This window comes from Apteryx mantelli, chromosome 1 (genome assembly GCF_036417845.1).
Source record: "Apteryx mantelli isolate bAptMan1 chromosome 1, bAptMan1.hap1, whole genome shotgun sequence".
In the NCBI taxonomy this organism is placed as follows: Eukaryota; Metazoa; Chordata; class Aves; order Apterygiformes; family Apterygidae; genus Apteryx; species Apteryx mantelli.
This window is the reverse complement of record NC_089978.1, coordinates 104,345,587-104,458,244: the sequence shown is the minus strand read 5'-3', so window position 1 is coordinate 104,458,244 and position 112,658 is coordinate 104,345,587. Positions and strand designations below refer to the sequence as shown.

The following is a 112,658-nucleotide window of genomic DNA, read 5'->3' as shown; positions in this document are numbered from 1 at the left end:
AGCTGCCCCCTGTGCAGCAGTGGGAGCTGCTTCCCTGAGCGGGATTTCCTGTGCTGCGCAGACCTAGGAGGGAAGACATTGTCTACCTTCACCCTAGATACTCGCCACATTTTATGAAACAGGACCGAGTGGCTTGCTTTCTGCAGGTGCTGACGCAGAGATTTCAGGACGCCGGCGAGATGTTTCGCCACTTTCTGGGAAGTTATCCGTGCTCCGTCCCAGCTGAAGGATGCCCTTTCCAGGGAGCTCCAAGCAAACCCGCGTGGCGTGGGCTGAGCCGGGACTTCATGTTGTCCCGGGCAGCCCCTTCACCGGGCTGCGGGGCCCCGGGGGCCCTGGAAGCAGGATATATATATATATATATATATATATATAATTTTTTTTTTTTAAGTTATTTTTTTTTTCTCCTGAAAACCCCCATGGCCTGGGTTACCCCCGGCCCCTCTGTGCCCTACTCCTGCGAGCCCCCGGCGCGCCTGGGCGGGCCGTTAGAACCCTTCGGGCCGCCGGAACCGCGAGGGCTCGCGCCGGCAACCGCCGCCGTCCAGGGGCTGCCGTGGGCCGCCCGCGGCTGTTCGGGCGGCGCCGAGGGCGGGCTCTGCCGCGCCGCCGTGCGGGGAGGAGGCGAAGGCGGAGACGGAGCAGCGGGGCCGGCAGGCAGCCGCCGCCCCGGCCCCCCTCGCCGCCGCCCCGCTGCCCTCCCCTGCGGCAGCCACAGCGGGGGCCGGGCCGCGGGCGTGAAGCGGCCCCGCAGGCCGGCCTGCCTGCCCGCCCGCCCGGCTGCCGGCCCCGCTCCTCAGGGGCCGGGGAGCCGCGCCACAGTCTCTGCAGACGAGCGGGGCCAGCGCGGCGGGCCCCCGGGACCGGGCGGCAGGGCGCTGCCAGCCGCACCATGCCGTGCCGGGCGCTGCGCCTCTTCCTCCTTCTCCTCGTCGGCCCGGCCTGGGCCACGGCCGCAGGTGCGTGGTGGTGGGTGGCTCGCGGCGGGCATGGCTGCGGGTGCGGGTGCCCCCGCCGGCGGCGTGCTTCCGGCCCGGGGAGGAAGCCTGGGCGCCGGGGGCCCGGGCTGGGGCGCCCCTGGCGGGGGCGGTGAAGGGCAGCGCGGCCATTGCTGCCGGCCCGGCCCCTGAGACGGCCCCACCGCAGCCCCGGCGAGTGCCGGTGCCGCCCGGTTTGTCACGGGTTTGCCCCTTCCTTCGCCCCGCTTCGGCCTGCTCCTCCCAGGAGCCCCGTTTGCCCCGCTCTCTCCAGGGGGCTCTTCCTCGAAAATCTGCCGCCTCCGGGGCTGCCACCGGCTCGCGTTCAGGTCCAGGGCTGGCTGCGCGGCCCCAAGCCGGCTGTGTCTGTTAGAGAGAGGCTAAACCCCCCACGGTTTCAGCCTCGAGCGTGACTGATACTACATAAGCTGTTGATGCGGCTGTTGTTTGTGATATGGCACCCGCTCTTCTGCTGCATTTGAGCCTCCTCTGCTTAGTTTTGTGAATTGACAATTTAGCATCTCAAGGTTGGATAGGATTTAGACGTGCGTGCAAATGCTTTGCTGTTTCTTCTAAGCATGCAAGGCCTATTAGTTATCCTCTTGGCAATGCTAAGTTTCAGAGGTCCTATTTGTTTTTCTGATGTTCAGGTTGGGTTAGAGCTGCCTGGCTGTTGTTGAAGAATAATTCTGGCTTCACTGTTTATCTCAGCAAGTGCAAAAGAGCTGCTGCAACATGTTTTGAGTTATGATTGTATTGGCCTAGCATGAGTGGGCCAGGAGAGTAAGTGAATGTTGGGCTATGGTACTTGCTGAATAATCTTTGAAATAAAAGATGCATGTTGGTGTTCAAATTAATAGAAGATTTGGAAGAAGTTGGAAATGTCAACATGCGGCAAGGAAATAGTTAATTTGTAACTTTGAGGCATTTGTTTCTGAAGCAGATTTTCCTCGTGAACAGCATAACTGGATGGATGTCATGCCTGTGTAGAAAGGGGTCCTTCAAGATGTTATTTTGTTCTCCTCTTGGTAATCTATTTTGTTCATTCTTTGGTGCAGTAGTTGGATGTCTGCTTTAATTACGTTTCGGTTCCTCTCCCCATTACCTCTCCAATGACTAGCAGATTATCATCTGATTTCCTGGGGAATTTATCAGCCTTGAATTTGCAGTTATGTTCTTCACAATCTCAAGCTGTTCATCAAATCAAACTGGCAAAACATTCTCTGAAACTAGAGCAGTTCTTCATTTTTGTTTACCAGCTCTTTCAGGAGCGCTGATAGTGTCTCATGTGTGTGAGTTATCCTAACAGCAATAAGGGCATCTGAATAGGAAGCTGAATGTTGCAGAGAGTGATAATGGAGGTTGAGCAGAAGAAATGCCTGCATGCAGTGTGGCCCTTATTCAGGTACACAGGGATCTCCCTGGGTTCAGTATGTCAGCTCCCACACGTTTTGTTGTGTCCGTTTAGACATTGCTGGCCAGTCTGTGACTGTTGAGCTGTGTGGGGCTCTCCAGCAGTTTGGGTGCAGCTGCTTTTCCAGGCTTGTGGTCCATGGCCAGACTCTGGTGTCCAAATATCCATCAGTGGGTTAAGGCAACTTGGGGGAGCTGCCGTAGTCAGTGCTGCCCAGTCCTGTCCCGCAGCGCAGCAGTGGGATTTTCCAGGGAATTGTTCTGCTGTTCGGCTAGTGAATGTGGCTTCCCCTTAACTCTCCAGTGGCCGCACCTGTTTCTTCTGTTGCTAAGGGAGATGTTACACATTAAAATCTGGGCCAAAAAAATAGTGCATTGCAGCTGATGTCACTCATCCCCACCTGGCCACACACTTCAGCTGGTCACCTTTGCAGGCTCTGATGTTTGTCTGACAATACGAGAAGCCAGTTCACTGCACCAGAACAGCAAAAAATGCATCCATCAAAAAAAAAAAAAAAGGATTTCTGCCAGTTTTGCAAAACAATGTGTTTTAAACCTGGTGCAGGGAAGAGATCAGGGATCATTCAGGAGCAGGCATGGGAGCTGTGAAACCAGTGGCTAGGCTAAGCTGACCTGATATTCCTGACTGTAAATTACGGCTTCACACTCTGCTATATGAAAGCCTTGACTTGTGACTTGAAGAAGAATCTGAGAATTGCTTGACCGATGCTTTAAAAGAGCCTGTTCACTGAGACTACATTTGAAACATAAAGTGAAAACAGGGCATTCTTGGCTTTTCCTGGATAAGGCTGTTTGAGTGTTGGGGTGTCGTACTCCTTTTCTAGGATATTTGCAAATCTAGGTGCTTTATTCCAAAGCGTGCATTTTGTTACTTTGGATCATACAAAATAATGATCGTTATGGAATTCATTGTGTGATTTCATAAATTTAAGTAACTTTCCTTGTCAAGTCAAGATAGCTAATTGCAATATGAATGTTTTCCCTTAGTGTGCCATGGAACCAGTCCTGAATGCAGTAATTTTTGCTGTGGCACACAGCAGCTTGATACTCAGCTACAGAGCCATAGCCTTGATACTTCTTTCAGTGTTTCTGAAGCTAGTAGGGGAAATGATCTATTTCTGAATGCGATATCAAGCAAATAGAGGGGAAAATGGACCAGCTGCCCTTTTCCTTCATTGCTTGTTCTTTAAGAGGGAGAAAAAAATGCTGATATTTGCATTTTGTTCTGATAGCGTCCTTGAATTCTGCAAAATTAGTTGTTTTGGATGTCTGACTACACAGATTACTGATGGTGTGAGATACTGTGCCACACGCCAGACCAGGAGTGAGACTGCAGGAAAGAATCTGCTTGACTAGAAAGCAAAAACTTATCTTGACTGAAGAAAAGGTTTCTTAGTAGCCTTAAAAATATACATGAGAGATTAATAGCTTCTGTAATATTTTTAACTGTAAAGGAAAAATTTTGAGAACAAAACTAGTTATTTTGTATTAGGGACACCAAGTTTAATGCAACTTTATGAAAAGTCTTGTAGTGTGTTTTCTTTATGTGGAGGATGTTAAAGCCTAGCATTAATTCTCTTCTGAAAGATAGCACCATCAGCATCAGTGTGCTGTCTAGTACTGTGCAAAAAAATCAGCTTCACAAATAAAAAGGAAAAAACTTTTTACAATTAATTACCCCCATATTTCCACAGAAGGCTCAGCTAGAATTTGCCTTGAGTGCTTGATCTTCTGATCTTATTTATGTCAAAATAAACAGTGTCTTAAGAGAATATTGTGTCAAGAAAAAAAATGGAAATCTCATCACCTGGGATCATATTTATAATGTCATGTTTGTCATAGAGGTTGGGACCTGTAGACCCATCTTGCTTAACGGAATAACTGATCACCACATGGGCGAGTACCAGTTAAGTGTAGAAGGAAAAGCTTTTTCACCGTGAGGACAGACAGGCAGTGGAGCAGGTTGCCCAGAGGGGCTGTTCAGGCTCCATCCTCAGAGGTTTTCAAGACCCACTTGGACCAGCCCTGAGCAGCCTGGTCTGGTCCCAGAGCTGGCCCTACTTTGGGCAGGAGGTTGGGCTGGAGACCTCCTGGGGGCCCTTCCTGCCTGAGTGACTCTGTGGTTCTGTGATTCGAAGTGTGAGGTTCATCTGGTTTTAAAAGGCATTTGATGACTGCAGTCTCCTCTCTTCTTCACCCCAGGCTGCTTGTCGTAATCTTAGTCTCCCTTTTTTGGCTGTCCCGATTCTTTGTCATCGGTCCCCTTGCCTGCTCTAGTTTGTGTTTTTGGTATTCCAGCCCACTGTTTTCCCTCTTTGCCAGCTAACATCTCTCTCCAGGTGCTCCCCCATCTTACTTCTCACCTGGCTTCCCTTACTTGATTTTCCCAGTCCCAATTCTCTCCTTTTGCCTGCCCACCCTGGCTCCCTCCATCTTCTCCCCCCCTCCCCACTGCCTGGCCTTTGGCCATGCTGTAGTCAAAGCAGACGGCTTCCTCCTCCGCACTGCTCGGGTCAGCAGGGAAGTGGGTAGCCTGCAGTCCTAGAGGACCGTCTCTGCTCTCGGCTTCCATGTCGCTCACTTCCTGTAAAGTTGTTCGAGAGCACGTGCAGTCTTCCCTCACCCCCACTAGTTTATAACGTGGCCAAATTTGGGTGGACAGCCCTACCACTAATAGAAGGCACACCTCTAACAGACATTCCTCTCCTTTTCTGCGCTGTGAAATCTGTTACAAGCTTTAAGCTGTGTCAGTGTTGGAAAGTGCAATGGGTGCACTATGTATATGTAAATATTTAAGGCACTTTCCTCAGCTGTTTCTGGGCAGGTGTCAACAAAGTGACGTCAGCTTGTTCAAACAAGTTATCAGAGGCAGATATCAGGAAAAATGTGGTCTGAGTTGTTAGCACATAAGAAATGTAAGAGATACAGGCACAAAATAGATGAGTTTCTGTATGGTGAGTGATTGTGGACTGTAATTTACGGCTTCATGGGAGCAGGTGATTTTTATGGGGCTTGGGAGGCGGGTTGCTTGTTTTTTGCCTATAACTTCTCAGCCTTCCTTTAAAGTGCTGGACTAGGTACTTTCTGTGCTGTAGCCTGTACAGAATAAAAGCTGTAAGTTGCAATTCAGTGTTTTGTGGATAGTAGGGATTTAAATATAGTGGTATTAGTGCACTTAGAAATGGAATAAGGAGGAGAAATGGTACTGCCTGCAAAGCAGCTAAAATGTAATACATGGTAATAGAATTTGGAGATAAGGTAGTTACTCTGTACTTGAATGCTTTAATAATTATCTTTGTTTCTCTTATTTTAGAATCTTCTCTCCATTTACCAGCACCACAGAATGTGATGGTTTATTCCTATAACTTTCGTAGCTCATTGAGGTGGTCTCCTGTTAAAGTAGATAGAGGCCCGGTGTTATATACAGTCCATTTTAAAACGTAAGTAAATAGTTCTAAAATAACAAGTTGATTTTGTTGTAATCCAGTAACATAATTAGTGTTTTAAAAAAATGCTAAAAGTGAATAAACATACAATTGGAAAAATGAGTTATTACAGCTGTTTCTATGTATATGTGAAGAGAGTTTCTCAAGACTGAGAATCCCTTAGCCTGTGGTATTTCCACTAAACTAAGAAAAAAATTAAGACTTTTCCTCTTCATTTCATTTTTTCCCCTGAGGCAGTTCAGTTGATATTTTTCATGGATTACCTTGGATGTTCTAGTTTGTTCTAAACTTTGTTATAAGCACAGGGTTCGAGCTTTTTTCTGATGCTGATGTGAACTGCTCTTAAGTTTTTGAATGCTTTAAATCTCAAGTTGATGGAGCCTATTCATCCAGGTCAAAGAGGATGCCAAGAGCACACGGTAATGTTGCAGTTTCCTGTATAATTCTAGCCTTACTGAATTCTCTCTAACAAATTTTAGTTTTCCTAGCTACTGAAGAGTTGCAGGTGTTGAACAGGCTGTAGAATAAACCTGCATGAAAGTGGCAGTCCTGTAACATTCTTTTGAACAGAAATTGGCTAGGTGGGAGGGATTGTATTTTGGAGTTTTGACAGTTGCACTGTTTTGCTGATGCTTTGGTTTGTCTTTTGTTTTGCATTGCAGAGGAGCCTTTAACCAGTGGGATGAGATGAACTGCACCCGTATTACCCAGACTGAATGCAACTTCCCTCAGTTACTTAATGAACGGCGCTGGACTATTATTTTGCGTGTGAGGGCTGAATTAGGGCAAATGGTTTCTGACTGGGCGGAATCAGATCCATTTGTGGCAGAGAGAAACAGTAAGTGTTCTCTATGATTTCAGTGAGTCTCCCAAAGGAAGTTTCTCTGAAAAATGTTTGTTGTCTGTTCTAGGCTTTTTTGACTCTGTTATGTACAAAAGTCAAGTGAGAGAACTGTGGGTGTTGGTTAACAAAGACTATGAGGTCTCTGTGTATCAGAAGTTTAATGCTGCTCGCTTCCTCTGTAGTGGTGTTAGCAGTCACCTCTGTAGCGGTGTTAGCACCTGTTCTTTCAACAAGAAGAGGAACGTGTTACATACTGGTAAAATAGGAATTAATTTGATGTCTGTGTGAACAAGTGTACTGTTGTTCTTTATGAAGATCTGCTCTTTGCATGATTGTGGCTGGTTTCAGGACTAGGAGGAGATAAATGTTGAGTTAAAAATGCCTCTGAAATAATAACAAAGTAGAGGAAAGGAGTTATTAACTCTTTAGTTCAGATTCTCCTTTACTTTGTGAGGAGCAATGGTGGTAGATGCTGTGAATAGCATGATACTTTTCCTGCTGACTTCAGTTCTAGCTCTTGAATTTTCTCTAGTAGTAAAGAGTGTGGGGATGAGAAATTGCCTGAATCTTGAGTTGAGGGCTACAACTGATGTATCCCTAGCTTGTGATGCAGAATTGCTTGTGTGGGGGGAGTGGGATCCTTGGGGGGTTAGGAAAGCGTTGGGCAAATGGGAAAACAAGACAAAGGAGAGGTCTGATGTGGGAGCAATGTGTTTGCGCATCTCTTCTTGGAGGAGCGAGAGGAGCGCTAGATGTTTCTTCTTGGGTGACCAGCCTCAGGATCAGTTTGTAGAGGCCGAGACCTTGGGCTACTTGGGCTGTTCGTTGCTTGGATCAGTTCCCTTGGAGAGGGGAGGGGGTGCTTGCCCCCCAGCAGTAGCCCATGGAGGAGACTCACTTCTCATAGGGAATTTATGCCAACACCCCAGAAAGTGTTTGCAGTTGTACAGAGTCGTAGAGACAGGAAGTAGAAAGAAACTGAAGTTTCCGTACCAACATAAAAATCACAGGGCCATTTTTCTCTAAAGTAACGGTAGACAGAGCAGGATCTGCTGTTTTTTTACAAGGCAAAACATGTAATGATGGCATGCAAGAATTGACTGATTTTTATTGTTGATATTTTTCCTTCTCTAGTATGCAAAAGGCAAGTGGTTTGTTTTGAGATACTGGAGTGCTTTACAAATGCTGATAAGCTTAACCATTGAAAGAAGTCAAGATACAAGGGATAAAGGACTTGTGATCACAAGTGACCTACGATCCCATAAAAAGTCTCATGTAGGATTAGGAATGATAATAACTTGCGTAATATTTTTCACGATTTAGATGTCAGAACACTTCACAAAAGGAAGTCATCATCATTACCCTATAGGACAGATGGAGAAATCAAAGCGGGGGGGGGAGAAACTAGCTATTCCTATTCCGGTCCAGTTTGACCCAAAAAAGGTGTTCTTAGAGAACGTGAAATTACATGGCTGAATTAGCTATTTAAGGAAAAATTGAACAAAATTATATCACCTTTAAGTACAAATAGATTCAGCCATGTTCTGGTGGATATTTGCTTGATTCACAGGGAAAGTTAACTGGAAATGGTTCTTTTGATCATCTAATTTCACATATGCTTTCAAGCCTTTTTCTTAAGGTTTGTAATAAATTAGATGTCTTAAATGTATTAAGTAGATGAGCAAATATTGTATACCCATTCCTCAAGAAAAATCTCTTGATTTTCAGCAGGTTTGCAGAGTGTACCAAAATAAAGCTGGACACAGCTGCAGTGAGGTGTTCAGCATCGCAGAGGTTCACTGCTCTCTCTGTGTTTGTTTTCAGCTACTATAGGACCCCCTAAAGTGAACAATGTGATTGTAAACTCTGACTCGCTTCTCGTTAGTGTTATACCCCCTTTTGGATCTGAACTAGGTGACTTTCTTCAGTATCATGTGTCCTACTGGGAGAACTCAACAAGTACTACTAAAAAAGTAAGAATTCTAATTTATTTTGTTCTTAATGCCTCCATGACAAGAGACATGAGTCAGTGTCTCTTGGTAAAACAGCAGAAATGGAGGAAGCAAGCTGTAATGTAATATTTTTTTCTAACAGCAAAGGTCAGCAGCTGGTGACTCGAACAGAAGATAATCTGGCCTTGGCTCAAGTATTGCATGTATTACTAAACTTTAAAAAACAATTTTTTTCCTCTGTATAAAATCAAGGTTAAACCACATCATTGCAGATCAAAGGATTGAGTCCACAAAGTGCAAAGTTGGTTTTAAAATGGCATTTAGATTCCAAAGTTTGAGCAAAGTTTGAGAAAAGATTCTGAAATACCCTCCCTCCTTTCCTGTGCTGGGCTTGTTTGTGCCAGCAGCTTCAGGATCTGGCCGCTTGGGCCTGATGTTGCCGGTGCTCCTAGGGCAGAGAAAGGCAAGAGCTATTAGAAACATGTTGGACACAGCTGGGATGAGCAGCTGTCCCTGATCAAACTGAAACTTTGCCCTGTCTCACTGTGTGCTTATATTGCTGTCCTTGGGAATTGGTGAATGTGGTCTAGACTGACTGGCCTTGCAGGGGAGAAATTAAGTTACATTTTAAAAAAAGAATAATAATTAAAAGAACAGCATTCTAAAATTTAAAAACCAGAAGCAGAAAAAGTTTCTTTTTTTTTTACTTTTAAAACCTTTTGTTTCAAAGGACCTAGCTAAATCTGAAAAGCCTCCACTTCCTTCCTCTCTTGCAAAAATATGCATTTTTCTGACATGTATAAAACACCTTCATGTTTGACATTCAGACAAGAAGTCATTCTTGTATGGTTATTTAGGCTTCACTGAGCTTGTTATCCTAGCCCCTTAGAGGTAAAAATTCACAAAAAGCAGGGTGGGGGCTGTGTTGAGACTGTGGAGATTTTGTTCTGTCCATCAGCTCTTCCTGCTCAGTAGGAAGAGATGAGACTTCGCTGAACTATGCTTCCGTCAGCCGCCTCTGATGGTGGAGAGGTTTCTCGTGACTTGTTTTTCCCTCTCCCTTCCTATATTATTTTCACTGCCGGAGGTGTTACAGAAGCAGCGTATGAAATGTCTAGTGGGATACTGTGGATCAAATGAGACCTTGCAGCAGTTTTCATGCCTTTGCTGTTTGTGTCCTTGTAGATGGTTTTAAATGTTCAGGCTTCATTTCATTTAAAAACAATGAAATTTCAAATCCATTAAAATAGGAAAGTTGAAATATTTTCCACTGCTTCTCTTGACATGTTAGGGAAAGCTGAATTATGAAAATAAAATCTGTGGTTTTTTTGAATGAGAAACTTGGTTATGGGGAGGGAAATTGCATTGAAGACAGCTCTGTGGTTTTTACAGTAATACTTGTATTTTTTTTGTTTGCTTTTTGTCTTTTAAACAGGAGACAAAGACAAGCAATACGCTATTCAAAATTATAAATCTAAAGGAGTTGACACTGTATTGTTTTAAAGTGCAAGTAGAATTCGTGATACAGCCAGATCTCCAGAAACTTGGACTACAAAGTGTCCCAGAGTGTTACAGAACTACAGTCAGTGGTATAAATCTGATTTTGTTAATTTTTTTCATATATAATGGAATGGGTGGGGGACATGAGTCTTAGATGGTACAACTAGTCAGTTATATGACCATACTTGTCAGGAGGGCTAAGAGGGCACCACTGATGGTAGTTCATGTTGTCATTAATAGCAAAAGAATAAGGAGTTTTCAGTCAGTAATTGAAGGTCTGGGTTTTACTCTTCCCCTTGTTTTTTTCCTTTATAAATACTTTAGGTTAGTTAAAGACCTTTTTACAGGTATTACTTCCTACAGAAAAATACAAATACTTGGTCTTTAGATGAAAATATGGGTGAAGGAGACAGCATTACTCTTGCAAAATCCTCAGTCCCTCAGTCACTCCTTTCTGCAAGACAGGCGCATCCCTCTCCTCTTTGGCCTGCTTCCCCTTCTCTGATGTTTTAGAGTTTTGTGTGTTCGTACAGGATATAAGATGGCATGTGGAAAAGAGAAGACAGCTCCAAAATAACAGAGTTTGTCCCTCTCTCGAATCCCTCTGACCACTGGCACACAGATAAGCTGCATCTTTAGCATGCCCTGAACATGCCTGAAGATGTGCAGGTGAAACCTGCTTAGGCAATTGCTGTTGCCTGGAAGGAGCTGACCTTGAAAGGACCTGACTGCAAGCCCATGCCCTGTGCCGCTGCAGACAGCGACCCTTCCTTTGCCGAGGGGAGATGCCAGTTATAAAAGAAAAGCCCCTGGCGTTAATGGCACCTTGCTGACAAATGGAGGGTGGGAGAGCAGCCTGCCCGCTGCCCAGCAGCTGTGATTCCTCCAGCTCTGCCTCTGCCCTGTTGGCATGGCCTGGAGAAGGCAGCCTTAGGCTTGCGGGTAAGGGGGAGCAGCTCATCGCAGCTGGTGATTTTCATGCAGAGTCACAGAACAAGCAGCTCCTGAACCCGGGCATTTAGATTTCTCCTATACAGTAGGGTTGTGATCTTAACCTTAGAAATGCTACTTTGATTAGCCTTTGCAGCAAATTTCAGCTTATTACACATTGCTTGACATGCGATGTTGTGTAAATATGAACCTACCATCTTTTTTTTTTTTCTTTTTTCAGAGGCAACCAGAGCTGGATATATTATACTAATATTTCTGTTAACCTTATTTCTTGTAATTCTTGTAATAGTTGGTTTGTTTCTTATGTGGAGATACCACAACACAATTAAATATTGGTCTCAGCCACCTTTCAAAATCCCATCACACTTTGAAGAGGTATGTGCAGACTTTTTATTTTTTCCCCACTCCTCCCCCCTGCACAAGGCAGTGATGAGCTTGGAGTGAATGTAAATGAACCTAGGGGTAGCCTAACAGAAGTCTTTCTTCAGCCTTTCAGTTTAGATATAACCAATTGCTGATTTAGTGTGAACTATTACTTTTCTAATACATGATATTCCACTTTATTCCTCTTTTACTTAACTGTAATTTTTATTTGCTGTACTAAGATGCTGCTATATTCTCCTTATGAAACTGGAGTAAGATTCTGTTCCTTGTCTACCCAGCTTTGCTTATCTAATTAATCAGGTCTGAAACAGTTGTTTACTTCAAGCAAAAGGGTTTGTGTGCTGCAGAACACATACTTAGGATTTAGGTCTCTGATTAGAAATAAAATATTGAAAAGTGAACACTGATCATTTTAAGGGCAAGGACTCATTTGAAGAATGAAGACGGCCTAAGGAAGTGTTCTTGGTGGGGGTTTTTTTTGTTTTTTTTTTCTCCTGTAGTTTTATGTAATTGTCAAATACAAAAATCATCCTGGGACTTTTTTTTCTCCTTGCAGCTCACATATTTCTGTACTAAACAATGTTGTTTCAGTCCTGTTCGTCTTCCTCTTTTTAGTATTTAAACAGGAAGTAGTCTTTAAGGAAAGTTTTTTTTTTTTAAGTTGTTGTTCAGCATATTTTCCATATTTAAAAAAAGTTTGTACTTGCTTGTGGGTTTTTTTGAAGTTTATTTCTTTGGCTGTATATATCTACAGATCAGAGTAATCCTTTGTACTATGACAGATTTTTAGAAAAGTATGAGTGAAAGAACCCAGACTTTCTGCAGAACCTTGAGCAAATCATTTTCTCTCTTCATGCTTACTTCAGTTCCCAGTTTATCAGGACTCAGTGAAGACAGCTATATCACATACCAAGCAATGTATATCTATCTATCATCTCATGTGCGAAAAAAAAAAAAATCCTTGCACGGTGCACTAAAATACATTTTATGCAAACGACTGCAAGAATTAATCCATCTCCCCTCCTATTTGTTTTCCATTAGAGTCTCTAATCACATGTTCTGGAGTAATTGATTTAATCTGGAAAAAATGCAACAAAAGTAGATACTCTTGAGCAGTGGTGAGCCTGTTTTCAGGCAAAACACTGATTAAAAAAAAGAAGGAAAATCAGTAAATATGTATAATTTTCTAAATACATATTTTTAAATGGGATCAACTGGCCTGGGGCTTCTCCTCTTAAAGTAATTTCCATTAGTAAAAAATTCCCATTATTGTAAGGCAGTTTCATATGTACTATTCTAGATTTTCAGAAAATCACATGGTTCCTTATTCTACAGAAGCATCTTAGCTTTCAGCATCTGAGTTAGTTACAGGAAACAGTTCTAACACAAAAACTCCTTCACACAAAGCCAAATCGTAGTTCACTTATGTCCTAAAAATCACTAAAATGCATGTATTATTTGAGGATCCTGTATGAAACATGTTTTTAATTCACCTAATAATTCTGTTGCTCATCATCCCTGCTATGATTAGAGAAACAGTGATGTCCTAATTGAAACCAGGGCTGATTTTGTCCCGTGACACACATGATAGGGCTGCAGCTCCAATCTCAGCCAGATTATGGTACCTCCTACAGCAGGGAACAAGCTTTTGAGTAAAATTAAAATACTGTGATGTCGCTTGTAATAATGTGAAAGTATGTGTATTCTAGACATTTTTTTTTTTTAATCAGAGAAAAAACATTTAATACCAATTTTTTTTGGTTCAGCACAGGAAGGCATAAATGGCTTTAACTCCCCTTGAAACACAGACTCATTTTAGTAATGAGATTATATGGGGGTGGCAAGAGGAACAGAAAACATTTTCTCTGGCCTACATTTTTTTTTTCTAACCTTCCTTCCTTTGATTAATAAAATTATACATGCAGTGTAAAGCTGATGACTTGGGGCAGGGTAGGGGGGAAACAGGACAAAGCAAAAAGTGACTGCAAGAGAATTCCAGTAGGGTTTTCTGGTAATAATAAAAGATGCACAAAGCATAATCTTGTATCTTATTTATTTGTCCCACTACTGTTTCAGACTAGTTGCAAGCTATTAGTTGCTCAGGTTCCTGTAGTTCTAGGATATGTCCCCAGCAGCATAGTTCACTTCTGTGGTTTGTTCTTAACTAGTAGACATTCGCTTAAACTGACACGAAAGAGAACATTATCCAAAGGTAAATTATAAAAAATTAGGAAATGCTGGGTAGCTTTAACTTATGTAAATGGATGTTTGCATGAGCTTTTTTTTCCACAGAAATAAGAAAGTAGCTTTGCAGGTATTTTTAACTTTTTCAGTTCTCCTTGTTCAGTGTAGTTTCAAGGAAGTCAAGAATGGAATATACATTCAGCAACCATCTTTCTTTGTGAATTCAGAGCTGAAGCAACTTGCCTAGAGGTGGTGGTAACCGCTCTGTCTCTGTAACTTCTAATATGTCTGTTCTCTGGACAGAACCTAAACTGTTGTTTCTGGCTTCTTCCAGTATTTGAAAGATCCCAGCATGCCTGTTTTAGAGGCATTGGAGAATTGTGCCGAGGAAGATCCCTGTGATTCCTTATCTATTGTGTGTAATGGAGAAAGAAGCCAGGAATGTGATGGCAGTGCAGAAGGTAAAGCTCATTCCCACAGCAACTCCGGTGAAAGTGGACTAACTTAAGTGGCACTCTAGTGAGACACCTGTACTCAGTCTTGCAGAGCCTCCCGCCAGCGAGTGGCACTCTCCAGCTACTGACAGGACAAGCAGCTATGGACAAAATGCTGTCCTTGCCAAATTTTGGGCAAGATTGTGCTTCCTGAGAACACTGTGGAACCTCAGCTTTTGTTTAAGTGGTTTCTGCTGTACTACGGTAGCAACTGCATTCTCCGGGAGAGATTTAAAAGGTGGAACATGAAGGTGAGATGAACACTAAATAGCCATAAGAAAGACAGATATGATGGAAACGGTTACATTGACATCATCGTAATAAAACCTTTTTCCCCAAGTTGTAACAAAGCTTTGAGAAATACAGCACTTTATGGTAGGATGTAATACAACCTGGGACTTTTCAGTTGAGTGAGTAATTGCACCAGGAATTACTTTTTATAGTGGGTTTTTTTTTTTGGGTTGCCTTATTTGTGAATTCTGTCTTAGCACTCAAAGTTTGTTATATCTACGCCAGTATCCTTTTCTGAATCAGTTTAAGTACTTAGTCTTCTCTGGTTTCTACTTCCTCCCTCCAGATAAAAATGGCAGTCTAAAAAGAAATCTGACTGTACTTTACCTTCCTCAGAGTGAACCTGTGCAAAGAACTACTCCAAGAAAGGCACCGGACAGTTCACTCCTCCCCCCTCGATATGTGCCTCCTAATGCATTCATAAGAAGCATTAATCTTTTGCTCCTGCAGGGCAACAATGCTATTCTTCATGGCAAAAATGAACTTTAAAATATAGTTTGGTCAGCATTTATATGAAATGTATGAACAATTATCAGACACTAAAATCTTTTGTTGGCAATCAGACTAGTCCTACAAAAGAGAAGTTGAACTTTTGTTTTGAGTCCCATGAAGCAAAAACAGAAGCAGTAAGACTTAATTCAGGCTACAGCACAACTGGCTAAGGAATGGAAGGGAAGGTGGAACCTTTCCACCTCCCAGTGGGGTCTGGCAAACATCTGCTAATAAAATCAAAGAATAAGAATTTACCACTTCTTATATAAAAAAATTGTTTTTATTCCACTAACAGTGTTTGTTTAAAAATGAAATAAAATAATTATGCTTAATTACTTGCAAGTGATTTGTTCACGTTACTTTGAGTTAGCTGTTAACAGACTTGTTCACTGCCATAGCTGTCAGTTATCATCTGAGCTAAAGCTGTTCCACCCCTTCTGGGAATATAAAAGATAAGCATGAAAATCAGTAACATTTTTAATGAAGCTGTTTCCTTGAAGAAGTAATCCTCTCATCGCCTGTGATTTGGCAACATACCAAGGCAGTGAGTTATCTGAAGACTTAGTCATGCTTTAAGTCTGACAAGAATTTATAAGTTGGCCAGAAGCTGCTTAATATCCACTTGCTCTTAGGTTTGCCCATATTTTTTTCAATATTGTGCTGTAAACAGACTCCTGAAAGGAGCAGCCTATATGCATAATAGATGTTATAAGTATCAGCTTCTAAAATAAGGCAGTTGTTAAAACATGTCCTGTGAACATTTACCAATACAGCATATAATTTGCAGAATAAGCCTGGCCTACTAAGTAAAAATATAGTAGACTTCTGTTAGAAATGGTTATATTAAATATTTCTTACAGTTACACGAAAAGGCCGAAGTTAAAAAATCTTGTTTGTTAACAGTAATTCAGAGGTTATCATCTCCACAACTGCCAACCATAGGAGGTCAAAGCATTATCTAAAATGAACAATTCCTATCAATCTTGGACTGTGCTGGAACTACTTACAGAGTAAAAGTAAACCTAGGGACATTCTGAATAAAACCTGCATGGTTGTTGCACTATGTCTGGAGCTTAGGATCCTGCAAAAGCCACATCCTCAGAGTTGTGCCTTTTTTCCTCCTAGCCGCTATATAATGAACAAGCATAACCATACCAATTCCCTAAAACCAGAAGAGATGGTCAAGAAATAATCAGAAGCAAGCAAGCTTCTGATGGAAAATGCAGATAACCTCAGAAAGGAGCTCCTTCCCTGCTGGTGCTCTTAAGAAAACTGTTTTAAGTGGAAGCTTCTATTAAAGCACACTGGAAGCATTCCTCCAGAGTTAAACACTTACTTCTGCTTGTGCTATTCAAGTGTCAGCTGTAAGATACTGTAAATGGGACTAGTTCTAGGCTATGCTTGTTTCTCACTTAGTAAAAAAGCCAATGTATACATTCATAAGCTCATTAACGAGAATCTGACAGGCATGAAAACAAGAACAATTGCGTTTAATTATTAGCTGGTGTAAGACTTGCTTTAAGGCCAGTATTATCTGAGCTATTAAATAGAATACTATTGTAAAGTTATCTTGTGACATTTACACACTATTTTGAGAACATAAGATAAATTTATTGCCATTTTCTGGAATTACAACCAAACAGACAACTTATGTACAATGCTATGATTAACACCAGTGAATATATCATAACTCACTGCAGGATGGTGAAATCAGGATAGAAGTTAGTCTAGCCAGTAGCACAATTTCAGCTGCAGTATTTGCTTCATATTCTGTCCACTGGAAAGATTCCCACAAGGGAGCAATTAGATGACTAACAGTATACAGTAACCATGCACATAAGTTACATTCTTAAGTTTAATACCATTTGATCAGCTATTTTGATACATGGAAAGTTATAAAAGCTTTTAGACACAAGGTAGATTTAAATGCTTTAGGAACACCTAAAACTCATAAGATAAGGAAGTCACCAACAGCAAGATGTATATACAAGATCAGTCCAAAGCTATAAAACATTAATGTTCTCCCTTTCTGTATACTCCAGCTAGAAGAAACTGGATTTCAATAATGGAAGCATTTCCATAAAGTGCCCATCAAATTTAAGAAATAAATTTTAACTGGGACAAGTGGCAGTCCTAAAACTAAAATTATTTGAAGATACTCAGTAAAATCATTAGCTTTTTAGAAGTACTACAGCAATAAATACATTTCTATTATATCCCCACTTGAAATGCTCACTATTTCTATTTAAAGAGTAATAGGTAGCAGGATAACCATTCATTTAATCAGCAAGAAGCTTTCCTTGAAGAAAATCTATGCTGGCGTAATGCTGAAGATGTTAGTCTGACTTTCATTTGTTCTTTACATTCCTTAAGTATGACTAGCATCAGTTTCAGGGTTTTTTACTTTAATATTAGTAAATACAGTAAATGCTTATTAGTGTCTATTACACTGAACAGCATGAGATTAATTCTACAAGGGCCATGCTGCTACCAAATTTCATTTGTGCTATAGCAGTCAGGAGTCAAGAACAGTTTGATTTGCCATGCAGAATCTGCTTAATACAGGGCCTTGTTTAAAAATTCATTCCTGTTTAAAAAAAAAAAAAATCTAAGTTTTTCTGAGCAGTTATATAAAATTCTTGAAATCAACTTTTATCTCATACAATAGAATTTACCCTCATTAAATACAGGCTTAGCTGGGCCACTTCCATAAGCTCTCTACTGCTTCAGGTATACAACTAGTCCTTGCTGTCTGCCCTTGCAAAATGAGCTACAGCTCATCCATGCATAAAAGTAATAAACACTTTTACAGGGTACAGGCTTTATCCTGCTAATTCATTTGTAGTTCCACTGAAGTCTCTCTCACATGTGAAAATCTGGAAGTCTTAAGGGTTGATGGAAACCCATGTATTTGAAGAAATAAGCCTGAAGATTTCAGAAAGAAAGCCTGACTTTCCCTTTTTAAGATATATACAGTCATATGTACATATTCACAAAACTTTCCTATGAAAAGAGGGAGCTTCTTACAGAAACTGTAATTTGTCTCAGTTCATATGATTTAGAAAGCAAAATGGGAACAAATAAATGTAAACGTATCTACATACAGAGTACAGTGTAGCCACTATGGAACAGACAATGCTATCCTTTGATCTCTCAACCCCATAATTCTTCTGTTCTTCCAAACTTGTAGATCAGAGTACTAAAGAAAAAAAATAAAATCAGGCCATACATAAGGTGCAAAAGGTCATTTTAATAGAAACATTATAATCTTATACTGTCTACAGCACAAATCAATATCCCTCCAGGAACCTTAACTTTTATTCAAGTCAGTATCCTTTTTTTTGCATTTGTATTTCATTTACTATCCATTTCTGAAAGCATGAGATACAGTTGAAGCAACTGCTCAACTAATAAAAATACCCAGTCTTGCACTAAAAGCAACTGCCCTCCTAAAGAAAAATAAAAGTAACAAATTCTGATATTTAAGAGATTCTAGGACTGCTCTGTGGAGTTACAGAGGAGATTCTAGGAGATCTGTGGAGCAGCAGGTCTCATCCTGGTATATAGCAATCAGTTGAACACAATGCATCATGTTAGGATAGAACGTAAGCAATTAAATTTGTATGAGGAAACCAGAAAGAATATACATCCTGTGGTGGATAAGGGAGATTCACATTACAGACAAGTGGTAAAGGACACCGTCACACTAAATAGTAAGAGAATGAATACGCAGAGAAATTAGGAATATTGACACTGAGAACAACAATAACGAAGCAATGGTAAGTAAAACAACACCCGGGCAATTCACTAGAAAGGAGAACTATTAATATAGCATGTTACATTAAGTAGAAAACTGGTGGAGTAACAACCAGGACTGAAGCACAAGCAGTGAAGGACATGCACCATTGAGGGAATACAGGTATTGTGGAATAGCATTGATGGAAGAGAATCTGATTCAATCAAAAAAAAAAAAAAAGTTTTTGATAAAGACATTGAGAAAGGCATTGCTAAGTGACCAAAATCTGGCCCAGGGGAAGCGGGTCTACAGCAGTGGATGGAAATCACAAATGTTACTGCTTAAAGTAAATGGTGGGATAAAAACAAAATAAACATGGTGCTTTTTTAAAAATAATTTGTCTCATAGTTCATACCTAGAAAACAAACTTAGAAAACCAAACAAGAACAAACAAACCTAAAATATATCTATGTACAAAATAAAACAAAAGATAAGGAACTGACACTACTGCAAAACCAAAAAGCAGCTTCAGAAATAAGTTGATCAAACTACTGAAATTAGACTGTATATTTTGGGTGGGATGAAACTATTCTCAAAACCATACCTCCATCAATATCCCTTTTCAATCATGTGCAAGACTATAGAACAAATTTAGGAACTGCAATTTTCTGCAAGAACATGTTATTTTCCAAACAAGGAGACACAGGGGAGCCAGTCCATCCAGACCACTGCAAAGCATTTGATATGGTACTAGAAGGAAAATTGTTAGCCCAGTGATTTAAGTGGATATGAAACTTGCAAAAGAGGCAGTTATGCAAACTTTTTGATAATGGAATTGATTCTATTTAATGCTTTCGCTGTTTTCTATTCACCTAATAATATTCATAGATAACACATTATAGAATGCATTAAAAGAGTTAGTATAGCTACAGATAGTTTCAGAGTGTCTTACAAGACACAGGATGACATTAAGTGAAATAACAGAAATGGATTTAACTTCAATACTATAAAACACACCATCATGTTCTTACAAGAAAATTTCACCACTCTTCATAACTGAAAGCTCATCCAGTAGAAACAAATCTAGGTATCAAATCAGAAAAATCAAGCCATTGTTACGAAAGAGTCAGGAAGAAGTCAACAGGATCTATCACCTACTGCTCCCAGGACGCACAGCAAGGTACTTGCAGTACAGAGATGAAAACATTATTGCCAGTATCCTAAACACTGATAATACCTCACCTGGAATACTGTCTACACCCTTGGTCATCCACGTTCTAGAGCTGTAAATTCAATGGGATCAGAAAGAGCTGCACTACCAGGAACATGAGGGGAAGGAAGAGCCTCTCACAGGATGAGAAAGGGCAAGTGAAGAATTATTTCCAAGCATTGGAGCAAACAATGTTGAAAAAAGCAGAGTAAAAAAAAGTAGTTTTTAAGAAACAGTTTGATTAGTTTATGAAATTAATAATATCACATCAGTTCTCTGTACAATATCAGTTAACTCAGTGACCCAAGAAGTGTCTCTGTCTTATGTGCCATTCTCCTCAGGTAGGAAAGCTCAGAGTGGGTAACATTGAAATCCCAGGGGGTCCTGCACAGAAGGTAGCAAGCTCCACATTGTTTAAGCTCAAGTGTGGTGTCAGCCTCTGGCTTTTAAAACTTATGTTCTAGGGGTACCTATGTGTATGGAAACAAGTAAGTACACAAGTAAGTGTAATGCTCACTTGGAAAGAGGGAAATTTACTCAGATAACTTACCTGAAAAATATCAATGCATTTTGGAAAAACACTGCTAATCCAGGGTAAACATTAGTGTCTGCAAGGTAAATAGCACAGGAAATATTTAGTTCTTTTGTACTAGAAAGTATATTTCAAAACATTACTCATAGTATCACTCTCAGTCCCACTGACTACAAAACTAGATGGTATTACTCTGACAAGAACAGAACACATTTCCATTCTTCTGGGTCTTCTGCCTCCCAGCTTACAACAAAAATATTTTTCCGCATGTGAAAATAAACCTCAAAACCAAAACACAGTCCATAATATTTTTAAGTGATTTTAGACTTCAGTGAAGTCTTTTTGAATTTTATTTAAATATCTGTGGTCCTAAAAAAAAAAAAAAAAAAAAAGCAGCAAATTTCAGGTTACACAGTTTCACAACTTGACAGTAATTCCTGAATTACAGTCGCAGTTAGCTACCCATATGTTTGTTTTTTTAAAAACATATATATTATATATATTACTCATATAGCGATACATATAATACACCTATATAAATGTATTTGTATATAACTAGACAGAAATAAACAGCTAGATATTTATACTTATCCATACTTGGATTGTTTGAAGCAGTTCATAGTGGTAGTTCCTCACTTCAACCCCCTCAAGCATCACTCACTAAAATCCATACAGTAAGGAACTGGGAATGGCCCACTAGATTTTCAGATTCACATTGTAAAGCAAAAATCAAAAAAGAACTCCTAAACAAGCTGCCATATCACAGGACAGATACCAAATTGGAGCAGAGTACTTTGTATCTGATGTGATGATCATTCCAGAATAGCAGCAAAACCCATCTCTTTACTAAAATTAATCAAGAAGGAAACTTACTCTGTGTAACATATGCTCCAAAAAGAATCCACATTGAAGCAATAAGTGAACCAAACATCAACATAAAGCCAATAAAGAGCCAGACACGAGCACCTGCAGAAAATATTAAAACCACTGAGAACCACGTAGTATATTATCCATAATGACAGATGATCCAGGGTACTCTATTACAATGCAACGTTACCTCCCTGAAGGCCCAAAGGAAAAGGATTAAAGCCTGTATCAAGGACAAGATATACCAAATTTTGCCTTCTTTAATACAACAGGTAGTAGTTCAATTCCCCATATTTTAGGGAGCAAACAATTCCCAGATATTTCCACTCATCTGTAGTGCAGACCTGTGGCACAAGCTCTGATTTCCATCATTTAACACAACCTGAAGTGGACTAATTACAAGGGACTCTGCCAAAGCTGTATCATTTCTGAGGTAAGGATAGCATTTCAATAGGGTACAAAACCCAGACCCTTTCTGTGTTTACTTCAGAAAGATATCTTCAGACGGGTGACATCTACCACAGCCAGACGCTACCTCCTGGAAAAGGAAGATGACGACATTGAAAATAACCAACCTGCTTACTCATGGGAAAGGAAAAATATTTATATGCAAAGGTTCTCTCCATACAGATTTATGAATGGAGTGTACAACAGCATCACAAGCTAGCTCAGAATCAGTAAATCATGCCAGATTTGCAGAGGGGCATTCTGCGAATAGCATGAAAACAGATGCTGGGATCCACGTGGGGAAATAATAGTGAGGGAATTACAAATGAAAGTGGAGAGAGGACAACAGGTCCACAGACACCATACAGTGGGTGACATACAGAGAAAACAACATTTCTGTGTTATATTCTAAAATAAAAGATACATAAGGACTTCAGCTCCATAGCCTACCACAAAGCAGAAATTTATTTCTCTCAAAGGCTATACAGACATGCAGAGGAAAGTTTAGGTATTCAAGCTGTACAGAAGTCTAGTTTTCCTAAGGTCACCTTTTTAAAGAATTCAGACCTTATCTCCAAGTGTTAAAATTGTAAAAAAGTTAACTTCACAGAAATTCTCTCCTACTCCTTAGCTTCTGATTATTATTTATTTAACCAGCACTTAAAAAAAAAATTAATAATCAATCTTTCAAGTCAGTATGATTTTAAAGTGAGTTAATTTACCTGTCCTTCCTAAACATCCGTCACTGTAGCTGTCTCCTCTCACCTGTGCATTTGATACAGCATTTATCCTAGTAATAAAAAAAGTGAATACACTTTAAGTTATTAGAAAACCAATTCAAAATAAAAAGCTAGCATTTTTTAAGATGCAGCAAATTCTGGGAAAATTACTTAGCAAGTCTTTCCTGTATAGCCACACGTTATTATGCATGCCTTAATGGAAGGATTCCAAATGGATTTCAAATAAGTCCCCACATCCTTGCAGAAGTTTCACTTAGATTTTTAGATTAACAGACCTGTAAGCTGAAAGATCTTAATTGCCTTTAGTGGTTGAAATATTCCCAGTCATTTTTTGGCTATCTGTTTAAGTTCTTAAAACATCTAAAGCCACTTGACAGCAATAATAACAGCCAGTAACAGAACGCTATTTTGATTATGATACAAGGTACTTTTTGATGCCTCTCCTTCACAGTGAGCACCATAGATATTCAAGTGAGATATGCTCTGTAAGGAGAGACAATATGTTTTCTTAAAACAAGTTATGTGGCCAGGAAAAAAACAGAAGCTTTCAGATACCAAGCATTTAGAAGGCCTTGCGTATCCAAAAGCATCCCTTTTTTTTCCTCCCATGTCATGTGATTTAATCAAAGCTATTACTTTTCCTTAAAGCTTGCCACATTTACATCTTTAGATTATAAGAAGAACTGTAATACTATTACCTCTACCATTTGAAGAGGTTTTGGACCAGAGAAACAGCTGCAGAAATTATTTAAAAACAGCGACAAATGCAGTCTAGTGTTTGTACAGTCAGATAAGCAATTGGGCAGCATTACACAATTTTCGATTCAAGAATTGGAGTACTTATTTTAAAAGGTCACTTGCATAAAGGAAGGTCTGTTTTCGTACATTCAGTCAAAGTGTGTAGGAAAAACAATTTACCTTAAATAGACAAAAGAGGACAGGGGAAGAAGGAACAATGAATGAACAAACTATTATTAGAAACAAAGGCCACAGATATTAAAAAAAATAAACAAACAAAAACCTTTACATTACCATGCAACAAGGTACCACAGAATTAATCACAAGTAATTTATAACGAAGTAATTCAAATTTTTATCATGTAGCATATCACTTAGTAAAAGCTGTGTTTAATAGGACACTTTTTTTTTTTTCTAAATAAAGAGCTCTTTATATATACACTTACATGAAAAAAGCTAGTGTTGAAAATACCCCACAGGTATGGAATGCATGGTTCATTTGTTCTGGCTTTGGGTAAACTACTGCAGCATCTATCATTATCCACCAACCTGTGAAAAACTAGAAATAAAATTAAACCAGTATTACGAGGCTGTAAGGGTACAGAGACAGACAGATAAAACATGGCAAGTATTCATGCGTACACTAGTTTAACAAGTATAAACTATTTGAGGCAGCTATTAGCTTCAGGTCAGGTTTTAAACCTTTTTGGTGTGCAAGTTCTGTGATAAAGTTAGCTAGAATAAACCTTAATGTTAATGTTTTCAAAGTAGTATTTGGGAATTTATCACATTTTCTATTGAAATTAAATATCAGAGAATAGCTAAATTCCTTGTACTGCTTCAAGAACAGGAATCCAGATTCTAAACGTACATAAGATACAAATTATGTAAAATATGAATGCTATAACATATCTAATTATGCCAAAAACCCACTACGTTTTTCAATCTTTTTTAAAGAAAAGGCAGCATAACCGGAACATCATTACTGGACAACATGCAGCTTCATGTAACTTATAAAAAAAAGTTGGCTAACAAGTACACTGAAAAAAAACTCAAGAAATACACTGGATTGAGGGGCAATTAAACGAGAAACTTCACGACATTTTAAATAAAAAGCTGGACTGTCCGTCATACTTCCCAATTTGTCAACACAGTTATAATTCAGCTCCTCTCAAGACTCACCAATACACCTGCGACTATTGAAGCAACTGCATTTCTTCTTTCACTCCAGTCAATACACTCACATTCTGGCCATCGGAAGTTGTCTAAGAATCCCGCCATTTCCTTAGAGTGCCTTCCTTATTCCGCACTCATATATGAAATTTTCCATTAACAGCTATGTCCTAAATACCTGAAACATAGCCAAAAATTTATTTAATACAGAAAAAGTAAAATTTTGACATGTTTGACAAACTGTTATGAGCAATCTTTAAAGTGTGTTTTTACAGAATTAAATAGCTCACTATAGATTCTAAGGATTCTATATTGAGCTACTTTTTTTTTTAAAAAAATTTAAAAAAGCTTATTGACAGAATTGCAAAATAAAGTGATCACACAACCCCAAAACTTAAGGATTACATATAAAGCATCATACCGAAACTAAAGAGAAATGAAATAGAACATACTGTTTGTTCAAACGTATAGAAACCCAAAATCAAAAGCAAGCAAAAACGTACAAGCAAAAAAGCAAACATTTCAATCTACATTTCACCCTCAAACCATAACCCTTTCTCTAGCATTAGCTATTAAGAAAGTAATATACATACAGTGGGTCTTCATACACACAGAACTTGTGTCTTTGAGTCAGGCCAAGTAATCTTGGATAAGATACCTTTATTTCCAGTCTCCAAATAAGACAGACAATATCATGCCCCTCTAACACAGGAAAAAAGGGATCAACTCAGTGAATCAACTAATAATAAGGGTAGAAAACGCCTTGCTTCACAGTCAGAGAATCAGTCACACAGAACTTTAAATACAGAAAGACAAAAGCAAAGTTAAATATGAAAGTTATAAAGTGACTGCTTAGACACAGTTCTCAAACACTGTGGTGAGACCCTAGTAGCTATCAAATATTCTGTATTATACTTCATCTATTCTGAGGCCGTAATATGGCTTGCCTATATAAGTTATGTGTCAGAAGCAAGGCTGTTTACAATTTTTTTTGGTTAGCAGTGACTCGTAGCCATTCTTACTGCCATTCAATTTTGCTTTAGTATTGTAAATTTCTGTATTTTCCTAACCTGCCATAAATAATTTACAGATACTTGTTAAGTGCTAAGAAAATACAAAATGTCCATAACGATTATGTTACAGGAAAGACTGGTGTAAAACATCTTCTGGTTAACAACAGTATTTAAAAGTCCATACTAAGAAGTCAAAGAAAAACAAAACAAACACAGTGTTCATTTACACTATGAATAATGGCCACTTCCTATAAATAAGATAAAAAAAATTGTGCTCCTGCAATACTTCCTTATCACAGGTCTTATGACTGCTCCTATAGCACTTCCTTCTTTTCCACTCTTAAAATGGCTCTGTATGTGATTTATTTGTTACCCTTCAACCCCAGAAGGCACCTCTCTTCCTCAAGCTGCAGTAACCCCTTTCTCCCCCTCCCAGCCTCCCTGACCCACACTGGAATACAGCTCACGATTCCCATTGCCGTCTTCTCCACAGACTACAGGATTCTCACCCCATGCTACCCTGTGGCCAGCAACAAATAGGAGTAAATACACAAACAGGCTGCACTGCTTTTTTCCCACAGAACACAACAGAGGTTATGTCAAATCTACTTATCTCCTTGTGTGTAAATATACTTTCAGGCATCCTCAGAATGAAAATAAACCACCAAAACTATAGTTTCCTCTGGATTTTTTTCCATAATGAACTATTTTAAAAGTATTAACATATCTAAATAACAATTCTTCCTTCAAGCATAATGTAAAATTATATTGTAACTCGGAAAGCAGGTCAGGATAAGATATTGGATAAAATGATTTCAAACAATAGAAATTATTTTTCATCCTGTACTTTAGATATTGCCTATCAAATTTGCAGATGACTTCACAAATGAAATCTTTTTACCCCTATAAAAATTCTCCAGTTCAAAAGGCCAATGTGAAATGCAAAAATTCTCTACCTTCTACGATTTAAAGGGGCTATATAGTTCGTATTGCAAACTAATATAATTAAGCCAACTTCCAAACCAAAACTTGCCTAGCGGTTATTCTAGTAAAACCCTTTCAACTCTACAAAGTCAGTAACGATAAACATTATAGATATCATACATCGCATAAAAACTGTCTTAATTATTAAGCAATTTTTAAACCTTAAGTGACAAATCAGAGTTGCTTTGCTCACTTTAGAAACCTGACACAAAACCTCTCTCAACCCTTCAGTTAACTGTCTCAGATAAGAAATGCAGTTTTCACAACTGCATTAGTGACAAACAAGTGAAGCTGGAGAAACTAATACGAAGTTGATGACCTTTTTATACTTAAGATACAGGGCAACCCTCTAGAAAAGCACATGGTTTTCTTTACCAGAAACTGTATTTTTGGTGGCTGATACTGGCTCTCAAACTTGCATTTTGCTTTAACCTCATCCTTATGCTCAGAAGAGAAGTGCCCCATATAAAGTGAATAGATCAGATAACCACTATCTGCTGGCAACTATCTACAACCATGATGTGTAACCGACAACACAAGTTTCCTGTTTTACTGGAACAAGATGACAAACATGGAGAAACAAGGTATGGAGAAGTTGCAGGACAACACAGACAAGAAGTCTAGAATTACCTCTACATGAGCCTAACGCTAGAAACTAGCTTTGATTTCACAAAGGGAGCTTAAGCTTGCATGCCCTCTCTAGCACTTAGATCAGCAGTAAAACCAGCAGAGGAGGTAATTCCACTACACTTTTTCTAACATGATCTAAATATTTACTGATGCCATCCAGAATTCTGCAAAGTAGTCTTTCAGAGAAGAATTTCAACAGAGTCCCATCTAACATTAAAAAAAAACCCTCTATTTATATAGCTCTATATATGTATAGACTTCATATATATGCAACTAACAAGTGGTGATACACCACTCTCCACCTCTCCCCACCACATTATTGAATGCACCCATGTTCTGCAACCAACATACAGGTATTCCTCTATTTGTGACAGGATGATGCCATCTCTAATCAACCGCACGCCTAATTGAGGGCACTCACATGTAGAGGACATGACAAATAAGAGCTATGGAGTTCTTAGAAAAAAAGAATGGGAGGAAGCAGATTGCAGGATGCCAGAACAATTCACTCAGCCTGAAGCCCAACCATCTCCTTTCCCATGTCTTGAGGCGCCTTTAGTTAAAAGGGAAGCAAAGAACTGATCAGATTTACTGGGAGGACTGACAGCATAGAACCAACTCAGGTGCAACAGGTTGGCCACCATCTCACAATTTGCTAAATAGACAGTTAGCTATTATACAGTACTATGTTTCCAAAGCTCCATATGTGTATACTTCTCAACATCACAAGCAAAGAGGAAGAAAATAATAAGCTATGTTTCATCTGTAAAAGGCTAGTGACACTGTGACGGTGAATCTCCACCAAGATCACAACAGCAAGGCCATGGGTTATTCTCACATGGATTAATGTGAACACGTACATAGATTTTAGCCCAAATATATCCTATTATATAGACAGAAAACTCTGATAGAGATTTATAGATGCTTGCATTTGGGCCTTCTTACTTGAATAAAGGTTGAAGACTCACTCTCGTTTAAACTTTTACTGGAATCCACATACTTCACAGTAAGGAAACAGGTGGAAAAGCCCTGCATTAGCTGTCCTTCAATGTCCTTCCTACCACGTGTCTCCTCCCCTGCTCCAAGGGCAGACAATCTCTCCCACGGTCTCCAAGAAACATTTTGCACTCATGTCCAGTAAAGAGAAGCATAAGAGCCCTGGCAAGAACAAACTGGTGACTTAACAAATAGAAAGGAGAGTTATACTCATTGCAAAAATAATACTCAGTACACAACAGCACCCAGGGTTAAAACAACTAGCAGATTATTCAGATGAATGAAGTTAAATGAAAACATACTATACAAAAGCTGGAGCTCAAAATTTTCATCTGAAAATCTGCTTCCCAACCCCAAATGAATTGATTCCACTTGAACAAAATATTAAAGCAGTCATGAGAAAATGCAAGAAGTATGCGCAAAGAAAACCATCTTATGCTGTGCAAGGGCCATGAGATACTGTTAGGTTACCAAAGAACTGGTCCTTCGATTTCCAGAGAAGGAAGGAAAAGACAGGAGGCAGAGAAGAAATCATGAAGGAAACCTGATTCTCCTCCTTCCTCAAAGAAGGAAGAGCCTTCCACAAACAGCCAATTTTAGAATGTTTTATTTTTCCCATGTGCATGTACTATGAAAAGATATTTGGCATAGTAAATGTAAAGACCCCTACGTGAGCAAGAATATTTCTTATCAAGTCTTTTCTATTTTTTTTAAAAGGGGGATCTTTAGACCACTCGCCCATTTCAGTAATTATATGCAGTTTCATTTTCACTTTCCCCCTACACTGTAGTACAGTGCTATACTGTCTAGTTTGCAAGTATTACAGAACGGAGGAAGAAGAGAGAAACTTTTAAGTTACCACCTATAAAATTAAGGCTGCATAGCAAAATTATTAAACAAGTAATCTCCTTACAAGAACCTGAGAGTGATGCTCAGCCCTAGAGTAACGTGATTCCTCTTTACAGCAAGCGTTCTTCAAGAGAGCTATCAAAGTTTGAGGACTTTGGAGAGGCAGAAAACGATCAATTCTACAATTATCTACAGGCCTATCTTTGCTCATAAAAGTACATAATGTGCATTAGTAGTTCTTTAATGGGCTCAAGCCATGACAGGGCAATATGAGGCAGAATCCCAAAGCTGCAAAGTCCAGACTGAAGTTATCACACCGCGGGCAGCATTACTTAGGGAAAAAAAATTAAAAAAATAAAAAGTCATCTATGGACCTCAAACTTTCTGCTCGATATTACTGCTTCCTTTCCAGCTGCGGATAACAGAAATCGGAGAACGATCTGCCCGCAACCTTGCGGCAGAGTGGCTCACAAAGCCGGGCCCTGCTGCCCCCCCCGGCCACTCCGGGCCCGTGACTTGCCACCGCGGAGGCCGCGCTATAGCAAAAGGTCAAGGCCTCGGGGGTGGAAAGGATGGGGGGGGGGCAGACGGACAGGGTGCGTGTCCCCCCCCGCCTGAGGAGCACGCAGAGCCCCTCGCCCCAGACCCCCCCGCCGCCGCCGGCCGTTCAGGCGCTGCCCGCTCGGGCGCCGGGCCGGGGCCGCCTCGGCGCCGAGGGCAGGCGGAGGGAAGATCGGCTCACGCCGGCGGCAGAGGTGGCCGCGCAGGGTCCCGGTCCCCACCCCACCCCCCAGCTCTGCGAGGACGCGGAGCGCGGAAGGGGGAGTCCCCGGCGCTCCAACCGCGAGGAGAAACGGCGAAGGAGCAGCCCCGCGCAGGGGGCGCGGAGCCGCTCCTCCGCCCCGGGCAGGGCCGTCGGCCCCTCAGCCGTTGGCGGGGGGGGGGAAGAGGGCGCGCGCTGCCGCTGGGCACAAGCGTCCCGCGGTGCCTGCGGCCGGCGGGGGGGAGGGTAGTCCCGCCAACGGCCGCTTCCCGCCCTCGGCCCTCGCGGCGCCCCCCTCCCCCCCGCCGCCCCCTCGGCCCCGCACGCGCGAGGAGAGCGGCAGGAACACAGCGGCCGTACGCACCCCCCGTCCTGGGCGAGACTCTTCCGCCGGCCGGAGGGGGCGGGCGGGCAGCGGCACAGCGGCGAGCGACGTAGGCGCCCGCCAATCGGGGGCTAGTGCGGCGCGTCAGGGGAGGCTGGGTGAGGAGGGAGCGCCGCGATAGGGCGGCGCCGAAGCCCACGCGGGCGAGCCGAGCGGCCGGAGCACCAACGGCAGGAGGGGGCCGCGAAAGCCCCGCCCCTTTTCTTCCTGGACGGGGGAGGCCGAGGAGCCGCGCGGAGCGGAGCCGGGCGGGGCGGGGCCCGGCTCGCCCCCTCCTCCGCGGGCCGCGCTCCCCCGGGCCCTAGCGCCTCCCCGCCCCAGTTTTCCACTTTAAGGGTCTACATTTATTTACTTCATTTAAACTATATTAATATCCGCCATCTCTGTATCCAGACCTAGCCCTAGTATGTCTTAGCGTACTGCATTAGCAACTTACAATCAAGTCGCAAACTGCTTATGACCCACACTACTATATTCACATTATCCCTTGTTTCTTTGCACCGACCCCTGAATAAAGTACAGCACTAACTACAGTACTAACTCTAACATTTTTCTGTCTTTTCCAACAGCGCCCACATTTAAATGTATATACTTTACCACAAATTGCTATTATACTTGTCCAATTTAATACATCATACAATTCCTTTTAGTTGTCCAGGTACAAGCATTCCAATTACTTCTTTCTGACTGCATCACATTTCCCAGCTGGATTCACCATGAGCCAGTACTAACTGCATCACCTGATGGGCTCATTAAAATTAATAGCTTATTGCTGTTCGCGTTCTTTATTATATTCTTGCCTACCGAATGAAATTGGCAAGCAGAGGTACGGGAAGCGCTGGCACTGAGTGAGGAGGGCGCTCCACCAGGCTGCACTCGCCCCAGGTCTCAGCAGGACCATGCTCTTCCCACACCTGAACCAGCACAGCAGGGCCCAGAGCGTTTCTACACATTTCTGTTACACAGTGTGTGTGTAACAGCAAGATGTGCCACGTACATGAATGTGCACAAAACAGACCGATGGATGGTACGACCCCAAATTTTGTCCATCAGCTAATTCCCTTCATACTTCCCGTGTGCAGGATTCAATTCTCTTTTTCTTGCTTTCTGGTCCGTTTCTTCACAGAGCATTGGAAAGGGGGCTATGCCAGCACCAAAGGTACCTAAAGAAAGAACCATCTTCTCATAAAATACAAACTGTTGCCTATCACAAAGATTTAATGTCAAGATTTTGGAGACACAAAGGCAAAACATTACTGTTGAATTAACTTCAGTATTGAAGTTAGTTAGGAAAGTGACACGTCTTGAAAACTCACATTCAGATAAAAGAGCACGTACAGATTTGATCTGAAAAGGGAGAAGCAGAAATTAAAGAGAGGAACAGGATAAACAAAATGAGGAAGACATCTCAAGGATATTACTCAAGAACAAAGAACAGGAATATGTGGAACTCAACATGGAAACAAGCACTGTGACAAACGCCTATAAAGACACAAACAAAATGGCAATAGTCAGGTTCTCATTAGAAGATGGTTCAGCTCTCACCCCATGAAATCCCACCCAAATGTGAAAGCTGTACCCAAAGCCATCTAGTCTCAGCTCTCTGCCTTTTTTCCTTGTGTTATACACACTTACTCTGTATGTTACACATGCTTACCATCCAGTCTCTTTCTATGACCATGACGTTCTTGGATAGACCATCCCCCATTCCCACAGGAAAGTCTAATAAATCTAGAGGATCTACTGAAAAGATTATTTCCGCACATCATGCTCTCTTGCTGCACCTAGCTCTCTGTCCCACAGCCAGCCAGTTCTGCCAGGCCTGGGACTGAGCCGTGGTTTTCTTTCGCAGAAGCTTCTCCCTTCTCACTTTTTCTGGCCCAGAGAAGAGGCTACCCAGTGCAGAGAGGACCCACAGGAATGATAGCTTCTTACTCAGGAGGCTCAGGATCACAGCATAAAGAAAAAGATCCTGATTTTAGCAAGGCTCTTGCCTTACTGTTTATTGGAAAGGATCATACCCATTTTTGGTAGTTTCACACGTACCCACTCTCTAAACTCTATCCCTGTTAATACATTTGCCACCATCTCTCCCCCACATCTGGAAGCACTGTATGCCATTTGCTTCCCTCTAATATTCTCTCTTCTCTCCAGGGCCCTTACTATCGCACACACAGAGCACGTTTCTGTTCTTGCGTCAGCATCAGCTGAGCTCAGCTGCAGGGAGGTTACTATCTCCCCTTACCTGTGGTTCCCACATCTGGGAAAACACAACCAGAAGGGAAGCAATTTCAAGGGAGACACCATACACCCCCTTCTCCCCCTGTACTGGCAGCTTCTTCCATTAAGAAGAAAAATTCCTTTTTTTGCCCCTTATAGTATGCCCTGCTCATGCTTCTCGTACCTTTTATTTCTTCTTCTCAGAGTGCTGTCCGCAACTCAGTACGCAATCTGAAATCCATTATTGCTTCAGAAAAATCAGATATTCATCAGGCCTCAAACTTTACAGCATATGTAGGAAATATTCAGTTTATAGGACTGCCTGAAATTTTATTTCAGATAACCTTTAGCTGTATGTTTTTTGCTTTTGTTGTATAGCACCAATATATACAAATATAGAGCTTGCTAATAGCACTTGAAAGATCCATAGAGTGCTGGGCAAGAAACACTGGGGAAAAAAGAAAAAAAAATACCTCAGTTACTGTATTCTAACAACAAATATAAATAATGTTTTGTCTTCATATTAAGATGTCATCTAGATGAGCCCTTCAAGGTACTTTCCATATGGTAATTTCATCAACACATAAGGAGTTCTGGGAATAAGCAAACATTTTTATCTGGACTTGGCAGTGATCTCATTGTCTTCTCTTGAGGTCAGTAATAAGAGAACTGTTATCAAATTTAAATGAAGAATCCAATGTCAGACAGAAAAATAACTTTTGAAGGCCATCTTCTCTTTATAATTTTATAATTGTTATAATTCACCTGCAGTACTTGATATCACGGGTTCTAGAAGTCCTGATTATATACTGCTTTTAAGATTTTGTAGATTCAGAGCAACAGCGAATTAGACCAACTTTGCAAAAATATACTCCCCTACACACTTGAGGCAAACAAAAATTTTTTTTTCATCACTGTTGCAGTAAGTATTGAAGAACTAGATTTTGTGCCATTTTTGTGCTACTTTGTGCACAATGACTTTGTGTCATTTTTCATGAAAACATTGTAAGGGAGATTTAAAGTGATAGGAGTCAGCTCACATCTACTCCATTTAAAACCAAGTAATTTTAAAAGGAACTTAGTCAGCATGCTGACTCATCCATTAGAGCAACTTAAATATTTAAGCTGCTGAAATTATCTTCATTGTGAGCAAATACAGATTCCATCAAAGCTGGATTTATTGGCATCTAGTTTCTATTTAGTCTTGTACAATGAATTCAATTTGCAATTAGCTCATTTTAAATCTGCCACTGAATTATTTTAAACAGCAATTCAGATGCAATTCCTGTAGATCATCATTAGAAACAGAACCTGATCTTTTTAAGACTACTAAGCCAAATGACTTCCATAAAAGTATGCTTAAATTAAGGTTTTCATTAAAAGCAAGAACCTGCAGATGAGTCTAAGTCAAATAAGCAGACATTCATACATGCAGCCACTAAAATAAGTCACCAGCTTGCAAGACCACAGCCTTCTGGTAAAACCTGGTCTAACACTGTGATCTCAGTAAACCATATTCATACCAAAAAGGAAAAGATACCAATTTAGACAGATTAATGAATGCCCAGAAACTGAGAGGACTGCCATGTAACCTGATTTTTCTTTCTGAAAGTATAGATCAGGGCTACTCATATGGAAGGCTCTCATACAGATTCAGACCACGCACACATTTTGCTCCCACTTCACCAATACCCCAGGCTTAACTCAGGTATCTGCAAGATATCCCTTATTTCTTATCATCTTCCCAAACTCTGTGAGCAGCTGTAGAGAGCTACTGAAGTGTGAAGAGTACATTACTTACTGGCTGGCCCAACTGACCTGCGCACTGCTAGCATACCACTGTCTGCTAACTGAATCTCAGTAGAAAGGAACTAAATAGCCCCCATCTGGTCCTCTTAACTACCACTAGGGCCTGCCAAAGCACAAGCATCTCAGGGGCATGACCTACTGGCAACAGATCAAAGGGCATGCAATGCCACTCTTTTGCCACCTTAATTCCTACAAAAGGCATGTTAAAGGAGGCTGAGATGAGTCCTACTTTCTAAAATGCACAAGGCAAGCATTCTGTCACTGTTACATTTTTAATGTAACCCAATTTAATTATATTTATTGAATGTATATATATATACACTCTCTGTAGCAATTCTAATAACAAATGTAAATAATCTGTCTGCATATTAAGACCTCACTCTAAATGACCAAGAGCACAAAGACCAAAAGGAGCACATGCAGAGTTACCTGCCTAAAAGCAAATGCATTAACTCAGGCTCTGTTGCTGCTGGAGCACCTGCCAAAGGCTAATGGTAGTGATCATCATTTAGCTTCAATTTCTGAAACTCTGACAGCAGAAACTCCCCCTCGGTGGCATACCAGTGCCTGTGGGACTCCTTCCCACCAGTGGCAGGGCACTGCACAAATCCCGCAGGGGTGAGACTGTGACAGTTTGAGTCCTAGGCACATGAGGGAAGAAGGATCAGGGGCCCCTGCAGTGACACCTTTTCAAAGGCAAACTCCTCCAGCAAAATCAGACTGGCTGCAGGGGGAGCATGCAAGTTAATAAGGACAAAGAAAACTTCAGCACCAAGGAGAATTTCTCATACACACCCCTCAAGCCACTGTCCAGAAACTTCATCAGTACATTTCACCATATATTCTTTAAAACCAATGATATAAAATATTTTAATGGTACAGTGAATCACTTCTGAGAATTAATATCCTCCCTTCCCCTTTCACCTCCCCCAAAACCATGTGACTAGGTTACAGCTTTGGCCAGTCTTCCTTATTTGCTAGAATGCTTTCTGAGACCAACTTGCATTTTAAAGGCCAGATCCAAAAATACACTTCAGCAGAATTTAGACAGTCCAAACTGACATACAGACCTCCTCCCCCCTTCATTCCCCCTCCTTTCATTCCCATTTAACTTAACCTTGAAGAGATTAGTACGTGTAATTTTTAAAAATGCATGAAACCTGGCAATCTTTTATCAGCTGCAAGCATTTAAATAAGATGGGATAAGGTTGTCAAACAAACAGCACAGCAAAGCTTCTGTTCCCACTTTGTCCTTAACATGCTTTTGTTATGCCTGAGTTTCCCAATATGGAAAGAAGGGATAACAGTACTGTAAAAGTGATTATACTCAATGCTACAAAAGTGAAGCACTAATTTTGATTTAAATAAAAGTAAAATAAGCTGAAAGAGTGTAATGGAGAGAATTTATTTGCTCCATACTGTATGCACAGAGAATCTATTAAGCACCTGCAAATGCACAGACAACCCAATTCCTTTTAACTGTTGTAACAATAGACAGGTAGAATTTATATTTTCAGTATACCTGAAATTTCTCTTTCTAATACTACATGTTTGAGTAATAAAGTGCATTCAAAATCTTGACAAGACAGATGGATTAATATTATCTTATTTCAAGATAAGACTTAACCACTTAAATAAAGAAGACTTCAACCCAAACCTTTTAACATTTTCCTGTGCAATAATTTCCTTTGTGTCTGAATTAGAAGCCTCTCTGTTTTCCATCAAAGCTTCGTAAGTCTTTTGGGCTCGTACAATTTCTTTGTCTGCATTAAAGTGCACCATTTGCCTGCTCAGAATAGGAACAACTAAATTGAAGTTGTCAATTCTTTTGTTTAGTTTCCTGATATCTTCTATAAATTGCTCACAAATACGGTTCCATTGCTTCTGTCTACACAGCGTCATTGGCCCTTCAAGCTTATTCCTAGATGCCACTATACCCTTTCTTAATTGCTCGATCGTTTCCCGTATTTCCTTTTGCATCAGGATCCATTCTGGCTGGTATCCATTGTCTATCAGAATTCTGTTCAGGTTGTGAGTCATCGGATCAATATGTGGACAGTCTGAAAATTTCTGCAATGGCTTTCCCTTACCACTGAGGTTGTCAAAGTCTCCTTTAGCCATTGATTCCTGGATGAGGTCCTCAACCAACCGTTCGATTGCTTGCGTTATTTTCACCTTTTTGCTCTGTCTCACGTCTTTGGCTTTCATTAGGTCAGTCACAGCACACTGGCCTTCAAGTCTCTGCTTCCGGTATTCCAGCACTTGTTCAGTAGCACGGTCTACTCGAAATTGCATGTACTGCCTTTCTCTTTGGCTTGGCATTCCAAAACCAACACCTTCAAAACTCAAGTAGTGCCTATGCTGCAGTGCTTTCGATTTGAACTGGTCTTCCTCTTCATCCTCTTTGGATTTCTTTTTGCTTGCCACATCACTGAGCACAACTCTGTACGCTTCTTCCACTTTCATAAATGCTTCAGAATCAGCTGTGACAGAACCGCTGTCTGGATGATATTTTTTGGCAAGATTTCGGTATGAATTCCTGATATCATCAAGGGAACATCCTTCCTGAAGCTCAAGAATTCTGTAGGAGTCTTTCACATTGCTTTTAGGTTTGTAACCTGATAACAGTCTATTGCCATGAATACAGGGAAACAGTTTCGGGTGTCTTGGAATCATTGCTTGACGTAATATTAAATGATGCCCTATCTTGTTAGTCAACATGACACAAAGCCACTTTACATTTCTTCACATGCAGCTACATACTTAATGATGGCCTATAAACACATTTTTAAAAGATTGTGTTAAATACGCTTTTTAAAAGAACTAATATGATTCATTAGTCTTGTCTTTAACTTGTTACATTCTTTCAGTTAAACAAAATCCCTACAAAAAAAATCAGAACAACATATAATGCTCTTTTCTTTTAGAGACTAATGCCAAATCCTGCATATCTTGTTAATTACATGCCCTACAGTATCAAAATAATAATATTACAAGGTAAATGAAAATTAATTCACAACAGCTTTCTCCTGGAATAGCAACAGCAGCATAGGTTTGTTTTGTACTGCAGAATTCTCAGAAGGACAAAGCTTTGTCGCCTTTCTTTAAATTCAGGCCAATATAAATGGGAGTCTCTCCCCTTTCCTCCATACAACTACATTCAGCCATCAACTGGATCTTCTAGCCACAAATATGAATGACACAAGATCTACAACACTGCATTCTGAAAGGAAAGGCATTAAAGTAGCCCTTTGGTATTTTGCAGCAACAACTAAAGTAGCATTCAGATTATCAGTTTTGTTTTTGTTTTTTTTTACATAAATTACTGTATTCCAGCAGGGCTCATATATCCTAGCAGGCAATCCCCTTCATTTGTGTTAGGCAGGGTAATAAATCTGGAACTCAGAAGAGATCAATAGCAAACAGTATCTCATTCTGTCAGGAATGCAAGTGCTTCTAAATGATTTTGGGCAAAAAGAACACCTTTAGACAAAAGCAACATAAGAAGTAAAGTCTTCACATACAAATCAGGTAGAAAGATAAAGAGAACTTCTCTTTATTAATGAAAATTGTAAGAAATGCCACATAAACTGTGCTAAAAAGTCTTCTTTTTCAGATTCATTACTGACTCCAACAGATCCTTTGCTGACTTCCTTTCCAAACAGAAAATTAGATTAAATTGTTAACTTAGGTCAAAGGAATTAATAGTTTCTATGTTCTGCATACAAAGAATTGCCTTTCTGCACTAACCCTTCTGAAAAGAGAAGGTAAAGTGAGGCACTTGGGATTGGATGAAAGGCTGGATCTATCCTGAATGTTTTTAATATGTTTTGATCCGGGTAAGGGATCAAACCATCAGCTTGCAGTTATTCTGAGGGATTTTATTAACATGATATATTGTTTTAATTTATAATATAGATTAGTGATTTCTCTCCTTTTAAACTGTAGGCAAAGATCATAATTATAGTTCCATATGGCCATAAAACTCACCTAACTGCTACTTAAATGAAAAAAATCAATGCATACCCTCCAGAAATTCAGTACATTTATCAGAGACAGACTTTCTCATACCTCTGTAGATTTGATTTTAATATAGTTATGCTTTAAAAACTACTGTATAAAGTTTAAATGGCTCTTGGGTTCAAGGGCTGTTATCAAGTTAAGCTGCTTAGACACAAATAAGCCTTTAAAATCTGGGCAGAAATTGTTCATGTTTCAGACTGTATCCATTAAAAAACACAGGTGTGATCCATAAGTTTTAACTCAGGATGTATATTAAATAGAAATTGAAAAATAGCATGCATGTTGCTTAATGTACAGTATTCAGGCAAAACAGTATCTTTTGTCCCCTAATACTCCCTCTACAGGATGCTACAATAAAACTCTCCGTCCAACTGGCGCTGCTTTTGGCCTCAATCCTGTAGCAGACATCAGAGAGGAAGTTACGTTTCCCTGAGGGAGAGTTTGCAAGAAAACTATTCTGCCCTCTTCATGGGACGGACCTCACTTCGTTATACAACGGACCTCAGGGCGTTCAGTATCGTCCATCTCACCCCACTGAAGGCAGGTGGGATTTTTAGCCCCCTGCCGTTTAAAGTACCCTCGATTTTCTGCAGGGCTGCACGAGGGGAGACAAGGCCGAGGCGCCGCCAAGGGCAAGGCACCGAGCTGCCACCGCACCCGGAGGGCGGGCGGCGGCGGCGGCAACCCCCACCCCACCCACCGCCCCCCGCCCCCGCCCCGCTGACGTCAGAGCCCCAACGGCACCCCCCAACCGCCGCCCCCGCGCGCTCCGCGGCCGGGGGGCGGCCGTCCTGGGACGGTGTCCCGCCGTCACCAAGCGGAGGGGCTCAGAGAGACGGTTAACGGCACAGTAGGAGCCAGGCACTCAGCACCCTCCCCGCAAAAGCTGTTACGCAGGGCAGAGAGCTGCCCCGCAGGAAGAGGCACTCCTTTCGCCCCCCTCCCCGCCCCATCATGCCCGGCAGCCCCGGCCGTCCTCACCTGGTCCTGGCTGCCGCACGCCCCTCCCCCTCTGGCACAACGGCGCATGCCCCAGGGGGTGGGGCGAGCACGCGCCGAGCGGCGACCGTCAACAATGAAGGAGAACCGGGAGGGAGCGGGGGCAGCGCCTGTACCCTTCGCTCAGGGCTGTCTCCCAACGGCAGGACAGACCTGCGGGGCGGGGAGGCCGCGCCCCGCCCCGGCCTGGCCAGCAGAGGGAGCGCGAGGGCTGCGCGCGCGTCCCCGCTTCCCGCGGGACGCCCAGGGGGGCGGGGAGGGGGAGGGAGCACGTGACTCGGCGGCGGGCAGGCTGCGAAATCTGGGAGGCGGGGAGCGTCGTGAACGCGCATGCGCGGGAGGCCGTGGCGGGCGGGCTGGTTGGCGCATGCGCGGTGCAGCGCCGGGGGGCCGGGACGTTCCTTTCCTTACCCAGCGGGGGGAGGGTGGTGCGCCAACGGCTGCGGCCGGCGGCGTATAGGGGGCGCCGCTTTTCTGTTTTTTTAGATACACTTAGATATGTAGAACATAACCCCTTTTTAGTCCTTCCTCTCCTGAACTAATTCCTCATTAGCGGATGCTGAGTTCCCATGTCTCCCCACGTGCTGAACTTGTGAGACAGCTTCCCCGCAGCGGTTACACTGACAAACACTTGCCCTTAGCAGCGTTCTTCCCTTTGCACGTAACGTGGTTTTCGAAATGCAGTGCGGGTGCCTGAGCGGTCGTGCTAGTGGTGAGGTAGGTGGCACTGGTGGCCTGGCACGCACTGTGCTCCACTGACACACTCTGGTGCTCCCCCTTGGTAGCGGAGCTCCCTGCCATCGCTGCGGGCAAGTAACTTTGGGGGATTTCTCCTACAGTTTCTGCTCTGGGTATCGGCTGGCTACGAGGGAAGCTCATCTCTAGCGAAAGAAACCCCAAACCAAGAAATGGTTTTCATCCTAATGCGTGGAAATGGTGGCCCAGGTGTGCATACTAAAGGCCCAGGAGACGAGCTGAATAATGGCTTCTTCCCTCCCTCAACACTGGGATGTATTATTAAAAAAATGGAAAAAAAAATGTTGCGTTTATTAATGGTCTTTGGTGGGGTATGGCTGAGCATGTTGCATATCCAGCCAGTGAAGTGGCAGTCTTGAAGTCTGAAAGGAAGCAACAAGCATATGGGACAGTCTGCTTCATTTTAAAACTTATATTATACCCTGAATGGTTTGTCTAATACAACCTTGGAAGGATGCTGTCCTGGTGAATAAATAATACTAAAATACATTGGTTTAGATTTTTTTCACTAATATTCATTATGTAAAAATTGTAGAAAAACATTTACTTCACCTTTGCTTTCTGCAGAACAGTAAGATTTTGATATAGATGTTTCTATGTATATGTCTTTCTCTGCTGCAAACCCACTTCTTCACCTAAGAAAATTATACGACCAAATAATTGCAATGCAGGTTGAACAGCTGGAATGAATGCAAGTGTAGATTGTCTTCTCGTGACCTGTCCTGTAGGAAAGAGACATATCAGGACTGCAGGAATTCTGTTTTTGACTTAAATTGTTGCAGTCTTGCGAAGAGAGTTCAAAAGAGGTTTCTGGAATAATTTTATGCTTGTTTCATCTGATAATAGGAATCTTGTTGTGGTAGTTTTCACTCAAAGAAAACATAGAAAATCTAAGGAACAAGTCTACAAATACTTTTGGTAAATGATATTTAAGATTATTTTAACATGTATGGTTCCTTGTACTGGGAGGTTCAAGTGTAGCATCTGTCCAACAGCACACAAGCTGTTAATGGTGTGGGATTTTTAAACAAACCTTACATAGCTGCTTTTTAATTTTTTTTTAGTGGTGTGAGAGAGATGGCTTGTGTTTCTGTTAATATATTTTTTATTTCTCATTATCTAACTTTAAGACACACAGATATTGTTCAATCTTATACTGGCATACATTAATTCTGTTTACAGAAATGGACGGTAGCATTGCAAGCTTGTGAAGTGTTAACCAAATGACACTATCTTACGATGTTTAAGATGTTGAAGAGGATGGTGTGGGAATCAATGGAGAATAAAATAAAGCTTATTATATACCTTATATTTCTGTCACTGCTTGTATTAAATTTCCCTTTTTCTTCTGAGGGGGGTAAAGTTCAGGTACGTGCTAAATATTAAAATAGCCTTTAAAAGTAAGTGTAAGTTATGCATGCAGGTTTTAAGTGGAGTGTTTCTGTTTAGTTGTAGACCATGAGAGCTATGTTTTGTTCTTACAGAAATTGCTTTTGCGAGTCTTTACTTGTAAGAGGATATAAAATTGCTGTTAGCCTGGGAACTGAGCAATGATCTTAGCTTTTTGATATCTATATTGCACCCTTTTTTAGGGTTGCATACTATTAACATTGTAGAACTGATTGGTGTGTGTGGGGGGGCTGTTGCTTTTGTTAGCTAAGCAAAAATGCAAAGAGGGAATGATACACACTGCCTATGTCTTTGGGGAGGTCTGTTTTGAAGGGCTGACAGCGTCAAGGGGATTCTGCTGGGCTGCCGTCAGACATGAAGATAAAAGGGGACAGGGCAGCACGCAGCTCTGCCTGCTGTGTTCACCCTCTTGTCCTTATCCCTGGCCTTAAGAGATCGGCGGTTGTTTGGGTCTGAAGCAGGAGCAGCAGGTAGAACTTGAGTCTGGCTGGAGCGCTCTTACCCCTTTTCATGAACGAAGATAACAGCGGTGTCCAGCACGGTAAGGGAAAATGCTTCAAGTGAGACATCCCTCTCTACAGCCTTTCCTATAGGACTATCCCTCTTGCCAGCTTGCTTTCCTTCCAGCATGCTTTTAAGTTGCTTCACAGAATATGTCTGTTGTGTCCTCTCTGTGGGGTGGAATGGGGACTTGCATTTTTTCCAAAGGATAGGAGCCACTCCTTGGTTTCACTCCGTTCTCACTCAGGAACTTTAATTTATTCTGCCGTAGAAAACTTCAGTGAATTGTGAAATTATATGTGGAGAGACTGGAAACTGATCACTTAAGGGAGAGAGTCGTTTTGCTTTTAAAAACATTTTGCTTTTTATTAATAACCATTTGACTGTAGCATAGATCAAAGGAGCTTTGGAGAGAGCATCTTAATGTCTTTGTTAGAAATACAGCAGTTGTAACCCGTTACTTACAAGGAGAGTTCACAGTGACTTTGTGGTGATCCAGAATTATTTGTCCAGCAGTGACAGAAAGAAAGGCAAAGTCTGACATATAAGAAAATTACGCAGTTTAAAGGAAAAAAAGAATTCAGAAAAGTCTTTCACAAGGAAATCAATCTTGCTATTTAGATAGATAGAGCATAATACCTAAAACTAAAAATTTCTGTCGGAAAAGGCTAATCTATTAGATAAACCAATGCAGGCTATAATCCTCTGGGATGGGGTGCATGAAATATTTAGATTGTGCTTGGACAATTTAATAACTATGAAAATATATATAATCACATTTTATTTTGCTGATATTAGATTAAGACATCTTAATACTGTTTCAGGAACTAGAAACATGATTATTAATACATCACAGTTCTGTTAACATCTTTTCTAAAATATTATACCTCAGTGTTGCACACTTAGCTTCTCTTTTTCTTTGGAAGCTATATAATGAACTCAAACCAACAGTCATGATTTCTTGAGAAAAGACTGGTGGCATGTTGCCTGCAAAGCTGGCGTTTTATGATATCTTTAATTCATTAGGTATTTCCTGGATAAGGACTGGTTTATGCCATTAGCATCTTCGTTAAAGGTCATGTTCTGAGATTGTTTTTCTTTCTGACATTTGTCCACATTCAGCACATACAGAAAAATTAAGTTTGCAGATGTGAACTGCATTGGGTATGATAATGTTTCTGAAATAAATCAAAACTAATTTGCCCAGAAATATTATTGAGAAACTGTTTTAAATGTCAGTGTACTAGTGAAATTAACAGTTGTTCTTTTATTGAGCATGCTGTTCTGCTGCAGTCACCCTCTTAGCAATTGTCAAAGTATAAAATCTGTTGTTCTGAAAACTGTTTTTGCCATTTAATATTGAAAATGTGTATGCTCATAAAAGTTCCTGGACTGACTGCAGTCTTCAGTTTGAAGTATGCTTCTCTGGTGAGTTACCGAGAGCATTTGTATGAAACTTTCTGTCCTGTCCTGTCAATACTCCGTCGTAGTTGTGTGAAGGACTGGATGAGAACTAGTCAAGATAAGGTTGTGTCAGCCTGGACACTTAAGAAAAGAAATCTTGACTGTGCTGAAACAAGTGGAAAATTTCTCAGTGATTTAATTGTGGTCTCTGTGTAATGCAAAATGTGAATGCTGTGACCGTCCAATGACACTTGTAGTGCAGTCACTTTGTTCTGATGTATATAGGTACCTTTCTAATAAGAACTGGGTTGAGATTACTTACCAATTATAAGTGGCTGAGAGAGAAATCACTTCTATATTTTTGCTTATTTTTCCATGAAATAAATATATAGTACTATATGTAATGATTCTCGGTTTGCACAGGCTAATGGCTGATCGGGTGCTTGTGATTGGCAGTGGAGGGAGAGAGCACGCTCTGGCCTGGAAATTGGCCCAGTCTCCACATGTAAAACAAGTGTTTGTCGCTCCAGGAAATGCAGGAACAGCTGACAATGGAAAAATTTCAAATTCAGGTAAAAAGGGAAAAAAGTCAAATATTCTGCAAGCAATCAGTCATATAGGTGTTGGAACTGAAGCAAAACTTAACATATTTGCATTGAGTCAGTACATGCTAACAATCATTCTTTTCTTTTACTGGTACCACAGATTATTTAAGACATTTATTTTTTCTGGAGGTTTTGTTTTTGATGATTTTGATTGTAGAACTGCCGGGTAAAACATCATATTGTATGTATTTTTAGCCTAGCTTCTTCAGAAGTGAGGCTTATATGAGACTGTATAGTTCCACACTTCATCTCTTTCCTCCCACTGTCATGCTTGAATTCACTGACCAATTTCAGCCAAACTTAATAGAGAAACAGAGGTCTTAAAGATACTAAGTTCCAGATAGAAACTTCTCTGGTCTGTGCCCAGGCTGCTCAGCTAATTTTAGCTACGTCATCCTCTGGCACTGAATAAATCTGTGCTCAAGTGTTGAACTGTTTCCTTATGAATTTATGATTTCATTTTTTAAAGGTGCTAGTCTATTATGATAAGCAGCTTTTAAAAGCTTATATTGATTACATATAGCAAATAGAATATAGTTAATAAGTTAGTGATTGTATATTAAAAAACATCAATGCAGATTGGAAATGTTCACTGTTCATTCTGGACTCTGTTATTAATGTATTGTTTGTTTTACTTTGCCCTTCACGGGCTGTAGTCAATTTCAACATTTTAATCATACTATTTAAGGCGATGGAACCATGACATTCTCATCTTCCATCTGTTGTTTAAGCTTTGTACTGTAACTTAATTATACATCCTTTTCCTTTTCAGCTGTGTTAGTCAGCAATCATACTATTGTTACCCAGTTCTGCAAAGATCATAACATTGGACTTGTGTTAGTTGGACAAGAAGCTCTTTTGGCAGCTGGTAAGGCTGAAATAAATTATTTTGACAGGAAAAGTCAAGACCTTGAATTCTGCTTTAAAATGATGTTATTAAGATCATAAGCTGCACAGCTGTACACTGCCATAATTAAACTGAAAAATGCAAGAAAGCGGTTTACAGTATTTTGTAAATGTAAGCTGTAATCACCTTAAACTTTTGGCTTGATAGCTGTATGCTGCTTTTTATACAATAGAAATTGTCAGAGGAAACTATGCAGATTCAAGAATCTGTAATGATTACAACTGTTCTTGTGTGTTCTGCTGTGCTTTCCTTTATACAGAGTTTTCCTGTAATAGTCCTAAGATTGTTGCTCTGTGCAACCCTACACCAGTCATTACTAGTGTTGATTATAATGTATTACAGTAAGATCTCCACGACTTAAGTAGTGAACAGAAGTACTGGGCAGTCCCAGCTGTAGTCATGGGGTGGTCACAGTGACAGTACTTAGTAAAATGAAGAGCTGAAGACCTCTTAAAACTAAGTGGTGAAACAGATTGTTGGATGTTCAGAACATTGTTTTAAGGAAGAATTAGCTATTTAAGACAAGGAAGAGTGTAACAGTTGCTAGAATTTCATTATATTAGAATGATTTGGATGTTTCTGAACAGATGACTTTGTTCTTTTGGTATTTTTGATAATTAGGGATTGTTGATGACTTGAGAGCAGCTGGAGTTAGATGTTTTGGACCGTCTGCAAAAGCTGCCCAGCTGGAGTCCAATACCAGTTTTGCCAAAGCCTTTCTGGATCGGCATGGAATCCCAACAGCAAGATGGAAAGCCTTCACCAATCCTCAAGAAGCTTGCAGGTTTATTACCAGGTAAATGTTTTGACACTGGAAATTCCTTCTCTGTCAAGTTATCTGTATGCTTGGCCTTCACTCATCATAGTTGCCTAGAACTAGCGAGGAAGTATTTTCTTTTCAAACATTGAACTTTTCAAATAGCTACTGATTATTATTGAATTAGATTTTTAATCAGATATAGGATGGTCAAGGTGCAGGGCACCTGAGCAGGTTGATTTTTCTGTTCACAGATCACAGCTTTTTCCCTTTGATTGGCTTCTCGAGGACACTGTTTAGCCATTTAAAAGAAAAGAATGTTTTGCAGAGAAAAATATTTCAACAAATCTTTCAGTAACTGTGTTCTGTAATGGCAAGGGTCGTTTCTACACAAACAAATAGCAAAATATATCTGTGGTGTGGTTTGGGGAGGACTGATCAAATACTCATAAGGTAAGGATCACACTCTTATTTCTTCAGGGCCAGACAGCATCTCTCTTACACATGGAGAGAAATGTAACTGCGTATCTCTGCAATTGCTTTGAGCAGTAATGCTTCTGGAGTCATTGGGAGTCCTTTGGGACAGTAATTTATTGCTGTGGCTGTTTTGGTCTAGAGCAGTGATAGTCCACTGCCACAGAACAAAGCAGCTGCCGTGTTCAGCTACATCTACACTGTCTGTGCCTGTGTATTAGTTTCATAGACTGCTTGTCTTTGCTATTACGTATTTCATGTGGTGTAATCTGGTGGAACTTTTTAGCAAAAAACAAAACAGCCTTATCTCTGACTTTGTTGAGACTTTCTCTGTAAGAACGTTTAGTCTGTATTATTGCCATATGCAGAAACATGCCAACAATTTTTATTTCCGTAAGCATGCTTAAGACTCAAAAAGAAATACTGTATTTCAGGTGGACACACCAAGCTGTGGAGGAAAGGAGCTCTGTGTGAACAGCTCTTTGGCTACTTGTAAAATCTAGGGTTGAGATTGATCCTAATATAAATCATAGTGTGGAAAGGAGAAGGGAATGGGATGTTGTGTCAGATAATAGTCTAGTAGTGTGATGAATCAGCTCTTTGACAGGGACATTTCATTTGACTGTCCACAAACTGGAGAGCAGTGAATGTATAAAGTGTAGTTAAAATGTCACACGGTCCTTACAGTCCTTTTTTTTTTTCTCCCCTCCAAATTTAGTTTGTGTTCAAGAGTAAGTGGAACAATTCTGGGGATACACTGCTAATATGCTAGTTTTAACATATGCTTTACGAGCAAGACCTAACTCAGCCTTAATCTCAGAACCATAATACGAGTTTCCATAATGGTATATAGGTTTATGTACTGTAAGTCTGGTGTTATAAGCCTATAAATCATTTGTGAATTCATCTTTCCAATCCTACAGCAGGAATAAATACTGTCCCAACTGTAGAGAGGGAAAAGAAGTTGTGAGGTGTTAAAGTTTAAGTGAGTGGTCCAGGTGTATACACTGAGTTGATGTCAGAGCCAACAGTAGAATTCCTGCATTTCCAGTCCACATTCCTGTGATGAGTCTGTAAGAGCCCTGACAAGATGGGTTAGCAGGGAATGTACTTTTCTAATGTGTTATTCCTTGACTGTTCAGAAAAAGAGAAGAATATGGGAGGCATTCACCATAAAAATGTGCCTTTCACTGGATGCAGTAGGGATACCGGAATCTCACTTTTGCTTTCTTTTAAAGCACAGACTTTCCTGCACGAGTTGTACGGGCGAGGGGCCCTGCTGCTAGAAAAGAAGTGACTATTGCAGCCAGCAAAGAAGAAGCCTGCAGAGCTGTCCAAGAGATTATGCAGGTGGAGAGCCCTTTATTTAAACAGTAGGAATCCAATTCTTGATTTTCTGTGCCCTGTGCAGAATGAATTTGTGAGCTCAGCTGTAGGACATAAGTATTTTCAGCACAAACTCACCCATTTGGCTAAGAGCAGGATGGACTTGGAAACCGAATCCATCAAACTTGCACCAAAATTTGCATTGCTGCTGTGTTGCTATATGTATTCTCTAGGCATACTTCAGTCCACATATCTGTCAGATTCGATCACTGTGGGACTTTCTCCTTGTTCCTTGTCTTTATGGGTACTGAGGAGTTTCTCTGGGTGGCATCCTCAAATTCCTCATGTTTGTCCCAGACAGTGGGCACTGAGCAGGGCTCTGTGGAGTTTGTGTCTGCTCTCTCGTTGCAGCACTGGGTCCCACTTCCCTGCCCCTCCAGCTTTTCCGTTTTCCGTTGGCTTCTGGAGTCAAATAAGGTGCGTTTCGATGTGCCTCCCTCATCTTTGAATGAGATCCATTAGTTTTGCTCAACATACCAGAATTCAAGTAGGCTGGCTTTTTTTATATACGTCCTTTTTTTTCTGTTAGAAGAAAGAGAAGAGAGGATTTAGCTAGTAGATGTCATGTTTAGTAACTGAAGATTTTGTCTCTGCAGGACAGAATGTTTGGAGAGATGGTTATCATTGAAGAACTTCTTCAAGGGGAAGAGCTTTCTGTATGTGTTCAACTTTGGTTTAACAGTACGGTCATGTGCTTTTATTCCTTGGTATTATTGCTACTCTGTATGCATAAACACACACATTTATTGTTTCAAATAGTTTTTGTGTTTTATTTGGCACTTACATAAATATGCAAGCTAAGCAATTTTATCTCATATTAATTAATATAAGTTGTGAGTAGAATTTTCTTCTATATTAGCCATAAACTGGCAATAATGGTGTTCTTTTTAAATGCAATTTAATCTTTTTTTCTAGGCTGACCTAAAACATGCTTGCATGGACTTTTACCTCTGTAATTCTTGTTACATAATTAATTTTATGCTAATACTTAGCGCCTACTTTAGCACTTTTCTTGCTGTAGGTTATTACTCAGTGGCAGGATAAAACTTAAGCATATATATCAGGGGGCTATATGCTACATGAAAACTGAAAATGAATTCTCTGTGCAAGGTTTGTTCTGCAGTGAAAATACCTCACACTCATTCAGGCCCCAGTCCTGCAAACACAGATGTTTAACTTCAAACATATGAGTAATTCTGTCAAGCTGAAGAAGACTATTCGCATGCCTTGAGGTAAGCAAACCTCCAAATGAGTGCTAAGTCAAGATATTAATTCACCCAAAAGGAGTTCTTATGAAGGCCATCATTTTTCTCAATCAAATTAAAAAAAAAAAAGAAAAAAAAGTTCAAAGAATCCTTCAAGTCAGTGGATTTGCAGCACTATAAATGTATCCCATTGCTTTCTCCCTTTGATTCCTATATTTTACTGGCAGGAGAGTCTCAGTCTGTGACCTGCAGTGTTAACTTCCCTTTGGACGGGACACTGTCACTGTGCTTTCTGTGTTGTGTGCATTTCTTAACAGTGCCTGTGCTTCACGGATGGTGTCACTGTTGCCTCAATGCCCCCAGCCCAGGCCCACAAGCGGTTACTGGATGGCGACCAGGGCCCAAACACTGGAGGGATGGGAGCTTATTGCCCAGTGCCTCAGGTATAGCAGTCCTCCCACCTCAGCCTGCAAGAAGGGTGATCATACCTGTGGTTAGTGTGTCTCCTTTAGGACCCAATCCTGTTTCTATGATATAGGTGGAATTTCTTCTGGAGTTGATTGATGCTTTGCTCTCATAAGTCAACACGGGGCTCAAACATTCGTAGTCATTCTTTAAGATTTCATGAAGCTGTGTTCTGAGGAACGGTCTCTCTCTTATCTTTTCCATTACTTCTAAGTTTGGTGTTTCTCTGCTTCTATTAGCATTACTTGAAATGTCCCTGCAAAACTCCCAGCAGGCCTGGAGTCTTTTTATCTTGAACGTAAACTTAGGTTTATTGTTGATTCTTAAAGCTAGCTGCATTGTTCTAAATGTGCTGATCAAGTGCGTTATTACTGTGCTTTTCTGTAAGTACCGAACCAAAACAAACCAAAACAGTCTTACTGTTTTATTTGTACAGCCCAGATTGCCAGTGTCTCAAATCTCCTTAAAGTCGTCCCTCTAAAGAAGGCCTAAGTGTTATTATTGAAAGAAGGAACCAAACAAAAAACCTTAGGAGGCACAGCGTTAGTGTGTCTGTCATTAAGGCAGCAGCACCCTGACACAAGGACTATGCCAGATAGGAGTGGGACAGCAGGAAACGTAGCTGAGGCATCACTTACCCCAGTAATTCCAGATCCTTTGGGCTAGTCCGGCAAATGTCATCCCTGTCTCAATCAGTTTGATGTTGATCGTCAGGTGCCAGAAGTTCTTCTAGAGAAAATCAGTGATGCTATCCTTCAACATGTTATTGATAGTATGAGACAAGAAGGAACAGCTTATGTAGGTAAGTAAGCATTCAATTGAAAAACAAGGTAAAGTCATAACAAGGTACATTTCATTTTTACATTTGAATTCCAAATAGTATTGTCAAAAGAAAAAAGTTCATTTTTCATGCAGTGTTAACCCTCACTGATTTGGTTTATAGCTCTTCCTTTGGAGAGAAGAACTTTCATTTTTCTTCCAGATGGCATTTTAGGTGATTTATCATGCCTGTTTTTTTTTTCGTAATGTGCAGACACTGGAGGGATGGATTATTAACTATGAAACAGAAACCTCAGCTGGAATGTGGGAAATTTGTAAACAGTGTTAACCAGTGGGAGCCTGCATCTGATTGCTACAACTGTTAACTTTCAAAAAGAAATGAATCCTGGTAGCTAGAAAACACTCAATCTGTATAATCTTGGGCTATAAAACATATTGTATTTTTGTTGAAATAATTTTTATTTTTAAAATAGTTGCAACCAGACCCTTTGTAGTTCGAGGTATAATTTATACTTAAATTTGGTTGTACTGTTCACTCCTATACACAGTAATAAAAATTTTCTTAAGAACTTGGTCTTAAGACTGTTTTGAAAAAGGGAGCTGATGCTCACAGCTGTCATTTCATGCAAGTGACTGCTTTTGGTAGAGAAGAATATGAGTATAACATATATGTAGAGTTGGGTTCCAGTCTCAGAAGATGCCAAGTATCCTCTGCTATTTGGTAACTTTTTTTTACAATGCTTGAATCTGCAGTAAGAAATTAGTGGGTGTTGAGCATTTTCAGGATGATGATGGAGGACCTGATGCTTTGTAGAGTTTAATATTTAACGCTTGTCGTTATCTGAGGATTAGTTTCCTGAATATACAACGAAAGGCCAGTTCTAGATTATCGCATATGTGTATTGCAACAGAAATTACAGAATACCAACTTCAGTAAGTTTTGCTTATTTTTGATTGTTAGTATCTGTAGTGAATTTTGGTTTGGCACTTCTTCCTGAAATTCAGAAATATTTATATGTAACAATAGTGCACTTTGTGGTAAAAAGCACCAAACCAACACCAACACAAAAGTAAGGCCTGCATAATGGAGTTCTGTGGGAACTGTTTGGTTTTTTTTTTATCCTTTCAATTTGTTTTGATCTCTGAATATCTGAAATTAGAGGACTGTAGCAGGAGGCAGAACTTGCTTTCTGATGCAGAAAGGTTACTTTCCGTTGTATTCAGTCTAAAATGAGACACAGTACTCCTCATGTTACTGCTAGCCACTTTGTTGGCTAGTGTGAAATTATTATGGCTTGAGTATAACTACCTGCAGAATCCCTGCTGCTAATTCCCTTTGCAGAAATGCATCCCACATTCCAAAATATTTTGTTGCATGTTAAGGAGTCCTTGAAAAGTAAGTGTTTAAATTCATTTACTTGGCTGTGTTCTTTCTGTTAAGGTGTGTTGCAAACAGGATTAATGCTTACCAAAGATGGCGTGAAAATTTTAAACTTTAAATGTCAGTTTGGTGACCCTCAGTGCCAGGTGAGTGAGAGATGCTGGAAACTTAAAAGTGCTTCATTTTTCACCTCTGACTGTTCCAGTTAACTGCTAAAGAAACTGAGTAATGTGTTTGGATTTATGTCTTCTGTCTCCTCAACATGCAGATCTGAATGAGAATGTCTTAGACAGTGTGTGCGGTAACTTAAAGTTTTAGCTAGTCAGCTTCTGTGAATTAATTAGTTAAAGAATTTAAGTTAAGTTAAGCTGTTGCTAAGATTTTATTTTTATGGATGGAAACAGACTGAGGGGGGCCTAGATTCATATTCCTTCTACATAATCTCCTGTGCTGTGTTGTGAGTTTCTACCTGTTGCAAAGAATTGCTACTAATTAATGTTCACTGATATTTTCCAAATCTACAGATACAGTATAGGAAAATACAGTATATTCAGTTTGTCAGATACCGATTTTCTCTGTATACTGAATTTGCTTTAAGTTACTTCTCTAAGTTGAATTTGAACAAGTCAGCAAAATAAGAATTAACTCCTATCACTCTCCAAATTGTTTGCAGGTAATTCTTCCACTGCTTAAAAATGATTTTTATGAAGTGATTCAAGCAACGATTGATGGCAAACTATGTAGCTTCATGCCAGCTTGGTCAGAAAATAGTACAGCTGTGTGTGTGGTCATGGCAAGTACAGGATACCCAGGGGACTATGACAAAGGCATGGAGGTAACAGGTAACTTCAGTAGGTTGTTTACTATTTAATTTCAGCCTAGCACTTCAATAAGTTTGCATTTACCTCTTCTCCCAGAAAGCTATATTGCTTTTCTCCATCCCCCTTCACAGAGTCATCAGAATCTGCCTTCACCTGCCATTCTTTATCCTTGTAGAAGGAGTAGCTGTTTACTAATATCGTTTAACTGAAATGCATGCCTGACCAAAGTAGCACAGGGTCTAGATGTTTAAAATTACATCATTCCAAAAATATCAGGTTGTAGCTTGTTGCTGAGATAAGAAGGTGATGGGGCATTATGTCCTCCTAGAAAAAACCTGATGAGTTCCTATAGAGTTCTTCCACAAACTGTGCTGGAAACATGGACCACAGGTTGTATGCTCATAACTGCTTTTTGCTAGCTTTGCTCCTTTGTGGGGAGGTAAGGGTCAGCTTATCTTAGCTAATGCTTGACCAAGCGATAAGGATGAAACTTTGGGACCTGTGGCCTTTATAATAGGAGTGGTGCGTGCCTCCTCCATCAGCTTGGTTTATTCCCTTGTGCCGGCTAGCCAGGGCTGTTAGATGATGGGCGAACAAAAGCATGTGCTGCTGTGTAACACATGTAAAAGACTGGGAACCCTTATAGGACCTCCACTTTATAGGGACTGAAGGGTTTTGGGGAAGGTGGGCATATGGACTTTAGATTAAAATTTATTTTGAGGTTAAAATTGAATTCTTGTGTTTTGATATATCATTAGGATTTTTTTTTTTATGAGCTGGTTTAAAAAATAGAGGGAACTGTTGCAGAACTATTTCCTTCTCCCCTTAGTTTCTGCCTTACCAGTCCAATACTATGCATTGTGCAGAACAACCCAGAGAGCTGGTCTTTTATCAAGGCCACCTTATTTTTTTCAGAACTCCAGCTACCTTCTATCAGCCAGAGAGGAAGTCATGTTATATTATTTTTTCCTTTGTCAAGATTTCTGCTCTCATTTTTTCTTCCCTCATCGTCCTCTTCTAGTTCAGTCATTGACTGTAGTTTGTTTTGTCAGTGATATTCCGGGAAATTGTGCATTTCTGTAACTAAACCCCCTCCCCCCACAACTGATTCAGCCCCTCTGTCAGCGAGCTACCTTTCACTAGTAATACTCAGGAACTTAACTTCTTTCAAGTTGGCATTGATACCTTTAGGAGTGAGGTGATAAGACTACCCTGCCTGTGAATCACAAAAAAGATGGTCAAAACAATGAAATTCAGTCCGTTCTTTCGTTATTATACTTTTGGCCCCTGGAATTGTAGGGGTTTTTTTCATTTATTTCTATTTTTTCACATTGTTATCCCCCATTTCAATGGTTTAACAATCATTTTATTCTGGAGTATTCATTAAAACATGATGGGAAGGAGTTAGGCTTACATTGCAGCAAGGCCAGTTAAGGCTCAGCTTTGACCTTGTCAGGGCAGTGATATGGTAGTGCAACACACTGTACCTCCAGCAAGTATAAAGGTTCCTTTTCATCATTTGTAAAATCTGTCTAGCTGATAGCAAGGGGAAAACTGTACTTTTTTCCCAGAGAGTGGCAGTAGTTCCTCCCCTTCCCTTATCATCTTAAAATATGAATCAAAAAAAAAAAAAACCCAACTCTTCTGAGCACTTTTGCTTTCCTGTAACAGGAAAATATATGGAAACAGAAATTAAAAGAACAAAATATGTCATTAGTTTTAGCCATCAGACAGCTACCTGCAAGTGTTTGTAGAGCATCAATTGCAAATGTGGTGGGGAACTGCGTGGAGCGGGCACAGCAGGACAGTTAGGGTGGTGCTGATCTAACATGAACACTAATGATTTAATATCCAGGAGAAGGGAGACTCCAAGCAGTAAATTCTTATGAATTGAGGAATAATTTCATACAGGAAAACCTTGCACAAATTATTCACAATTACAATATTCAGCACAGTTTTGCTGTGTCTCAGAACAGTTATATGTCCTACTGTGTCTCTTTGATTTCCGTTCGTGTGTGTCCTGGATGGCTGTCTCAGAAGGCAGGCTCAGGGCCAGTGAACTGGGATAGCCTTCACTGGCTAGTGTTTCTCAGGGGAAGAGGAAGGTGGAAAGTTTCATTTTTCTTGTCCCTTGTCTAAAGAAAGGACTTGAATCTTCACTGCTTTGCCAACATTATATGTGATTCAAAGTACTCAGAGAGCTCCTTTTGCTTCTGTAGGGCTGCTTCAAGCCAAAGAGTTAGGGCTGCAGGTGTTCCATGCTGGCACAACGCTGAAGGACGGCAGAGTGGTGACAAGTGGTGGCAGAGTCCTCTCCATCACTGCTGTTAAGGAGGATCTGATGAAAGCACTGGGAGAAGCCAACAGGGGAGTAGCAGCCATACGTTTCAAGGGTGCCACTTACAGGAAGGACATTGGCCATCGGGGTATACGGCTTCTCAAACAGTCTCTGTATGTAAGCAAAGGCACTAGCAGAAATAGAAGCTAGTCCAAAGTTTTATGTATATTGTTCGTATTTGCGTGATGAATGATGGTCTGTGCGGAAAATATCACTATTGCTGCTAGCATGCCCTTTCCTCTCTGCAGAGGTCTGATATACAAGGAGAGATGTGTGGAAACTATAACCAGTGATGTTTTGATTCATCAGCCACACACATCAGTTGCAAGTGGTACCAAATCAGGTAAGATTAGGCACTGTCTTTGAATTTTCTCAGTATACTGAATGAAATAGGGCTTGCTTTCTTAGGAGTTTTCAGATGATCTCCTGGCATTGAAACAGAGCTTGAGAAACTGGGCTGCAGTCACCATTAAGAAAGAAAGCTCTTATTTCTTTCTCATCCTTCTTCCTTTGCTTAATTAAAACAGTTGGCTTCACACAGGGGTTATTGCAGTTGTCCAAGAGCAATCTAGTGAGCAGAGTAACTCATGGATTAATGGAGTGGTTTTGTACGTCACTGGACAGAAGTGGTCCTACCAGTTGTATGTATGCATACAATATCCAAGCGGTTGTTAGGGTGTGGCTAGCAATCACTGAACTTGTAATTTGCTCTTCAGACTGTGGCCTTTACTCTCAGCAATGATCCACTGAGGAAAATTTCTTATTCTTTTCCTCCTTTGAAAAATGAGCTGCATAAAGAAAAAAGCGAGCTGTTAACAATTTGGTGAATGCTTTAACCTTTGCTATACACAATCCATAGGTCAGAAATACAGAACAATGAAGATCTAGTTAGAACATCATGAAATATGCAATTTTGGGGTCTATGCTTCATAAAGCCATGTGTGTTTCTGTCAGTGGGCACAATGCTGTCAGTGGACACAGTGCTGTCTTCTTCAATCAATCATAATTTGCTGTGCCTTGGTGAGTGTTTTGGGTTTTTTTAATTTCCCTTAAGAATGATCCCCCATGTATTTATACTTGGCAGGCTGTCATTCAGAAGTAAGAGGTTTTACTGGTTTCTTTGACTTGAAAGCATCTGGTTATGATGATCCTATCTTGGTATCTCGAACTAAAGGCCTTGGACCCAAACTGCAGGTAACTCGCAACTTGACTATAGCTCATGTTAGCTTCCGAGACTGTTTTAAATGCCGCACCCTTATGAGCATTAGAAAGACATTACAGGTCCACCACACTGGTCATTTGAACTTTGTAGATGGTATTTGGGCAAGTCCTGTGCTTATGTCATTGATAATGTGGAGGTCCTGGATATTTCATGATGAAATGATAATAATATATTTAGCCAGGCACTGAGGAACTAAGAACCAGAATTTCTGCTATGAAACAGAGGATCCATTGGCTTTGAGAAAGGCCAGTTTAGAGAGGAATTGGTACAGAGAAGTGCTAAGATGATTACTGTCAGGCTGAGCTTAATAAATTGTGTGCAGAGAGGCAGTATGACTGCCTCTGTCATGGCACAGGGCGGAAGGATGGGGGAAGGAGACATTGAGAGGAAATAGAAACAAATAGCTAAAGGATGCTAATTATACAAGAACACATAGGACAAGTTGAGCCAAGAACATATTCATAATGGAAAATAGGAGGCTTTCAGCTGCCAGAGAATGGGAAATCTGAGGCTGCCTTTCACTAGTCAAGCACAGCAACTTAACTTGTTTCAAGTTGGTGTTTATACCTGTAGGAGCAGGATGATGTGGTGTGGCTTCCTGCAGCAGCAGGAGAGTGAACATAATAATCCAGAAGGTCTTTTCCCGTTTTACATCCTTGAACACCTCTGAGCATGAAAAACTGATTGGTGCTGGCTCTTTTGAGTCCTTGTTCCTTAAACTTGGCAGAGAGCTGTTCCCAACTGTGTTTACACAGACCCTTCCCAAGACCCTTCCTCAGCCAAGAAAAAGTTGGCTGGTGCCTGTCTGAATTGTTACTGCATCAGTGGGAGGGAGATGTTACAATGCAACAAAAGATGTGGGATGGCTGGTTTCCATAGTGCTTCTAAATCCACCAGCCTGTGAAAGAAATCAGGCTTGTAAACCAAACTCAGACTTTGTTTAGGTGCTGATATGTTGCCATTTTAAATCTGACGATAGTCTTTATCTGCATTTTTCCCCTGCCCGTTTATATGTACTGAACTTTTCTGTGCTGGTATAACTGTACTGATGGAGTTGTATAAGTAGAAGGTAGCTACCCTGAGAATTTATCTGTACATATACAATCTTTGTCCTATTTCAGACCCTGAAGTGGTAGCTAACAGCGATAAACTGCACTGTGCAAGCTGTGTGGCAGTGTATCTACATCAGCAGTTGGCACAAACAGAATTACTCTGGTGTATCCCTGGCAGTGTGAAAACCTCTGTTACAGTGGTATAAGTGTCACCACTTTAGAGAAGCCTTCAATAACATCTGGATCAGGTTTCATTATTGGTAGGATGCAAACACCTTGGTAACTTTTTTTAAAACCCAATAGCAGCCTTCCTGAGGGAAATAGGATATTGCATTATGTAAGATCTGCCTTTCAAGGGACCTACAGACCAGACCCACGTTATCATCTACAACATGAGATGCCTAGGATCAAAAGACTCCTTGAGGAGGGTGAGACTGAGGCCTTTCCTACCTTAGGGACTTGAAGAAGAAAACTACTTAATGACATTCTTTGAGTTTTGCTGTGTAGCCCAGTCAAATTAGTAGGTAAAAGTACAGCAGAACACACAGTGATGAGCAACCTGGCCTTAATTTTGGAAATTGCTGGGCTGTACTGTAGGTTGGATGCCCCAGGAATTTCCAATTGCTTTTAGACATCTCTCATTCTAGATCGACATAATATCCCAAAAAACAAGCAAACAAGCAAACAACACAAAATGAGAGTTTCTGGGTAGGTGGAGCTAGAATTTGAATTAATGTTTCAAAAAACAAAACAATTTTTTTTCTCTGCAAGAAAATGAGCTGGTTTCTCTACATTTAAACTAGATGATCTACTAGATATATTCTGTGTGTATTTTCTGTTGTGATTCTTATCAGGGAAGAGAAGATTCCTGCTTAAATGCTTCCTGCTTAAATGACTGAGCAATGTTTATTTGACAAGGAGTCTGAGTTTTGCATATCTTTTGTCACTTCTGCTGGTTCCCACCATGTTTTTCAGATTGCACAAGCATGTAAGAAACATGACACCGTAGGTCAGGACCTGGTTGCCATGTGTGTCAATGACATGTTGGCTCAAGGAGCAGAGCCCCTCTTCTTTCTCAACTATTTTGCCTGTGGCAAACTTGATGTTGAAGTGACTCAAACAATCAAAGGAGGAATGGCTGAAGCTTGCAAAAATGCAGGATGCGCTTTTCTGGGTATGAACACTCCTCTTCTGCTTTGATTTTTTTAAGTTTCTGATGTTAAAATGATTATTAGTGAAATAAAATTTGTAGGCAGAAGCAGTATGTGGCATTAAACCTGTTGGCTTGTGTTTGGAAAAAACAGGCAAGCCTTTGGGCTCAAACTCTCCTGCATCTTTAAAATGGGTCAGCAAGGAAAAATGGCTAATTTTTGCCGTTCACACATTTGGATCCTGACTCCTCCTTATTTATCCTTGTACAAAGGAGAGCCTCACATTCTTGAAGTGCTAATATATTTTCATTCCCTCTCTGATGTTCACTCATAGCAGAGAGGTGTCAGATAAGTAGCATTAAATTAAAAAAAAGTTTTGGTAACTTCATGAAGCTTTGTTTGGCTGAAACCTTTAGGTAAGAAACCAAGAAAGATTTTTAAAAGGTATCTGAATGTGCATGGTTGCACATCTTTGCAGCAGTCCTGGATACATTGCCTATTTTAGAAGATGCCATCGATTTAAAGTTAATATAAAACACATTTACAGCCAGTACTGACTGCTTTCTCTCCCCACTTAGGCAGGGAGGTGGCTGAGCTAACTGGCATGTATTCTTCTGGAGAGTACGATCTGGCTGGCTTTGTGGTTGGCGCAGTGGAGCGAGGGCAGATGTACTTGGGGCTGCAGAGAGCTGATGAGGAGGATGTGCTTATTGGACTGGCCTCCTCCGGGATTCATGGCCATGGCTTTAGCATCATAAGGAAGATTCTCTTAATGTCCTCCTTACGTTACTCCTCTCCAGCACCTGGTGGATGTGGTGGCAAGACTCTAGGTATAATATCTTTCTTAAAAGCAAACCTGCAAATGAATTGCATTGAGACATCTTCATAACTAGATACTGCCAAGGGTTGCTTGTTTCAGCATGGATTAGGTTAGTCAGTCTTCTGGGTAGGTATGTAGTCTTGCTTCCTCAGTTTTGGAAGAGCGGACCAGCAGTGTTTGCCACTTCCTAGGGCTGTCTGCCACAGAAAGCAGAAGGGAACCTGCTCAGAGAATTTTAAACAAATTGATTGCATTATCACTTACATTTGCAGGAGAAATACTGCTGACTCCAGCAAAAATGTACAGTCAATCTCTGCTTCCTGTCCTTCGCTCAGGGCACGTGAAGGCTTTTGCCTTTATTGCTGAGGAGGGGTTGCTGGAGGGCATCTCCAGAATCCTGCCAGAACACGTCAGCGCAGTCCTTGGTAAGCATCAAAGACGAACGTTTCTATTTGACAACATTTATATATAACATGGACCTGATTTTTCAGCTTCGGTTATAAAGGCACTTAGAAGGGTATGTCTATAGAGTTGGAGACTGAATGACCCAAAGTCAATGCCTTTCCAAGCAGCATGCCCAAAACTTTCCTATTTTAAGTAAGTATCAGCTGATAGGTACCACCTTCTTGTTGGAGAAAGGAAATTTGAGGAGAGTGTGTAGGCAGCTGCTCTAGGACAAAAGGAGTTTCTTGGTCAAGACAGTTTTGAGTCATGACTTTTCTTTAAAATAAACATTAGGAAATTGTCTAGAAAGTGATATCACTCCACTTTTCTAAATGTCTCTGTATCTCCCAAATGTTTTGCCTAATATCAGTCAAGTTTTCCAGGAAAATTGTAGTCTGACATAGAAGCTTGCCTGTGCAATTTCAGATGAATTGATTTCAGCTCGACAAAGTGTGGGATTCAAAATCAGGCTCGTAATGGGGAAGATCTTGCATCAAACTTAATTGTGGAAAAAACAAGCATCTCTCTGTCTTGTAATTTCTCTCAGCTAGAGCTAACAGTAACTTTGCCTCTGCTACTGAACAGCTGAGCCAAAAAACCCAGAAACACAAAAGCTAAGACAAACAAAAAAGGTAAGAAGCAGTGACAGAAGAGAAGACCAAGAGAGAAAAAAATTTACCCCACATACAAACAATTGCACAGATAGCTCACAGATAAGAACTGCCTCTGTAAAGTCACAGTGTGAGTCATTTAATGGAATTTTATGGTAGGAGGTAGCTTCCCCATTGCTAAAACTTTCATCTTGGTTTCTTTGAGAAATTTGATCTGTTCAGCATCCCCGAATCTACAGAAATCAGGTATCAGGCAACAGATTACCATTTGACATCTTTAGCTAAGGTAGAACATTTCCGTTGCAGTTGAAATTGGGAAAAGCATTCATAAGTTCAAAATAGTAAAAACAAATGTGTTCATCAGAGTCCAAATCTTGCAGGTGGAGGAGGGTGTGTGTCTGTCTGTCTTTCACTAGAACAAAATTAGAAAGGGGCAAATAAACCCGGGTTGCTAAGGTGGTGCACAGCTTACTGGTGCCTGGAACCACAGACAAAATAACAAGCCCTAAGGATTGTTAGAATTTTCTAAAATGAAATCAAGATGGCAAATATATGGCATCAAGCTTTCCACAGACAACCTGAGGCCATGCCTGCATGAGTAGGGTCACTGTGAAATCCCCTCCATGCTTCCCATCCATGTGTAGATCAGTCTGCCCCGCTCTACTCTGTAACCTAGCACAGCCTCGAAGACCTGTGGTGAAGTTCCAGGTCTGCAGTCAGTTTTGCTCCCACTCAGCCGCTGAGTTGTGGTTCTCCAATCTGTCCATCAACCCACCTGAGTACACACCCTTACACTAACTATTGATTCTTCAAAACAGAAAAGCAGGAACTGCCTAAATAGTTCAAAGAAGCCAGAGATGATTTGTCCCACAGTTCCTTTATCTCTTATGGAAGAGGTGCTAGTGATCTGTTACTTAGTCATTCTGGCTGATCAGGAATGAGTGCGTTTTAATTCACCATCATTTCCTACATGTTCTCATGACAAAGCCTAGTGAAGTCTTAGCTTGTGTCATGCTGTCATGCTATGAAGGTTCGATAGCAACGACTGAGACAGTAATATAATAATAATAAAAAAGATGTTTATTTCTTCACACAAGTTCTTGGATTAGTAACATCCATTAAAATAATGCGATTACTAATTTAGAAAGGATAACACAAAACCATCAGTTACTAATTTAGAAAGGATAACCTGAAACCGTCGATTACTGCGTTATTAATTGGAAGGACTGCTTATCCCTACTTGAAAGCTTTCTTGTTCACTCTCCTAGTGAGAGGGCTCTCAACCTCGAGGAGTTACCTTCCCCCAGCGTCCCAGGAAAAGGGGAGGGGGGGGAATACTCACGGTCCAGCCGGAGAGGATGATCAGGTCACGTCTCCTAGCTCCCAAGTCTCTTTTTATACGGCTGGGGTTCTGGGCAAACACTGCTTTTGCTGACTTTTAGCAAGTTTCACAATCACAGGACTGTCTGTTTGTCTGCTTGGGAGGACCCTGCTAGCGAGGCAAGACCACAACACCTCCATATTGTTTCTTCCCTCCCCGGGGGTCTGTGCAGATTCCAGGTGGCAGACTTCACTTTTCCAGTCTTGTTAATCATTCCGCAGCCTTGCGCATATCAGTCCTTGCACATATCGATTGGTAGACTTCTTTAGTCCTGTTAAGTCCTCTGTTCAACAGCTTTGTGCACGTTAGCTCTTGTGCTATCAGTTCTTCTGCATATCAATTGACAAACTTCAGTCCTGTTAACTCTTCACTCGCCCATCAGCTTGCATAAATTATATCTAGAAACCTCTAGCTAAACAGCACCCATAAACTTGAGTGGAAGTTGGCTAGTTGGGCAGTATTCTTAAAATAGAGAGAAGTAGTCTCAGCTCTTCTATGATACTGCCATCATTGTATATAATAAAAAGTGGATAACAAACAGTTGTGCTGACCCTGTACAAATTTTAATCTTTTCAGATGCTCTCAGTTGGAAGATTCCTGACATATTTTGCTGGCTTTACAAAGAGGGAAACCTCTCTGAGAAGGAGATGGCTCAGACATTTAATTGTGGGATCGGTGCAGTCTTGGTTGTGCAGAAGGAGCTGGCTCAACATGTTCTCAAGGATATACAGAGGCATGAGGAAGCCTGGCTGATCGGGAAAGTTGTTACCCCTTGTCACACAGGTTAGCAGGAGTTCTAACTGGAAATGAAGACAAAAAAAATGTCAGTGGGCTATGGCTTCATTCAAAGTGTAACCAAATTCTCCTGTTCCCCTCTTCAGAGGGGTTTCCCCTAGGCCCTTAGGGATGCACAATATAATTTGTCAGTACAAGGTAAGTTGTTTTAGAGTGTGATTGTGTAAAGTGCTGAGCATTGCTTGGGAGGTACTGCTTGTCCTCAGGTCTGTAGGCGCTGAGGAGTCTCCTTATTGCAAGGTTTGTGTAGTTCAAATCTTTTCCCTGTCATTTCACTAGGGTGGAAGCTAGTTGGCACCCTTCACATCTAGATTTCATTCTTAAATACAGGGAGAAGTGAATAAGTTGTTACCAGAGTGACATTACTTGAACAATGTCTTACCTAGGTACCTGCTTGAGACTAGAGTAAATCCCTCTGATGACTGTGTGTAGGACTCTAACATTATTTAGTGGATTATATTTTACCACAATCACTGTAATCAACCCACCTCCTTTCCAATCCCTTTCCAACTCACATGGATCCAGTGTAAAGATCAAGGCTAGGCTGTAGTTGCGTTTAGTCATATATGATGGTAAGTCTTTGTTCTGGTATGTCCTCTGGCTGACTGTCAGCAAGACATGAGCGAAAACCCCTCTGTCCTCAAGAAGCTTGGGGAGCAGTTTGGGCAGCCAAAAGGAAACCTCAGCTCCATCAACATAATTTTAGTTTAATTTTGCAGTATGAGAGAAGAAGGAAGGCAAGTATAAAAGATGGGGAGAATCCTTGAAAAGATTATGCCATACCTAGGTCCTTGCAGACAATTCTGCAAGTGAGTAACATAAAAGAGATCAGCACAGCTACTTGTGTGAGTTGGTTTGAGTAGTAAACGTTTTTGTAGTTGAGTTAGCATTGGCATAAAGTCATTGCTGATAGGTTTTCTCTTGATTGAAACTTCTCATTAGTGAACTATACAAAGTAGATTTTGATGGAAAAATAAAATCTGAGGTATTTTATTTGTAACGCTTTCCTCACATATTTGAAGGAGGTTCTCGCATTGAAGTCGAGAATCTTCTTGAAGCTCTGCACCTGAGCAGCCCCCAACGTCTGCTGAATAATGCTGATGTAGAGAGTCCACACCAGCCCAGAAAGAACAAAGTTAAAGTAGCTGTTCTCGTCTCTGGAACAGGTGAGCTTGCATTTATCATCACACAGGAAAATGTCCCTACAAAGGAGAGGTTGAGTTCAGCCCTGATATAGGTGCATCCACCTTCACTTTTTTTCAGTGGAGTCTATGGAGCCTTCTAAAACCAGGGCTGCATTTGGACCAGAAGTCAAGAAGATATCCTGTACTGCTTAACAAATGAGCATTATTTGTGCACAAATTCCTTAGTCCTCTTCTTTTTGCTCAGTTGTTGAAACCAAGATTTTTGGGATATAAACGGAACTGAGAGCTGCTTCTCTGTGACGTAAATGCTCATCTATTTCATGAATGTTTATTCTATCTTTATTTGAGGCACAAACCTTGCAGCTCTCATCAGTTATGCAAAAGAACCAGGCAGTTTTGCTGAAGTTGTCCTTGTCATCTCCAACAAGCCTGGGGTAGAAGAACTACGAAACGCAGCCCGGGCTGGAATTCCCACCAGGGTAAAGGCACCCATTTCCTTTCCTTTTTATCATCAACTCACTCATACTGAATCTGTAGATCTTAATTAAATGGTTGGTATGAATTCATGTTTTACATTTTCATGTGGTAAGTGGATGTAGCATGAAGTTGTCAAAGCTATCAGTAGAGACAGAACTGAAAGCTGCAGGGACTTAACGCAGTGCTCACTGGAGTCAGTGAGTGTCTTTCCCTTCTCATCAGTGAGCCTTGCAGTCCAGATTTAGGAAGAAACTTCAAATGAGCATGTGTCTACATCTAGAGATGTGCTTAAATCACACTGAAGTCAGTATGCTTACATTCTACTTTTACAAGTGCTTTGCTGATTTGGTACTGAGACCATAGCCCATGAAGCTTACAATTTTAACAGAAATTGGTAAGACTTCTGGCTCTGTGAAACACATAAGCATGTTGTCTTCTTGGCTGATCACTTCTTAGAAAGATTTGTCTTATGTTGTGCTCAGTCACTTTCAGTGACACCAAATAAGTCTCATTCTCCTACCTTTGGTCAGTAAAGTAGCACTTTGTTATGGAAATTTTCACTGGTTTGTTTCATAAAACAAAGCTACAGAAAGAGAATCACATCATGTCATTGTATTTGGCAAAGTGTAGAACATGTAGAACTCATCTTTCTGACACTTAAAAATTTTGAACAGTTTTCATTTGTACAGCTCTGTTCAGATGGGAATAAATGCTGTTAAGAGCCTCTCTGGGCATTGAAAAGTTTTCAGCAGGCTTCCCTAACAGCTGAGTTGGATACATGGTATGTTTTTTCTGACAGTATAAAGACTCATCTCTGGAAAAAAAGATTATGCCAAAATTCATTCACATTTTTCACAGTTAATAGCGTGACAGCTTTGTTATCCCCTTATTTGAATCAACACTTGTCTTGGTCTAGTTGGAGGCCTGTAGCTAGTGGTGTCCCCCAGGGGTCAGTACTGGGTCCAGCCCTGTTCAACTTCATCAGTGACCTGGATGAAGGGACAGAGTGCACCCTCAGCAAGTTTGTTGATGATATGAAACTGGGAGGAGTGGCGGATACACCAGAGGGCTGTGCTGCCATTCAGAGAGACCTGGACAGGCTGGAGAGGTGGGTGGAGAGGAACCTCATGAAGTTCAACAAAGGCAAGTGCAGGGTCCTGCACCTAGGGAGGAATAACCCCATGCACCAGTACGGGTTGGGGACTGACCTGCTGGAGAGCACCTCTGTGGAGAAGGACCTGGGAGTGCTGGTGGACAACAAGTTGACCAGGAACCAGCAATGTGCTCTCATGGCCAAGAAGGCCAGTGATATCCTGGGTTGGTTGCATTAGAAAGAGCTTTGCCAGCAGGTCGAGGAGGTGATCCTCCCCCTCTACTCAGCCCTGGTGAGGCCACGCCTGGAGTGCTGTGTCCAGTTCTGGGCTCCCCAGTATAAGAGAGACATGGACATACTGGAGCAAGTCCAGTGAAGGGCTGCTAAGGTGATGAAGGGACTGGAGGATCTCTTGTATAAGGAAAGGCTGAGAGAGGTGGGCCTGTTCATCCTGGAGAATAGAAGACTTAGGGGGGAATCTGATCAATAGGTTTAAACACCTGAAGGGAGGGTGTAAAGAGGATGGGGCCAGACTATTTTCAGTGGTGCCCAGCGATAGGACGTGAGGCAACGGGCACAAACTGAAACACAGGAAGTTCCATCTGAACATGAGGAAAAACTTCTTTACTGTGAGGGTGACAGAGCACTGGAACAAGTTGCCCAGAGAGGTTGTGGAGTCTCCTTCTCTGGAGATATTTGAAAGCCATCTGCACACAATCCTGGGCAAAGTGCTCTAGGTGACCCTGCTTGAGCAGGGTGGTTGGACTAGATGATTTCCAGGGGTCCCTTCCAACCTCAACCATTCTGTGATTCTGTGATTCTTGGGTGCCTCAGCTAAGGGGAGGAGTAGAAATGAAACAAGACTCAACTCCTACCATTACACAGAATGTTTGGTCAGTTTGTTGTCTTTGTAGATTTGAATTTTTTAAATTTTGTGAATTTTTAAAATTTCATGAATTTCAGTAAACAACCGTAGAAAGGCTGGTGGTCATGTTGTTAATTCATTACTATTTTACATTAGTCTTTGGCCAGACAATCTGGAGTGAGAGGTCAATATCTTCTGATGTGTTCCCCCTTATTTCCTGCCCCCCCCCCCGATACTGTACTACCCATGTGTTTCTCTTTTCATAGTTGGCTTCTCCTCATTTAGACTTTCTACACATACTGGAAAATATCCTGTGCAGAACAGCCTGTGTTAGCTAGCAAGCGATTTGGGTGTTCCCAGGAATATTTACATGAATGTTATATGGATTTATATGTATATTATATGAATAACATACAAACTTACAGCTCTTGAAATCCTCAAGTGTCCTGGAATTAATGTTTTCTTTTCTCTTTGTTGCCCATGTAGCTGCTGCCATTTGCATAAAGTTACTTTCCTTGATAGGGCTTTTGTTGTGTTTTAATGTTTTAGGTGATTGATCATAAGTTGTATGGGAGCCGCTCTGAATTTGACAGCACAATTGACCAAGTTCTTGAAGAATTCTCTGTTGAACTGATATGTCTTTCAGGATTTATGAGAATTTTGTCCAGTCCTTTTCTCAGAAAATGGAAAGGTAAGAAATTATAATTCTGTAAAGGAGAAATGAAAATACAGATGCTTGGTCTTGCCAGAAATACATAGTAGTAATTCTTCATCTTTCGGATAAATCTCTCACAGTCTTGCTGACACTGAGTAGGTTTTCTCTGCATCTGATTGCATGTAGATCAGTGGGGCTACCATATGCTTTTATTCATCCCAGTCAGTGCTAGGAGTCTGGCTGTGCAGGGGCAGAGAAACACCCTGTGCTGGCATAATGAGTAACAAAGGGGAAAATCATTGTCATGGAGTTGGTCTGTCTGTCTTCCTACTGGAAAGGAGAAATGCCTGTGGAGCAGGTAGGTAGAAGTTTGGTTCTGTCTGCATTAGTGTGATAGGCAGCATAATTGTGTTGTTTGTCAAGGAGCTGTGCAGAAGTTGTTCCCTGCAGTTATTATTCAGAAAAGTGGGAGAGAGACTGATTTCTCAGTGCATCTCCCTCCTGTGTTGCCATAACAGCTGCACAGCATAGCACTGCTCCATACTCTGTGCTGGAAATAACGCTATGAGAGACCCCGAATAAGTGTAGCTCTGCTGTGTTCCCTTACGCATGCTCTGGGCCAGCAGAGGAGGGCCACACTCCTGTTGGTTCTTGGCTCTGGGCACTGAGTCAGTGTTGAAACCTTGCTCAGAAGCTATTCACTCGCTATTCAGATTGCACTTGGACAGGCTCCTTTGGGAATTATGTTTCCTTTGAAAAATAATTTCCATCTGTGCAGTGGCTGAGCATGAGGCTGCAGAGTATGAAGTCCTCAGCTTCCAAGACCCTCATCTGCAGCGCTAGGGCTGGTCACTGGGGAAGAGAGAGAGCCTTATGATTCCAGCTGCCCATCCTCTGCTGCAAAAGCAAATGAGATCCTTGGCGTTAACTGAAATGTGTTTGCCTGACCAGTGCCAAAGCCTGTACACTGTCATTTGTGTCCCTGGAAAAGTAATCCCTCCTCAGATCAGGGTAACACTTCCTCAGATTTCCTCAGAGATCTTAACACCACTTGTATTTTTGCTTTTTAAGCTGAACATGGTCTGTTATACTCTGAATGCTGTTGGGACCATTTGAACTCTTGAGTAGTGCCAGATGCTGTTGTTTTGAATTGATGATAACATCTCACTTTTATTTTTAAAGGAAATTCGGTTCAAAATGATTTTTTTTTTCCTCCTCCCAAACTGATGCCTAGGGAAAATTTTGAATGCTTCCCCATCGCTTTTCCCACCAAACAAAGGTGGAAATGCCCATCAGCAAGCCCTGCGAACGGACCTCAAAGTCACAGGCTGCACAGTGCATTTCGTCCTGGTAAGTGTCCTCTTGCCTAATGGTATGTAAGTTATGGAAAAAGATTTGTTTTTTTTTCTTTCCTTTCTGAAGGCAGAAGCAGGAAGAAGTAAAAGGAGTGTGTGAAAATCCTGGGAAAGTTACCAGTAGAAACAGGAAGGTGTGGGAGTTGTTACACTTCATTTGGAAAGACAACTTGGGACTGGGGTGGCCAAAGTCAGGCCAATATAGCAGCACCAGGGAACCCTCTGAAGCTTTACTCTGTGTGTTTGGGGAGGCCCTTTGCAGGCCCTGTCCCTTGATGTCATTTTGTCTGTCTTGTTTCTAACCCCTTGCCCCTTTGCTTGTGGCTTCCCAAGGTCATCTCTTCTTCCCTTGCACTACCGGCTTTCTTCAGTCTCTCCTACACTCAGCAAACTGCTCTCTGCATCTGCTAGCCCATGTCTCTCTTCCCACTCTACCCCCTAATTTGTGGGTGGCAAGCCTTTCCAGACTTACTTTCAGCCTCCTGCACACAACTGCAGATACTCTTACTGATACATCTCATGAGACCTTCTCTGCACAAACCACATCATCCGTAACCTTCCTGACACCATTAACCAGCCTTTCCTAAGAGACTTTCAATATCTCCATTTTAGGAGGAATCTAGTCCAAAAGCAGTGATCCACCAGGAGCCTGTGTCTGTGAAGGCAGATGACACTGAGGAGACGCTGTCAGAAAGGGTTAAAGAAGCTGAGTGCCGGGCTTTTCCCATTGCCCTACAGCTGGTGGCCAGTGGAGCAGTGCAGTTAGGAGCTGATGGTAAAGCCTGCTGGAAACAAGGGGGCCAAAGTCTGTGTCTTCAGGAAGAGAAGAGAGGCTGCGCTTCCTCTCTTGTGACTCCAGAGCCACAAGACGACAACACAGTGTAGCTAGGTTAAGGAGAGGTTTGCTTTCTTCTCGTCTTTCTCTCCTCCTTCCTTCCCGTGGATGTGCTTCTCTTTGACTTCAGGTGTATCAGTGTCACACGTTTCCATTCTGAGCCGTGGTCTATTTCCCATAGCTTATGGGTTTAGTTACACTTCTTTTGCAAAATTGGCTGGGAAAGCCAGACTGGCATTTCAGATTTTGAATTTCTTTGTTCTGTTTTTTGATCTATAAAGAAGATACTGTGTTGTAAATCAAAGAGGGCAGTGGGGGGTTAAGCTGGGAAGATGGCCTAATGCTTCAGAGGGAAATTAATTCTTTTGAAGGATCAATATTTGTTGGCTGTATCACATTGCAGAGTACCCAGAGCTAAACAAAGCAACCACAAACTGGACCTGTGCTGCTGCAAGAGGGTGACCAGCTCCTTTCGGACGGAAAAGGCCAAACATGTCAGGGCAGGTCAGAACTGGGACCCAGCCTGGCATGAGGAGGGGGGGTGAATGAGGCTTAGGGACACCTGTGTAGTTCTGTGGGAAGAGGTGGGAGCCTATGAGGACCTTGTCCTTGTGAGCCCCATCACTGTGGGAGCTCCTCAGGGAATGGAGGGGAGGAGGACGTGTAAACATGTGCCAGCGTTGGAGCCAGCATTAATGCCAGGTTCCTCATAAGGAGACGGTTACAAATTCTGTTAGAAGAGAGCACGTGATGGTGTCACAAGCCACAGAAAAGTCAAAGAGGCTATGGGGGGAAGAAGCCCTGCTGGTCCCCTCCCCTGGGGCCAAGCCCATGCCCACAACCCTCAGACCTAACTGGAGCCATTGAAGATGTCCCTTTGCTCCCTGATGCTTTGGCATCACCACCGACTCCTGTGAGCTAGAGTATTTGTGTGAACTCAGTGGGGTTAGTACAGAGCACCCCTGGCTGCCGCTCAGCCTTTGCCCTGGAGCGGACAAGGAACACTTCCTGGGTTCCCGGGGCTTTGAGGTGGCAACCGTAACCTCCAGGAGAGGTGCAGTAACAAATGTTTGGGGCCAGCCTCAGCTGCTTGCAGGGTGGACCTGTAGAGAGGGTCTGAGGTAGATAAAAGCCAAACAGTAGCACTGAGTATTAGTGATATTTTCTAGTGTTTGTGACTGAAGCCATGCTTATTCAAGCTACACTGGACTACTTCCACCCACAGGGTGGTTGTGTGAGAGTAATATGGAGGTACGTGATGTTAATTAATTCAACCCTCACTTAAAATGTTTAATTCCTGTTGACTGACAAACTCCAAAATTGCTGCTACTGGCACTTTGATCTGGTGTGGTGCTGTCAAATAGGCAAAAGTGGGCAGGGAAATTACTGTTTGAATAAAATCTCTTTGTAGGCCTTTTTAACAAGTACAGATGTCTAGTGAGCTGCCAAGCAGAAGATCCAAAGGCGAACAATGGCAGGCAACTTTTAGAAGGCAAAACAAAACAAACTCACTCCCCTGCAAGGATTATTTGTCAGGATGTTTTATCAGTGTATACTGATGGTAAATCCAAACACTTTCCCCTACTCCTTGAAAGGAGGAGCAGACAGGAATCCCAGAATTTAACATTAAAACTTCTGGATCTTGAGGGGGAAAAAATTGATTAAAGGGACTAGGAACACCCTTTCCAGATTACAGGCATTTTCCTTCCTTCATCCTTGAAATCAGCAGAACAAGACATACCCAGCTTGACTTGCAGTGGCAGGAAAATTTCCATTTTCTCTGTGTTGACTGAATGATCACCTAACCCAGAGAGTCGCTGCTTTTAAATAAAACCTTTATTTTGTGGGAGGCTTATTTCTTATCTGCCAGAATAATAACCTGCATGCAAGTAACATAAATCAGGGGAAGAAAGCTAGCTAAGAAGCTATTTGAACAACCTAGAGAAGAAGTAACCGGAGCTGAATTTTCCAGGGGATGGTTCACTAATAGCCATTAGATGCAGTGAACAAAATGTATTCTTGTTTCGGAATTGAATTACAAGTACTGTACTAGTAAGACGCATACTGTATATCTGGCTCTTGGCTGTATCAGGCTCTTTGAAAGCATGAGTCAGCTCTAATAAAAAGCTTTAAATTCTCTTGTTTTTACATGTGGATACTGGTAAGTGTTTCACTAGTTCAGGAGGGGGGGAAAAAATTGTTCCCTCCCATCAGCTCTGCCATTTACGTACAGAAATCCGTGTTTGTCTTTTGCACTCCAATGACTGGGGCAAAGAACAACATGTATTTTCATGATGATCTCGGAGAAACAGGAGGAACTGTCACAAGGATAGATTAACAAATGTTTGGACAATATATATAAGATAAACATATTACTGCTTTTGCTCTTGGTCTGTTGTAACTCTGTAGTAACTTCATGTTGTATATTCTTTGAATTACATAGCATGATTGATTGTTTCAAACCTAACAAATAAAAGGTTAAAAGAGAATAGGCTGCTAGTTATTGTGCTCTGATAAGTCTCCAGACTATCACCATGGTATCAAACAACTCTGTTACTAATTGTGTTCCTAACAGCCCTCTGAAATTGGGTGTGGTGATACACTTTTATCTATTTATTCTTATTACAGACTGGTAATTGAGGTAAAGCAGTCTAAGGTCCAGTTTGGAATGAAATTTCTCTTACAGTTTTGTAGAACTGCAGCTAGGTGTTTAAATCACATTTACCATTGGTCTTAGCCAGCAAAATACCTGAGTCTTGCTCAAGATGTCTGTAAGAGTGGGGTATTGGATTTGGGGCTCCTGTGTCCTCTGCTGTTGGCCTTCTTGGCAGTGATTAAACTGCTTTTATCAATAATGTTCTATTTGTTAACTGCACATGTAGTGATTTTGCCCCTGGCAGTGTTACTTCTTCTGATATATGAGTTATATATTTAAGTATGATTTGTTTTTGACTTGTAAAAGGTGTGCTGTGTCATGGCCAGCATACTGAAGCCAGGCAGACTGAACCCCTGCCAGAGCTGGACACTACCTGCATCTTTTACATTCTCACCGAGATGTACTGGATTTCAAGCCTCAGAGGGCAGTGTGCCAGCAGGGGAGGCCCTGCTGTGGGAAGTTAAGTTTGTAAAGAGAAACACTGTGCTGAAGATTTAGCTTTTATTCTTTGCCCTTTATAAGCAAATGAAATTTGACCACGTCATATACCTCTGTATTCGCATGAGCTTTATCCTCAGTGACAAATTATGACAGGAATATTCTGTCAGCAAGTTCCTTCATCACAGACCGTCTGGCCACTGAAACGGTAAGGTCACCACACTCCATGAATTATAACTAACTGAGCAGGATTGCACATGTCTGTAACCTCATAAACTGATTTACAGTTGTGGCACTGCAGCTGAAGTTACATTGTTTCACAAACTCCTTCTTCACCTTATACTCTTGGTGCAAGAATTCCAAGGAAAGATTACTGAACATTTTTAAAGTTTTTAACTTTATTAGACTTTATTTCAAATCCAGTTTGAGGTTACCGCAATACAGAAATATCATACGGACATCAGAACGGAGTACAAATCAGCTTTCTCTGTATTAAACAGGACTTCTAAAACATACATGATCAGCTTCAGTAAGATGCTTCTGGTTTGTGTGAGGCAAAGTGATTATTTTAGTAAATTTATTAAAATATTTTCACAGCTATTCAAAAACATTAAAAGAAAAATCAAGTGTTTTTTGACACAAGTTCAGCTGTGCAAAAAGCTTAAATAATTGTTTCAGAATTATTACATTTCCTGGATTTCCATTAATACTATTCTGGGGAAAATACTTTCCCAGAATACAGGCACCTAACCTCTGCAGAATTTGTGAAGAATGTCTCACAAGAAAGCCTATGGCTGCCACCTCCATTTTACTGGTTTCCTTACTTATCCTTACAAACACTTCACAGCACATGACAACAGAGTCCAATGCTACAATTTGTGTAGTCAATTTAGAGAGTAATACTGATGTTCCTAAGTCAATCTCAAAGATGCTCAGATCTCTCTGTAACCAACTGAAGGGGTTTTGTTTATTAAAGTGATTGGGAACTGAAACGTTGGCAAAGGAAGTGATTATAATTAGGAAGCTGGTAATGGAGCCATAGTTGAAAGTACTGAGCATGGTCCCCTGCCTGCTGTGCCCACGTGTAGCTTTCTCTAGGTTTCACTTTGAATCTTTAAGCATTTGAACAAGATCAGGACATGGTAAATTCTACATTTAAAACACTTTGTGAAGAGAATGCAGTGTGCATGTTAGGTTGTGACCTCTGTTTTGATCAGTTAATGCATGCCAGTTGTCCCACCTGAAGACCCTCGCAGGGGTGCTGCTCCTACTTCCAGCAGATCTTGCCAGCTTCCCCCACCCGGACAGCCCCGCTGGCCACAAGCTGCAGGGCAGCTGGGAAGGCTCGGTGCTCGGCCTCCTTCACCCTTTCTGACAGGGTCTCCACTGTGTCACCGATCTTCACTGGAACTGCCTCTTGGAAAATGATAGCTCCAGCATCAACTTCCTCCTGTAAAAGCAATAGCCGGAAAGTCTGCATGGTTGCAAGAGGAGCAAGATGGGCTATATGGCAATTAATGTAACCCAGCTGCCTCAGGGATCTGTTTACCACTCCATTATTACAGGAAATATGAAGTTGGGCTAATGTGAAGAATGCAGAAAAGACACTGACACACTCACTGGCCTGTGAGGAACTAATAGAAGTGTAAATTCCCAAGAAAAGGAGGAGTTAGGCAGAACACCAGAGAGTCTAACATTTCTGCCATAGAAAACAACAAAAGCCATGTTAACTGGGAACATGATAGGCTAAATTGGACAAAATGCTGACATTTCAATTCAGCACAGTGAATTAGCCAGCTTTGGCACAGAGCTGGGCTAGAGGACCCAGTAAATCTTTCTTCTGCATGCTAATGAGGCAGATCCCTGCTGTTTAGTTATTGTTTCTCAATACATTGCCACACAGTGAAGAAACCCTAACTCATATTATGGAGAAAGGCATGTAATTTTTCTATCTTGAAAAATACAGTTTTCTTCCCTTTTTCCAAGAGAAAGCAAAAGTCATGAGAACAGATTTCAGAAGCAGTGTAAAGGGGAGGATAATCTCAAGAATGGAGTGGAGGATGGGAGACTAGTTACTGTCGATTCTAAGAAGTGAACAATATGGAGAAAAAATGCTCCCTGAACCGATAAAAATGCATATTTTCCAAGTTGAGAGATCCCTGGCTTCTGTTTTCTCAGTTCTGACTTAGATAAATTGTTAAGTATCCCTCTGTTCCCACAAATCTGGCATTAGTTCTTAATGAACGCTAAGCTGCTTGTGCCGTTTCTAGTGCAACAAATATGGAAGGAAGGATGTATGATACTAAGAAGTTGGTGCTGTGTAGTAATAAAGATTTTGGGGTTAGCCAAGGCCTTATATGAACTAGTACTCCCTACAACTGGTGGAATGGCAGCAGTGGGATACTTTAGGGAAGAAGTTAACTGTGATAGAGTTTAAACTCCTGTCTAGACTATTTATTTCCAGTTCTGTCTACAAGGACAGCACACTAAAGCACCATATTGTCAAGACGAACCTTATTTTATAGAAAAACAAAGGAGAAAATGATAGCATAAGGTGTTCCAAACAAGCTTTGAGGTGAAAATTTTTAAGACTGGTTGACTCCGAAGAGAGAGAAAAAAGTACTTACAGCTACAAAGTGTACAGTACAGCCAGTGACTCGGACTCCAGCTTGTAACACCAATTTGTGGGCATTTGCTCCCTTAAAAGAAGGCAGTAGAGATGGGTGGATGTTCAGTATTTTCCCTAGAAAAGAATAAATGAGGTCATTGTCTTTTAGCACTCAGCTTTACCAGAGTGTTTAAAATATCCTAATCATTAGAGAACAAAATATATTTGTGAATTTTTTTTTAACATTAGAAAGTAAGCATATGTGAAAGTCAGTTAATGCTACTGACAGATAACCAGACCAAAGCATGCCAGAATTTCTCCCTGTTTCAGAAAATCAAAGACAACAATCAATTACAATTAATTGCATGGCTAAAGCATATTTATCCAGTGACTAATTACAATTTTTTTAATGTAGTCCTTTTCCTCAGAATCTTGTTCTTCTCTTTTTGATCACAAGCACAACCCTCTTTCTTACAAGACTCAATACCCAGGAGCAACTCAGTGCATTTTCAAATGATGTAACGGACTCCTGCAAGAAGGCAAAAATTCTTCCTTGACTTTTCCTCCACACCTGTTTTGGCTTAATAAAAGGCAACAGCTGCTCATATAGGAGCCCTTCTCTCTGCCCTTCCCCAAAACACCTGTCTACCACTACTTCTTTCCATGTGAAAAGTTGGCTGGGAGATCCTGAAATTGATAATGTTACCTTTAATGCTCAGCCAGGTGGGACTGTTATAACCCTGAGAAGCCTGTACCTTACCTTTCCTATAAAAGAAAAAGCATATGCCTTTGTTTCTAGCTAGCTTTAAAGTAGAAGAGAGTGGCTATCAATGACCTCAGGATCTCACCATTATAGCAGTGCTATAGTTACACCATCAGGATACTTTCTTTTTTCTGGTATACCACCCCTGTCTGCTCCTGGTATGTCTGGGACAACTCAACCCAGAAATTCTGGACCAGACTGAAGTCAGTGAAGTAAAGGTACATAACAGTGCTAGATCTTCTTTTAGTTTCAGTATAAACCCTTTGAGATAAAAAAAAAAAAGTGACTATTGATACTATTTATACCACAGTATGGTACACCCACACTGTCTCTACGTGCCTCCTGTTTAGGGAGACTATATGTCATCAGGATTCACTGAACACCATTTAAATGCCAAGCAGTAAGACTGAGTTGATGTATGCTGGCAAAGGCAGCAGTGTACTGAAATGATTTTGTAATGTGAAGTGAAGGCCAGGTCTGAGAGCACAGCATGTAACCTGCACTTCCACAGCTGTAACACATGCGGATATTGACCCGGGCAGCTTAAAGAGGCAAATGAACCGATTTTCAGCAATATCTCCACTGTGTTTTGGCCCAAAATACCCCTTTTAAAGCATCAGCATATCCCTGCTTGCTGCTTCAGCAAAAAAGTATTGGGGACAGTGAGGTAAAAATGACACTCCATACTTCTGTCTGCCTTTCCCTAGTTCCTCATTACAGTACCATCTGAAACTAAAACAAATCCATTTGCCTTTAGTACAATCTATCCTTTATATTAAGATTCAGAATTAACATTTCAGGGCCATAGAGCAAGAAAGAGAGTTTCACAACTAACTTTACTCTCTCATATTCTTGGTCAAAGCTAAGGTAGTTATCTGTTTTCAAATTCAGTTTGGTGCTGAATATTTTTAAATGAACCAGTGCTGATAATCCTGCGTTGGAAGAGAGTGCTCTCTCTTGCCCTCAGGCCATATGTGTAATGCAAGCCTTGCACTGTGCTGCATCAGAGTTGGAGTCCCACACTGATTTTTGTCCATAAATCAGAGGAAACTAAACTCATTCTTTATTTGCACAAGATTTCTGCACTAGAGAAAATTCTCCTCCATCCTCTGCACAGATACTCCACCCAAAAGACATTGCTCATGTAGTAGGGGATTCCTCTCTCCTAACTACAGCTGTCTGGAACACAAGCATTTACATCTCAGTCACCTGGACTCCATAATGAATGGAGAGAAACAAGAGCAAAATTAATCTGACCTTTACTTTAGTTGATGGCTCTAGTGTAAAATGAATTGCCTCCTAGGAATGCCTGTTTTGCTCCACTGATTATAAAGAAAGGTTGAAAAACTAGCTCAGGTGTAAAAGGTCTGTGACATACCCAGGGTAACACAAAAGTCACAGCGTGAACAACAAAGGCTGCCTGGAGAGCTGCAATGAGTAGGCTGGCCAGCCTGTAACTGGTAAGAGCAAGAACTAGAATAAATAACTGGGACTGAACCCAAAGTAGGGCAAACAGTGAGAAGAGCAGCTGCTTCTGTGCGATTCAAAACTTCCTGAACAAGACAGAAGGAGAAAAGAAAAGAAAGGTAACAGCTGGGGGAGGAAGAGCAACCACTGAAGTAGGCAGAGGTGTTACAGCCTCTAACAAAGAACTGGAAAAATTAGACAGGGTGACCAGAATGGAGACCCTGTGAACACTTCAGACAAACAAGAGCTGAATCGCTTGTGAAATATGCCACCTCCAGCTTCACACAGCTCCCAGGACATCTAACCCCAAGACTGGGGAGATCTTGTTAACAGGAACTGCATATCACTGCCTACTTTTGCACTTTTACATGCAGCCAATGAAGGTCATCTGTTAGAGGAAGGATTTCTCAGTGGCTGGATGCTCACCTGCCCACTACCAGCATTTACTGCTTAGGCAACAACTTGCCCTGCATGTTTGTAGAAGTCAAAAGTTTTCACAGCCCTACTTTACAACATTTTCTAATAAATCACAGATCACAAGATCTGCTTTTGCCCTTGGCTTCCTGATAAAGGGAAGGGAAAAAATACTCTTTCCTTTTCTCATCCCTTTCCTTGCAGGATGGGAAGAGTTTAATTTCCTGCAAACCCAGAATTAATATGGTTCCTATTCTATAATATTCCCCATTTTCTTTTTACCTGAGAGTGAGTTATAAAATTGCTTTTTTATGCATACACTAATATGGCTGTGCTTACCATCCCATTTTTTGACAAAAGGACCAGACAGTATTCGCATAAATCCAGCAAGACAGATCAGTTCAACTGAGAATTCTTCAAGGACTTTGTCAACTGCATTGTCAAATTCAGTGCGACTTTCATACAATTTATGGTCAATAACCTGTGATAATCCAAAAAAGGAAGAAATATGGATGGAGTTAATTTAATCTCAAGGCCTTAAGAACACAATGAAATAGTACACTAGAGTAATAAACAAGAAACCACTATATCTCCACATGTGGCTAGAGTGGGGTGCACATACATAACAACATGAGAAGCTCATAAATGCATACACTAACAGACAAACCTGCAGTTTTTGTTCATATTAACACAGAAAAATTACCAGAATAAATAAGAGGTTTATCTGATTGGGCCCATGATTGTAGGCCCAAGCATTTGGACACAATTGAACAACCTACAAATATAGGAGGCCCTTAAGACAACCTAAAGTCTTAGAATGATTTCACTCAATTTAAGGCCTCTGATTGTTTTAAATAGTTTGAACTTTGCCTAAATTTATATTATAAAACAGCCCTAGCTGCACAAAGTCAATATAAGCAAGTTATATATTTCCCATCCAGCATACATTCCCAATTTTAAACAGGAATAAGATAGTGCTATTTACTTAAAACACACATAGCCTTTAAATAAAAGTATCTCATAATCTCTGCAAGATTTACCATGTTGGCAACACTTAAATACCGCAAAGTAGTTTTGGAAAACTGGAGTTAGCAGAAAACATGACAGAGGGCACTGGAAATACAGCCTAGCTCAACACTGGGCTGAACTCTCCTGTGAACTACTCTGCTACAGACTACTGCAAGGCATTGCACTACGCAGTGCCTCTGTTTCACCACTCACTCTCCCTCTCAATCATTGCGACTGTCCCCTCTCCAAGACTGGGATTCTTTTCTCATTATATGTTTGTAGTTCACCAGTATACCATGGAAATGGTTTAGTTGAGATCTTTGTATGCTCCAGAACAACAGAGAGCAGTGCTAACAGTCAGATACTGCTGCTATTTAAATTACTAACAAAGCTTGCTTTGGGCCAAATCTTCCACATCATTTTTAGTTATCTTTGAAAAGCGAGTGTAAAATGATCCTAAGTCAGAACAGCAGCATTTCATGTCTGCAATGCAAATAGCTACACAGAGGGCATAGCAATATCAAACTGGACCCGGGGACATTAAGGGAAACACAGTTTGCCTTGAATGAATCCTGGAGAGATGAGTTTGAAGTGTTGTACCTGACCTCTCCATTTCATTCAAATGAACTACTGTGTATGTTTAGCATGTAATTTTAAATTTAAATTCAGATAAAATATATCATTACTTTAGTACAAATGCACTACACTTAAATAAATGACAAATTTTAAACTAACTGTAAAAAGTTTTGCAGTTGGTTTAATATAATGACTGATCCTAAAACCATTAGGAATGCAAGTAACATCTCTGAGGGGAAAAAAAAGGAAGTACTTTGTTTCCATGTTAAGTACCTTGCCCAAGGACACAAAGCTCATGGCAGACCAAAAAATAAAACACCAGTAAGACCTCTTTTCAAATCATCTCTTACCCTAGTAACTCTTACTATCTCACAATACCTTACTGCCATAATCAGAGCTAATGATTTTTTAAAAGGTGAGAAATACTTACCCTTGTAGGAATACCAGCTCTTTCAGCTTTCCTTAGCCCTTCCACACCAGCTTTGTTAGAAACAACAAGAACTATTTGTGCGAAACTGGTGGGCTTCTTTGTGCTATTTATGAGGGCTTCCAGGTTTGTGCCTATGAGTGAAAAAATAAGTCACGAATATCAATTCATTCTTGGAGAATAAATATAGTTAATAACCAGAGGAGGTTTTAAGTAAGCAGCAATGTAGGTGAGACCCAATCCAAAAAACGCTGTAACAACAGCAATCCTTTTTTCACTGATCTTTCTGAAAACTGAATTTGACACCTGGAGGCTCTGAGAGAGCTACAGGGCTTCTACTAGCAATTACATTTGTAAACTGTAACTTCTGGAATAGAAATTACGGTCTCTTTCTTACAAGTCAGACTGTTGGAAATTCTGAAAGCGCCAATACGGCAAGAGGAAATTCTGGTCTGTTAGTAAGATAATTCTGCTGTCCCTATAATCCAACGCAGTGGTTGCTTGAACCTAGAGACATGCAGAAAAGAGTAGTTAAAATGAACACAGATGCAATTCAGAGTCAATTTGCAGCCCAGGGTAAAGATCATTCTGTTTCCGATTGAAATTAACTCGAGGGCAAAATCTATTCTGCCTGTTACTGAGCTCTAAAAGCCTGTAGGAAGTTCATCAAAGTCTCCGTGGAGACTTGCAAGGACTTCAAGGGATTTTGATTTTGAGTTGAAGCTCCATTTTCAATAGGCTGTGTTGTACACTGTAGTGATGAATATAAATTCTCACCTGTTCCAGAGATAAGGACAGCAACCTTCACTTTGTTTGTTTGGATTTTGCCTTGGATATGGCTGTGCACAGTCAGTGACCTATTTGCTTGCAAGGCTTGAAGCAGATTATGGATTTCAACACGGGCAGAGCCTGAATGCATAAAAGACAAAAAATCCCAACACAAATAAAGGAAGAAATAGAGAGGACAGAAAAACACTCATGAAAAGACAGACTAGTGGCACTGCCTTACTTCTCATTATTTACTTATAGTCCTGTGACATCTGACATATTCTATAGACTAAGACAGAAGTCTCCAGGACTGTCATTTTAATACCCTATGCACAAAAGCCACGGAGGTGTCAATGCTGGAGACTCACCAGTTAAGGAATTTAGCTCTATATTTTCAAGGAAAAATAAAATTCTAGTAACCTTTTGGTAGGGAGACAACTTTCCCAATCAGCCAGGCTGCCTCGTGTCTCTGTATGTCCTTGAGGACCTGCTGAGCCAGCTCCTTCTGCACCACCAAGACTGCGCCAATCCCACAATTAAATGTCCGAGCCATCTCCTCCTCAGAGAGATTCCCCTCCTTATGGAGCCAGCTAAAGATTTCAGGAATCTTCCAACTAAGAGCATCTGAGGAGAATTGAAAATACAAGTAAAGAGTGAAAATCACTATCTATGTGCAAATACTAAAATTATTAGAGTGTCAAGAGACAAGATCTGGATGCAAACACAGACTGTAAGTCCCACAGCAACATTAGCTTCAGTTAAACCTGCTTGCATGCATGAAAACAAGGTGTCTTTTCCTTCCATACTAAACAAGACTTGGGAGTAGAAAGAAGTGCCACTCATGGAAGAAATTAATCATATTGCTCCACTGCAGTCCATTAACGAGTAATTCAAAATGGGCTCTGAAGCTGACTTTGGAAAATCGTCTTCCTGAAGTTGACAACTCTGCTTGTAGAGAAACTATTGTATAAAAAGAACAGCCTTAACTCTCACAATATAGAGCATTTCTCCCAATTCTAGCAAGGTAAGGATGACTTAAAGCAGCTTGAGAAATACTTCAGGACAAGCCAGTGTAATGGAACTTCAAAGACAGTAATTTCTTTCTTGTGGTATTAATCTAAATTTTATATACAAGTATCCACCGTGGACTCCTGTCTAATTGACAGCTGGAAACATGATTTACTATTTGAAGCACAGGACTTGATAGAAATTCCCTTATTTTATTCTACAACTCAATGAACACTGTATAACCTATAGTAGGTCACTCAACTTTCCACATTTACCTTTCTTGAGAAATAATATACTATTTCTAACCTACCTGATGAGGTTGTGGTGAGGATTAATTAAAGTATGCAAAATACCTTGATATCCTCATAACTTGTGAGCTATTAACCATATCTGAATGCCAATCAAAGACTTCATGAGTGTGACTTAAATAGCAATAATCTTGCAGGATATTGCAAATGGTACCATTTTTCTTTGTTTTAGTTTTGAAAGTACAGATATAGTTTCCAGTCAAATCCAACCCAAAACACCATCAGAGGAAGTGCCTATGAAATGTTTCAGCTGGGTCTGATTCAGGCACAAGAAGAAATTCAATAATAATGAAGTAGAAAGCAAACTGATTTCTAGACAGGCAAGTCCAGCTCTTACAGTGTAAGTCAGTTAATGCAGCATGATGTACACAGGCTTCCATATCCATCCCCATTAACACGTGGGTGTTTGTACAGCATCCCTTTCTATATCTCACCTAAAACGACACCAAATGACTCTGGCAGAACTCTGGGGATGTTTTCCAGCAAGCCCCCTCCAGTGATGTGGGCATAGGCTTTCACATGGCCCGAGCAAAGGACAGGCAACAGAGTCTTACTGTAGATCCTAGTTGGGGTTAACAAGAGCTCTCCTGTATATGAAAGAGGATGGAAAAAGACCAGTTACAACACAGAAAGAAATGTTAATCAATATCAAATCAAGGAAACCTCAAAATATTAATTTACTGGATACTAATGGGCAAGCATTGTATTACAGAGAAAAAGACAATGTTCTACCTCTTGCAGCATACAATTAGTCATTTATTTTTTCCTTCCCTAATTTCCTTCTGGCATATTTGATTCACAGGAAAAAGGAAGATGGCAACATGTTCAAGAATGGAATAGCTTTTTCGTGCCTTATAAAACTTACAAAAACAAAGTCACAGACAAAACAATAGTGTGACATCCACCTGCTCAGAAGTTCAATGGAAGAAACTGTAGTAGAAGTGGTACCTAATGTCTGATCACCAGAGATGCCAACCAGAGAGGAGAAATCTAACGATGACTTTTCAACAATCTTCCTTACAAGGCTAAATCCATTGCTGTGAACCCCGGAAGAAGCTATTCCGATAACCACATCCCCGTCAGCAATTCTGTCCAGCTGGGGCAGCATCTGCCCTCGCTCCACTGCACCAACAGCAAAGCCAGCCAAGTCATATTCTCCAGGTGGATACATGCCTGGCATTTCAGCAGTTTCTCCTCCTGTGAGAACCAAAAAAAAAGGATAAGGAGATGTTGGAAAACCACTGGGGTTAATGTGCATGTAATTTTTCAAAGCTTCAGACTTGTAAGGAGTTAATGGACTGGATTTTTTAATTAGATATACAAACACCAAAGATAATTAAAAACACACATCTGTCACATGTCCTTCAAGCAAACAGGCAATAGCAAATTGGGAAAGAACATTTCCTCCCTCATTGTGACAACCAGTATCAAATTAATGTGCATCCATGTTTTACACATAGGATTTTTTGGAAGGCCTTTGATATTGATCAGATATTATGGTTTCTGTCCTAGGAAATATCTGAGCCTGAAGACTGTCCTGAAACTCTGTGCTCAGGAGTTAAGCATGATCCATGCCTTTAAAATAAAAGCATTTATATAGTGCTTTTATTTTCAAATTTCTACCAAGCTTAATATTCTCCACGAGAAACCTACAAGACACAAGAAACTCATCTAAGGACATCAGAGAAATGAAATAGTTAGTAGTCTCACTTGTCTTCATAAAGATTTTGTATATACCACTATTCTGCCTGCTACTCATGTCCACGACCTGGGCATCATTATCGCTTCAGGTCTCAACATCTAAGGTATATAGATTATTTTGGCAGAACACCTCTAAAATTAGATGGCCTTTCCTACCCATCCATGCAGCTGAACATGTTGTCTAGGCTATCCTCTTATATCTTGATTATTAGGACATCATCTTGTTTTGTCCTGAAAAACATGTTTTGTCCTGCTGACTTCATTCAGAATGCAGTTTGAGATGGTAATTTTCCTACTTTGCATAGGAATCCGTAACATTGCTCAGACAGCATTATCTCTCTCTATGCACGCAGCACTGGCTCCCTTCCTCCATCTTAGCAGATATAAGCTGATGGTCTTCACTTTTCAAGACCTCTGCTCTACCTGTCTTGTCTCATTCAGGCTGCAGAGGGGAACTCACTGTGTTTGGCAAATGAAATCAGCATTTATTGCTCACTCTGAAGTTTTTCAGACCAACATCTTCACACTTTCCCCTCACGCCCGCGAGGAACCCTCCCCAGCTACCCTCAAAGCCACATCATTATTCTCCTTCAAATTCCCCACTGGCCATGATGCCTACAAGAAACAACTTGACAATGATTAAGTTGCCATTATGTTATGACCTGTGCCCAACATGCCGACCAGTGCTGTCTTGTTTTTCCTTTGCACTCACCAGGCTTCATTCAATACAGAATTCATCTATTTTAAAAAAAGTCTCCCTGGAGGGGCTCCAAATGTACCTGAGTAATCTTGGAAGCTGCTTTTGTGCTCAGTGCCAGAGTGAAGATTAACTCTTCGGAACCTTTTCCAGGTTTCTACATTACATTGCTATAACCAACTTTAAAATCAAAGTTCATACTAAAAGGTGGCATTTGCTTAGATACATTGGTTTAAAACTGTATTCAGTCACATTGGTGCAAAACCAAGCATGTAGATAAGCCCTTCAGTACCTCACTATCAAGCGGTGTGAGCTTATGGTGGTTGAGCTGAATATTCTGCTACTGAAAATATACAAGACAAATTTAGGAGCATGCTTCAAACAAGACTTTGATGAGATGATACTACACAAAGACAGACTTGCATGCTATGTGCACACACATTGAAATTAATGCATTAAGCTGGAAACCAAACTGAAATCTATTTTAATGCTCCAGGCTACAAAAAAATGTTTCTTCCTTAGGTCTAGAGTTATTGCATCATCTCTGTTCCTTTCTGGGAGTGCCATAAATTCAAAGAACAAATCATGGTTGCTTTATTTATGAGTTCTGATTTCTTTTTATATTAGCACACAAAGACATTTACTAGCCCATTTAAAACTTTGAGAAATGATTCTCTTGTAATGATTTTACAAACATCCAAAGTCCTTTGTAGTTTTAAAGCTTTCCAATGGGAAATAAAATCTTGAAATTTCAGTAATTTCATAGTAAGATTTCAGATAAAATGTACTTATGTTAAAGTATGAATGGTCTGATTATATTCGATAAACTGAAAAAACACTTTCAAGCAAAGATAAAGCTGACATACAGTTCATTCAGGAAAAAATTAAAACAGAATGTAAGTTGCCTCTTGTTCAAATCTTGTAAAACTCCCTCAAAATAAGACATTCCCATTTAGAAGAGAGTTTGTTACTAAATTTCTTAAAAAAGTAGAAAAAAAGGAGGACAAAGTTATACCAATTTTAAACTGGTACCTAAAGAGCAAAAGCTCTCATTTTTACTCTTGGATGGAAAGTCTTATTTGAAAAATTATGGTAATTCTTCATCAGATTAATAGTTTTGCTAGGAGTATAACCAATGAAACCTGTTTTCCTTTACATTTCTGTCTTGTGGTTACCTTTTACGTCTAAAGAAGAAGCAAGTTCCAACTGAAGCTTTTCCTGCATTCATAAGGACATTCTCTGGCTGTCTAGTTTCATAAAACTTGTGGGAACATAATATCTATAAGATCTTTACCTTTCTTGTCAAATTTGATTAAAATCAGCCAAGAAGTTCAAAAGATAATATGCATGCACACAGGGACACACACATGCACAGTAACACACATAAATCTTTTTTCTAGAGGAAAGCTTTAGGATTTCCTTCAGGATAACAGGTAAACAAACCTTCTGGAATGTTTTCAAATTTACTTGAAAAATACAAAGAATTAGAATATGTGAATTGTTAGTTTTCTGGGTAGTTGTTATGTTTACAAAATTAAATGAAAATATATGAATAAGAAAAGTAATATGCAGATTCCTGAGCTAATGGCAACATTTGTGAAGTATTGCCTTCTTCCAGTGGGTTGGGACTATGTTCTCTGAAGGCAAAAACACACAAATTTTTTTTTTTACTTCTCTGAGAATCTTTAAATAGAGTAGGAAGACAAACACATTAAAACTAGTTATAAAGAGGCTGCATGCAATTTTTCACATCGTTTGAAGAAAGAGATTGTTCATACCCAAAAGAGCACATCCTGCCTCTTTGCAAGCTTCAGCTATTCCTGCAACGACACCCTGAGCCACTTCAACATCAAGTTTACCACAGGCAAAATAGTCAAGGAAGAAGAGGGGCTCTGCTCCTTGAGCCAGGATGTCATTGACACACATGGCAACCAGGTCCTGACCTATGGTGTCATGTTTCTTACACACTTGCGCGATCTGCAAAACACAGCAAGAGAACCCATTTGTTAGCTTTGAGAAACCGGAACACGAGCATATGGAGTCTGACATGGAACGGCATCAAAATCGCGCAACAACAAGCTCTAGGTGCTTTCTGAGGAGCATCCTCAGTTATCATCATCTCTGTGAGCCTGTCCTAAAATTTTACTTTAGGAATTGTTACCTTCTTAATCGGCAAGGGCAAAAGGCCCTTTATGGAAGGGGACTGAACCGGAAGGGGTTTCATTACAGTTTGCATAAACACAGTAGCAATTGTATAATTTAATGTTTTCCCCAGGAGTAATCTTTTTGAGGATGGAGGTTCTACCTCAGTGAACTAGAGTCCCTGATATGCACTGAATATTAAAAATGAGTGATTTTAAACATCATTTCAAATAGAGATATTTGCAAGCTGAAAGTTAAACATATATTTAATTATTTTGCTGAACTGACACCTGAAGGAGGGCAATCTCATTTTTTATTCTCCTTTCTGAAATACTAATGGGTACTTTTTAACACAACTATTTCAAATTTTCTTCTATTAGTAACATAGGCATCAAAGCGATTAAGCATTTTTGCTTCTCTGCTACATTTCTTGCTTTACACAGGTTTTCAGATTACCTTGAGTTTTGTGCCAACACCATCAGTTCCAGATACCAAGACAGGATCTTTGAAACCAGCTGCTTTCAAATCAAAGAGGCCAGCAAATCCTCCAAGTTCCGCATTGCAGCCTGCCAGCCGGAAAAAGAAGGAAGTACTAAACTTCTACTTTCATGGGTTTCTCTAGGAGCTCCAAAACACTAGTGAAATTCTCTCTGAAGTCTGTCACAATTACTTTGCTTTGCCACCAGGAAACTTTTCTCTAAAGTTTAGAGCCTCATCTCAGAACCACAGGAGTTCCTAATCCTCTCGTCTGTTTTTTTTCATATTATTATGTAAGGCTAAAAATCCAAAGCTTTGTGACCGAACATTTAATAATTGCTGTGACTGATATATTTCACCCTTGCACTTAACATTTTTCTGAAAAACAGACAAGGAATTGTTGTAGTACTTTGAAGCCCACTGCTTTCTAGGAAAAGATGATAACTAGACATTTTCCTACTGAAATTCTTTCTCTCTGTTAATATTGCTACTTAAGGTATATTAAGACTCCCTCTTCTTAAGATTTAATAATTAAGTATGTTAATCTTAAAACTAAAATTGGTTAAATCCTAAGGCTGAAACAAACATGAGTGGAAAATGCAATGAATGTTAAGAAATGATTAGTGGTGCTACTGTGTGCATTTATCAATATATATTTCTCTCTCTGCATAAATCTGAAGTTATTTGAAGGTTCTCAGTTAATCTGAAGCAAAAGGGTTATTTAATAAATGACTGGTGTTCTAAACCTATAATAAAAATTACAAGGACTTGCTAGAGCAATATGAACCGGAGACCACAGCAAAAGAGGAAGGGCTGGTCCTGTTTTGTCCAAGCAAAAGATGTGTCTTCCATGCCTATCTCAAGTAATTCCTGATAGTATCTCTGAGGAATTCTACATCTTCTACAGCTTTTTAAACATTTATGTACAAAAAATGTATAGCTCACTCTGTGCATGAATTGACAACCCATGTAATCAAAAACAGCAGTAACCAGTAGGATTTTTCCTTGTATTTATCCTCTTAGAGTGCTGAACTGTGTTCTCTGATGTCCTTAAGGCACATGGAATTCAGGAGAGATATTTTAGAGTCATTTTGACAAGCAACTCCGTAAATTTAAGGAACTACATTTTGAAGAAATCAAGGGTGTTTGCTCTTAACCCAGAAAATTCTTGCATAATCTGGAAATGCGCAGAGCACATAAATATAAGCATTGATAATCAACATAAAGATTAAACGATAAGCCTACTTGACATGAACTGACTGAAACAGGAATAAAAGGTACAAATCTTACCTGACCTTGATGTGGCTGCAGCTAAGGGTTTAATTTTCTGAACCAAAGTATTCCCTGCTGCGATGTCTACCCCACTGTTTTTGTAAGTCAGGCCTCTGAAAGATTAAAAATGTTACGGCAATTGATTACTGAATACACAAATGTATATTTCAAAATAATATTTATTTTCTTGCATATCTAAGGGGATTAACCACTCAGAATCCTGTTCTGCTGTCAACGAAGCTTTTCAAGACCGTTATTTTCCTACTTGTACAGTACCTTTGCTCATATAAAATGATTTCTAATTATTGCAGTACTATACAAGCATTACATCCTATTGATTAGTAACAAAAATCCATAAATCAGAAAAATCATACATTTCAGGCAGGCTCAAGGACTCAAAGATTAATGAACCTTTTTGCTTCTTAGAACCTGACCTCACACATAGACCCAAAGATAGGGAGTACTGTCCTGAAGAAACAAAACTTCATGAATTTGTACCATAGAGTTTGCTGTAAGCAGTAGTCAAATATTTTCAGATATCTCAAAGACAGCATAAGAGCATCAGCATCACAGCTCTGGCTATCCAGTCAAATACAAAGATAAAAAAAACCCTTTCATGTAAAATAGGTAAAATAATGGGTTTGATTCTGCAAGGTTTGAATACCTCCCTCCTCTGGATACCCAGGCCTCACTAGTATTGTGACTGTATTCAAAATTAAATGTACACAGAGCTAAATCAGAACATCTCAGCACCTTGCAGAATCAAGTTCAAATTAGCTTTTCAAAACAAAAGTATCACAGAAATCAGTATTCCTCTACGATACTTAAAAAGTTTTAAAACTGTAGCTTAAAGCTTGCCTCTCCTTATCACCTTGAATGATAGCACTACAAAACCAATTGTACCTTTTTACTTAAATTGACTTTCTGCTAAAATATTTTTAAAAACCCAGTGTTTAAAAATGTTAATTTCTAAGATCCAATGTAGCAAACTAGAAAGAAATGTCCAAGAGCTCTGGTTTGTTTTTGCACACAGTTATACAAAACAGAAAACACACCAGCAAACTGGTGGATATAATTTATATTCTAAGTGTGTTCATGCAACTGTCTGGGGACATAAAATATCACTCCATATTCACAGAGGGACCTTTTCATTTTTGAGATAGTGAATTTAGTGACTTCTAATTCTTAGTTGTATCAAATGTACCTGATTCCAGTTAAGCAGTCATTATTCCTATACCATCAATGGCATGAACCAAGCTACATTACAGCTATTCTAGCTCTCTTCCTGATGTGATTCAGTATTAGTTTTAATTCTAAGGGTGAAGCACACTATTAACAAGGACAGGTACAACAAAACAACTGGCCCAAGAGCTACGCTATCAGGAAAGTACAAAGATATCTGCACACACATTATATTACTGCTCAAAAATTTGTGAGAAGAAAATAATTTTAAGAAGCAGCTGGTCAGTCTATGAACAAGACTCAAAGAAATGTTAGCCTGTGAAAGCAGAAGGCTGGAGTCAGGCCCTTCCAGTCTGAATGTGATTAATATTCAACATATTTTCACCTTATTTTTAAAAACATAGTATCTGCATTAATTCTTGAAAAGGAAAGTATTGTTCTTAAATATTTTTTCTTAAATAAATATTCTAGATATTTTCAAGAAGTCAAATGCACAGGACTTAATCCTGCGAAGCTGCCAAGAGGAGGTGTGTCCCCAAGTTTGCAGCGCCAACCATCAACCTTCCTGAACTGTGTGCAATACAAAGCCCAAAGGGAAGCACGCCTGCCTGGCTGTTCTTCCAGTTTTAGGATATGTCTGAGCAAAAGCTGGTAGAGCCTCAGGGACAGTGAAATGGGCACTGACTGTAAATGGCTCCCAGGAGTCTCCTTCATATGCTAGGGATCATCCCAGCATACAGCATTCCAGTTAAGAAAGCTGCTGACCATGTCCCATGAATTCAGTGCTTTAGAGAACCATGCGTCACTATTCATTAAAGTACCTTCTCTTGCCTCACGCAATGACTTGATTTTTTCTGCCACAGTACAAATACCAATTATTCATTTTCACAAACATTTCTCAAAAGATGCACAGTACTTGAAAGAGAAAGAAGACTAGATATCAACACCCTTGTTCATTTAGTAAGTTTATTGATTATAGCTTTACAATATACTAATCAGTATACACTGTCAGCAAAGCTGAAACTCTTACTAATATGCTTCATAGACTACAAAATAACCTATTATCAAAGGTTGTGTTTTGAACTGATTGTAGAAAAGGCAAACAGATATGTTTTGTATTAGGTAAAATTAGGTTTCAAAACTTGCAAGAAGCTCTCAAAAACATAGAGAAACAGTAGAACACACTGCATAGAAAAAACCCAAGCCCTGTCAAGACTGTTGAAATCCATACTATGAAAATAAAAGGAATAATAATAAAAAGGAATGATAAATTCTACCCAGGTTGCTAGCCAGCTATTCCATTATAATGCATGTCTCAGTGAGGTAGGTGTTTCAAAACCATTTTAAAGACCCTAAAATGAACCCCCCAAAAAAGCTCAAACGTTGTTCATACATACGTTTCATGATGTTATTATTAGATTTATGGACAATCTGAATTCAGAGCAAAGGTTATGGTTTAGAGTCTAAGAATCAGAAGTTCTCCGTCCCCAAAACAGACCTAATATAGACAGCAACAGCACAAGTTACTCCTACGTGCTTGTCACTGTAGTTTAGCTCAGACTTGGGAGAATCAGATCATGGATGAAAGAGCCATCAAAAAGCCTGTTCCTTCCTTGGCTGGTCTTGCTTAGATCACTCACAAGGATGCCAGTTATAATTTGTCTAGAGTTATGCATAATATCAACACCATTTTAGGTATTAAGGTAAACTACTGACGTCTTTCAGTCACCAGTTATTTCCATTTCAAGCATTTCAAATATCTACCTGGAATGTCTCAGGAAAGCTATAGCCCGATAACCAATGTCCTTTCTACAAATGGCACCCTTGAAGTGTATGGCTGCTACTCCTTTGTTGGCTTCTTGCAGTGCTGTCGTTAGATCCTCTTTAATAGCAGTTACTGTAAGGACTCTTCCTCCATTAGTCACCACTCTGCCATCCGTTAGGGCCGTGCCGGCATGGAACACCTCCAGCCCTAGTTGTTTAGCCTTAGAAAGTCCTGTGATTGTTGTTCAGTAAAACAAATACAGAAAAAGATCAGTTCATTAGAACATTTCACTGTTAAAATACAAATAAATAAATATTCATTGCTTATTAACTGTGTCCAGATACCTCAGTCAAATTCACTGTGATCATTCTGGGAAATCAGAACAATTTTTTAGAAGTATGTTTTGTGGAGAGACCAGTCTGCTGCTTATATGTTTAGAGATAGGGAAAGTGGTATTTAGCTGAAACACCTGCATACAACGTTTATTTTCAGCTGAATTTTATACTTCACTGATATAGACACAAGCATACCAGCATCAAGATTATGCAAAAATCAGTGATCAGCCTAGAACTGCTTCCCTATAACACATATTAAGGAAATGCTATGGAACTAAACAATATGGATGTGGAGATTTGAAAACGCTATGGCTGCATTACAAATTAACTTCTTGGTGTGAAAATTCAGCCATCTCTTTCTGACCCAGAACCACAGCATCTAAAGTTTCTAAGAATCTGGATTAGACAGATTCAGCTTTATCTGCAACAGAGAAAATGCAAAGACTTCAGGAGAGAAATGTGACTTCTGCAGCTTCTCCTGTTATATTTACCTGTTATTTCCAAACCCTTGGGATATGTTCCTGGATATCCTTCACTAGCCATGACCACAGTCACAGCTGCACTATCTTCAAACCAAACAGGCATGGAACTAGACAACTTTTTATTGATGACTGCTTGCATAACTTCATACAAATCACTTTTCAGCAGTGGAAGAATTACCTACAAAAATAAAGATTAGCAAATTAAAGAAAACAACACATGTTTTTACATTTTCTTTATTGAGCTTTTTAAAAGGTTACTGCAGCTATAAAAATAACATAAGTATTTCATATGCTGCATTTTCACACATATATTTATTTTGCTCATCATCTATAAGCCTTTACAAATACTCTTCCTTGAAGATAATAATCCCTACGGGTAAAAGAACTGCTACAGATGGAGGGGAATAAGTAGAGGCCAAAGATCTTTATCCTGTTCTGAAGAACAGAAATGAAGGGTTTTACTCCACCTGTAGCAGGGAGCGGGCAAAGGAAGGATTCACTTCTTTATTAAAGTAAAAAAAATCCCATTCCATTCTAGAAAAGGTAGAAAAGTACTGAGCTTCACTCAAGCCTACCCTTGTAACACCCATATTTAAATATAACCTGCTAAAATCGTCTCTGGAATGAAACAAGTAATTAATATGGTGGAATAACTGTTGCTAAGTTCATAACAGAGTATCTGTTTTGAAGAAACAGAACAAATACTTTAAATCGCAAAGTAATTAGCTAATTGTTCATCAGATAGTTTGTTAAGAATAATGATAGACAGCAACAGACTCTTCTCCTCCCATAATAACAAACTATATCTGGTTACAAATCACTCACCTGACATTCTGGGTCACCAAATCTGCAGTTAAACTCTAGAACTTTAGGTCCATCCTGGGTAAGCATTAATCCAGCATAAAGCACACCTATAATCAAAAGTTGTATTAAAAGCTATCTAAGCAGCTGTACAAGTCAGTTGTTTTGAATCTATTCATAATATTATTATAAACGATGCCACTTGTGTTCATTTAAAGCTAGAACATGAACACTTTTTGAGAAATATTAAAAATACAACAGGCAAAAGTAGTTGTGGTTACAATTTTGAAACTTATTTTCAAATGTTGTCCTTTCTGTTCTTCCTCATTTCATGATTATCCACCGTTAATGCAAAGATATTCATGGATTTCAATTGACTTTATAAAAAACCAAATCTAGTTTTTAAAGAAATCCAAGTATCTTTAATTTACAGTGTGAATTTGCTTAGGCTTATAATGAGGACAAAGTAAAAATGTTGTCCTTCTCCTTAAGATAAAAAACCCAACATTTTGTACATACCAAGATAGGGGACACCTTCTTTCTTCATGCCATCAACAGCTTTCTGAAGAACAGTATCTCTTATTTTCAGCAGTAAATCTTTAGAAATCTAATAAAACAGTATTAGAAAATAGTGTTTGTAAAAACAGAGTGCATCATTTTTCCTACTGTGATGGCTAGCACTTTTAAGAGCCAAACAGAACACTTGGATGGTCTCTTGCTCACTCCAACGTGTGCTTCAAACAACAGAAAAGCTAGTATCTTTCTCTGTCCTCAGACAACGTACAGCAGTATTAACATAACGTGTTGCATTTCTTCAAAAACTTTTACATACTTCATGAGCTACGTGTGCAAGTAAACCCACTGGTTTCACTGGAACAAACCATTTGCACAGACATATGCCAATATGTCTATTTAAATAGTGCCCCTTAAAGACAAATCACAGTTAGAAAGTATAGTGCTCAATGACCAAATTTTATTCAATAAACAAAATTAATAGCTTTATAGAGGATTGAAAAATAATATATTAATCAAAAAAGAAAAAAAAACACTGGTCATGACACAGGTCAACAGAAAGCAAAGTAAATCCTTCTGCAAATAAAAGTTCCTTGCCAGACAGACACCCAACTGCACTGAGCCACAGCAAAGGTTCATCTTAGCTTGGTTCGGCACAAGATAAAAATAGGTTTTAAACACTTAGTTTGAACGATCAGTATTTCATAATACTTAAAGAAAAAAAACAAGGTTGCAGGAAAAAAAAGACTTACACCTGTATAATTAAAAGTAATTCAGTAGAAATATCCTCCTTCATCAAGTTATGGGCTTTACTAGACTAGGTTTGTTTTACGCAACCCTATCCACCCGCAAGAGCCCATTCTCTCCATTCTTCCCTTCATCACAGTGAAACTGAAAATTCACACATGCTTTTGGTACTAGAGCTCTAGTGAAACATCTCTTTATAGATACATTTTTACCTGAGGTGCTGGGGAATAAGCTCCCATCCCTCCAGTGTTAGGGCCTTCATCTCCATCCATTAATCGCTTGTGGTCCTGGGCTGGAGGCATGGGAGCAACCGTGACGCCATCAGTGAAACATAAGCACTAGAAAACAGGGAAAATAATTAAAGCCAAGCATATGACTGAAATTGCATGAAGTGCAAATATATTTGATTTTCAGTGTTGCAAAATGGATATTAAGACTATAAATTTTGTTTCCCTAATAATACAAACTACAGTATTCTAAACACTTCCTTTTTACCTCAGGAAGCATTGCCTCAGTTTATAAGACCTTACTACAGAAATAACCTATTATATAACATATAAAAACTACAATATAACATCAAGAGTTGTGCTGAAAAGGAGTACTCAAAAGCTTGAGGGCAGAAGCATTCCTTCCTTCCTTCTCCCCTCCTCCAGAAGGAAGCATTACATTCCTTTCAAAATTTTCTTCTCCTTGTCCATAAAACTTCATTAACTTTCAAAATATTTATCTACCAGATAAATATTTTATCTACCAGATGCTTTTATGATCAGTATCTTCATAATAACACCTCTGCCAGCATCTTTGGCAAACTAGATGATGATGTTCACTGTTTGGACTATTGCTAGGAGTACTCATAAAAACACTTCATAATTCTAATTAAAAGACAAGCAAGGATTCCTCTACAAAGCCTCAAAATGCCAAAATATTAATATATGAAAAACTACAGCCAATTGTGGCAGGTGAATCATTTTGACAGGCAAGATGAGCATTATTTAAAATTCACTATTATCAGTCACCTTAGGAAAAAAATTTTAAACTGCATGTTTATGTTCTTGTGTTGTATCACAGGAATCCCACTAGTATTCTAAGGACTAATTAAGAGAATTACACAGTTTTCATCAGAGAATCAAGATCTGGCTAATCCCTTAGTTCCTTACAAGGTCAAGCTAACCAAGAAGGAATAAGGATGACCAATATCTGCAGTTCTAATTTCTTTATACTGGGCAGGAAATTAGACTATGCAAAGACTGGCAACAGTTGGAGACGGCTGCTTACTTTATAAATATCACCACCTCTGAGATGAATGTTCACAGAATCCAGCATAAGCCAATTTCAGCTCCAGGACTGAGAAACCTGAGATGGTACTTGGTTGTTCTAGTTTGTGTGATGCCAGTGTCAAGTTCCCTTGCCACCTTCTCAAAACCTAGGCTTTAATTCTCCTTTTCTCCTTTACATTCTCCTAATATAATTAGATTTACTTTTTTAACTGAAGGAGCTGAATTAGCTTAAAATGGCAGAAATATTTGCTCTACATCCGCAAAGTAAATTGATGCTGTCAAAACATTCAACAGCCTTTGGCTCCAGGTCCTTCATCCTCAGGTGCACTTCTACATTACAATTTCTCTGGCAGTGAAGCTGATTAAAGAGGATCCTGCCTGCACCTGTCTTCAGTTGCTTGTTCCCATGCTCCAGAGGAGTTTACTTCATGACGTAGTTCAACATTATATTCCTCTCAGTGACAAATCTGAGAGTTTCCATCCTCCCTCACTCGCAGCCACACCTTGCCTTGCTCTGCACTTCGCCATCCAGTTACTTGCAATGATTCAGTAGAGACAGGGCTCCAAACCAGAACACAGAAAACGTGTAAGTTGTTGTGGGGTTTTTTGAAAAAAAAAAGGGGGGGGTCCTTTAGGTTGCAGTCCCATGAGCAAATCAAGTAGTATAACTGAGTCAGTAGCAAACAACAGCAGAGAAGTAGGAATAAGGAAGGGAAGGAACATCTTATATTGTCTTTGCTGCCAGAGAAATCATAACACAGAACTGCACCCTTAATGACAATAAAAAACTGTATAGTTTGATTTTTTTTTTCCCCCCACATGGTAACAAGTGATTACTGCTTGAGTTATTTTTATTTATAATTTGAATTATTTTAACAGATTGCAGGAAGTTTGGTCCTTATCACAGCTGCTTTATTTCCAGTTTTAATTAATACAATTTTATTTATAAACAGATAACTGTTTTTAATTTAAATAATAAAATCTTACATATCCCTGCTGTAGGCACTTACGTGGTGTTTCCTAAAAACTTGGAACAATAGATATAATCAAAGTCTTACAATGAGAGGTGTACACTTACAGAAACTTCTTCTCCTTCAAGAAGTTCTTCAACAACAACAGTTTCCCCAGCCATGCCAAAAGTCTTATCCTACATTAAAAAGAAAATCTCTTTAGTTCTGTGCTTCAGTTATTTTAAAATATTCAAAGTGCAACAAGAAAATATGTTTTTGATAAAGCAAGAAAAAAATACAATACAGTTTTGAGACTATGGATCCATTCTCCGTTCTGGATACATCAGCAATGGTAAAGTTTTTGCTCATCTTTTCTGTTTTTTCTTTAATAAATGTAGATTTTAGCTCGAATATTTAAAAATTGCAGATGACACGACTTATTAAGCAATTCCTCATGCTCTACTTTCTGAAGTTTATACGCATGATACTGAAGGTTATAGCAATTACTGTCAAGTCTATAATCTGAACTTTTACTTTATCAGAAAGTGCAATTATATAGAATACATTGGAGGGGAGCAATATTCTCGCATTCCAATGCCACGTTTGAACACTGACTATATATTTATGCAATACAAAACCATCACAGCACACTGCCAAGATAATTCTGTGGGCCTATAGGACTGTTTAACAGAATAAGGAAGGTGTTTTGTTCAAGGGCAGAACAAGTGAGCCACATGTTAAGCTACATCTTTGTCCAATAACCACACACACACAAAATATGAGTGCAGACCCTATATTCTGACCCTTGAATTATAACAGTTATAATATATGTGTGTCAGATAATCATCTCCTATGAATCAGCATAGGTCCACTGAATTGTAAGATGCTGTGCTGCTGACACCAGCTAAGGATTTGACCTGTATATGTCTTTTTTTCCAGCTCTATGTTTCCAATCATTTGAGATAATTACTTCAGTTTGCTTCTCTTTAAGGTAGGAAAAAAACAGATTTTGATGGTCCTGATATGTTTGTTCAGGATGCTACCTAAATATATATTTAAGTTAAAGTAAATCCACTGAAATTTAACTACACATTTAAGTGCTGTATGACTCAAGGCCTAAAGCTGAGGTTGCTTGTCAAGATCCAGCTTAATCCTAATGTTAATATTATTTTACAATATCAAGGTCTCAAAAGGATGGGAAAAAAAGAAAATCCAGATGGATATAAGTACAGGTCTTAGTTGAGAAAGATTTTTATTTAACCCTACAGGAACTGTGCCTAGAAAGAGTACTCTGTCTCAAGCAATAAATATGACACAGCTTCATAGCTGTCCAAATAATGCGTAAAGGATTTCACTTCTGTTAGCTAAATTCCTATCATATGTAAATAAAACAAGAATGTCTTTGACACTCTGTCATGGTTATCAACTTATTTTGTGCGAGAACTCTGCCAGTCAGTGCATGACATTTCCACTCACCTGCATGATTTCAGCAACAGCTTTGCAGGCTTCTTCTTTGTTCGAAGCCACAATTACTCCTTTGCCAGCTGCCAAGCCACTAGCTTTTACAACTAGTGCAGGGAAGTTTGCACTTTGAAGAGGAAGAGAGGGATTCAATAGTAAACACTCTGTATTCCAAATATATTTTGTAGGAATTTTGAATGTTAAATAGATGAAAGTTTAAAATGCTCATCAGTTTTCATAGCAACAGCTTTGCATTACTGAATAACACACACACAAAATCCAGGGTTCTTTTGTTATGCTATGCCTGTAGAGGACTTTCACTTTGCATTTCTTCCCCACCACTAAATTTCAGTACTGTCTGAAAGGTTGCTTTGTTTTTAACAATTTACTATCGTATCATTTTTGGATGAGCTGGGTTGTATTCTGATAAGTAGATCATCATTTGCTGAGTAAGCCTCAGATGCAGAATTTGTATTCCTGGAGACAGGGCATGAACCAGACAGAACACCCTATGACAATCACACGCCAAGCTGGGTTTCCATACCAGGTAATTTGGAGGAAAAAAAAAAAAAAAGTCACGTATTACCCTCTAAACTGAACTCTGAGTTTAATTTTCATTAAGGGACAAAAAATATGGAGCTTAATTATCAAACTTATTGCAGTGTGATAGTGTTATGTCAGATTGTCCTTTAAAACCTTTATAGACATTGTGTCACAGCCAGAAGTATTGATACATTAGTAATCATTGGTCTGTTTTGGATACCTAGTACACTACACATTGCTTTAATAAAAAGATTTCTATTATAAAGAGATTTTTACCTATTAATAAAGCTACATGCTGCTTTAGGATCAGTAAAAGATTTCCATCTTGCAGTTGGGATCTCATGACGGTCCAAAAAAGCTTTGGTAAAGCTCTTACTGGACTCCAGCTGAGCAGCCTTTGCTGTTGGACCAAAACATCTCACTCCAGCCGCTGTCAAGTCATCAACAATTCCTAAAAATAATGACACAAAAAAGTTATTCAAATTACCAGAAGATTTATAAGATTCATGCATTGTCCAAATCCACCGGTGTATTAATTTGCTGGAACAATATGTCAGGAATGATAAGCCATCTATCCAGCCACTATTTTACCAGAAGGACCTTAAGATGCAGTCTTTACTGTAATCAGCAGCAGGTAATCCTGCAACGTTTGGGGCTAAAAAGATCTGTTGCATTTGGTAAGAGGTGACAGTCTTCCTGTGTTTTATTATAGCTTTTAGCCAAAAAGTCCATGAGTTATTTCATGAAGACAACAGGAGATAATAATTCTTGACCACATAAAAGGATAAAGCAGAAAAATTATGAACATATTTATAAAATTTTGTTTAGTAAGGCCCAAATGGTTATTATTTCAAAAAATGAAACCTCCATAGGAAAATAAAACCCCTTGTTACTGTTCATAAACGGAAACACTGTGATACCTCTTTTACTACATGGAAACATGGTGATACCTTGATACCTCTTTTATTAAATCAAAGCACTTAGAAAGAAACGAAACAGTTCAGGATATTGTAATTGTTACATCGTTCACACAGTACACTTCAGAAATTCATTTTCATCACAGCCGAACCCTGAGTTCAAGGGAAACTGCCACAGTGGATCTGCTTCCATTCCTATCGAAGACACTCAGATACTGTTGACTGTGGTGGGAAGAAGACTGAGACTAAGATTTAGTTTTCTTCCTAAAATACAAAGGCTATGATTTTTAGTTTGCTTTCTCTTACCAGCAGCCAGAGGAACCTCCGGACCAACCACGACCATCCTGATCTCCTGATCTCTGCAGAACTGGGCAAGTGCAGCATGATTGATGACTGAAACAGCTGTCAAAGACACAAAAGGTGGTAAGATTGCAGTTCATTACCATCACTTAGCAATTATTTATCATATAACACTGAAGCATCATTTTCACAAGTCTCACATTCTTTAATGACAGGTCATTGCGCATCTAGAGGGTAAAGCCTACACTAATATAGAAACTTACACATGTGAGGTCTGTATGTGTCTACAAAAAAAAAAATACCCTAAAACAAAAAAAACCCAACCCCCCAATCATAGGTCATAGTTTGACATGCATTTTAAACCCACCTCGCTCTTGCAGAATAGAACAACAGAAGTTCCAGTTCCTCTACACTAACATACATAAATTGTTCCCATCTCTGGGAATATCCTATTTGCCAGCGCAAGGATTGTAACAGATACAAGTGAAAAATAACCCACAAGTAAAAAAGATATTATTTTTCAGCCAATCTCCTCCCTGATTAGGTTCACTATAAAGCTGTACACATGCTTGTGCCAGCATGGTGCAGGGGACAGAAATAAGCAGCTTGGGGTAGGATAGCAACTGCTTTCTTTTGTTTTTGTTTTTTTTTTTCCTTCTTTCACTGTAGTGCCAGCTTAAAAATGCCACACTAATCTATGAACTCACTGAAACAAAGGAGGACCCAAACACTTTTTCTTACATTAGGCTGAACTTAATAAGGGAAGGTGCTGTTAATTTTGGTAAGGATATATGATCTTAGACTACTGGGACAGTTATCTTTTTATACACAAGCATTTAACAGGACGATACTTGGAACGCCAGCAAATGTGCATACAAAAGAAAAAACCTTGCAAGAAAGACAATAATGTCAAGTCTCATGATCAGAATTCATGCAAAGGCAATGCAATTCCACTGCTTTTATCAAGAATAAATAGAGCCAAGGTCTAGAGGGGGCTGCAACATGAACTCATAGACTCTGCCAAAAAGCTGTGAACACAGCCTGGTGTGGATTGGCTGCCTGCATGGGGAGGCGACTGACCCGACAGAGTAGGAATTTGGCAAACGGAGTAAAGTACAAATCCTCCTTGGAGCTGGACTCCTTTGCTTTAAGTTTTCCCTCTGTTTCTGTGATGTAGTGTTAGTAATCATACTGGCAACCATGTTTAGAGTTGATTCTCTATTGCAGCTAGCTTCTGAGGAAGTGAAGGGAGAGAAAGGAGAGTCAGTGTGTCAAGGAAATGATTAAAGCATTCGGGTTTGCTCTTCCAACCGCAATGATAAAGCATCTTCTGTTAGACAAATTTACACAGTTTTGTGCTGGTATCCTCTTCATTTCTGCCATCCTGTATTAATAAATTCTCTGCTTCCATAAGAGCAGCAGTTATCTCTAAATAACACAAAAAAGCTATCTGAAACCTACATTTTGATTATAGACTTACCCTATTTGGGTAGAGTGGGAGGAATAACAGACTGAACACTAGTAGAAATTACCTCCTTGATAGCTATTTAAGAGTTCAGTTATTCTTTTTCACTAACATATGCAAGTAAGGAAAAGAGAAGGCTTTTTCTTTTGTGTGCAACTTACACCAATTTACTTCTGGCTCACAGGAGAGCAAAAACAAAAGCATAACACACTTGGCTTTAAAATTCTGATTAAAATAAAGGTTAGTATTGAAGAGGTTTGTCTTTCAGTCCTGTGGGGATGTTGTGAAAGCAGTTAAGAACAGCAGATCCTGACTGAATAGAAGGGGATTTTGCTGGGCAACAGAAAAGGGGCCATCCCTCTTCCCTACAAAATTAGTCCATAGGAAAGGGAGAAGGGAAAGGCAAGACCCCTAAAGGTGACTGGGCTGAATTGTCTTCCTGCAGGCCTTAACTACAAGAGGCATGGGACAGTGAATATGGCACAAAATTTACATTATGTGGAAATGTCCTGGTAACAAATAAAAGGTCTAAGTCACGTTGTTAATACATAATTGTAACTCTCCCCCCAAACCCTATTTTCCTCAGTATTTAGACTGAATGGGGAGGTTTTTCGTAGCAGAGTTTTATTTCTCAAAAAGACGGCTAAATATTCCTTGCAAACTAGACAGAAGGAAACTGGACCAGGATTTTCAGAGCTGGAGCTTAAAGTTAAGAGTAGTAGTTATATTCAGAGCTAAAATGGAATGGAAAGAGATGTCAGAATGCTAATGTCCATTCACAGACATGTTTATGTATGTCTCCAGCAGGATTCAGCAAACCATTCTACACACTTCTGGCAAAAAAATCAGCCCTGCTAATTAAGTATAAATTAAATACAAAACTATATTTAGCCACTCAACCCAAATATGTCTTTATTGACAGAAACAATTGCTGGCTCAAATTAACCATGAAACTTTTTTTGACAGAGATACAGGCAAGGTTTATATGATTGAAAATCATTTATAATTTTAAGTTGGCCTTTACATGTTGGGGAAATCATCTGAGAACCAGAGTTTCAATGCTTGTTAAAGGAAATTTCATGAACCATAGGAGAGGATCAACTTTCAGAGCCAAGTCTTGATTACACTGAAAACCAAAAACAATGGTAGCAGTTTCACAGGCGTTGGTTGCCAAGCTTTACATGATATCATAGGGCTCACATACCTCTGTAAAACTGTTTTTCCGTTTTCTTCCATGAGCAAAAATCTAGACCCCAGTGCTAGGACTAAAACGTCCGAGCAGATATGAATTGCTTCTTTTTAGGTAGATTCTGCCCTTCTCCCAGTTGGCTGTGGATTTCTCTCCTACAGCACATGTGAGCCCATAGCCCAGAAAAAAGGATTTCAGCACATGCTGTAGATTTCATGGACCTGGCTCAAGCATTACTATGCACACGTTCAAATATTTTGCACTCGGAGGATGCAGTATTTTTTATGGCGTAACAAGGTGAGAGAAAAGCTCAGGAGTTTTTGAAAGGCACTGCTTGCAAAAAAATACTGAAATTAACATTCTGCAGGCCGTACAAACTGGCATTGACCCAATTAAGCACAAGGACAAAGATTTTTGTTTGCCCCTCCGGATGAGAGGGAAACATTTGACTTTCCTGAGCTGCTCTTCCTCCTGCTGTCTCCTCTGAGATCAAACAGAACAAACAACTGCTTATGGTGTTGTGAATATTTAAAGTATGAACAAAGATATTTAAACTGCTAGTAATTAAGCATTCAAATGGAATTAAATATGATAATATATCCGCTGTACAAAAGTCTGACAGGATTCATGTTCCTGCATGAAATGGTAATAAAAAGAGATTTTACTCACATACAAATATAAATGCAGAAAACAGATGCATATAATTCATGTTCACATGCATGCTGTGTTAATTTTAGTTCTGCACGTAAACATATGTTTAAAGCTGAAACTTAAGTTAGTTGTTTAAAATACCCTTCCAGGAACTGGTATACAAAGGACATGAGACAGGAATTTCTGAGTAATTATCCTAGGTTTCATATTGATTCACTGTGTGCCTCCAGGCAAGCACCTTAGACAAGTATTTTTAAACATAGCATCTAATTTTAGATGCTCAATTTGAAACACCTTAAGCTTGATTTTTCAAAATTGGTAAATATTAATAGTTTCAATTACACCACTCAGAGCTTAATATATGAAGTTAGAAGCTCAAAACAGGCAGCTAGTATTAAGATTATTATTAAAAATAATCCTAACCTCTAAACATCATAAACACAAAAAAATGAACATTTTCCTAAGCTGGAATATTTTAGATGAGAAAATACTCATATTACAGGTTTGAGGGATCACAGGGCTTCAAAGCACGTGTGAAAATAATTTAGTAGCGGTTCCTGCTCAAAGCAGCCTGCTCTGCCACTCTCTGAGAGGTGCCTGCATTTGCTGCAGGCACTTTTCAACTGTTCACCAAACAGTTGCTGAAACGCAGTGCATACCAGGCTAAACCATTATCCCTTCCCAGTTAGGCAGCTGGGAGACAGGAATCACTACAGCTAGCCCAAGCTACTCCCCAGAGGCATCTGCAACACAGACAGATGGAGTTTTGACTGCGTCCTCCACCCCCAAATCCAAAGAATTAGCCACTGCAACTGAGCTCATAAAATCAGTGGAGGTTGCACAAGGCTTTGCTCAGACATTTCTTCTTCTTAACCTCCTCCCGCTACATCTATAAGATCTGTTTTACATGTCTCAAACTTTAAAGATAAAAAAAATCCTTTCACATTAACAGCTAAGATTGTAAATTGATTAATGGAATAATTTACAAGTTTAACTATAAAATTTGAAAAAAATTTTTTTTACCTGAATTTGAAATTTTTCCATTGTCAGCTGTTCCTGCATTTCCTGGTGCAACATACACATGTTTTACATGTGGGGACTGGGCCAATTTCCAGGCCAGAGCGTGCTCTCTCCCTCCACTGCCAATCACAAGCACCCGATCAGCCATTAGTCTGCGTAAAACCAGAATGGAAGCAAAACAGCCAGAATTAGAGGAGTGAGGTTAGGACAGCAAGAGCTTCACAGACTGCATTTCCAACAGGTGTGAACGTCACTTTGTTTCAGGCCAGGATTTTCCTATAAGGGTTTTGTTGGTTAAAAAAATGTTGTGTGTGAAAGTGGATAGCACTGGCTTAATCTGGTGTGACATTAATGTAGGTGTCAAACATTGAAACCCTTCAGCACACAAATGTAACCTGCAGGGTAATACTGGTTTTCCTGTTATCAGATTGGCAAATATTCCAAATTATACAGAAGTCTGTGATGTAGGAAAAAAAAAGCCTTATGAGTGACCAGGATGTGACATGTAACCTATATAAGTTCCTGGAGAACCTAAGGCTGCAAAGAGGTTTGTCTGATGAAGAACCAATTGCTCTGTATTACAGCGTTAGGGAGCTAAATAGTGCGACTCAGGATTTCTTAGAAGTAACACCTGAAAGATCTCTAAATACTTCATAGGCTTCATAATATACTTCATAAAAACATACTAAATACTTCATACACTTCATAACACTTCATGAAAAGGAAAGCTTAAGAGCAACAAAACAGGGAAATCAACTTCCAGCTCTGATTCTTCTTAGGAGAGAATAACCACGAGGCAAACAACAGGGAGGACCACGGGCCATAAACAGAGAGAGCTCTCCCTGGCAAGGTACTGAGTGACATTCACGCCTCTCTCATTCCACTGAGTTTCAGAAAAACCTTAACACTCTCTTTGGCTTCAGTGGGAGGTAGATTAACTACCATGAATGAAGGCAGCAATTTCATCATGACCCGATGTAAGCATGGCCTGCCACTGCCTGGTCCTGGTGGTCTCCCAGGGGGCCAGGCCTGCCTCCTTTTCTCAGCTGTGCATTTTTACCCCTTCCCTTACACTGTCATTAGCACTTGCACTGCTGCACTAAGAGATGGCTCTGGAGCTGGTCAAAAGGGGGAAAAAAACAACCCCGCTCCTAAGTTAGATTTTTGGTAGCAAGCCACTCTTAAAGAAATGAGGAAGCAGAAACCTAACACTAATGTCCCTTGAGACTGAAGCTGTTCAGCATCTTGGAAGGCAAACTTAATGTTTTTTAACAGTATGAACATGAACTGGTCACAAAAATAAAATGAACTCTCTCAGTTTCACCCCTTCAATGTCATTCCCTGTGTGTGCCCGTACCTCACACATGTTCTATTGAGGTGAATATTACAGCTTTTTCTTTGAGTAGTTTGCAAAGTTAGCCTTTGCTTTTTAAGACCTACTTGTGTATTTCCATATGTATTCTATACATATTTACTGATGCACACCATCTCAAACTTATCATCCCAAAAATGATACCACTCAACTAGCCAGGGAATAGAAGAGTTCACTTAAGCTGGAAAAAAAAAAAATCAGAAATTAGTAAACAGCTAGCTTCCTAAGCTGTTCAAAGAATAAGCTGAAATAGTCATGTTCGTCCAACTGTATATAAATTACAAATGATGCCACTGAACTTCTGTGAACTTATTCACAGAAGAAGTGAATAAGCTGAAGAAGCCATTCAGCAAAGCAAAATGTGGTCCTAAGCCCAAGTGGAGCATGTGTTATTTTCAAGAAAAAATAAGAGCTTTGAATCATAACATATACAAAATAACGTTTGAAACCTATAAAAATTGCTTTAAAGCATTTTAAGTAATGGGAATAAACAAAAACAGTTTTGTGCAGAAAGCAGAATGATTTATCTGATTTAAGGACTTTTGCACGCCCAGCAAAGAGGTCTCCGGTCTCTAGTGTACCAACCGTCTCACATTTGTGAGGGGGAGGAACACGTTCTAGATAAGAACTTCAGTCAGATGGAACAACTGGTCTCTGTGTTGTAATCCTAGCAAACGTAACATTTAACCCTTGACCACTCCCCGCGTTTCTTCCATTAAGTGGCTGGTCGTTGACCTGCGTTTGCCAACGCGCACAGCGCCTTCCAAGGCAGCCTCCCATAAACCTGTCTGCAATTTGAATGCACACAGGTGAATACACTCCCCTTCCAAAGCGCCACTAGGCAGAACTCCTGGTGGGAGCACAAGAGAATTATCGTAAACAAAAGGGAAAAGAAAAGGAAATGGTTGCTAAGGGAAAAATGCCCTTACCACAGGCATGGCGGAAAGCAGATTTTCAGCCAATTGATGAGGCTGGGCATGGGCCTCAACGCCATGTCAGCTGCTACAACTCGATTCAAAACATTAACCGCTGGCCCCTTACACAAGAGCTGCCTCCCACGGAGAGCTGCTCCGATGGAGCCCGGAGAAACCTGTCTTTCCTGAGGACCTCAACTGTGCAGGGAACAGCTTCTACTCGGAAGGCGCTATTCAGTGCATATGGTGAGCCTAACTTCTAAATCCAAGTCTTCTGTAATAAACTTTAGACAGAAAGAGACAGTGAATGTTTTAGAGGGTACTGCAGTGACATTAGCTAACATATTTTAACCCCCTGTTGAAGGAATGATATGCTCAGAGAGTGATCCTTTCAAGCAAAACATCAGGTCAAAAAATATTAATAATAAAAAAGACAAAATAAACATGAATACAAAGATAAAATACAGAAAATTGGCCCTGAATTGTTTACTATGAACTAAATACACTGCAGTTAAAATATAACTTATTTTATAATGTATTTTCAGGTGGGGTTGGCCAATAACTTTCTACTCAGTTGGGTTTGACAAAATACACACGTTGCAAATTTACACAAACATTTTGATTACAAACCTCCTCGATTCCTTGTGATTAACAAAATATATATTGGGATAAAAATTATCAGTTATGGTATACATATTTGGTACACCGAGTTATGATAAACCTCCTTGATACAAAAATTCAAGAAAAAAAAAGAAGGGGAGGGCTACAGTAAAGGGATCTGTTAGATACAGATAGCAACCTAGGACAAAAAAAACCCAAAAAAGAATACTAATAAACATTCATCATGTAGTATCATGTATCTCCTACACTTAAATTAAACCCAACAAGCATGTTTCCAGTCAAGTCCACAAACAATCATCATTAAATAATAAAGTTAAGACCAAGTTTATCAATAATAGGCTGAAATACAGGCTTTACAGCTTTTTCTTACCACTACATTGGAAATGAATGCAGAAACTCAAACCAGAACAGAGAATATACTTACTCTATCTTCTGTGCTGTAAGCAATACTCAAGAGTTCAGATGCGCAAAGAGAAAGGAGAAAGGCAGCCTCCAGTTAAAATGAAGCACCCCCATCCCAATATTACCGCCCCATTGATGACACTGCGTGCTAGCCAATGACTGGGAAACTTCAGCCATGTCAGCTGGGAAGAGAGAACAGACACTTGCACACAAGCGGTCTAGGAATGAGGAGCAAAAACTTCATAGAGCAGAAAACACCCACTCTGTCATTCTAAAGATGCAAAATAAATTCTATCTCATCCCAGTTATTTTTTGCTGTTAAAAAGTGTTCACTAATCTGACTGTAAACATACTCCCTTTATTTAAAAATGTGGCTACGCATAGTCCCATGCATATCAACAGTATGGAAGAATAAAGTGCATGACATTAATGTTCCATTAAGCCTACTGCTTAAAAGTAGTACAATGACAGAAGGACAGGCCTGAAGATCCAGTGACACCGTTGCCAGCCAAAGTAACTCACCATGCTGGCAACTCAGTCAAAGCATCACTTCCCTTTTTCCAAAAGTGATATATTCTAATACTGTTGTCAGGTGGAAAAATATATACATACATACATATATATATATATATAAAAAAATCATAAAATTTAATTGGGAGAGGTAAAGAGAACAAGTCATGGATCATATGTTCAAATAAAAATTAACCATTTTTATAATAAAATTTGAATAAAAATATGTTTCATACATTTTTTTAACTTCAAAAACCCAATGTTATTTGTGCATCCCACAAGTGGTGTCCTAGCAACTTTTGTTTAGGGATTTAGCTTGACAAGAACTTCTTCTGGCAGTGAGGTCAGTTTAGGAGACCAAAACTAGCAGTGGTGGCCTTTCTTTTTCTCACCCCTGCAACACGGTCATAGAAAGATGCTGTATGGGCTCTCTGCTGCCCAGCAATTTCTTGTATTAAAAGCAAAAATTCTGAAGAGTCAAGATTTCTGTTTATTTTGTCCCTAATGCAGGAGTCAAAAATTTGTTCTCAAAAGAGTAAAAGCCATTCCCAAGGTAGATGATTTCTTCTGCAAGAATTATCACACACAAAGGTTTGGGGGAATAACACATGAAATTCCTATAACAAGCACAAGCCAAAAAGATTCCAAAACACGGTACATAATTACCTTAATCAACCACTGTCTGCTATCATAAAGAAGAGAAATGTGTTTGTTTAAAAGACGTTTTAAAACAAAGACAGGTAGCATTTCAGGCAAGGGTCTATTTCTAGGTCCTTATATAAAATAGGAACAGGAAAGCAGAAAGAAGCTAATCACTCCACGTATCCAAGAGGAGGGGACATGAGGATACAGTGAAGACAAGTTGATTTCCAAAGCCTATCCCTGAGGTTGCCAGTAGTAAATCAGTGGGGATGAGCATCAGCCTAGAGACCTTTATCCTCCACAGGGGTGGGGCTCACTAAGAAGCTGGGCAACTCCTCCACTAGGTCAGGGCCTGTGGAGCAGAGAAAATAGAGTGAGGAAGGCAAAAAAACCCAAAACAAAACAGTAACAGAGTTTTCCCCATCTTGACTCCTCCACAAGGCATGGTGAGACTTCAAGTACAGGTAGAAGGGAGGGGAGGTTACTAATTCAGTTGCTGCCCCTTCTCAGTATCTCAGGGACATGAGCCACTGACTCTTCCTAGAACTGGTCCTCTGCACACAGACTTGGGGGTTAAACTGAGCTACCTAGGTTGCATTAATACAAAGGTTATGAAGATAACTTTAGAAGCGTAGGAAAATGTAAACTCCTGAAGCAAGCTCTTCCCAAGTTTTAGTTTCATGTCATAAGTAGGTGGTGCAAGTTACCTAAATATTTATCTCAGCTGGGTGGAGCCTCATAATACGCCAGCATTATCTTCTTACTTCACCCCGACTAAAGCACTAAAAAGGTGTAATTAAAATAAGATCTATGCAATTTAGTACAAGCAGCAAGGGGCATCATTGGTGGCAGCTCACTGCTTCAGACAGTATTTTTTTTTAAGTTAAGCTGCAATGCTGTTGGGTTTCCACATAATCCTTGAATGACAGACGTGGGTGGAGTGTGTTTTGTTTTTTGTGAGCCAAATAAACCAAATCTTGAAAACCTGCACGAAAAAACTGTCGCAAAACAAAGTAACTTAAAAGATATTTTTATTAGTGTCTTAGTTTCAACAAAATCTGAGTTGAGAGTGCAGGGACAATGGTAACACTTAGGTATAATTACAACATTGCACTGTGCAGCATCCGAAGTGCTTCAGCCCTTCAGAAAGACCTCTGCCACACAAGGAGGTTTACACTCCGTTATGAAAATTTACACATGCATTTAATGCCACATGCATAACTAGTCTCTGAAATCAATAGGATCATTTTTCAGAATCAGTGATAATTAAGTAACTCATAGTGAAATTAATTCAGTTTCAGGATTCTAACCACATTTGGGGAAGAAAAACAGTCTACTTATGTATGTGAAAATGAATATAGGCTTAGAAACTTTCAATTTTCTTGCTTAAGGCTTTGTATTTAGAATCCTGAAATAATAAAAAAAGGTAAATTAAAGCTGGCATGCAGTGCAATGTTAGGCTACAGCCAATATGGACAGAGGGTGGTATTTCATAAGACAGCTGGACTCATTCACGTACCTTGTTGCCATTGAAAGAGGATGTCCTGAACCCAGCCACACTTTCCCAGCTCTTTCCGTGCACTGGCTCTGGTGCTCATTCGAGCACAATCGGTTTGCTAAACCATCACAAAACCAACCTGACACAAAAATTTAGGTTTTCTGCTAGCTGAATTGGCTTACTGTGCAGTCAGCCAAGGCCTAGATCCACTACCAGGGAAGGGATGGGATGACACAGCAGGGCAGGAAGAACTTAGGCAGCAACAATCTGCTGGATGCATTCACATGTAACATGTAACTTTAGCTATCTCCTAATTAAAAGTTGCAAAACCTTAATTTCCCAACACTGGGATTCCCAAACTAGTCATAGGCATCCAACTTTCTTTATTTAGAAGATATGGTCCATGCCTGGAGCATCTTAACTCCCACCTTTCCTAGAGCTGAGGCTATAAAACGGCATAGCAGTTAGAGCATTTACCTCAAACACAGGGAATCCAAGCCCAGTGTCACCAAGAAGGCCCAAATCCACACTTCCCCATCCCTGGAAAAGAGCTCTTAGCCCTTGGTTTTAGCCTAAATGAGAAGGGACACTTTCTCTCGAAGTTAGGCAAGAGAAGAAAAAGACTTTAAGACTCCCAGGACAGAGAAAGAACACAAAATGGAGAAGGCTCTGCAACTAGTTGCCACAAAACTCCGTGTAATGTTGTCTTAGGTTCTAATCCTAGAAGACAGAACCATTTATGCATTTTTTCACAGAACAGTAATGGGATAAAATATTTAAAGAATGACTTGCAGCAGAAGCTAAAACTTAGGACTTCTTCCTCCCAGCTGAGGGCTTCAACAGCTAGGCTACCGCCATACCCCCTTCCCATCCTTTACTCAGTTGCCAAACTTGTCAGCAGCCAGGTAGGAGATGTGGTCCAAAATTCTCTCAGACTAAATCCAGCTCTTCCATTTTCTGAATTAACACTCTAATCAGCAGGCTGTTTGATTTCTCTGGTGGTTGTTTCTTAAAAGCAGAGTCCACTGCATGTTATGAGATGCACAAACATTTCAGTACATGTTAGGTGAGCTCCAAGTTAGTCTCCTCAGAGAGCCTTTGCCAACTTCTGGAACCTTGTTCAAGCTTGGACAAGAAACAGAAGATGAAATGTGCAGGCTGCAGTTTCACCAAATGTTGTTTCACAGTTGGCTTAAATTAATTTTTGCTGGTGCAGCTTCCCATTGGTCCCACTCCCTTCTCCACCTCCAATCTCTCATTCCCTCTCCCACCCACACACAAAATTTGTGCAGTCATCTGGATCAGGAAGCCAATAATACTGGAAAACACTACAATAATTATAATAAAATAAATTATAGTAATAAAAAAGTTTTAAGTTAGAGAAGTCCTCTGACCTGCATTACAACATGAGAAATTGCACCATATCACAATGGAAGGGCTGGAAACATGCAACTGGGAGTGGAGGCAGAAGATAAGACCACTTCTTCTAGCAGTACAGGGATCTTGGCTTGGCTGTCTTTTTGAAGCTTGGAGTATCCAACGGACACAGTCTATTTTCTGCTGTTGGGAGGAATAGTCTGGTTCTTCCCCTCTCTCAGTTGCAGAGTTCAGTGCTCTCCACATTGACCCTCTTTTGACTTCTGAGTTAACTCACTCGGTTTACCAACCTGCCAGAAAACCAACTCAGTAAAATAAGAAAAAGGAAATCATTTTCTGTCAGTTTAGTGAACCCAAGCAACTCATTGAAGGATCACGCAATCACAAGCAATCCCTAGAGCCAGTACAAAGGAAGCAGCAGATGCAGGCAGTCAGAAAGTGCGGAAAGAGGTCCTTACTGTAGTAGCAGACTGTTAATCAGCAGAGCTGTCCTGTGAACACCACCCTCAGATCACCTTTGATTGTTCAAGAAACTTTACCACAGTCAGCGGCAAACACTGCTTCACAATTTACCTTCCCCCCTGCTTCTTCCCACCTCTTGCCCCACCCTGTGTATAGTCATCAAGTCAGATCAGAGAATCAAATGAGGGGTGAGAAGGGGGAAAGATCCATGTTTCTCTGCAAATGTATTTCCCCATATGGATCAGTCACCTGAGTTGGTTCACCATGTCAATGGCGCAGACAGCTGTGCTGGTGCAATGCAAGGTACAGGAATAAGCAGCCATAGTGCCTAAACTGGTACAATTGCCCAAGAAGGATCACAGAGCTGCCGCTTTAAGCTAAGGTAGTATGAGGCCCATGCAGAAGGAAAACAATGGAACCTTAGAGAAATTTAAATTTCCTCAGGTTTAAATTCCCTAAAGAGTTGCCTAAGGAGTTCAGATGCTTCCAGGATCAGGCAGCACTTATTTTCTTTTTTTAATTACAGCTTTGGGTTTAAAAATTTTCTTTTGCCCATGTCTTTTATTTAGGACTAATTCCTGGCTCTCACCTGCCAACATAGTCTGGTATATCAGATGTTTTAGACAGCTTTACAAAACAATAAGACTTCATCATTATCTGTGTTTCACTGGAGCATCACTCTAAATGCCAGAATTAGGACTGAGAATACAATAAAGATCTTTGATACCCTGATACAACTGAGAATCTATAAGACAGGAGTCTTGCCTCCAGAAAAGCAGGAGTTGAGAAAAATGGACTTCTGCAGCAGCAGCAGCAATCTGGACTGTTAGAAGAAATAGGTAATTCTACCATAGCAGTTACACCATGTGCCAACTTTATTCTTCGAATAGCTGAATTGTGTGTTTCTTAGGCAAAATGTTACCACAAGTTTCATTATTAAAAATAAATAGGAGCTTCAAATTTTATCCCCCCAGAAAGATTGAATCCTGACAATTCAAACTCTTCCTAAATAGAGCTGAAAGCGTTCAGGGGGCCTTTCATCATCAAAGATGATAGATAAGAACCAGAATGAACAATGGGAGGGTTGGGGGTGAGGGGAATATCATGTGTTAGTATTTCAATTTTACACATACATACCAAAATGAAATATATACTTTAAAGTATTATCTGTGCTCATTAATTCCAAGTTTCCACTGGATAAATTCAAAATAAAAAAAAAAGAGGAGGGCCAGTATTAATGTCGGTAAGCCCCCAACTTTGCAAACAGCAAGGAAAGAATCAAAGCAGGCCAAAGTCCAAAGCAAGAAATGCCAGAAGTTTAATATTTACTTTAAAGCAAATATTTCACCACTTCTTCAAAGCCCTATCAAGCAGAGCAAAATGCACCAATAAGAGTTATGTGCGTTTTACAATACTTTAAACTGGAGTATTTTTGAAAAATGTTACATTTCAAGCTCCCCCAAAGTAAATCTGAACAAGAGAGGCATGGTTAACAAAAATCAGACGACCGGGGGGGGGGGGGGCAAAAAATCACACCTCCACACGACCCTTTATCGCAGTGAACGAGTAGAGGTGCAGCACCCGGGTTAAAATAAAGAGGCCGGAGCGTTTGCACGAAGCGGCCCCGCTGCGCGGCCCGGCCCGGGCCCGGCAGCCCCGGCCATGCGAGCCCGCCATGCCCCCCGCGGCAGCAGCAGCCCCCGCCATTTTACCCGCGCCGGCAGCGCGGAGCACATGGCCCCGCCGCCGCCCCCTCGCCCCCCCGGCGGGAACGCCTGGCTGCGGGAGGCCAAGCGCCGACAGCGACCCCGGGACTGAGGGGTACGCGGCGGCCGCGGAGCACGCGCTTCTCGGGAGCCAAAGAAAAACTTACTTTCCTTCAGGGAGATTTTAAGCCGCGGGAAGGCATCCTCCCGCCGCGCCGCTGAAAACTACAGTACCCAGGGCGACCCGCGGCATGGCGGCGGGGCGGCGCCGCTCCGGCTGGGCCCGGCAGGAAGCCCAATACGGGTTTGCGCCTGAAGCCCCGCGGACGGCAAAGCAATTTGCCTGAAATTCTTCAAACCTACAGATGTTTGTGGCTGCCACTTGGGGAGCGTGCTGAGCGGGGCCGGAGGGGCCGGTGAGGGGCCGCCCCCGGGCTCGCCCAGGCGGGGAGGTGGTGGGGGACAGGCACAAGGGGGGGTGCAGCGGCTCTCGCTGGGAGGCGATAGCTCCAGCTTTAAAAAAAAAAAAAAAAAAAAAGTACCATTTGTGGATTAATGTTTTTACGATGTAATTTGGGAAACAGAACTTCACGCCAGAGTGCAAAGGTGATAGTGCAGTAAGTTTGCTGGACAGTGCTTTGCAAAGATTACTTTTGCTTTTATATCTTCTCAG

General features: G+C 40.3%; 5 protein-coding genes and 1 long non-coding RNA gene across 15 annotated transcripts; 3 read left to right on the top strand and 3 right to left on the bottom strand.

Annotated features, from left to right (window-relative positions):
• The first annotated feature begins 748 nt into the window (after positions 1 to 748).
• Positions 749 to 15,281, top strand: IFNGR2 (interferon gamma receptor 2). Of its 3 annotated transcripts, XR_010884586.1 has the most exons (8): positions 750 to 959; positions 5,725 to 5,851; positions 6,520 to 6,695; positions 8,526 to 8,674; positions 10,089 to 10,242; positions 11,325 to 11,479; positions 14,007 to 14,417; positions 14,744 to 15,281. XR_010884586.1 is itself a non-coding variant. In XM_067299098.1 (7 exons), the coding sequence occupies exons 1-7, from the start codon at positions 893 to 895 to the stop codon at positions 14,178 to 14,180; spliced, it is 933 nt and encodes a 310-aa protein (XP_067155199.1). In that variant the 5' UTR covers positions 749 to 892; the 3' UTR covers positions 14,181 to 15,281. The 3 variants fall into 3 exon arrangements, 2 of the variants coding, with proteins under 2 accessions (XP_067155199.1, XP_067155188.1); XM_067299098.1 differs by having other exon boundaries at positions 749 to 959; positions 11,394 to 11,479; positions 14,007 to 15,281; XM_067299087.1 differs by having other exon boundaries at positions 14,007 to 15,281.
• Positions 15,282 to 16,420: 1,139 nt separating this feature from the next.
• Positions 16,421 to 30,033, bottom strand: TMEM50B (transmembrane protein 50B). 4 transcript variants are annotated; one of them, XM_067299116.1, is made up of 8 exons: positions 29,991 to 30,033; positions 24,401 to 24,569; positions 23,665 to 23,777; positions 22,464 to 22,531; positions 21,301 to 21,393; positions 20,446 to 20,503; positions 18,054 to 18,148; positions 16,421 to 17,536 (listed from the first exon to the last, which is right to left on the bottom strand). In XM_067299116.1, the coding sequence occupies exons 2-7, from the start codon at positions 24,497 to 24,499 to the stop codon at positions 18,103 to 18,105; spliced, it is 477 nt and encodes a 158-aa protein (XP_067155217.1). In that variant the 5' UTR covers positions 24,500 to 24,569; positions 29,991 to 30,033; the 3' UTR covers positions 16,421 to 17,536; positions 18,054 to 18,102. The 4 variants fall into 4 exon arrangements, with proteins under 4 accessions (XP_067155217.1, XP_067155222.1, XP_067155204.1 ...); XM_067299121.1 differs by having other exon boundaries at positions 16,421 to 16,726; XM_067299103.1 differs by having other exon boundaries at positions 16,421 to 18,148.
• A 1,137-nt stretch (positions 30,034 to 31,170) lies between these two features.
• DNAJC28 (DnaJ heat shock protein family (Hsp40) member C28) lies at positions 31,171 to 39,295 on the bottom strand. 2 transcript variants are annotated; one of them, XR_001294374.2, is made up of 3 exons: positions 39,045 to 39,295; positions 32,416 to 32,679; positions 31,171 to 31,358 (listed from the first exon to the last, which is right to left on the bottom strand). XR_001294374.2 is itself a non-coding variant. In XM_013955301.2 (2 exons), the coding sequence occupies exon 2, from the start codon at positions 36,759 to 36,761 to the stop codon at positions 35,646 to 35,648; it is 1,116 nt and encodes a 371-aa protein (XP_013810755.1). In that variant the 5' UTR covers positions 36,762 to 36,814; positions 39,045 to 39,290; the 3' UTR covers positions 35,448 to 35,645. The 2 variants fall into 2 exon arrangements, 1 of the variants encoding a protein (XP_013810755.1); XM_013955301.2 differs by lacking the exons at positions 31,171 to 31,358; positions 32,416 to 32,679 and adding an exon at positions 35,448 to 36,814 and having other exon boundaries at positions 39,045 to 39,290.
• Positions 39,296 to 39,499: 204 nt separating this feature from the next.
• LOC136992349 (uncharacterized) lies at positions 39,500 to 41,096 on the top strand. The gene is made up of 3 exons (XR_010884592.1): positions 39,500 to 39,779; positions 39,902 to 40,736; positions 41,001 to 41,096. It is a non-coding gene; the product is annotated as an uncharacterized lncRNA (long non-coding RNA).
• Positions 41,097 to 43,560: 2,464 nt separating this feature from the next.
• LOC106494893 (trifunctional purine biosynthetic protein adenosine-3-like) lies at positions 43,561 to 68,203 on the top strand. The gene is made up of 21 exons (XM_067289778.1): positions 43,561 to 43,705; positions 44,511 to 44,606; positions 45,267 to 45,441; positions 47,115 to 47,226; positions 47,859 to 47,918; positions 48,785 to 48,910; positions 49,647 to 49,734; positions 51,154 to 51,239; positions 51,767 to 51,935; positions 54,134 to 54,365; positions 54,501 to 54,595; positions 55,337 to 55,446; positions 57,502 to 57,700; positions 58,256 to 58,507; positions 58,770 to 58,922; positions 61,510 to 61,716; positions 62,751 to 62,894; positions 63,222 to 63,352; positions 65,858 to 65,999; positions 67,198 to 67,313; positions 67,931 to 68,203. The coding sequence occupies exons 1-21, from the start codon at positions 43,561 to 43,563 to the stop codon at positions 68,201 to 68,203; spliced, it is 3,111 nt and encodes a 1,036-aa protein (XP_067145879.1).
• Positions 68,204 to 71,627: 3,424 nt separating this feature from the next.
• Positions 71,628 to 112,358, bottom strand: GART (phosphoribosylglycinamide formyltransferase, phosphoribosylglycinamide synthetase, phosphoribosylaminoimidazole synthetase). 4 transcript variants are annotated; one of them, XM_067299048.1, is made up of 24 exons: positions 112,153 to 112,358; positions 109,835 to 110,122; positions 108,462 to 109,565; positions 102,485 to 102,633; positions 98,163 to 98,258; positions 97,216 to 97,390; positions 96,412 to 96,523; positions 95,064 to 95,132; positions 92,921 to 93,046; positions 91,968 to 92,055; positions 91,473 to 91,558; positions 90,657 to 90,825; positions 89,830 to 90,061; positions 86,902 to 86,996; positions 85,591 to 85,700; positions 84,771 to 84,969; positions 81,543 to 81,791; positions 81,029 to 81,181; positions 79,699 to 79,902; positions 79,288 to 79,419; positions 78,514 to 78,644; positions 76,839 to 76,980; positions 73,875 to 73,990; positions 71,628 to 72,697 (listed from the first exon to the last, which is right to left on the bottom strand). In XM_067299048.1, exons 3-24 carry the CDS (start codon positions 108,470 to 108,472, stop codon positions 72,515 to 72,517), a joined length of 3,027 nt encoding a protein of 1,008 aa, XP_067155149.1. In that variant the 5' UTR covers positions 108,473 to 109,565; positions 109,835 to 110,122; positions 112,153 to 112,358; the 3' UTR covers positions 71,628 to 72,514. The 4 variants fall into 4 exon arrangements, with proteins under 4 accessions (XP_067155149.1, XP_013810775.2, XP_067155162.1 ...); XM_013955321.2 differs by having other exon boundaries at positions 109,835 to 110,107; XM_067299061.1 differs by lacking the exon at positions 108,462 to 109,565 and adding an exon at positions 104,783 to 105,051 and having other exon boundaries at positions 109,835 to 110,107; positions 112,153 to 112,357.
• Positions 112,359 to 112,658: the final 300 nt, after the last annotated feature.

Bases quoted from the DNA above. Each gene is read 5' to 3' on its own strand.
- GART (XM_067299048.1), bottom strand. The intron at 91,559-91,967 runs GTATGTACAAAA...TTTTGATTATAG, and splicing joins AGAAGGTGTCCCCTATCTTG to GTGTGCTTTATGCTGGATTA. The intron at 72,698-73,874 runs GTAAGTACTTTT...TTGCTTTTACAG, and splicing joins GTACTGTACACTTTGTAGCT to GAGGAAGTTGATGCTGGAGC.
- TMEM50B (XM_067299103.1), bottom strand. From the start codon at position 24,499: ATGGCGGGATTCTTAGACAACTTCCGATGGCCAGAATGTGAGTGTATT. The intron at 22,532-23,664 runs GTAAGTGTATAT...TTTTATTACTAG, and splicing joins TCAACACTAGCTTTTTTCAT to GATAAATGCTGTATCAAATG. The intron at 20,504-21,300 runs GTAAGTTTCCTT...TTTACCTTGCAG, and splicing joins TGGAGCATATGTTACACAGA to ACACTAATGTTTACCCTGGA.
- IFNGR2 (XM_067299087.1), top strand. From the start codon at position 893: ATGCCGTGCCGGGCGCTGCGCCTCTTCCTCCTTCTCCTCGTCGGCCCG. The intron at 8,675-10,088 runs GTAAGAATTCTA...TCTTTTAAACAG, and splicing joins CAACAAGTACTACTAAAAAA to GAGACAAAGACAAGCAATAC. The intron at 10,243-11,324 runs GTATAAATCTGA...TTCTTTTTTCAG, and splicing joins TTACAGAACTACAGTCAGTG to AGGCAACCAGAGCTGGATAT.
- LOC106494893 (XM_067289778.1), top strand. From the start codon at position 43,561: ATGGCTGATCGGGTGCTTGTGATTGGCAGTGGAGGGAGAGAGCACGCT. The intron at 49,735-51,153 runs GTAAGTAAGCAT...CTTTCTGTTAAG, and splicing joins AGAAGGAACAGCTTATGTAG to GTGTGTTGCAAACAGGATTA. The intron at 55,447-57,501 runs GTAACTCGCAAC...CATGTTTTTCAG, and splicing joins GCCTTGGACCCAAACTGCAG to ATTGCACAAGCATGTAAGAA.
- DNAJC28 (XM_013955301.2), bottom strand. From the start codon at position 36,761: ATGTTGACTAACAAGATAGGGCATCATTTAATATTACGTCAAGCAATG.